Source organism: Taurulus bubalis (genome assembly GCF_910589615.1).
Source record: "Taurulus bubalis genome assembly, chromosome: 19".
Taxonomy (NCBI): Eukaryota; Metazoa; Chordata; class Actinopteri; order Perciformes; family Cottidae; genus Taurulus; species Taurulus bubalis.
Genome location: NC_136607.1, coordinates 2312501 through 2454521, shown reverse-complemented (window position 1 = coordinate 2454521; position 142021 = coordinate 2312501). Strand labels below are relative to the sequence as shown.

Genomic DNA, 142021 nt, shown 5'->3' with positions numbered 1-142021 from the left:
GACTCCCGAACTATAAACTTGAAACTTACTGCTAGAGACGTCTGTTTCGCTGATGGAGGTCAACGTAAGAGTGGAGGAAGACCGGCAAGAACACCGGCTGAGAAACGCTCCAAGCCACGACACAAAGTGAGATTATTAGAAGACGTGTTTGTTCCTTGGGTCAGTTGGTGTTTGCCGAATTCAAGAACAGCGCCGTCTGGTTCAGAAAAGCTCTTCCAGTTGATATTAATGATGACGTGTAGTCAAGTGAAGCAGCAGTTTGAGTGGAGTTCTGTTGCACACGGTCCCTAGCAGGCCACCTGATGCTTGTGTCAGTTCTTTTTATATATTGTTTATCGTTTGAAGTTAAAAAGTTTGAAGCTGTAGTTTGAAGTCAAGCGTTTTGTATTTATTTATTTATATTTATAGTATACTTTAAACAGTTAATATATTGTTCAATTTGAAGAAAAAAAATTGCCTTGGCAGTAAAAAAGTATCGGTTTAGGCACCGGTATCGTTTTAGCACCGTTTTAATACTCTATATATTTAATCAGAGAGAAGGGAACAGATTTGATCTGATTTTTTTATTCATTAATTTGGATATATATATATCTATCACACTCACCTAAAGGATTATTAGGAAAACCATACTAATACTGTGTTTGACCCCCTTTCGCCTTCAGAACTGCCTTAATTCTACGTGGCATTGATTCAACAAGGTGCTGAAAGCATTCTTTAGAAATGTTGGCCCATATTGATAGGATAGCATCTTGCAGTTGATGGAGATTTGTCGGATATATATATATATATATATATATATATATATATATATATATATATATATATATATATATATATATATATATTTCAGTTACTGTTCATTTGTTTGTTTTTGGAGCATTTTGGTTTGGTGCATTTCAGAATTTAGCTGTGTTTTTTTTCAATAAAATATCTTGAACGCATCATTGTATTATTACATAGACAATTAAATAATCAAGCTGAAGCAACTGAACGCTTACACATCTGTACAATAAACATCTGCTTGTTGTGCCTTAATTTAAGTACAACTGTAGCATAGCATGGCATTTGGGTGTAAATGTGAATGTGTCTTCTAGTCTTCCGACCATAGCTTTCACACTACTTGTCATCATTCACTCATTCACACACTGATGACAGGAGCTACCATCAAGGTGCTAAAACTTGATCTGAGAAAGTGTGAGTCACTGTAACCACTAGAGGTCCTCGAACATGCAGCCATGATAGACATCCAGAATATAATGCAGTTTGTTGCAGCACAATGAGACATTAGTAACACACACACACACACACACACACAACCGAACACATAACCTCTCCTCAGGTTTATGTCTGGTGGAGATAAAGTTTGGCACTGAACTTGCATAATGTCAGTCATTGTGTTGATTACAACTTGTCAATCGCATTCGCATAATTATAACCATTTAAATTAGTAAATATAGAAAACACATCTGCATCAGAGGTAATACAAATAATAATAATAACATCCAAATGAACAATCTGAATAATTTGGTGACTGATTTCTTCAGTATGCAAGATGACAGTTGGTGTTTTTTCCCTAATATTGTGATACATTTTCTCTATTACCAATGCTCTCTATAGAGAGAGTGTATACAGATCTAGGAAGATCGTGTTGCTTTCATAGATTGGAAAACAAAGCTACATTCTTTGAACTTTCTCTCTTAGGAAAGCCACATATCTCAGCAGTGAAACGGCATGACTCATTGTTCCAGTTCAGCCCAGCAGGGGGCGGTAATGCAGTTGCAAACCTCCAGAAGAGGAACTGCAAACAAAAGAGATGCAGAAGAAGAAAAGCAGCGCCTCGGTAACAACAAGAGGACAAGCACAGCTCGGACCTCATCAGTTGGAAATGGATTCATTCCACTTCATACATTCGGCCTGCGGACAGTAACAGTTGCTTTACTTATTATATTGCGACATGTTTTTTGTTGGAACAGGAGCTCACTTTACCACGCGCCGCTGCGTGTGTTTTGTATTTAAATATTTCAGTTGTTAACCGCGTTAGTCCAACTTGCTGGTTGTAACATTCGCTGACACAGCAAAGAGGAACGGAAGACGATAGGAAGGAGCCTCCACTGCAGACTTTGGTACGGATACACTTCTGCTCTGACGTTAATATGCTAATGTATGTGTGTGCGTGCGTGCGCGCGCGGTTAAGCTAATTCCCTTTGTGTATGTACTGTAATTAGCTGGCTAACATTCACGTACTGAAACCAGGAAGTCAGCGAACAGAAAGTCTACCTCCACCTGTTTAACTTCTCTTTCACAACCACACCGGTAGGTTTCTTTAAAGCATGCTATCGCTGAGTCCGATAATTCAGCGCGTCCAAACGTCACGTGACGTGCTCTTTTTGGATAGGGGTTTATTTGTGTGGTCACGTGACGTCTGGGTTGACGTCCCCGCGTCAGGTTGAGGTTACGCAATGTGTGAGGACAAGCGTGACTGTCTGCTTAGTGCTGACTCTGTATTTTGAATCATGGTCGGCTTTAATGAAGATGCCAACACAGTTAAAAGCAAACCTCTACATAAAGAATCCCAAAACGAGTGTGCCCGTCTGTCTTCTCCATCAGCCACAGGAGTACACGGTTTGTGGAGTTTCTAGGCTCACAGGTGGAAGTAGCCTCCCAAAACCGCTTTAGTTTCCACACACAGCAGCAGAGTTGAGCAGACGAATGGTTTCGTACTAGACTCGAGTCAAGATAACACTTGTTAAGACAATTTTTACATAATTTGTTCCAAACGTGGAATAACAAGTAGGCTGTTGCTGAGGAACTGTTCATATGCATTCATGTATGCTACTTTCATATGTTTGGTCATTCTTTGATGGCACAATAAGAAATCTGATAACGTGTTTTTACAGCTTTTATTAAGGGCAACACATGTCCACACATGGCAACACACACACACACACACATGGCAACACACACACACACACACATGGCAACACACACACACACACACACACACACACACACACACACACACACACCTCTCACTCGTTACTATCAGCATACACAGCCAGAATAAGACCTTTTCGAATGTGTGTGTGGAACACTACCTATAGACTATGACTATAGTCAAACTAAAAACTAGCAGTGTTTAAGATGTGTTTTTACTCCGTTCTAAGCAGCCACTAGAGTGGTTACTAGACTTTTTCTCTTTCACTAAAATTGGATTACCAACAGGGCAAAGTGGGGCCCCCATTTGATTTTTCATGGTGCACATTTCAAAATGAAATTGTTTCAATCATATCTCCACACAGCAAACGTGGGGCCATATAATATTCCATGGTGGAATAAGCTAATTGTTATCCTCTGCGCTTTTATGTCGACTACATTTGACTGCAGTTAACATTCATACCGCACAAATAATGTTTTATGGTTGCTCTGTGACAGTCGCTGATTACATTTTACAACACGTTTGCTCCCAGTCAGGTGATGAGAGTTGAGAGGCTCTAGCTGAAAGTCAGAGGCATCATGGAGGACGACTTCAGGCCTCTGCTGAGCCCGGAGCAGACTACAGAGGGCTACTCAAACCGAGGCTCCACAAACTCGCTGGACTTCAAGACTAAAAGGTAGATTACACTGAAACACTACACCAATCAATATGCAGTATTTACCAGCTGTGTGTGCACATGACGGGGGAACTAGTTCACTCCTGTGAGATCTAGCTGCACACAGACTCATGTTGTTCAGGAGATTACACTAAGGAGTTCTATGCATTTACTAGCACACTCATATTAAGTTAATACCAGACAACAAAAAGCCACACATACTGGATTATATTTCATCATATTCATGATTTCTGGACATTGGCCTTGTAATATAGAAACCCCTTACAACGTCAATTCTACCAAAAAGCTCTTTGCACAGAGCCAAACGTGTCTCAAGACTTCCACTTGTTCTGTGGCTCTCAGCTCCAAGCCCATAGGTTCCTACTGAAAACATTCTTCTTTTTTTTTTTAAGTATTTACAAATATAGTTTATTTAAAAAAGAACATTATACACATTTTTGTTATTTGTTTGGGACTATTTACAGCGGCGGTTTAATCTTCACTTATTGCTCTAGTTCTTTTTTGTGGCAGACATGTGAGTCAAAATAAACTAATGTTTGTGTGTTTATAGTTATGAAGAAACATCCAGTGCAGCGGTCCAGCTATAAATGTACTGAACTGTCATTTATTAAACTTATGATATCTCATACCAGATCGGCCTTTTGTCACATATATCCCATCCAGCTGAGTCGGTATTGGTGGGTTCCTCGTTTTATTCCTGGTTCTTCAACCACTTTTGGCAAACGTAAGATACAATTGTCGCAGACTTCTGAACGCAAAAGTAAATGAGTCACACAAATTATGCAGATTAACAATATAATGGCAGGCAGCAGTTACAAAATAGTTTATATATATATATATATATATATATATATATATATATATATATATATATATATATATATATATATATCAAAATCATTTGTAAATTTTTCTCCATCTATAGAAAAATGTACAAATGATTTTGATATATATATATATATATATATATATATATATATATATATATATATATATATATATATATATATATATATATATATATCAAAATCATTTGTAAATTTTTCTCCATCTATAGAAAAATGTACAAATGATTTTGTAACTGCTGCCATTATATTGTTAATCTGCATAGGTTACATTACATTTCTGGGTACAAAATATTATTATGTACATGTGTCTGGATTATTATTATTATTATTTTATTATTATCATGACGAAGACACAACAATACCCAAGTGAGCTTTAACTTGGAATCTCATTGTGTTTTTAACAAATCTTTTATTTTTTCTTGTTTTTATCTTCCATGTTATTTAATATCAAGCCCTTTTGTTGTGTCAGATGGTGGTACAATAGCTTTACTTTATCTTTGTGTTACTGTAGTCTACATGCACGTATATTGTGAGGTAGACGATGTATATGAACTTTGTAAATGTAGATTTCTGTTGTCTAGTTATAATTCCTGGTGTTGGAGCTGGCCGCACCATCATGTTTCTCATGTCTGTTATCTAACAGACGAGCTGCTTTCTAGTCCTGGAATTCGCTTGACAAGCAAATACTAAGATGTGTGTGTGTGAGTGTGTGTTTTTGGCACCTACCTAGTATTATCAGTTTGTGTGAATTGTAATCCAGTTAGGTATTTCACATTGACCAACTAGCTTTCTAGAAATATAGCATTACAGACTCTCCCTTCCAGTAAGTCACATACATGTGTATGTTTACTTTATTGGGTTCAAGTTCCTTCAGTCAAGACATGTTTAAGGTTCAAAACCAATAGTCTTTGTATTCATGTTCTGTACAGTTTATATTTTGGGATGTATTTAACTGTTTTAATTTTCAATTTCTTTTTTAATTTTTGGATCAATTGTCTGCCACTAAAATTTTAGAAAATAGTGAAAATACTGTTTAATTCAGTTTAAGATCTTTACACATCTGGGTCATTTGGTTAACATTTATTTGAATGTTTTTTGTCACTAGTACCTTCACACAGAACGCAAACATTAGGTGGAAACGTAATAGTCTTTTGGAACAAGGCAGCTTTCACACCGCTGATAAAGGTCTTTAGGATCCCAGTAGTTGGTCGTCTGGCAGCACGAATCAATTTCAACCCTTTTATTATAAAAATGTTAATTTGCACCGCTACCAGTATAACTGGCTTTGATGCAAAATATCCTCAGACGAGTATTTCACATTCTTGTGTTGTTTATTTGTTACGTTCCCGTTGTGTAAAGGCTTTAGGATGAGATGAGAAGGAGAAGAGGAGCAAATCCTCACATTGAAGAATGTTTGACATTTTTGCAGGTCCAGTATAATTAAAAGTTAGATTTTCTTTGTCTTTTTTTAATATCAAGCAGCTCTAAGTGCTGTTATAATACTGTGAAAGTATCAAAAGGACCAATCCTTGGAGAAATACACGCAGCCCATATTCAGAAACTTTATCTAAATAGCCAGGATTTCCATATGGTTGTGATGTCACGACTATACAATATAGACCGTTTTAATCATAACATTCTAAATGTGTCTCAATATATTTTAATAAATATGTATGTGAACAACATACGCTGACAGGAAGTAAAGAGAGACAAAGAGTTTTTTGAACATCAGAGCATGTAAACATGTTCTAGAATAAATACAAGAACGAACGTGGAAATGAGCACGATATCCTTTAAACATTTAAGAAAATAGATTTATTTGAATACTGCTAGAAATTACATGGCTTTTTCCTCTGCTTCTTCTAGGCCTTTCCATGTTGAGCCCAGGAATATCGTAAAAGATGACCCGCAGGAGAGAGTGTCTGCTGAGGCTGCCATCCTCAACAGCAGAGTCCACTACTACAGCAGACTGACGGCCTCTTCCGACAGGCTGCTGGTAGGTTCCTCCACAGTTCAAATATAGTAGCCATAGGTCCATAAGCATGTTCAGGCATATTTATGTGACCCTGGTTATTTAAATGAGGAATGAGACACACAATGGAGGCCTCACTACACACACCAAGTGTAGTGTGTGATGTAACTTGTGTGTGGGTTAGTTACAATAGAGAGGAAAGCACTCAAAGAAAGGCAAAGTAAAGCAGTAAAGTACAGTAACTATAACTTTACCACACAAACAACTTTCTTAATGTATTGTCTTTTCATCTGTTATTTCTCTCAGTAGCTTTTATTATGGATACAATTAAAGTCAGAGAGCTGGAGAGACAAAACTAATTATTTATCATTTCCATATAGTCACGTGAGGCTGATCATTTCTGAGTGTAAGTTTAATCAGAAACATTGATCCTAATAAATGAATTCCAGTCTTCAAGAGAAACCATAATCACACTGTGGGTTATTTAATGATTTCACAATCAGAATTTCAAAAACATACAGAATAAATTAATCAAAGCCAGCAGCGTGCTGGGCGTCCTCTGGATACCGTGGAGGTGGTGGGAGACAGGAGGATGATGACGAAGCTCTCGTCTATGATAAGCCACGCCTCCCACCCCATGCAGGACGCTCTGCAGCGCTGCACAGCTCCGTCAGTCACCGGCTGATTCATCCCCGGTGTCTGAGGGAGAGGAACCGCAAGCCCTTTCTTCCCGCTGCGGTCAGGCTGCACAACACACTGAGCTCCCAGTAGACCACTTTGACAATCGAACACTTGAACTGAACTTGGTCACTTTAGCATTCACCTGGTGCAATATTACGTGCAATACGTTTAAGTACTTTTTTTATATATACTTTTTAATTCAGTCTGTATATTAATATTCTACTGTTTTACTGCTTATTTATATTTATTTATATTACTTGTTTCTATTTTATTATTCTTTTATTCACTTGTGAGCAATTCTGCTGTAATCCTGTAATTTCCCCACTGAGGGACTAATAAAGGATTATCTTATTTTATCTTATCTCTTATAAATACACAATGCAGTTTGTTAAACAGGTAACAGGCTACAGAGAGAAACATATCTACTGACAGTGATGTTATTAGTATAAGTACAGTGATGATTACTGTGTCTTTATTAGTTTAAGTGCAGTGACGATAACTGTCTTTATTAGTACATTAGTGATTATAACCATGACTAAAGTTATAACCATGACACTTAAGACAAGTAGCTCCGACCGGTGAACAATATATTCTGCTGCCTGCTGAAGAGCGTATGACTGTATATGAAAAATTCATACCGTATGGAAATTTGAAACCGGTATACCGCCCAGCCCTAAACTCAGTACACATTTTATTATTTGTACCTGTGCTTTTCCTACTGTGACAAAAGGCCTACTGTCCATGTTCAGTGCACTCACTGTGTACCATTCCAATACCCAGACTATCATACTATTTAGTCTGGCAGAAGCATATTTAGCATGTCCTCATACACATTGTGTCTAATGCTGTATATCTGGTTGCATTTTGCAGTGTGCTAGCCAGCATGCTTTTCTGTCTATTCTGACAAACTGTCCTCTTTCATTCATCAAAGAAAAATAATGATCAGAGCCCTCATCCTTGACAGGAATGCGGTCAGATGGATAGGTGATCGTGTTAACAAGCGCTCAACAGTTAACAACAGTTAACTTTCAAAAAGACTCATGTTACTGTGAGGACTTTATCTTTTAGTATCTGGCCGTTCTTTCCTCAGAGTCCTCCAAACCATGTGATCCCTGGGCCGGAAGAGCTCTATGTCTACAGCCCACTGGGGACCGCTTTCAAGGTGACAGGCAGCGACCACTCCTCTAAAAACCCCAGTATCATCACCATGTAAGCCCTGTCAGCTAAACAGTCCACAGTGTACCCGGCCAGGAAACCAACCTGTGCTAAATGAATGTCTTTAACTGCTGGAATTACTACTTTGCTTTTCTCTCCTCACAGATTTGCTATATGGAACACAATGATGGGCACATCTATCCTCAGCATACCTTGGGGTATAAAGCAGGTGATTCAAGTGCTTGGCTCGTTCGAAGCCACTTAAATGAAACGTTTGTTATTCTTGAATTGCTGAGTCACAGTATGTTGGCTCGTTAAATTTGCCTTCCAGGACAAATGCTAAAATATGAACCGTCGGTGGTGTCTTTGTCCTATAGGCTGGTTTCACTCTGGGGATCATCATCCTCATCTTCACCGGCCTGCTGATGCTCTACTGTTGTTACATCGTCCTCAAATCACCCAAGGGAATACGTAAGTCCAACAAAACCCGACAATTTTAAACAAGTAATGAATGGGTGTTATCCTTTAAATCTGAAATACAATTACTATATGGTTCTGATGCAACTGTTTTGAATAATTTCATATAATTAACAGTTATTTTGTGGATTGTAGTACAGCAATCTCCCTTTTTATTATTTAGTGTGTTCCTAGAAATACTCATCTTTATTTCTAGAAATGTAAACTGTACTGGGATTACTGGAGATGCATGGAGTGCAATATTCTTGGCCAATTCCGAATTATTTTATTTGTATAAAAAAAGTAAAGTCTGGTCTGTCAATTCAAATTTTTGCTGATGCCGATTTTCTTTCTAAGAACTGTAATTAACAGCAAGGCTCCGGACATTTTTTTTTGTGATTTAGGGACGTTAGTAATTATTGATAATAGTTTAACTGCCAACCTTTAACAGGAAATTTGACTAATTAATTAAGCAGTTTAATGGTTAAAGAAATATTAAAATCTAATTTATAAAAAAAAAGTTGAGAAAACTCTTGTCAGGAGAATAGCTGGTCTTCCTTAGGGTCAGCCCACTTGAAATGAAGCTGTACTGGAGTTGTTTGCGAGCGTCGGGTCAAACCTCCTTCATTTGAGTGTTTATTGTTAGCGACATTAGCCGTGGCGATGCAGATACAGCAGAGTTGATTTACTTGGAAGTTGCATCCATGAACTCTTGTTTTGATTCTTCAAAGAGAGAACATAACTCTGGAGCACGAGGGGGTCGTGATGCAAGGGTCAGTGTTTTGTTTTTAATCGGCGCTATCCAAGGTGCTGATCCTGTGGTTCGGCGCATCTACAATTGGGAGCTCTCCAGGGTGCTGTCTATCTCCTCTGCCCACAGAGGGGGAGATCTAGGCAACATAAACAGACTTCATGTTCCTTATTGTTGATTACCAGCAAAACAAGTAACCGTTCATTAAAGCCACTTAAAGGAGCGACCCCTATTGCCACCAAGATTTTTTGCACTCTTTTTGCAATCACAATTGTAAAATAAGACATGGTCACCGGTCATGGCGGACCAGCTGAAAGTAACAGCTACTGTATTATTAGCCCTCATTAAGTCCTGGGCGCTTTATTATATTTATAATATACATCATTTTTTTTGTGCTGCTTGTGGAGGTAGCCTACATACAGTATCTATATCAATGAGATGTGTTCAGGCAATGTGACTGCGTGAGACAGAGCCTGCCAGTGAGTGTCTCGTGTAAACGCTGTTTACATCATGAGACAGTATTTAGCACATTGTTGCCACTGTTTTTCAGGAAAGGTAAGTGCCTCCTTTAAGATTTACTGATTCAAATTGAAGGGGCCATGTGAAAGTTACAGCCTTTAAAAAAAAAAAAAAAAAAAAAAAGCTTTAGGGGGGACGCTGGGATCGGACCAGTGTTTTGGTTTGTCCGCTGTGGGCCACTGTCGAAACATGGCGGTGCAACATGGTGGACTCCATGAAGGAGACCCGCTTTCTATGTAGATATAAGGGACTCATTCTAGGCCATTTTGCTGTAAAGTCACGACCATTAAGAACATCAACTTCTACTGCTTTACCAAAGATATTGACGGTGACATGACGGAAAGAATCCCACATTCATCTCTTCATTCCCTGTGTTCTCTCCAGCCTACGTGGACGCATCCGACTGGGAGTTCCCTGATGTCTGCAGGTACTACTTTGGAAAGTTCGGCCAGTGGTCCAGCTTGTTCTTCTCGATGGTGTCGCTTATCGGAGCCATGGTGGTTTACTGGGTCCTCATGTCCAATTTTCTCTACAACAGCGGACAGTTTATCTACAGTAAGTCACAAAGCAAAGAAGTATAACTTTTTCCTCACCATTTCTCTCTCATACATACATGTTACATAGCACATTATGGCTTCAACGGTTTAGTTAATAAAATATGGCTCTTTGGTAACATTAAGCCATGATTACAGTGTATATGTTCTCCACAACACTTGAGAGTGTGATTCTGTATTGCGCTGACATACCAGAGCATTAAGTATTAGTAGCTAGTTCATGCAGTCAGATTCACTACATCATAGGTTATTTATCCGAGAGGCGACTGTGGCTCAGTAATTGAGTTTTGACGGTTCAATCCCCAGCTCCGTAGTCCATGTTAATGTGTTCTTGGCGAGACACTTAACTGTAAATGATTCCTGTGGTGTATGAATGTTAGATAGTCCTGATGTGCAGGTGACACCTTGCATGGAAGCTCCTCCCATCAGTGTTTGAATGGGTGAATAATGGCAGTAGTGTTGAAGAGCTTTGAGTGGTCTGAAGGCTAGAAAAGCGCTACACAAGTACAGTCCATTTACTATTTATCTGTTCTGTAAATATGATGTATAGGCATCAGTATTAAGATTTAAGTCAAGACTACTTTTGACTTGTAACTTCTATTTTTGGTTATAACGATAATAACGGTTATAACGATTTTTGGTTATAACGATATAACCATCGGAAAAAAATATTAAGATATTACACTATCATCATTACCTCAAGGACTGAGAACAATATATTACTGTATATCATGTCAGATGTATTTTACATGTTAGCAGGACTAGCATTTTAAATGAACTACTAAAGGAAAAATAACATCTGTGAGCTTTCAAAATATATTTTTTGAATATTAACAGTTAACATAAACTGTAGGTGCCCGAGTGCTACCTTTTTTAACTAGCACACACTAACTTATGCCAGTTTTTCCAATGCCATCGATAAACACATGTGCACGTTATGATAACTGCCTAATGAAAGTGTATCGTGATATTGGTGTAGCTTTAGAGGACCTGCTCATAGATAATGGTTTGTTCCACTAAAATGTGCAAGAGCTTTTGCTTTGATCTGATGGTTTCCTTCTGTCTACAGACTACGCTCACAATGTCAACATGTCAGATTCAGTGTTTGGAACCAACGGCTCAGATAGAGGTAAGTCGCTTATTATATCCAACTTTTAGCTCTGACTTTGGTGTACTTTGGGTTTCCTCTCACAACTGTCAGCTTTGGTTGGAGACGGCCTTGAATCAGTGCAGAGGGGCCTTTACTCAGTAAAATGAGTTAGTAAAATGATTGTGTGGATGTTTCTTTTTTCCACCAGTCATCTGTCCATTTCCAAACACTGACCCTGGAGGGAACTACACCACCAGCACATTTGACCTTGGTACCAGTGGAAATGAAACCTCTGTCTCTTTTGAACACTGGTGGAGCAAAACCAACACCATCCCCCTCTACCTCATCATCCTGCTGCTGCCGCTGCTCTGTTTCCGCTCGGCCTCTTTCTTCGCCAGGTTCACGTTCTTGGGTAAGATATGAAGGTCAATGATGATCAGTGTGTAGCAGTGTTGTTGAGGGAGACTCTTGAGTTTTCAATTTCAGAAACAGAGATCACTTCAACTCTGGGTCAGTTACCATAGTAACGTGCGCTCTGAGCCTAACCTGCTCGCTCACAGATTTTCATGAACCGGAGGAGCTGTCTGCCACGGTTTCATGTCCTCATACATTCTGAAAACAGTCTAAATCAAAGCACATTAATTTGCGGACATTTACGGCAAAATTCCAGTAGTTTTTGTTTTTTTTCTATTTTTCTTTGAACATCAATATTCCTCACGTTTATATATCACATATTGGATTCATTCTTAGCTCAGAATAAAATCTATGATTTGTCCTTTTTTGCAAGTTTTGAGATTTTTTATTTTTTTTAATGATGTTATTCTGTGAACGTTGATGTTAATTATCAATCAGTTCCCCTGCACCGAAACAGTTACTGCACGTTGCTGTAATACTCTGTTTCAATAAAGCTTTAGAAACATACAACCCTGATCTGTGAATAATCTTATATTTCTCATGTTGTGACTGGCTACACTGACCGGGACCGTAACCTGACCCGCCAGTTTGTTACACAGAACCATTTGAGAAGTTTATTTTTTAAGTGCCTGCCCTTTTCTAATTAGCAGATGATGGGATGTAGACGGGAGAAGAGAGATAACATATTCTCTGTGTAAAAAAGCCTTCAGTGTCGTTCTTTGTACTTCCGTAGACCAATATCCTATACAAGTGATTCTTTGGCAGCGTCTACGCTGACCTCTTCAGGAGCCGCCATTATTCCTGCCAGTCGCCTCTTGTCTCTTGTCTCACACTCTTAGCCACTCCTGTAGCCGCCAGTAGCTCCTAATTGCTCCTGATTCGCGGATTGGTCCGGCTTAAACATTATTTGAAGCATTTTGCATGCAAGATGCATTTTGGTGTGACAGTGTCCCTGCTGATTTTATTGTGAGAATCCAGCTGCCATAGGTAGGAGTGTGGTGCACCTGAAAAGACTTCAAACCTGGACTGAATGTAGTTTCAATGAGTTTATTTATTTATTTCCTTCTGATTATGCTTTGCGCTGCACAATTCATTCATCCATTGTTGCATCATTCCATCTTCTCCAGGCACTATATCAGTGGTCTACCTCATTGTGCTGGTCACTATCAAGACTGCCCACCTCGGCTTCCACCTAGAGTTCCACTGGTTTGACACGAGCCAATTCTATGTTCCAGGTAAGTCTCCTGCAGATTGAAATGCTTCTTTGTGTCTTTCGACAGCACCTCACATACATACTCGACCTAACTGTAGTCTAATTATATATGAGGATGGCAATTCCCGCTTTAAGTCAGGATTGTAAAGGGTAACACTGTGGGATTTATCCCTTTTTGAATATCTTCATCATTGTAGACGATGTTGCTGATTCATGAGCAGAGCTGCCTTATAGCAGTATTGGATTTTTCATTCATCTTCATTTAAATGAAGATAGTTTTTTCTTTGTCTAAACCCAGCCCTAATCGCAATATACATTGGGTTATTATATTTGGCTGGTCAGTATTTACATTGGAGAGTTTATTACTATATCCGTTGATGTAATTGTTGGATGGTGTGTTTTAGTCTGGCAGCATTCCAAGGATGGTGATATTGCTCCTTTGGTTGATACCCATCTCCTCCAAACAGACACCTTAACTATTACTGACCCAGATTGCCATGCATTGATATTATCAGTTTTCTTAATGGTTGCATAAAAGTAAACAACATCCTTACCTTCTCCATAGCTCACCATCTTGCTCCCTGAAAGACTTTCATAATAAATCAGTAGATTGACAGTAATCCCCAGAGGATGAAGCTTTTCCATTTTGGGCACTCCATGATCTTTCCTCTGGTGCCACTTTAGGGCCAAAATATACATATAAACTTCTGCAATGGCTCTCATGAACTGAAAGTTCTGTTTCTGTACAGTAGCAAATGTATAATTTCTGTCTTTCAGAGTTCCGACTGCTCTTCCCTCAGTTCACTGGCGTCCTGACTCTGGCCTTCTTCATTCACAACTGCATCATCACATTAATGAAGAGCAACAAGCACCAAGAAAACAATGTGAGCCTTGTCTACCCAGGCGTCGGCTCAGCTTCCTGAACACATGCATTATAGCGGTCTCATCTGGTCTCTGTTTGGATAACGCCGTTCAGTCGCACTAGTTGTTGCTTGTTATTTTTGATTGAATTATGCAAGTCCTCGTAACGTCCATCTAGAAATGGGAAAGAAAGAGTCCTCAGTAAAATATCAACCACATTTAGTCACATGTTTTATTGACCGAAGAAAACAAAGTAAGTGAAGTGATGCAGAGCCTGAGGTGGATGTGTTTTGGTGTTTCAGGTGCGGGACCTGTCCGTGGCCTATCTTCTGGTGGGGCTGACCTATCTGTACGTGGGAGTGTTGATCTTTGCTGCCTTCCCCTCACCGCCTCTCTTCAAAGACTGCATTGAGCCGGTGAAATTTACTCTTTTTCGTTTCTGTTCAGGTTTTTTTTATGATTATGGTTTTTGCTATATCAATTTGAACTATAACTTGTCTCTGGCCAGGAACAAGTGTTTTAATGTTTGGTGCAGATCGGGATCCAATAGTGCCACATTTACATATAACAAGATAACTGTTCAATTATGATAACGTAGCTTTGTTAAAAAATACAAATATTGACAATACACAACATTTTCAGAGTAAGAAGCACGTAAGTGTTTTGAAACATTTAAAATCCAAATGGTTGAACTTAAGAAGTTCTCAGGATGCGTTCAGATTTTCAGGAAATGTGAAATAAATGCTTCTTTTGTCCAAAAGTCAAAGTCAAATGGAATCTCTGTCTGTCCGTCCGTTGGTCTCCCCAGCGCGCCGCTCTCTGACCTACGAGTCCTTCAAAATGTTTTAAAAAATAAATCTTTGTAACTCTGCTGTCCTCCTGCATACATGCCTAGAAAATTAAGGAAAACTGAGTTTTTCCAGAAAAAAAATCCGGCAAAAGCATATAGCAATAGCAATATGAGCATGACTTTTTTTTTTTTTTGTTACAAAATCTTAAGCAACGTTGTATGAGCGGTTTTCGAGAAAGATGCAGGCAATGTTCGAGCATTCGGCCGTTTTGAACAAGTGAGTTTTCAAAGCACCAACCACTTAGCAATTTAGCACAAATCTGAATTGAAGAACAGTTACAAACTGTTAAAAAAACTACCGGACTGTAGCTTCCGTACTAATTTGTCAAACAAAACCCACTTTGCAAACTCTCCACTGCTTTCTTCTCTCCTACAGAACTTCTTGGATAATTTCCCCACCAGTGACGTGATGGTGTTTGTGGCTCGGAGCTTCCTGCTGTTCCAGATGATCACCGTCTACCCCCTGCTGGGGTACTTAGTTCGGGTCCAGGTCATGGGCCAGCTCTTTGGCAACCATTATCCCAGGTAGCATTGAAGGACATTATCATTTAAAGTTATTGTTATTCCTGTGGGAGCAGACTGCTTATGATAACACTGCCTTTATCTTAAAGGGTTGTAAAATATCTCAAATATCAATTGCTGGATGAAAATAACAAAATGGAACAAAAGCCTAAATATATGAAATTTGTCTTTCATAAACCTGCAGTTTGTTGGAATTACACACAACTTGCTCACAGTTTTTTCAGTCTTGTGCAGTAAGTCTCAACTCTTTCAACATATCAAAGCTTTTCACGTTGTCTCTCTTTAGTTTCTTCCACGTTCTGGCACTGAATGTCTTAATTGTTGGAGCTGGTGTCCTGATGGCCAAGTTTTATCCCAATATTGGATCCATCATCAGGTATGTTTGAACTTGTTTCCCTATTTTACATCTACTCTATGATAGCTAATAATTCAATAATCACATATAATTAGTCCAAGAGATTGTTTTATGTTCTTAAATAAACTGGTGTTTATGTTGATCATGAACAATGAGGATTACTGAAATTGTTCAGCCAAAATGTTTGGCACTAGTGACAATACTTGTGCGTGTAGATGGATGTCGTCAGATCTAACTGAGCATGACTTTAAAACTCAGACTTTTCAAAAGTCCTGCAGCATTTCAGCCTTTTGCTTCTACAGACATAGAGAATGGGTCATGATAATGTGGATAAAATAGACAAACAAATAAACACAATAAATGAATATTTAATGATGAAATATATTGATAAGAACTTGATTAAATTAACAGCCATGTATATATTTTTTTCTTTATACCTATAGTTAAAGGCATGATTCTTCCTCAGACCTGACAACACATTATGAAACTGTTTTCACTAGCTTAGTGGGACTAACATCACACATGACGCATACACAGCAACAACTCAAGTTGGCGAGCATCATTAAGTTATACAACCATGCAAGGCAACTAATGGCAAAGACATTTACTGAATCAATGTCTCCTCCAGTCAAAGTATCCTTTGGCAAGACACTGAACTGCTGCCGTCAGTGTGAGTCATCAGGACCTGGTGGGCAGGTGTTACCTTGTATGGTAGCCTCTAATGTCAGCGTATGCATGTGTGTGTGAATGATGACATAAAACCGCACAATGCTTTGAGTGGTTAGAACATTAGAAAGGTGCATCTGTTTACCATTCAATGATGATGTCATCGTGATGAGTTATTCAGGGTGATTTTAATTTTCTCAGACAAGACAAAACTCAGATTGGGTTTTGAGATTGGTCTTAACGATGTTTATAATACGGGTAGATCAAATCAAGCATTCTGATTGGTTGAGAGTGAGTCACGAGGTGTAGTTTATTCAGCCATTAAGTACTGTACAGCCTGTTTACATTTAGAGCGTTCCATATCAGTGCACACTTAAAGTAACAGGTAAATTTAAATTGCGCGACAGTTAGTTGTCATTTCAAGTTTGACAGTTACCAACATGTTGGTGTAAACTTTGATATTGTAACGTCCGCAGTAACGACTCGCAGACGTTGGTTTCCTTAACTTGCAACAGGGGCTCTTCGCTAACAGTAACGTTAGCTCAAACGTAACAGCTAACAAGCTCACTTAGCATCCCCCACACTAGCATAACGAACGACAACACACACGTCACTTCCTCCCTAAAATGAAAAAAGAGGAAAAAAGGGTTTGACCACAAAATCGTGATAATTTCCAGTGAGAGATAATTACGTCGGTCATTTCCCGACGCGAGGCAAGTTCTCTAAACATCATGGAGGAGAAAAATGACGGAGAAAAGACGGACAGAAGCAGCGAGAGCACTTCTTTACATCGGTGGCTGCGTGTCATCCTCAGCTCTTCTTCCAACCTCTTCTTCCAACTCTTCTTCCAACCGACAGTCAAAACTGCAGTCAGTTTTATAGTCCCGTATGTGCGTCCCGTACGTGTATGACGGTTGCATAGCAACCGACATACACGTACGGGACTATTTTCTCTGTTGCTGAAATGCGATACACAAGGTTTGGTGGCTGCAACTATTTTGTGCTGAAAGGGAGCTTACTATTACTATTTATAAAGTCTCAGGTACCCGTATTATAAAAGCAATAAGGTACTCGAGGCAGTACTGTGTCTACAATAATGTAACTAACAACTCCCTTGAACAGTACATTATTGCACGACACGGTACTGCCTCTCGTACCTTATTGCTTAAGTGTGTGGTACTTTAAAAACTTTTTTTTTTTTTTTTACATTTGCTTATTCACCGTTAAAACTTTATGAATTTAGGTTGAGCACGACATACAAATAGGGAAGGTAGATCCTCTCAAAGACCTAATTAGTAGTGAAACTGACTCTTCTTAATACAATACCATGCTTTTACTTATAATGCACATCATCTGTTGCACATCAACATTTATAATTTAAAAAATGTAGATCTCCCCCAGCAGTCTGAAACAACCACTGCTGTATTGATGACTTGGCATTGTGTCTACTGGTTGTTCAGTTAGCAGTTAACCAAAAACATCATGGAAAATAATAACAGTTCCAACACTGGAAACAGTAGACCAATCTTCCAGTCATGGACAACCCATGGGAAATGAGAGTGAAATGCCGTGCACTGTGCTGGAACATTATTTCCACATTCTCCCTATTTTCTTTAGATGAGAATGAACCACTAGTCACTATCATAGCTCCACATTGCCTTCTGAAAGGGTATGTTTAGGATCATACTAACATTCAATTAAAGTTTAAGAACGAGAGTATTTTGAATAGCAGTTATGTCACATTGAAGCGAAGACCTGTTACTATTTAAGTGGTCAAAACTCAAATAACGTATGTTTCCTTAGCCTTAACATGTAAATATGAGTCGCTGCTTGTCACTGTGATAGTTTTTATTAGCATATTATTCTATGATCAATTTGTCAACGTAAGAGCTGATTTCATAGATAAGTTATAGCCATAGTCTGCACGTCTTTTTAAATCAGACTTTAAAGAACGTATGGCGCTGTCCCCGTTCAGAGCCAGAACAGGGACGGCGCCATAGGTGTTTGAGTCATATTGTGTTTAATTAAGTGCCATCAAACACACTTTCACGCTAATGTATGCAATCAATTGTCTCAGAGCCAATAAGTAAATTAAACTCACCAAGCTGTCGGCTGAGTGGCGGTCAGATACAGCAGTATGTGTACAGGTGTGTTAGCTGATAGCCAAACACTCTGGGGGTCAGGCCTGCAATCAGCTGTGTCAGAACTAGGGGCCCCGACTGACCAGGGGCCGGTTTAGAGTAGTGAGTGAGTGAGGTGTAAGCAGGTGGTTGATGGTGGTATGAAAGGTTTTTAGAGAAAAGTGTGCATCATTGAAACCACAAGAGGTCCTTCATGAGCTATTCATAACTGGATACAGTTATGGCTTCACATGCTGTGAATTGGTGGATGATGTAGGATCGGGCGGTAAAAGGCGACAGGCCTGAAAAGTGAAGCCAATAAGGAAGTGCCTTTAACCTGCTTTCTCTCTACTGGCCATCAGGGGGCGACTCCTTTGCCTAATATGGATGTCTGAGAAAATGACCCTACTTCTTACTTGATTTATTACCTCAGTAAACATTGTAAAGAGTTTATGGTCTCAATCCATAGATTCAATACAAAATAATGTTCCTTTAGTAAATGATGCTTCATTTAGAGTCAAATAGACTATAAAGAAGGGTATGATTTAGGGCTGGCTTACTGTGATTGACAGGTCATTTTCTTGCTGACATTGTCTTGGGCTGTAGATGCGATGACAGCTGTTCACATCTGTCCAATACACAGCAACACATGATTAGCTGCGGTCTCTTTTGAAATAACATTCTCTTTTTTAAATTGTCATTTGGATGCAAAGTCATCAGTTTAACGCACAAGGAGACTGTTGTGAAACTTAACTAAATGCTCTGTACTGATTCCAACTGTCTCCCTGTGCAGGTTCTCTGGAGCAACATGTGGCTTGGCGTTAGTGTTCATCTTCCCTGCCTTGGTGCACATGATCTCCCTGAGGAGGCAGGGCGCGCTCCGCTGGCCCTCAGCGCTCTTCCACAGCTTCCTCATCCTGCTGGGCTTGGCCAACCTGGTGGCTCAGTTCTTCATGTAGAGAAGATGTCAGACACGGACGCTCTTACATATTCAGAAGCCAGAATAAAATATGTGATTTGAGATCTCAGATGGGAAATGTAGAATAATGGAGTGCATAATCACATTGATGAATTCATCCATTCATCAGGCAGACAGACGCCGCTCCAAATGAATGATCAAGTTGCTGTTTCCGGGATGTGGAAATAAAGAACTGTTTGCTAACGAGTTCATCATCCCAACTTTAAAGCTGATGCCAATTGTTTTTTATTGTAGGTTTACATTTGTTACATGAACTGGTTTACTGCTTTACAACTGGATTTTATGATCAGAGTTGAGTTGTGAGACCGAGAAATCATATTACTAACTTTGATGATAACTGTTATGTTTTGTGACATTTTATGAGCAGTGTTTATTTACTTGTTGACATGTTTGCATGATGGCAATTGTATAAACACTGTCTGTTATATTTAACTAATGATAGGATACACAAAGGGAATATATGTGAAAAAAACAATAGGAGAAAGTGTAGTTTCCTGTTCCTGTTCTTAATCAAATTATAAGATGAGACGAGATGGAGCTTTATTCATCCCAAGGGAGATTGATCTGCAACAGCTGCTGTACAAAGTTGGAAAGTGCATATATATGTATATATGTATGATTTCAAATCTAAAAACAGACAATGCCAAGAAATATAAAAAGGGAAGGCCTATGTTCAATGTAGTTGGGGCAATATGCATGGTTATACCTATAATACTGATGTCTAAGAAGCAGTGGACATGTTCCTGAAAGGCTGAAGACTAATAAATATGGATTTAAGCAGAATATTTTGTTATAAAAAAAATGTGATTTTTGAAAATGATTAAATCTATTTGTTTTTCAATAAATGTTAAATAAATATACACATAAATATACAATAAATGCATAAAAAGCCAAAAGCTGTAGATCAAGCATTACAAAGGCCTATATTTTTATATTAATCATTTGATAAGATCCTGCCTCATTAGCAATACATATTAACTTGCTTCACAACCTACCTGGTGCTTCTCAAACTCTCAACTGCTGTATGGTGCATACATCTTTTGAAATAAATGTAAACAACAAATTGAATTGATAATCAATGCTATGAGTCACTGATTCTACATGCAATCCTGTTCATTTAAATGTGGTTCATCGTTATTTATTGTACTGATTCTTTATTCATTCCCTTAATTTTGTTCACTTAGTCGTTGATTCATTTATTCTCTGTTGAGTAATTGTTTTTAGTTACATAGTCCAATAAATATTTAATTCATAAAGAACTTGATCATTTAATCTGTATGTATATTATAATCAGTCACTGTACACCAAGAGAATAACTCAGTAGCAACCCTGATTTTGAGACTTAACCGATTAATATCAAATTTTAAAGTATTCCCTTTTTCTTCCAAAAAATAGGGCGTGTCCTAAATTTAGTTAAGTGTTTAAATCGGTCTCCTAAAGTAATTGTGTCGTATGACTGAGTGCCATCACTCTTTCAATACTAGTTCAGAGGTTTGTGTTTCATAGTTGAGAGCAGGCTTTGGTTGAATGACATCCCACCAGCTATTTTCTGACAAAGATTTCTTTTTTGTTATTGGTTTACAATTATTTTGTTGAAAAAATCCAGTTATTTTCCGTAAACTCAGTAAAAGGAGGTTACCCAGAAGCACGAGTCATGCTTCTTTCCACATTCAACATAACACACAACAGGCTGAGTCTTTCTACCAGGGACTCTCCCTCTATGGCAGCACACTGCAGGTCCAGCTCTTGGTCATCACTGAACGGAATGAGCAAGTGGATAATCCTGCCGTTCGGTAGCCGGTAGCCCCTGTTGAGCTACCTTTGTACTGCAAAAACATGTGAGGGGGGTGGGGGTCACAGATACCTGAATAGTGAGGGTGTCACAGATACCTGAATAGTGAGGGGGTCACAGATAGTGAGGGGGTCACAGATACCTGAATAGTGAGGGGGTCACAGATACCTGAATAGTGAGGGGGTCACAGATACCTGAATAGTGAGGGGGTCACAGATACCTGAATAGTGAGGGTGTCACAGATACCTGAACAGTGAGGGGGTCACAGATACCTGAATAGATGTCACATGTGTTGGTCTTGTCTCGTCTACAAGGCTACTGGACAGACGTCTGCAAACACCTTGCTGAGGCTCTGAACATGGAGCTGTGCAGAAAGAGACATTTTTGGAGTCAACAGTTCGTCAAATAACTAGAAGGAACACAACTTGCTTTGGATATGTGAGGGTTAGTGGTAGAGGGCGTTAACATTCTTTTAAAATGATGACATTTGCATGCTCTAGAAGAGTCATTCATGTTGACACTAAATGCTAGTTGGACAAGATGCGTAACCTGCTGGCAACTGGTGGGTTCAATATTTGTCAATGGGCATTAACTATGGTTATTTCTCACATCCCACCTGAAGCCAAATACAAAACCACAGAGCTCTGGCTTCTGGGAAAGAACTCTGACCCACACTCTGCGCCCAAGTGAACTGCAAGCAGAACCCTTCAGGCTCCCTTAGCCAAGGGGACAGTGAGCATACTCTCTTCCAATGGCTGGCCAGTGCAAGCAAGTATGATGCCGTGTTTACAGACATCTCAGTCGCCCATCGTGTTGGAGAAATGTTATGAGAGGTCCTGGCCTCATTTCAGGCTGCAGGCTAAATGAGGTCGGGACCTCTTTGTGAGTGTGTTTGTTGTGTGAACATGTCTCGGCTCCACGCAGAGCCTCAGGCTCATTATGTTTGAGGCTAAAGCATGAGGACAAACACTATATCCTGTTTGATGGGGAGTGGTGTGAGCATGTGTGTTTGGTGTACTGGTCACTGGTAAAAAGCTGAGCATGTCCAATTTTCTTTTAGGTGTTATTAGAGGCCAGTGTGACGGCTTATATCCTACATTTCCCATCTCACAGAGGCCTGTCTTGATCAAATAAAAAAAACACTGAAAAAATGACCTTGGCACAGGTATGGATGACAATGACTGGAATGATGTATCAATTAGAGAGAGCGACAATACATCTTGTTTCAGGTCTCAATCTGATTCAGTCCACCGCATCTATTTGACCAACTCAAACCTTAAAACAAAGTACTCCGGTGTGACAGATACCTGAATAGATGTCACATGTGTTGGTCTTGTCTCGTCTACAAGGCTACTGGACAGACGTCTGCAAACACCTTGCTGAGGCTCTGAACATGGAGCTGTGCAGAAAGAGACATTTTTGGAGTCAACAGTTCGTCAAATAAATAGAAGGAACACAACTTGCTTTGGATATGTGAGGGTCTCATAACATTCTTTTAAAATAAAAATCTCATGAAATGTTGATTCATAAATTTGGTAAGAAATGTAAATATTTACATTATCAGAAGCAAATTATATTCCAGACACACAAGACATATTGTCATGGTAAACTTGTACTCTAATTTAATCTGAATGTGGGGGAAAACTAATTAAAAATCACATTTATTTTACACAATTTTTTTTTTCATGAAAAAATAAAGTGATGATTTAAAACATATTATTTCACATATTATACATTATACACTGATTGTATCATTAGAAAACAAAATCAGAACTTTTAAATACATCTAAGCTGTGTCCCCCTATTTATATTCCTATTTCCTTTCCATTGACATTCAGATCCCCTCCATAAAACTATACATCTTGTTTATAATATATTGATCTGTACTGTATATGTAGTATAAAAACTCATGTTTATTTTAAACACAGTTCAAACACAAGTTATGCTTTAACTGCTTGATGTTCCTTAAACACTCTTTGCCTCACAGCTGGCCATGTTTGCTAAAACGTGTCTGTGGTTTTATTGCAGTCCACTTTAGATAATGTGGAATACTAATTGGCTTAAAGACATTCAATCCAATTAGTAATCATTCGTGCATTTGGGATGGCAATAATTATAGATCTTGACATCCGAGAAAAGTTATGTCCATTTGACTGGTCGGGTGTCTGAACAGTTTAACACAGAACAGTCATTTTATTTAGTTTACAGCTCCAGAATATATGTTTGAGTGTGCAGTGCCCCTTTAACTGGTTAAAGACCAGTGACCCTCACCTCGGTTGTAATGAGAGCTTTAATTCTTGTGGCAATGTCCCAATAATAAGTAATTAGTAGGGCAACGTGCAATACAATAACTCATTTAACAAACTGTGGAAGGGTGATTCAGGAGGATGTTAAGTTAACTCAGAAACTGGTGGGGGGCTTGCAATACATAGGAATGTGTTTGTTGTTGTCTCTGTTGTGTTGTGTTTTAGTTGTGTCTATATTACATGTATTGTGTACTGTGACATACCAAAAATTGCCCCTTTGGGGACATTACAGTTTTCTCAATCTTTCTAAGTCTACATGTTGTTGTCTTGTGTTCAATTGATTCAAATTGATTTGTGCCTTCCTCATACAAACAAACACGGCTAGAGTGAGTGAACCCATTTTAATGAACCTCACACTCAACCTAATGTAAATAATTACAGATACATCTGTCTTCTTCCATTTCTTTCTCAAACACCTGAACATGCTGTCTTCACCCAACTCTGGGCATATCTACAGAGCAGCTTCCCTCCTCCGTCGTCATCCTGCTAGACCTTTCAGCATTTGACATGGTGAACCACCAAATCCTTCTCTCCATTCTCCAAGAAGTGGGAGTCTCAGGCTCTGCACTCTCCCTGTTCACATCTCTCCTCCAGGACAACACTCAACCTGGAGAGAATCTGTGTCTGAAACATGGAGCCTCACAACTGGGATTCCTCAGGGTTCAGTTCTGGGTCCCCTCTTCTTTTCTCTCTACGCCAACTTGGCTCTGTTACACACTCACATGGCTTTTCCCACCACAGCTATGCAGAGGACACTCAACTAATTCTGTCTTTTCTGTCTGAAGTGAATCTCTGCTTGTCTTGCTGATATATATTAGTAGATGTCTGCACACTGCCTGAAGCTCAGCCTAATCAAGACTGAACTGCTCTCTCATCCTATTCATGACCTCTCCACTACTATTGTCAATTCTGTGGTCTCCCCAACTCAGACTGCAAAGAAGCTGGGCGTGACAGTGGATGACCAACTGTCAACATCACAATAACAGCAAATTCCTGCAGATTAAATCTCCGCTACATTAGGAAGATACATCAAATCCTCACCCAGGAGGCTGAGCCGGTTCTGGTCCAGGCGCTAATCTTCTCGTGCCTAGACTTCTACAATTTGCTCCTGGCTGGTGTGGCTACATGTGACACCCGATCTCTGAAGCTTATCCAGAATGCAGCCAGTTCTCTCACTACAGCGCTCATCCACACCCTGCACTGGCTCCCGGCGCACACTTTGCTTTGAATGGCTCAGGCTCATCCTACATCCAGTACATGGTGAAACCCCACCTCGTCCTCTACGCTCTGCTAATGTGGTATTCCCTCACTACTAGGGGGGCTCAGCTCCTGCTCAACAAAATCACGACTGTTTGCTATCCTGCATCCACAATGATGACATTAACTCCCCACTGACCTCAGGACAGCGGACACTCTAATCATCTGCCCTTGAAGACTGAAACACATCCGTTCACACTGCACCTTGGTTTATACAATTACAAATTAAAAAACTCTTTCCCAATCTCTTATTGTCTCTAATTGTAGCATTTTAAGTAGATCAGCATATTTAATGAAGACTTTCATGATTCTTGCACTTTTTGGGATGTACCCACATGGCTGAATGCACTAAATACATGCAATGTATTGAACTACACACCCGACTGCTCCTCTTGACTTATGATCAAATAAGTTTCAATTTTTACACTGGAAAACCCAAAGAGATGATCATACATTTGGAGGTGACATTAGTGTTTGAAAAGGACGTTTGATAAGGAAATCTAGCTTTGTTTTCTATTTGAAAACACCTCCATATTTTCATATTTTGCGTACCATATCTCGCTGCGTGAGCATAAACATTAGTACATGTGCTTTGTTTGCTCTTGTGGTTATTTCTCTTAAACTCAGGGTCCCATAAGGACACAGGACATTGATATGAGCATGACTACTTTTGTTGTTGTTGCAGAAAGCATAGATCAATGGGCAATAGAAAGCAAAAAGCAAAATATGAAATACTTTTGTGTTCATTAATTGTGTGTAATATCATTTTTTCTCAATGTTCATTCTACTCCTATTGTATTTATATGGGTTGCATCCAGAATTGTGAGCTTCCTGACTTTCAAAGAAGACTTTAAAAAAAGAAAAAATATTCTTTTCCCTTTTCCAACGCAGACACCATTTGGGAAGGCCAATGAGAGCCAGGGGAGATCATGGCAATAAACATATGAATAAATAAATGTGGAAATACACAAATTAATAAACACTTTATTTTGTATAGATTTATTTAGCGAGTCGATCTATTTATTTATTCACTGTTTAATCTCTCATGCTCATTTATTTACTGATCTATTTCTTCCGTCACTGTTTAAGCCTCCATACAGGATGAAAATGCTGCAAAGATAATCAATGCAGGTCCCTAATTCAGGGCCTGACAGGAAGTCCTCTCCCTCAGATACCATTACTGGTATTAATTCTATCCGCGGATGGGAAAGGGTCACAGCCGTGTCAGTGTTCAGCGTGGCGGTGACCTGACCTTTGTGACTGTCTTCATCTTGTTTAAGCCCTGACTCCTCAAGGAGACTTTGGATTGTCCTGCTAGCCTCTTAGCCCGCGTGGTGGGGGGTTGGGCACTTCATAGTTTATTGGCGGTCTGGGGGCTTTCTGTCACACTTGCTATTAAAGGAAGTGTTCGTTTTGTGATCAATATCCACAGTTTACTATGTATGTCTGATACAATTGGATACAATAAATGTTGTAGTATGAATGAGTGATCTGGTGTATTTTGTTTGTGTTTATATTTTGATAATTCATGTTTTAACAGCTGAAATGACTGGGCCTGATTTGTATTTTAGTTATTTTTTTTGCAATTTCTTGGTATTCAGAATCTAAAAATAATAAATAATAAAAAATAAGTTAATTTACCAATAATGCACCCTCTCTGAAAATGATTTTGCACGCTTTGCAACCATCTTGATTACTATGGTTCATAGCAGACATTTTGACTCAGCACAGTAGGTCAAGCACAGGTGTTACTAATATGTGTGTGTGTGTGTGTGTGTGTGTGTGTGTGTGTGTGTGTGTGTGTGTGTGTGTGTGTGTCTCTATTCTTTTACGTCCTTTTTATCATCTGTGTTATTATGTTATTACACTAATGCATGCATATACTTTAGAAGAGCGGAACACAATGGCTGCATCCTCTTGGGGTGGATCATATGTCTCCTTCCCCTTGACAAAAACACACACCCTTTAGTATCAGCATGATCAATGGGGAGTGGTGCTGGGGGGGGTGGCTACAACAGTTTGCCTCTCTGGGATTCGCTGACATGCGCTCTAATTGGATCAAGTAGGAACTTGCTTAGCTGGATGCTTTGTGCTGGGATTGGGAGCAGCCTGCAAAGAGAGCACGGACACCGCCAGACAGGAAGAGAGGCAGAGAGGGAGGAGGCCAAAGGCTGCCCTGCTCACCACTTGGGAAGGAAAGACTGAGAGAGGAGGGGTGAGAGAAGAAAAAGGGGAGTATCCCGTCTTCTTTGCCCTTCTCTGCTACTGCAGCCCTCCCCCTCTCTATGATTCTCTTTCTCTCTCTTTCCCCTTACTCATCTGTTTCTGTGGCTGTGCTGAGAGGAAGGGCACCTGCCGCTCCCTGATGATTCAGCCTTTCAGCTACTTGGAGCTCCACAGACAGACCGCATGTCCCTCCTGCCACTGCAGTGCCTTGTCGTCCTGTCCTCTGCACTACAGCTACTGCAGCCGGCCCATCACACCCACACCGCCTCTTCTGCCCAAGTGCCCAGGTGAGTGAGTGCTACTTCTGCACTGCTGCTCTCTCCTAGACCATGCCCAACATTTAAGGAATCAAATTCTCTGGCAATCTTTTTTATTTTCGTCTGCAGACAATTTGACAGTTCTATTTTTAGACTTTCCTGTGAGAGAGCACGAGCAAGGAGCTCTTTTCCCTCTTGCGCAGGAGGCTGTCTGCATCCCACCCAGACTGTTAAAACGGTCCAACTCACTCTAAAGAGCGTTTTCACCTTCCTCGAAAACCCCAGCTCTGACTCTGCAGCCTCATGATGGAGAACATACTGGAGGAGACCGGTGGCAGACAGCCACTGTGGGATGCTCTGAGTTAATAGCTGAGGTACTCAGAGATCCAGCAGTTGGAGAGGATGACTGAGGGAATGGAGGACTTGTCTTCTGGGCCAGCTCCCCCTCCTGGATCGGTCTCCCCCACAAGGTCTACTGTGGACACTGGACAAGTCCCAGAGGAGAAACCAGAGGAGACAGAAGCAGCTGGCCGGGAGAGTGTGGAGGAGGGCGCAGAGGGAGGCGGCGGCGGCGACGGGGAGCATTTGGGAGCTTTGGGAATAGTGGCTTTGCCAGGGACCTGCTGCGTGTGCATAGAGATGGAACAGATTAACAATTGCCTGCACTCTGAGAAAATCTGCATTCTGCCCATCCTGGCCTGTCTGCTTAGCTTAGCCCTCTGCACAGCTGGCCTCAAATGGGTCTTCGTGGATAAGATCTTTCAGTACGAACCACCAACACACTTAGATCCTAAACGCATTGGACAGGACCCGATTCTAATATCAGTTACCCCCACACTGGGACTAACTATGTCCATGCCTCATTCAGGTCAGCCTTTTGTCTCCTTGACCACCGGCACTTCTCCAGGACGTCCTGATGTTTTAATGGAAGAGAAATCTACTCAAGGGCCGGACATGCCTCTGTCTCCACGAGTGACTCAGTCTGATGCCTCTGTTACCCTGAAATACAACGCGGAACGTCCCACCGTCCCAAAGCAGACTCCCCACCCCCAGACAAGACAGGCCTTTAACGACATCATCATCCCAACAGTCTGTAAGTACCCAACACTCAACTGTGAAAGCTCTTTCAGACAGGATGTCCCTTTGTTTCAAAACTAGTCTCTAATATCCTGATATAGGATATGTTATATGCAAGCTGGAGTCCTACATAACCTTGGACTGTGATTTGCATCATTGTTGAGACGAGCTCAGTGTGTTTATGAAAAGGATTCAAATGTTTTGTCTGTTTTATCCCTGAGTTTGTGAATGTGTTCTCTCCACTGGGCCAGGAAGTGTCAGGACTGTGAAAGCAGACACGTTGTGACTTGCAGAGTGTAGCATGGAGGCCCGTGACTAAGCTTCTGGAACGGTGCTACACAGACAGGCGTGCAGGAAATAACAGCTCTATTCAAACCTACTTTACCCATACAGAGGTTGAATGTATAATTCCTAACATTCGCTCCTTCCTCTTAAAGTATCATTGATCCGATAAATGAAACCACGTGATATGGCTCACTACAATAAATAAGGTGTTCTTTTTAATTTCTTAGCTGGTAGGAAGCATCGAATATCAAAGATCCCTAAAATGTGTCTGTGCACATTTTCAGTGGAATGAAAAAGTGAAAATCAATAAATGATGAGGGACACAAACTGGAACTGCAGGCTGTGGTACCGGGAGACTTCCTGTTTTCTGTCTGTGCTCCATTTCAAGGTCAGAGCTTGCTGGAGGCTAATTGATGCCCCCTCCATCCGTCCGCCGCAGGGAAAAACAACCCACTAATACTGTCTGTCTGCCAGCGGCCCGGCACATTGACGTGTCTGCTGTAGACACGGCAACGTGTGCTGCTACACTGCTCTGGGTTAGCTCAACTAAATGAAAGTAGTGGACGGGGTCAGTTTCCAACCAACGCCTCAGTGAAGGTGTACACTGCTTGCTTACTCAGCTCCACAGATAGAGGATGGGTCAGTGGATTACCTTATGATGCTATTAAGGTGGGGGATCCTTCTCTTGGAAAAATGTTTAAAAAACAAACTCCATTGATGCTCTCTCACTCATGCAACTTACTTCCAATGTCTTAATCATTGGGAAACCAATTATATGTTTATGAATAATTAATAGTAGTGAGTAGAAACCCAAAACGTCACAACTTTATTGTCTAGAGTTGGAAAGTTATAAATATATTTAAGTACTCATTACATCTTAGATATATGGACAGATTAAAATGTTTAATACAAAACATAGTTCACTTACTTATCATGATAATACACCAACAAAGGCAGAGAAAAAATGAATAACAGAGTAGGTAACAGTTTCTATGACATTCGTGTCTATAATGTATTATAGACATCCTGATAATGCCTCATACTCTGCGCATAACGCTGTATAATTATAGTTATAAGCAGTCATACATATCCATATTACTTTACAACAATAATCACAACACATTATTTATTATTATTATTATTACACACAGCATTTTTTAATGACTCATTAGGTCAACTAGCATAATACTTCATAATTGCTGGTCACTTACTGACATAGATATAGACATAGACATATAAATCCCATAGTTGTATGCATAATACTCTTTTCATATTGAAATAATTGTTATAATATGCCAATACCTCAGGAATTTAATTACTTCACTTACACCACTAAGAGTAGCTATAATCATGTTGTAATGTATTACAATGCATCAGATTATAATGTTTTAGAACTAAGAGAATTATGAAGTATTATGATACTAGACCGCATAAGTCATTATAACATAGTCTATAATGCGTTATGATTATTGTTGTACAACATTCTGAATATTTATGGGTGCTGATAACTATAACTAACAGTGCTGTGAGCAGCTTTATACATATGTTTATAATGCATTATAGACATGGGTGGAATGTCACCAACATATTTTCTTCAACCTTTAAAGATTTGTCTTTTTCAAAAGTTTTATGAGGAAGGAAATGCACACAGGTTCATTTTGGTGAAAGAGTAAACAACACTCTTGTTTGTGAAAACCTCACCTTTGAGGGCAAGGTAAGCATGTGTGGTAATTATAAACTGTTGTGGTAACATGTGAACTCCTTCTGCACGATGATGATGATGATGATGATGATGATGATGATGCGCAACTGGCACTTAATGTTTGCACTAGACATAAATTGTCCGCTGCTGAATCATCCAATTTAAATGTATTTGTTAGGAATACTGGCCGGGCCAAAGGAACAGCAGATTAGACTGCAGTGCAGGGGATGGACAGTCCAAATGATGAAGAACATTTCTACAAACACAATTCATGAGGAATACAATATGTATTCCAGCAGTTCTATTCCAGATCTTTATAACAAATGACAGACAAACCTGATTTGTGCGTTTATCAGTGTCATCCTGATCTGTTCCTCGCTGGCTTACTGATGGGAGTCCATGGTGTGACTCCTCTGATGCTCCATGCTAAGGGATAACAGAGACCTCATCAGCTGAGCCAATGCATTGGAATCCTTCACCACTTTCCAAGGCCAAGGATATCTCTGTGTGTTTGTGTCTACAGAACGACGCTGACAAATGTACAAAAAAGAACCATCCAATGCGTAAATCCATATTTTGTTTAAGGGATTCAACAGTGTGAATTTGTCCATATAAATATATAAATTTAGTGGGTTATGCACAAATAATCTTTTTTTTTTTGTGCCACATCTTATTTGTAAATCATATAAAGTGTGTAACAATGCATACTTTTTTCTCCAGATGTTTTCCCTTTTAATTCAAATTCTGTTGACAGGGGGGCTCCACCTTTAGTGATCGCAAATATTTTTGGAAATGTGTTACTCAGCCATCAAACCTGTAGCCACATAAGAAGATCAATTATATGTCCTATAGACGGCGTTAGCTAGGCTTAACGGTCCAATAACGCTCACTGATGAGTGGGCGACATTAGAAACAGCAAACATCCTCCAAATTGATCCGAACATTCGAATCAACACCGCTCTGAAACCGGTCAAATACAAACTGAACATTCAACATGTAAAAACATATTCAGTACACAATGACAAAGCTAATCTTGCCAGCTGACACCCACAAAACTAAAAAGACATTTCGAAACATAATCCGTCAATTTAAAAAAACGGCAAGTGCAATTTCCCTGAAGATGACGTCAGCCACCACTTTCTGGTTTTTAAATACTGTTGCATCAATTTGGGATTTTAGAATGTCCCCGATTGCAGCGAGCAATTCCAACACATTCACACAGCAGTGGGTTGAATAACGCAGACAGGTCAGTGGCTTTATGCTTCAAACTACCACGCTCTTATACCTCTGGAGCCTGCCTTTCACACCAAGTTAGCTTTTCCAACGTTTACTTTTAGCTTCACACAGTTAGCGAATAGTGGTAAGATTAAATGTAATAAACAGGTCACATCCCTTCTTCAAGTAGAGCAAAAAGTGGACCCACTGAAAAGGGTCTACTTATTTTCCATCCACATTGTCAGTTTATTTGAACGACGGCTCAGTTCTGTTTCTGGCCACTTCAGCTCTGATGGCCTCAGTCCTCTTTCTGTTCTATTCAATTCAATTCAGTTTATTTTGTATAGCCCAACATCACAAATACAAGTTTGCCTTGGAGGGATTTACAATCTGTACACATGACATCCTTGTCCCGGGACCTCACAGGTAGGATAGAGGAAAAACTCCCCCAATAAACTATAGTCTCACTATAGTCCTTCCTTCAGCACTCTTCTGGTCATTGCTTTGCTCTTCAATTTCATTTGTTGGGTTGGTACCTCTGGTTCTGAAAACTGAAGCCAATGCGAAAGTGCCTTAAACCTTTCTCTACTGTCCACCAGGGGGCGACTCCTCTGGTTGTATAGAAGTCTATATAAATGACTCTACTTCTCTCTTGATGTATTCCCTCAGTAAACATTGTAAACATGAGTTGATGTCTCAATCTCTAGTTTCAAGTCTTCTTCAATACAGCATAGCATGATGTTCATTTAGTAAATTATGGTAATTTAGAGTAAGATAGACCTTAACACAGGTGATGCTTTAGGGGCGGGGCTACAAGGTGATTGACAGGTCACTACCACTACCAGAGCCGTATATGGCGTCTCTACGTCACTCCTAAATACACCCCAATGTCACAGTACCAACAAAGGCATATAAAGAACAACTATATATATATATATATATATATATATATATATATATATATATATATATATATATATATATATACATACACACACACACACACACATCACTAACGATACCTCTGTACTTCACGGAAGCCTTTCATGTGGCTGTCGACCATGTGACCATGTGATGTGTAATATTGACAATTTGTATCATTTATTAATATTGTTATAATTTGTATAATTAATATTATTATTTTATTTTTTGGTGGCCTCTATTGGCCGGCCGCCACTGGATAGTGCATAGAAAAGGAGAACAAAAATAATATATTTTGCCAAAAAAATATAATTAAAAGTTGTATTTTCTTATCGTAGCTAGTAACTATATTTGCTATATTTTATTTAATATACAACATAGCTCTATATGTTAAGAGTATCTGTGCGAGGTTTGGAAGTTAGGTATTTTTAGTAATTATAAGAAAAGAAGATAAGCCGACATAAGCAGATATTTGACTGTGGCTCCGCGGTGAGCAGGTCGTCCTTCAATCAGAGTATCGTCAGTTCGATCCCCGGCTCCTCTCGTTCGCCCTCCATGCGTCCTTGAGCGAGACATTAACCCCAGACTGCTCCCACTGTGTGAGCGGGTCTATATGAGCAGAGTCCTGAGGAGCAGGCGGCACCTTGCATGGTAGAGTTAAAGCACTTTGATGGAGACTAGACAAGCGCTACATGCCAGTTATCATTCATTTATATTAAATATACTTATATGTACATTTATCTATTGTGAGACTTTTTCTTGATGGACTTACATTTATATTCATTGACAGTCTGTAGATATGTTCACTCACTCACACATTCACTCATTTATAGATCCAGTGCAGATATCGTGGTCCAGCAGCTCAGTGTTTTACTTTATCTCTATTTTTTATGATTATTATCTTGGTTTGGTTCTGTACTCATACCTGTACCTCCTGTGTTTCATTGTGTTTACTGGTGCTGCTATGACACCTGAATTTCGGTCTGTTTTATTTTATATTTTATTATTTTATCTCGTCTTCAGTATGAAGGCATGCAATTGGCATTTCATTTGATAATTGTACAATATGTGTAGGGTCTGTGTTGGCTTGTGATTTGTAATGGCCATGGGCATTAACGATAACATTAAATATTAAATATGTCGCTCACAGTGAACTCCTGGCCCCCGCTATCCTTGTGTGAAAGGATTCTTGAACAAGACCCCAGTTAACCCCATTATTTAGGCCAGTGCGTGGAAGCTCCACTGACATGGATGTAAGAGTATGTGTGTTGCTGAATGAGAATGAACCTATGTATAAATTATTATTATTATAAATGATTTATCATTTCCTTTCTGACACAAGGCTGCAGAAGGAGGCTGCACTGACCCGTATCTCTGTAAAAACACTGTTCCAGTTGTGAACGCCCGGGTGATGTTCAAAATGGTTTTGAGTTGATGTTTAAAAGTGTAAGAAGAAATCATGATTACTGCTGATTAATGGATGGTTTAAAGCTGCAGTATGTTCATAAGCAGTGTCACTCGTAGTGATTAACCCACAGAGAATGTCCTATACTGCGATCCCCTCTGCTCTCTGGAGCTTTTTTAACCTCTTTTTCGTCATTGATCAGATTTCACAGCTGTGCTGATTTCCAGCAGGCACGTGTTTACGAACCCATTCACCATGAATAATTTGGTAATTATTTGTTAAATGTTAAAGCTTGTTTCTTCTGCCACCAAGTGGCCAAGAAATAAGCTGTGTACTGAAATGTATCATGGTCAAGGTTCCAGTTGGAAGCGTCAGTATGAGATGAGGCAATGTGCATTGTAGTGTGAGGGTGTGTGTTGATCAGTGCCAGCTGCTGGATAGGATCAACTGGTTTGCGGAAATAGTATTTTTTATAACCTATGCATTCAGCATTTTTATCCTATTCATAATTCATCAATATAGTACTCTAGGGCATCCTAATGCACTGTGCAGGAGTCCATCTGCAGCTCCAGACAGCAGGTCACATGCTCTACTCGTAACCCTTTCCCCCCCCCTTAGAAGCGAGGGCTGAGAAATAAAATATAATCATGAAGGATTCGAGCCATTCAAACAATGTTCTTTGAATTGTTTGATCAGTGTTGCGCTACTGCAGTCATAGGGTCAGAACGGAGAGGCTATAGAATCTACTTCCCCCAATCATTTTATTTTAATTTTTTTTGTCTTGTATATTCCATTTTTGTCTTTATTATTATGTCAAAAAAGCACAATGCTGGAGGGGAAACACAGCATTTCACTGAACAACATAACAAAGTGTTGAGAAACATGAAACCTATCAGTGAGGCTCTATGGTCAGAGGTGAAACGCACTTGAAACTTTCAAGGAGCAAAGCTTATCAGCCCGTTGATGAGTTGCTCTTGATCACTCTCTGACACAATAGTGTTTGTGTCATGGCGACACACTGAGTCTCCTGTTCTCCTTGATCTTTCCGTCAGCCAATCTCATTTCCCCTCCGGTCTATCATATCTATGAAGCTTTCATTTCCATGCCATACACCACCTGGCCACCGCAGGCCACCAGAGGCCCCCAGACTTCCCTGCCTTCCCATTGACCCCCCCCCACCACCCAGTCGTCACCCGATTAGCACACCTGTCCCTTACTCTTACATAAATCACACCTGAGCCTTATCACCACAACTGTACAGTACATCTGCTCACAGTCACCCTGCTCATCAATGCTGTCTTTGTTTCAATAGCTGTAGCCACCTGTTTCTGTTATCTGATTCCTGATACCTGTTCATTGCCTGTGAGGGTCTGTGTATGACACCCACTTAGTGACCCTGACATCGCCCATTTGTGGACTACGATTTTGCAGCTTGAGTTTGTCTATCGCTATCTTGGCATTTTGCAACCCTAAAGTGACACGAGAGGGTGGAGAAAGTAGTCGAATGCTGGATAAGACTATTTTCTCTTGACCAAAATGTGACAGCTAACTTTCCAAGTACCATTGGAATCGCATTGGTCATTTTAGAGGGGGAGTCGACTTTCAAGTCAAAGCCAAAGATAATCCACTCATCTAAAAGCCGAGTTTCAAGTAGCCAGGGTCCATTTACTTATATAAAACCCCTACTGCAAGATGCCTGGTTCCATTGTTTCCCCCGTAGCCAAGTGGTCTAAGCACAGGGCATTAGCCTAAACCCAATGCAGGGACCTAACCCAATGGTTGGCGGTTCGCAACCCTTTCACACACTGTGAAAGGGTTTAAGTTCTAAGACAAAAACACAGATAACTTCTAGACCGGACACCACTGTGGTAGCGCCCTGTCCTAAAGCATTTTACCCTAAAATAGAGCATCATTTTTAAAATGGATATTATGTTGAATTGAAGAAGACTTGAAAATAGTGGTTGAGACTATACACTCATGCTTATGATGTTTACTCAAGTGAGAGGGTCATTTTCCTCATAGAATTATCTAGAATCCCACTTCTTTTTGCAACCAGAGGACACACCACCTGCTGGCTATTACATAAAAGTAAGTTTTAGACTTCAGCATTGGCATCACTTTTCAAACACAGAGGTTGTTGCCTGGCCTGTTCTCATGCCTGTCAACTTTACCCAGCTGGAATTGTTTTCCTAGTAAAATAAATAAATGTTAAAACAAATTAAATTGCAAGTTGCAAGTGGCTGGCATTAAATATGGTAACTAAAACAAACAAAATAACTCATGGATTATGTGAACATTATCTCAACAATATTTATTGTCATATTTGAAATCGGACTGAACGAATTATAAATAATACATAATCTAATCATAATTAAATGTTCTTCTCTAGAGACATTGTGGCTTAAACTGCTCGTTCTTGAGTTAAGCTGTCAACTTTTCTCTTTTTGTAGAACGGCATGTGAAATAACTTCTCTGACCCTATTAGCTTTTAACTACTCGCTCTCTCTCCCATGTGTGTAAATCTCACTCGAGTCGGGAAGCTTATCAGAACACACATATTTGATCCTGGACCACTGAATAAAGCTAGAAAATGGTTGAAATAGAAGCCCTCCATCAAAATGTTATAGTTCTCAATTGGGTTTTAGGTGCAGATAGAACGGCGTCTAGATGCAGACCTATAAATGACCCCTGGTCTACAGGAACTGAACGGCACTGCTGAGCTTCTCTCCCTCTAGTGGTAGTTTCCATCATTCTATATTTGGCACTTCCATCCATGCCACACACGATTAATACAAATGTATATGACTAGTTCAATTATATTAAATTGCCGCTTAACATTGAGTGGCTTGAAGGAAAATATTTGCGATTTGGGATTATCTGGGCTAAAGTGTTCCCACTCTGTCCTTAGGATAGCAACAAACGCACCTCTTTATCTCACCATTTCAGTTGAGCAAAACCTCAAATGTTCTATTCTCGTAAAAAGATGAATTGTTCAATCAAAGTAATGTCACACATTTAAACCATTCAGACAAAAAGTGGAGACAAATGCCAGGGTCTAGTTTGAGATGAATTGGTTCATTTACAATAAAGACTTGTAATCACCTTAAAATGTGATGATCATGAAACATGTGCAGGAAGTAATGAGAGAGGATCAACATTATTATTACACATCCACAATAGCTGAAGGAGCTAAATTAAAGGAGCGAAGCAGCAAACAGAAACAGAAAACAATGTAGCTCACGCTGTGAAAAGGTCATGCTGCTGAGAGAAAGAATGCTGGGAAATGTGAATGAATAAATGTAAACACAGCAGGAGATTGCTGTGGGGCCGCTGTGGGATTAATGTAAATGAATGATTGGTTTAGCTTTTTTGAATTGGCAACTGAGCACAGATGGTCAACACATTTTTATTTATTTAATTCCAACAATTTAACAATGTAATCTAGTTAAACAGCCAAAATGTCAACTTTTTGTTTTGTTTTAAAATCACATCACAACTAACCGATTTTATTTCGTTTAAATTGGATTATGTTGTGTTCACATAATGTTTACATATATTACAGTATTTGATTCACATTTAAATTGTTTGGTCTGAATCCTTTTTTCACTTCCACTGTGACGGCTGTGATTCCAGTTAAACATGAAGAGAGATTTTTCTGCTGCTGCAGTGCATCATGGTTTGTCCTTGACCACACTTGAAAGAAACACCATCCGCTGCAGTAAACTGATTGCTCTGCAAATAGCCTCAACCAAGCTCTGCCCAAAGAGCCTGGACAGCAATGAAGTGAAGTGGCCTGGTGGCTAAGCTCCAACCCTGTGTCACTGCCCACTAGTTTAATGTTTTTCATCCACAAGCAAAAACTAAGCAGAGAAATGGACATGAATCTCTATACTCCATCAGGCATGATGAGGGTGGGAAAAGCGGCTCTGGTTTCAGCAGCTTTAGCAGTTACAATGCTGGGTTACATTGTAACCTTGGTTCTATGAGTGAAGAGACTATCACAGATACATATTCCATATGTACATGACTGACCACACTGGGTCAGATGACAGATATTTCTTTAAGACACACCACTATCTGGCCCATGCTTGAGCCTATTAACCCAAGTTGTGCATGTATTTACTGATTAACATTGATTTGAACGACCTCCGAGCGGCATTGCCCTGGAGAGATAGAGTGTTCTGTATCGCATCTCTCCACACAGTTACATATTCCATAAGTATAGGACTTGGTAAGACACCTTAGGAGAAGACCAAGGAGACGGATGCAGCTTCTTTAGTACCCCCCCACACTTCCAGACACTGGTATTCAAATGAGACGTCCCCACCACCAGGGTGCTCAAACAAAACCCTAATATACACTATATATACACACACACACATTCATTTATTGGCTAGTGACACCTCAAATGCTACATATCCCTGCCCCACGCTTTGGTGCAGACACAGCCTAAAGCATGGCCAACCCTGCAAGACGCCGAGGTTGGGTGTGAATGGATAGCCACTCAGCTGACCTGCGCTATGCTAGGCTAACAGACAAGAGTAAAAGACATCTCCTTGGCTGGACTAATATGGTTCCACAGGCATCATGGCATGGTGAATATGACGCCTATTGCGCAATGGCACCCAGCACATGCTCCCCAAAAGAGATGCTTGCAGCCACATTCAAGCAATAAATCCTTGCAAATGTAGATTGACGTGACCAGGTAGCAACAGCACAAATCTCAGAGAGGTTGGTGTCCTGTGACAAGGCCCAGGAGGTTGCTATGCCCCTTGTAGTGTGTGCCCTCACTCCCACTGGTGTGCCCATCTCTTTGTATGCTTGCTGACAAACAATTGGACAGTCTTTCTGAATTACTCTGTTCGCTGAATGAAGACCTTCATGCCCCTTCCTGATCTCCCTCACCCTCATCCCGGGCAAGGCGCAGGGTTTTCAACTCCACAGATTGATGAAGGTATAAATTTGAGAGCACTTTCAGGCAGAAACTCTGGAATCAGATGCTAGATTACTCCTGCATTGTCTGGCAGGAAATGACAGCAGCCATCATGCACTGACAGACCCTGTAGTTTCCCCATCATCTTAGCTGACATCACTACTCTGAGGAACGCAACCTTAAGCGACCATTTAATGGTCACCGATTCAAGAGACTGGAGTCTTAGAGCTGCCAGAACATGACCTAGGTCCCAAATTGGGATGATAACCCCATGCTGCGGGGAAAAAAGTCTCTGAGCACCTTTCAGGAACTAAGTGATGAGGCTGCAGTCCTCCTCAGCCTGCCTATTAGCACCAACCTAAGCATCCTTGATAAGGTCTTAATATGGTCAAAAGTGATTTAACAGCCTCAAGTAGCCCCTACAGTTGCTGGAGCGCGTCAACTTTGTTAGCCCAGCTCCATAATACAAAGAGTTCCCAGCAATACAACATATCCCGCTCCTGTGATGGATTGATTTACATGTGGGGGAGGTACTTTCTTTGGCAGGAAGGATGGATTTGGGAGGAGAGTAACCCCTGAATCATTCATGTATCAACACATGCACATCTGGCTCACTGATCAGGTGTGGAGTTCACCCACTTGCTTTGCTGATGTGATAGCAAGCAGAAATGTTGTTTTAGCAGACAACCATCTCTATTCTCTTTGTCCTCACAGTTCAAATTGGAGCAGACACTATACCAATTCAAGTCCCATAATGGCACTACATTGACATTTGATGGTCTAAGCCTCTGTGCGTCCTTTGATAAATAACCAGATATTGTGACCACACTGTCTGAAATGGCAGCTACATATACTTTCATGGTCCATTTAGGAGAACCTCTTGTGACCCCTGCAGACTTGTACATGCTACCGCCCTGATCATTGATATGATATACTATTGAGGTGTTGTCTGTCCGGATGCGAACAGAGTGCCAGATATATTGCTCTGAGCTTGAGTATATTTATATGTTCTCTCTGCTGTACGCTCTATTGGCCTTTGATAGTCCTGTGTTGCCAGATTGTACTCCAGCCCAATAATGAGGCGTCTGTCTCCACAATCTTTATATACCAAGGGGGTTTTCTCCTCCAAGGCTTCAATGTCTGGCATCAAAAGATGAACACCCTGAAGTTCCTTCCCCGGTGCCAATTAGAATTCAAGTGAAGCCTGTTGACCCAAATTTGAAGGGGATGTAAAGAAAGAAGACTCAGTCGGACGACCATGGACTCAGCTGTCAGCATGCCCGGCAGCCAGGAAAAAAGGTCATTTCACAACCCTGACCCTTTGGGAAACGGAGGCGCTCATTGACTGTGAGTCAAGTGCCATGCCCAGGAGGCAGAGGGCTGTGGCCACAGGGATCTGGTCCCTTATTATCAGGCTGGAGATGGACCAGGAACTCTATAATCTGAGCAAATTAATGAAAGACTGCCAACCTTGAGGACCAAAGCGTCAACCTTCCCTACTTTTTTTGGTGGATTAGATGCGACTGCCCTGAGCCTCTTTGATATTGTTGGGTCTGCAGCCACACTAGTAGGCAACAGCCCAGTATTGCCACTTCTAGCAGAGTCGTCCTTTACTCCTTCAAGTATGAATGGATTATGAATGAGTAGATAATCCCGAAAGACAGGTCACTGATGGCACCTTGCATGATATCCCCTGTCATCACACCTGGACCTGGTGAGTGTGAATGGGTGAATGGTGACATGTAGTGTGAAAGCTCTTTGAGTGGTCGTAATACTAGAAAAATTTACCCTTGTAGGCGTATCCTACAACCCTTGACTAGGGTCTATGGTTGTAGGATATACCTGCCTTTATGTTCATTTGTCAGACAGGCAGGTCACTGTTCATGGCCATCCTCTGTGTGGAGGGGAGCCATACAGGAGTTACAGACACATGACACATGTCACATGTCATGAAGTGGGTCAATCCCAAGAGCTGCCGGGCTAGTCCAGCCCGGCAGCTCACTTGTCCAGCAGTAGTTCAGCCCAAACTATAACGGCAAAATCACCTCTCTGTCCAGAAGAAAAAACATAATTAAGTTTGAAAAACAAAACAGCTTGCTACAAAAAACAAACACTGGGTTTGTGTGGCAAAAATGCACCAATGCATTCTACTGTGTGTGAAATAAACACATGAACCCTCAAGTTACAAAGCTACAAGCAAATTAACCTTCTATCAGTTTCCTCAATTGTGAGGAGATAGAAGAATACAATCGGTTTGATTGTGTGATGAAGTGAGGGTTTTGTACTGGGTCTTGCCCCCTACGTCATCGCATGGTCACAGGGGACTTTGTTGGTCTAATACCTGCACAAATGCAAAATGGAGATATGGGGACCTAAAGCACTGCCATCTGATGGTCAGGAAGAATGAAATAGAACCAGCTATTCAGAGAATTACCTGTTTTAAGACTCTCCACACAATGGTTAGCGGATGTACAGCAATTTCCAAAGTGTCAAAAATGATCAAAGACGAATTAATGAAATCAATTTCCTCTTAATATAAAGCTTACACACAAAACTCAATTCGCATCTGTGAATGATTTATTGAAGCTCCAGCATGAATTTAAATATTCTTATGTACCCCTATATCGAGGCAATATCATACCCACTGTACCCAGTTCCCTCCTTGAGGCTCGCTTCCCTTTTTCTTTGAGGAATAGATCTTCACTAATCACATGGTGTATCTGAGTTCATGAAAGTGAGTGCATTTCAATCCTGAATGAAAAGAGGGGCACAAGCATAGAATGTGTATAAGAAGTGGACATAGAGTCATTGGGATGTTACCAATTGGTTTATGTTCTGTCGTCAATCACAGCCCACCCTAAAGCATACTTCACTTTATGGTCTATTTGACTCTAAATGGACCAGAATATACTACATTAACATCATGCTGTACTGAAGAAGACTGGAAACTAGAGAAGAAGACCATAAACTCATATGTATCATGTTTACTGAGGTAATAAATCAAGTAAGAACTAGGGTGATTTCTCTGACTAATGTCTGCAACCAGAGCAGTCAGCCCCTGCTGGCTAGTAGAAAGAATGCAAGTTTTAAGAAACTTCTGCATTAGCTTCACTCGTCAGAATCGGAGGTTGCCACTTGGACCCAACTCGTTGATGTATGCAATATTGCCCTTGATCTATGATAATGGTTTAACAGGAAATAGGTTAAATACAGGCAAAGTAAATAAAACTCTGTTGCCTCACCTCATCACGAGTGCAAGATGTTGCTGATATCACCAACATGACAGATCTCAGTCTCATTACCAAGTATACTGCATGTTAGGTGAAATGGAAACTCTTAATTGCCTACAGGGGTGAATGTTGAATAAATGTAACATTCTCAGCCATTACTTTGTTCAAATAAATGGAAATTAGTCTACTCCCAACTGCATTTTTGTGTGTGTTTATATTTGCAATGTTTCTATGGGTATTTTGATATTTTAATTTTGGAGTCATACTGAGTCTCGTTTTCTTGCTGCTCTAATTGCGGGTATCTTCTGCAGCTGCCACCAGAACCACCACTACAGCCAAGACCTCCAGTCATGTGACGCGCTGCAGTGACAAGCAGAGGAACTACTGTGTTAATGGAGGGGAGTGCTTCACCCTTGAAATCGTGCCAGGCACCACAAAGTTTCTTTGCAGGTATGACAGTAGGATCAAAAACTGACTTTGATTCAAGTTTTCATCTCACTGAATATGTTATAAAACAGTTACTGTGATTTATGATATCCACTACATGCTGAGTGATGCAAACATAATGAAATCTTTATTCCATGTATGAAACAGACACATTCTTTATAGGTCTATAACTTCTGTTATCAGGGATTTTGTGATTATTTGTCATCAGATAATACTTTAATCAGTGGCTAGCACCCAGACATTATTCAAACAGTCCAAAGATATATTGGTAGAATCATAAGCTAAAATAGACACTAACTTGAAAAGGTACAGATCTCCACCAGCTGTGTTGTGTGATGGAATGCAACAACCCACAATTGGTTATCTTTGCATCAGACACCAATGGGCTCTAAGGCTTTTTAGACTACACTTCATTATCACAAACTCCCAAATTCAAAAACAAGCAGCAATGTTTGCAGTTCGGTTCAAAACCATCCTTTGAGACAATTTTGCCAAAATTAAAAACGTAAAACCCATTAAGCTGTCTCTACATGTAGCAGCGACTGAGTGGTGGTGATGTACTCAGCAGTGTGGACTGTTAATTAGTTAGACAAACAACAAAGTGAGTAAACTGTTTTTCTCCAGTAGTGGTTGGAAGTAATGCACTTAGCTGTGTCATCACTAGGGCCCCTACTGGCTGAGGGCTGGTTAAGAGTGAGTGAGGAGTCAGAAAGTAGTCAATGGCAACAGGCAATAAAAGGTAAGGTAAGGTAAGGTTTTCAATTTGATTTAATTCAATTTATTTGTATAGTCTAAAATCCCCAATTTGCCTCAGAGGGTTTTACAATCCAAGCATTTAACATCTTTGGAAAAAAAGAAAAACCCTCCCAAAAAACCTTAAACATGAAAAAAGAGGAAGAAGAATCTTTTTGTAGAGAAGTAAATATATGCTCAGAGGTATACCTATTTCATATAATCTATAATATGAAGTAGGCTAGGTCCTGTTGAATCTTATTTTGCAAACCTCACTTTGCATAACATTACTTTACATTATGGTGGTGAAACACCCTTAGCTAAAAGTCAGTGGAGAAAAACAGTACTCATGCAGAATAATATATTGTTAATGTATTTTATTCACGCATGTGTTCATCACTTTAATTTTACAGCTGGCAAAGTTGGAACACTTTATTATTACTTTGTATTCTGCTGGGTAGTTTACTCTCTAAATATTCATAATTTATTAGTTGATAATATGTTGTTTAAATAATCTAATTATGTAAAGTAAAGTAAGCGATCGGATAAATGTTGTAGAACTATAATGTAGTATAATGTTATTTCAATATTGTACTTTTCATTGCCATTAACAGGGCTCTCAAGTGTCACGCATTGAGCGTGACTGTCACGCATTTCGGTCTTAAGTCCCGCCCTCCCGCCACACATCGTATTTCTCACGCTGAAAAAAAACTCTAGGCTATTTAATGTGCCGCAGTGCGCAAACATGACCTGGTCGCGCTGCCCTCACCATGGAGGAATCAAGCACGTCTCCCCCGAATCCCCTGCCAATCAATAAAAAGAGATGGGCGACACGAATAGCCAATCAGAAAAACGTATCTGTTGTATCTGGGTGAAATGTAATCCCGGCCGCACTCCCCCGCCCCGGCCGCGCCTCCGTCCAGGGGGAGAGAGATAGAGATAGATGTCACGCTTACCTGTCTTAAAAACTTGAGAGCCCTGCATTAATGTGTGGTTACGCAACATAAAGGAGACGCCAGTGATGCCTGCTAGTTAGTTTCACTTTCACCCTAGTACAGTCTACATGTGTTATCCTGCACCCAGGATATAATTAGCACTCTGCTGATCACCACAACCAAAAACTCCAGCAGGTCTAAGCAGCTCTTAGTACCAGGTACTAAGAGCTGCTTTTGGTGCATAAGCATAAACAGTCAGAGACTGTCTCTCAGTGACTTGCAGTCACATGAAGGAGGAGTTTCATTCCCTGGGGAGTGGCGCTCAGCTGGTGGCTCACAAGTATCCCCACACCAATCCCAGAACTTTCAACCTGGCAAAATGCAACTCCAGCCCCTTAACAGGAGTTTGGTTCCAGAATCAGTGCTATGCATAGAGGTGAGCCCAACTATATCTACACCTCCACCTCCCACACCAGCACCAGCTCCTTTCCCACCAGAGAGGTGACTATCCACGTCCCTAGATGTGGGGACACACGCTGCATGCCGCTCCACTGTTGCCTGCCACCCAATACACCCAACCCAAGAAGTGTTGGGCCCACAGGACGTGGCTCCATGTTGTCTTTTTGGGCTATGCCCGACATGGTTCAAGGCCTTGCTGCTGAGCTCGTTGGTGAGCTCCCCTCCCAGGTCAGAAGGTTGCCAAAGTTTAACTTTTCTATGCCAGGTGCAGCAGCTCCTTTGTTTGACGTATTATATGGGGTCTGCTTTTAGTCTGGCTCCTCCCCTGGGACCATTTTGACTAGGGAGACCCTACCAGGAGATATTGCCCCAAGGTCACAGGACAGGCAAACCCCTCCACCACATTCAGGTGGCGATTCTTGGAGAGTAAGTGACCTCTGCTTAATCAGCATCATTCAGGCCATGATGTCTGAAAGTTGGCAAGTATACTGAACAAGTACATATATGTATCAATGACCATGATTAATGAGGTTGTGGCGATATTATTCTCCATTACCATAGACTGCAATCCTACACAGGGAATGGGTGCCATTGTAGGGTTGACAGCCCACCTCTATGATGACACAAGCATCTGTTTGCATGGCTCTCATCAGACCTATGTGTCGGTGGGCATTCTCAAGAGGATTGTCTTTCTTAACTCCTCAGTTGTCCTCAAAGCAAAGCGTTATTTTTGTTACAGCACCAACCTGCACTGTGCGCTGGAACAAAAGTCTTTGAGGAAATGTTCTAAATTAAACTAATATAAAAAGGTAATACCAAATATGGGCATGGGTATTGCAAGTGTCTGCCACTGCAATCTTTCAGCCTAAATGAGTATGCTGAACAAAACATAGAGATGGTCTCTGGGTCAGGATTCCCAGTGTAAGAATGCTCTGTGATAAAGGAGGACCATAGCACACACTGTTCCTTCTCCTAAGGAGATCCGACTCTGTCCTAGGGTGTATGATCAGTCTCAGTATTAATGAATACACACATCATGTATAAATAACTCTCCACAAAAATATGTGAATGCACACAAAAATAATTATCATTATAAATAAAATAAACAAAATCCACATAGGATTCACAAATATATTTCTGAAACATTTTGGGAAGTTGCTTCATTTGTACAAACCGGTGAACCTGTATTTACAAACTGCTGGTGATGTGTGAACTTCACTGCATCGGCGTGGTTTCTTTTTTAGACTCCCTGGTGTTGCTCGATTCACAAATGCATCGATTTGTGAATTTTCAAAAGAATTATCTATTGCCAACTAGATGCTCTTTTGTGGGTTTGCCACTGCAATGTCAGTCGCCTGCCAGAAATCTTACTTCTCTCTAGTGTGAGTGAACATTGGCTAACGTTAGTGAAGCTATGCGTTTGTTTGCCAGTTGACTATGTGACGAAAAAGAAGTTGACTCAGTCAAATATGGGAAAGATGTTCCTCACAGACTATTTCTAGTTCATAATAGTGGTTTGACAAATCTGGATAGTTTTGAGTGCCAATGCTATGAGGAGTGCTTTTTTTGATTTTCTGGAAGATAAAATAAAAGTAACTTTTAGTCCAATAACAAAAAAACAAAAAAAATGAATGTAATCTTCTTTTACAAAGAGCTCCGTCCTTGAAGGAACGTGTCCTCTTATCGAAAGATGAAATTGTCTCTAGGTTGTTTAAATTACTTCCTCTCTATTCTTGGTAACAAAACTGCCAAAGAACAAATTGCTGTTTAATTGTTTGTCAAAAAATCATATACACCTTATTAAGAAAATCTGTAGTTATCAATTTACATATCCACAAAAAGGTTTTTGAAATTGATATACAAGCACAATTTCAATATTATATTTGAAATATTGGTGATATTTAATGTAAAAACAAGTATTTCCCCAAACAATGGTTTGACAGAAACATTGTGAATAATCTGATTATGATGATTTCACTTTACATTTCAACTTTCCTTTGGGAATTTGCTTTGGTAATGGGATCTATTCCTAATGGGTCTGTGACTTTGTGTCAGGGATTTTCATGTCAAGCTGATGCTTCTTTGGTCAATACTGTGGCCACACCTTGTGGAAAAATGAGTTTCTCGCCACCCTGTAAGAAAAAGGGTAAGAAAAATAACCAAGGTATTCACATATTAATTATTCTAGCCAAATTCTGAATGTATAAAGTTACAAGTTTACAAGCCAAATACCAACAAAAAGGCCATGAAAACTGTATCACCATGCATTGGCTGTGATCTGTGTATGAAATTATACAAACAGAATTTGTGCCTTCCATGTCCACTTTGTATTTTATTTTGATTATTTATTCACGTTTTTATATTTTATTTACATATGTTTTTGTTTTACTTATCTTCTACGGTTGTCCCCCTGGCATATTAGTTTGATTGTATATATTTTGCTGTTTCATATTGTCAGTTTCTAAAATTGTACATCTGCAATTTGTTCATTAAAAAAAGATTTTAAAATTGTTTTGTTTGCCAGATGATGGTCTTTCCTTCAACATTCTGGAAGTAACCTTCAATCCAGTTTCTCTCTCCCTTTGTTTTGGAAATCTGTACAGACTTATCTGCCCATGTTTGGTTGTTTATGTTGTATGACATAAAATATACCCCTCGCTTATATGAAAATGACATTTGAGACATTTCACTGGCTACAGTTTAAAAAAGTGCATTTATGAATCGCGCAATGTCAGGGGAGTCTAAAAATAAAACACACATAAATGCAGTGAAGACATGAACATGACAAGTACCGTAAAAGTCGGGTTACAAGCCGCTTCTACCTCCGCTGGGTGTCTCCGCTGTAGCTAGCTAGCAGCAGCGCTAGCTAGGAGCAGCGTAGCTCCCCGCTGCTGCTGCTACTGCCCGCGTCCCCTACGCCCGAGTCGGGTGTCTAGCCGGGGCTGGTCCCGCTACCTTCGGTGGTTATCGGGGAGTTATCGGAGCGCTAGCACGAGTGCTAGCTGGCTACAGCGGGGAGCAGCGGGGAGCTAACAGGTACACTGACTGAAGGTAGTAGTGGCTTGTAACCCAACTTTTACGGTAGTTGAAAAATGCAGGTTCAACAGATTAGTATATAAATGTAACAACATCCAAATATGTTTTTGATGACATTTTCAAATACATGTAGTTGTGAATTTCATTTACATTTATTTAAAACTATTTGTGTGTGCGCATCAGAAATATATTTGTGATTTTATTTTTTCATATGGGGATTTTGTTTACATGTATTTATTTATTTAACTAGTTTTGTGTGCATTAGAAACATTTGTATTTATATACGAATCACAAAATATATTTGTTAATCCTTCTGTAATACTGAGACTGATCTTTCCCTATTCTATCTTTTAAATATGTATCAGAGAACATTACAGAACTCTCACTCCAATTCTTGAATGTGTAGGGTTGTCAGCAAACCTCCACTAACCGTTTGAAAAGCCTCACTGGATAATGAGGAAGTCACAGCAAAAGTGGGAATGGAATGGCATTGTGTTGAAAATCCAACAAACGTAATCTTGAATGATAGAATAAGCATTTACTTGACTGAGATTTATAAAATGACATTGAGTAAAACAAATAGTGTGGCTATCTCGGTCAGCAAGGAATTACATTTATATTAGACAATACTGCACCTCATGATTTAGCTCTAATACCATAATTCAGTGTCAATGTGGGAAGTAGTGTCCCTTTAGCGAGGTGGAAAGTACAGTAAGGGTATGGTGGCCAGGTGGTGGATCAGTGTGGAGCACATCTGTGTAGCATATCTGACTCCAGCAGTCGCCAGGAGTTTTTGACTTACAATTGAACTTTGCCATTTTAATCAATGTAGCCACAAGTGCGTTAGTTGCCTTACCTTAGCCCATTGTTCATTTTCCATGATGGAAATTTTTCTGGAAGGGAAAAAGGATTCCCAAATGGCAAACCCTTTCCGGCCCAACAAAGGGTGCAAAAAAAAATCAGGAAGCTATACTAGTCACCTTAATACTTACTTTAAACACACATATTGAAAAGGCATTCATTTGAAAAACATTATAATTGGACATTAAAAAACGTTGTTTGGCAAAAAGGTAATATCGTGGATCCAACCATGTTTTGTGAATGTACACTGGATGTCTTTGTGTTTGTGCATGTGTTCTCATGTCTTGTATGTAAAATGTCAGTACTGTTTATCTCTTTCCTTTCTACCCACCAACCAGGTGCTTGTCTGGATTCACTGGGCACCGATGTGAACAAGCTGTGCTTAAGAAAGTCTCAGACTCAAAACGTATGTGAAAACAGCTGTAATCAATCCCACATGTCATTGCTGGTGTTTCACCCGTGTCATGTTTTCTCCAAGAATTGGTGGAGAATTCCATGGTTCCCTTATATGCAGGGATAACAATCTGATGATAAGCTAGGCATTATACCTGTAATTATATTTCTGTGAGCTCAAGAGAAGCCCTCTAAATGGGTCTAAAGTCTTAAGCATACTCCTGTGGAGTAGTGCACTAAAATTTGCATGTACTTGGCATCTCATCACACCCCATCCGTGCTGTTCAGGGCAGCAAACTGCCTTCATCTATGGTTGAGTAGCCTTTCTTGTCAGAAGGTATGACTTACTATCTACTGCTCTTCCCATTCAGCCCCACCACATACCCCAAGAGAACACTCTCATAACAGGTATTCCCTGCATCCCCAAGTTTTCTCAATGGTCCAGTGCTAGACTGACCACTATGTGGTTGGTAAAGCAGTGATGATTTTAATTGTTTCAAGTCCAAATACTTGCTTGGTCATTTCCCCTTGGCATCGGAGAGAGATGTATGGAGGCCCGCTCTAGCGACTGTATGCATTGCATTGAGCTAGTCCCGTGAGTAGCTTTCCATGTGAGTCGTCAGTCACTCTGTAGTGGCGAGAGTCGCTGGTGAGTCAAATTAACATCAACCACGTTTGCTTCCTAGGTGGTTGTTTCGCCTAAACCTAACTTCCTTTGAAGATGGAAGACCTTTTTGAAAGGACACTATGCATGTAATGCCGTTCTCACATGTTGAAAAATAATGCTAGCGGGGTACCTAGCGCGTTGATCTCTGATGTCGAGGTTGGGCTGCTAGCACATCATGACTAACAGATTGCCATCCTGTATGACTGCCATGCATCTTGGTCTATGTTGCTATTTGTTGAGTAGTCACGACACCTCCGATATTGGATTATGTAACAGGCAAGACTAGACTTGTCCTGAGTGGCCGCATTAGTACATGCAAATTTTAGTCCGCTGCTAGGACAGTATTCAAACCTATAGAGTTTGATGAAGGGCATGTACAAAATATAACTGTTTAACTATGAGGTAGACAACCTGAACTGGAGATCATAATCCAATGTACTTGTGTATGAAGGTCTGAGATGATCGATAGACTCACAGACTATAGCTAGACATATTGGTCTAGCTGGCCCTTCCTGCCAACACCAGTGATGACTGTCGTGGGTTTTGCACAGCTCTATGAACTAACTCCTTCTTTCTTCTGGTTTGTTTCTTTTGTTTCCTGCTCAGGTGTCCAAATGAATTCACTGGGGATCGCTGCCAAAACTATGTAATGGCCAGCTTTTACAGTAAGTCTATTTCCTATCATTCTTGGATTGGAGCATGCTCAATTCACAGTTCTTATGCTGTGCACCTGTTCTCGAGATCTGTGATTCATGCAGCCCAAAACATTTTGCATGGTGCAGTTTGTTTCTCAAAATGTTGTTTATGTTAAAGCTGCATGTGGTATTGTAGAAGTTGAAGACATTTTATGTCTATTTCAAAATACCTTTACATTTTTAAACTGGAAGATTTGTACATTTTCAATGTTGCTGTCTGTATGTTTAAATACAGTATATAGATGTAGTTATTTATACAAAAGACCTGATTTCTAGGACGCAATCAAACTTGCCTGGGTCAAGACATTTGAATCAGCCTGCTCCACCGAGTTTGAGTATTCTGATTCAGTACTCTGATGTCATCAACAAATAAGCACAGTAGGGGCACTAAAGATGAGCCAATCAGCAACGGGGGTGGGACTAATGTTGTTGTCAAGCTGTTGTTAGTAACAACAATGGAGATCACTACAGACGACACTGACGCTGCTATCTATCGAGGCTGTTCTAAATCAATAATGATGACCAAGCAGCACTCTGCTTTGATGTCTGGAAACATTTATTATTTACCTCTGTCATACTGCTAGATGACGGGTTGAGGCTCTGGCACCAAGACTCTTGGCTCTTTGAGAAGAAGTAAAACTTTGGAGGCAGTTATCAACATAAAAAAATGTTAGACCGATTGAAGGAACTCCTCATTTCCATCACAGTGATCTTGTTTGTAAATTGCCTAAGTGGCACAGCACGACCTACATGTTCCAAATGGCAACACTTGCCATTCATGAATACTAAGCTTGTGGTTTAGCTGCGGTTGATCTACCTGCTCATTGGGAACATGACTGCACAAGCTTAATCAGTTCCTCTTGGTATTGGTATAATACTTTCTGAATGTTCTACTGATAACATGCCTTTCAGTTGGCTGGTTGATAGAAGAAACTTCAAAAGATAAAGGTGCTCCGTTTAATTGCACGTTTCAGGCTGAGTTATAAAGACCAACACTGAACAGCTGGGGCGAGCAGAATAGATCTATCTGCCCCATCATCAAAGGAGTGCATGTCTTTCCAGGGTCCTTTCTCCAATGTAGAGACATACATTGACAACTTTCTAGCGTTAAAGATGCAATACGATGTAAGCCCTGTGGCGAATATGTTTGCATTGTCTTCATGGAGAATAGTCAGGTGAACTTCTTTACAGATGTTAGATGGTCTCTTAAAACCAAGTTGTCATATTTGTGTATTCTCCCACATTTACTGCATTTCCCCTTGTCTTTGAATATGGTCTCTACCATTACAGTAGGAACAGCAACATTTAACTTTCATTACATTACATTTCATTTGTAGAGGAAAGCAGGGTCATTGCAGCCACTAATACTGATAAAACGTGATGGCTCACATATCTGCACTAATTATAATGTTTTGTTTGGCACAGGTTGCACGTTTTGTTATTATCTTGAAAAGATATTCAGTGCAAAACAGGTTAATTGCAGCCACAATAAGCTATTTTGTTGACAAATATTAGTTATTTTTTGCACTTCATTTGCATTGTTCTAACAAAGTGATTGCACATTTTATTTGTTTTTGTCTGATGGGAGCAATCTGGTTTACTTGAAAGTGATTTTAATTTTATTTGTTCTATTATTTGAAAAAGCACAGATGGAGGAGTCACAAAAAGTTATTTCAATACAAATTCAGCATGGACCATTTTGTTTCAATTTTGTTGGGGTGGTGGGGGATGAACCTTTCTCTTCCTCCAAAGTGGGGCGTGACAAAAAAAAGTTTGAGAACCACTGTACTAAAGTGCTACCTCTTTATTAAATGTATAGTCGTAAAATATGTGCTTTTAGTTTGCAGCGGAAGATGTAGAAACTTTCTGCTGTCCTGATGTTATTGGGGAGCTCATTCCACCGTTGAGGAGCCAGGACAGCAAAACAGTCGTAACTTTGCAGTGACGGAGCTACAAGCCGATCGGCAGATGCCAAGTGGAGTGAACGGGCCGGGGTGTGAGGTTGGACCGCGTCCTGGTTGTAGATTGGACCCGATCTGTTTGCAGCAATGTTTCAGTGTTTTGAAGCAGATGCGGGCAGCATCCGGTAACCAGTGAAGAGAGCGGAGTAGTGTGGGTGAATTTAGGGAGGCTAAAGACCAGCCGAGCTGCTGCATTCGGGGATGGCACTAGCAGGTTGACCTGCCAGGAGGGAGATATAGAGGTCTAGGCGTGAGATGACCAGAGCCTGGGCGAGAACCTGTGGGCCGCCTTCTGGGTGACAAGGGGACGTAATCTCCTGATGTTGTGCAACATTTACCTACAGGAATGTGTTGTTGCAGTAAGGGAGAGTTGACTGTCGAGTATCACACTGAGGTCCTAGCAGAATACCATGATTAATACAGTGCTTAACAAATCCATCTCTGTACTGCACAGGGAGTTTACTGAGGAGTCTGTCAACATGAGAGCTACATCTTCATTTAGACCAATTAGGGCCCTTCGGGGACTGCAACATTCCCACCAGAGCGTGGACAGAAAGGGAAAAATCATCAACGGCCTCCACATCACCCATGCAAATAATGTGGGAATCATTCTGAACGAGCAGCCTTGGTGGACTATATGTCTCTTGCAATGACTTCTCTGTCGCACTGACTATCCCACATTCCATGTCCTCACCTGGTAATTTTCCATGAAGACAAGCATACAACTCCCTCCCCTACAATCAGCTCTAGCTCCACCTTGTGGCTTGGTGGGTCGACTAATACTCTCTCCCTAGTCTCCACCTTAACATCCAGACATCCACCAACCCAAGAACCCCCTCAGAATCACTGACCTGTGCTGACGTCCTAGTTATGGTCGGCTTCGCTGCGTTGCACGAGTAATCCGTCCAAGTGCACCGACCTTCAAAGCTTCTTGTGCTCAAAACGACCCTCCATTAAAATATGTCTGAATAATGCACGCTCTGTAGCAAACAATGGCGGTGGAGGTCTCAGTGGTCTGGAAGAATCAGTTTTTTTGACAATTGAGAAGCACAAAACCTTTTACTACTTTGAACTAACTGACTAAAGTAGGTCGACTAATACCATTTACCATTTTACTGTGTTTGAATTGATCGACCGCCCGGTCCAGCAGGTCAGTTTTGTTTGAGCTCACAGAATATTATCAAGCTGGGCGACGTGTTATTGTTTGGTTGATTTAAATCTGCATATCAATGACGCCACAAATAGTGTGGCAACTGAATTTCTTAATATTACTGAATCTTTCAATTTCAAGCAGCACTCACAGGCGTGGTCATACCTTGGACCTTGTTTTCTCTCTGGGTCTAGATATTGATCAAATCCGCTGTGAGGATCTACTGATCAGTGATCATTAATGTAGTTTCTTTGATCACTCAGTAAATGACGAACCCTTGTGTCTTAAACAAACAATGTGCACGTTGTCTTTTCCCAATTATTACTCAGAGTACAGTCAATGCACTTTTGGTGTGATAGTAACACACATCTCTATGATGTTGAATTTGAAATGCAGTCTTTTAATGCAGCATTGCACCACATTGCTGGACAAAGTGGCACTAACTAAACACTTATCCGTGGATAACAGCCACCATTGAAGAGGCACGATATGTATGATAAAGTCAGGGTTATGAAACAGCACTCTACTGATATTAATGTTTACTGATGCAGGTGATTGTTCTGTGTTAGTACTTCTCGATCTCAGTTTTGTGTTTGACACTGTAGACCAGGGGTATTCAATGAAAATTCAGCAATGTCCAGTAAGAGAGAATTTCCTCGTACAAAAGTCCAGAACATCACAATAATGTCGAACTTGCGCTATGATTTAGTGCCATAAATATTAAAGCTTGCAGCTGCAACAACAAGTCACTGTCAAATCAAATAAAGAAAGTTCAATTGAATAACATCCCAACAATATTTATCATCAGTTTTCATATTGAACTGGATGAATTATAAATAATACATAATCTAATAATACATATATGATCTGATGAAGTAAAATAAGGGATGCCTTTAATATTAAATTACATAACAGAACAATAAAAATGCACATCTTAAAATTCCTTTTAGATAAATATATCTGAATTGTCTTTCAACTTTAAATTCACTTGATACTGTACGTTTTTCTTAGGAGCACTCTCTCCAGGTGGTGTCGTTTTCACTGTGAACTTCACACCAAGTGACACATTTTCATTGTGTTGCTTTTGTCTGAGTTGCGTGGGTTCTTGTGTAGCTTCAGGCTGCTCACTGATGTTATCAAAGGTAGGCGTGTCTTATTGAAGGTAGGCGTGTCTTATTGAAGGTAGACATGTCTTATTGAAGGTAGACATGTTTTATTGAAGGTAGGCCTGTCTTATTGAAGGTAGGCGTGTCTTATTGAAGGTAGGCGTGTCTTATTGAAGGTAGACATGTTTTATTGAAGGTAGGCGTGTCTTATTGAAGGTAGACATGTTTTATTGAAGGTAGGCGTGTCTTATTGAAGGTAGGCCTGTCTTATTGAAGGTAGACATGTTTTATTGAAGGTAGGCGTGTCTTATTGAAGGTAGACATGTTTTATTGAAGGTAGGCGTGTCTTATTGAAGGTAGGCCTGTCTTATTGAAGGTAGACATGTCTTATTGAAGGTAGACATGTTTTATTGAAGGTAGGCGTGTCTTATTGAAGGTAGGCGTGTCTTATTGAAGGTAGGCGTGTCTTATTGAAGGTAGACATGTTTTATTGAAGGTAGGCGTGTCTTATTGAAGGTAGACATGTTTTATTGAAGGTAGGCGTGTCTTATTGAAGGTAGGCCTGTCTTATTGAAGGTAGACATGTTTTATTGAAGGTAGGCGTGTCTTATTGAAGGTAGACATGTTTTATTGAAGGTAGGCCTGTCTTATTGAAGGTAGACATGTTTTATTGAAGGTAGGCGTGTCTTATTGAAGGTAGACATGTTTTATTGAAGGTAGGCCTGTCTTATTGAAGGTAGACATGTTTTATTGAAGGTAGGCGTGTCTTCCTGCTCCAATCCCTGTTTTGTTCAACAGGCACGTGTTTGGGTGAATTTCACGACGTTAGTGATGGAGGGTAAAACAAATTGGATAGGTTTTACCATTGAAGGGAGACAGGACAAGGCTCATAGGTCCCAGGAACGGGTGGACCAAAGAACAAGTTCATAGCTCCATTATTTATATTTGTAATCATCTTTCATTGACGAGTCTCACATTTTTCACCCGATTCCATGATACCTGTTTTTCGTTTTATGAGAAGTTCTATAGGGTAAAAATAAAAAGTAGAGTACTTGAATTTGCCTTGTATTGTTGTATTTTAATATATTTTGATGAGAAGTATTTTTCTCATCATATATTCAAGTAAAATACACCCGACGTTAGTCTCCATATATTTTTATCTGATGAAATATTCTACTTTAATTCATATGTGTTGCAGTTTCGAAAACAACATTTTCCCTGTGGTAAAAAAGCATCACTGTTGCAGATGGTAATAAACTGATAAATTCACAGATTTTTTAAATCTCAATAATGAGTCCTATGTATTCGTTGGGAATTGTGCATGATCGTCATAGCATGCTAAGTTTAGAGTTTTGACTGTTGAGTGTATCCTTTTCCCACTAACTTATTGTCTGTTGACTGTTTGGCATGGTGTCAAGAAATGCAAGCGCACTGATGGAGGTGCATGCACCAAGCCACACCATTGCAGTAGTTGTGCCTTATAGGTGGATACAAAATGTATGATTGTATTCAGTTTATTATAGGTACCTTATTACAGGACAAACATTTGTTAAAAAAAATAATCTGTATGAGAATACATTCTTTCACCAGTATTTTAAAGGTACAGGAAACTACAATTTTCAATTTTGTAACAAACTAGGTAGCAAGTACTGCAAGAAATGCCATTAATTGCTTTTAACATTGTTATATGTTATTGTTCCATTCAAACTTGATCATCTTCATTTCCTGGTTCATTTGCTGGGATTTAAAACGGTTTGGCAGTGTTCATCACACACCCAGAAAAGGTCCAGGATGTCTCTTTAATGTGTGATTGATGTCAATAGTGTTGAGAGAATGCCCATGCTTACTTCTCTGAAGTGTTGCCCAGTGAAGGAGGATTACATGTGAAACATTCGGCAGATTTTTCACTCTAGCATTTGCAGGGAGATAATTCCAAGTTCAAGAGAAAAAGTATTATTTGTGTGCAGAGTGAATTTCAGTCAGAACTGGATACAAAACCAACTGAGCTGAATGGGAGCTCTGTTGTTGGAATATATCTGGCAAAAGATTGTTCTCCAAATGAAAAGGATATAAATTAGCTCCCCACACATTTAACTGATCCAGCTGTAGCTTTGAGCAGACTTGTTGGCTCCTTATTAAATTAATGTCTCTCTCTGCAGAGTCCGTGTGAGGAGGTCAGTGGTGGATGGCCGTGTAGCACCACTGACATTCATGCAAGAGCATCACACTCTATGTCAGACCGCTTGGCGTCACTTTTATAACACAATGGGTAGCCCAGCGTCACAGTAACACATGGTTAATGTTGTAAATTCAAACAAAAACTCTTGCTTAGGTTTAGGTAAAACATCCTGGTTGGGTTTAAAATAAGTAGTTACCTGCGATTACCATCCAGAATAAAACATTCATCCAAAAAGCAACGCAAATAGACATAATAGCTTGTTTTGTCATTCATGTGGTTGTTTACATTTTTGATGTATTGGTATATCAGGTTTGTCGTTGATGTCATTCTTGAGGTGCAGCGTGTTGATACTAGATCAGTGTTCAGCACACACAAACTCTCTCTTTGGTTTTGTGATGCTAAACTGTAGTATTTTTGGTTCAGGTTGCCAAAAGTTTAGTGTATTAGTGTGAGATACCTGTTATCTTTACAATGTGTGCCATGTTTATGACAAAGCAACCTACGCCAGGTGGCTTTGTCCTTCCCCATTTTAGCATCTAATAGAAATGCGCTTAGGAAATCTGTGAGAAAGGTCTGTATGAACTCTTTTGATTTTTAGGTGTTAATTGTTTCCTGTACCTTTAGGATAGATTTAAGATAATGAATGGTCAAGTTCAAATCTAAAGTCTGAAGTGTATAATGTGTGTATAATGACTGTGTTACCCTTATTCCGTCCAGCTAAATCTGACTCTTTTACCATACATACTGTTACAACTACAAATAGTATCATCTCATCTTAAAAATCCAATTTTCTTTTTTTGTCACCTTTCTGCACTGACAGAACATCTTGGGATTGAATTTATGGGTATGGATTATTCCTTCCTCTTAGTTTGCAGATGTAAGACTGTAAGCTAAAACCCTAGTAGAGCTAGTTTTCTCTTGCCAGGTGAATGGATCATACAGCCTTGACCATTAGCACAAATAACATATAACATTGAATACATATTATAGCAATCAAAATGAACAACAACACATCAACTTTATTAACCACAAAGCACTATCATGCAGCTACAAGCTAGCATATTACCGCTAAATGTGTACGTGTTTTGATTCCGGTAAACAGTCCAAATGCTGCTGACTTACTAGAGTACATGATGAAAGCCAAAAAGGCTGTATATTTCTAATGCTGTATGTTCACACCCCTTCAGCTATCCATTCCTGCATTTTCTGTTGCCACCAGTGTTCAGCATGAGACAATAGAGCAGCATCACTGTCCTCCTAACTTTACCCATCTCCTCCCATCTGCCTTCCTGTTTTAACAACATGGTTTCACCCCCAACATGTCAAATACTGATGCCTGATCAGGGTACAGAGGCAGCCTTCTGTATGCGGCGCAGGCTTTCAACTTACTCCAATGTAAACTATTCCACGTTAGAATTAGATGCTCAGAGCAACTGACGCTTATAAATTGTGCAATAAACAATAACAATAATAAATAATAAGGTGCGGCTGTGGCTCAAAGGTGTAAATGGTCATCTTTGATTTGGAAGATTGGCGCTTCAATACCCACTTCCTTCGGTCAGCATGTCAAAATGTCCTTGGGCAAGACACTGAACCATGAATGTGTGATTTTAGTTTTGAGTTCTGACATGGTAGCCTTCAGTGCCATCAGTGAATGAATGTATGTTTTCTGGTGATTGTTGTGCTTTTCGTGGTCAGAAGACTAGAAAGGTGCTATACAAATGTTCATGTACCATTTAGGGAGTGTTTAAAGTAGATTTATGTTGTTACGCCACTCATTTGACTCAGTCATTCGTTGGTCCAGTGAGTCACTAAAGTTAATAGATGCTCACTCATTAGGGCACTCTTTAGTCACGAGAGTCCTTACTCAGTCAAAATAACATCTTTCAAGAGTTTTCTATCTTAGTGGTTATGTTTCTGAAGTTTATTGTGAAAAGACAAGTGTTTATGGATACTTCCAACACTGACACTAGGCATCATAGTTTGAAGCATCGGCCTTCTGACCAGGTGTTGGTATTTGACAAATTGGGAATGAGAACGTGGTGGTTTCCAACTTCATCAAATGTCCACTGTTCCTTATATTCCCTCTCTGGTTTCTGCCTCTTTATCACAGGGTCAGAGTCATGTTATGTCTGTTCAATTGTGTAAAAATGCACTAAAGTGTGTCAACCTGTCCAAAGAAAAAAATGACAATTTGCCTTTTGACTAAAATTATCATATTGATATTAATCAATATATCAATATTATATCAATATTTTTTTTCCTCTCGCCATTTTTTAAACAATCCTCTCTTCAGCTGCTTTATGAAACACTGATATCATAAATGGACAGTTAATTACTAGTTTCTCGCTAAAAAAATACGCCACACTCCCAATTCCCTACTTTACGAATGATTTATGTGGGTGTGTTCAATCTTAATTAATTCATCAAAAGTGATTGTTTTCCACCATCATTACTGGCCGACATGTGTTACACATTAGATTGTGTTCCTGCTTAAGAGCCTGAGAGCATTTTAGGTCAGTGGAATTTACAATATGTATTGAATGTTGTATTTTTGGAAATACCACTTGGTATGGAATATGGAAATGGCTTTTAATGAGCAGTGTGTTTGTCACTATAAAACAATCTCTTAATATTAGCTGCTAAAATACAGTTGGAAAACATCACTTCCAACAGTCCCAGAGAAAATCAACATAGAAATGTAAACTTACTTAAAAAATGAAAACGTTTATTTGAGCTTCTGATTTGACAACAGTCACAGAAATATGCATATAAGGGATTCAAGCTCAGTGCTAGAAATTAAGAAAGGTGGAAGGAAAAATAGGTAATTGATGTGAGTTCACCTTGGAGAGATCATATGATATCAAAGTGTTAAACATTATAATTTGTTGCTCCTTTAATATGATGCACCACTGTCTCCTACATTTTAAGAGCACTTAAGAGTGTTGCACTATCCCTATCATGGTTGAGTGCTGGTTTTTGGTGAATTGCATGTTAGAGTCATTCATCTTTGATTGCTGACCCCTATAGATTAATGAAGCCAATACTAGTATCAATACTTAAGAGTTATAAATAACTTATGTCACGATGATACATCTCCGGATAATTTTATTTAAACATAAAGTCAAACTTAAACAAACATTTTTGATGAGGATCCCCCAAAATTAGTCTTTTTTTTAGAATTGTGAACATCATGTAAAGAGAGACACTGTTTCTAAATTAGATTAGATTAGATATTCCTTTATTAGTCCCGCAGTGGGGAAATGTGCAGCATTACAGCAGCAAGCAGGTTAAAGTGCACACAAGAGTAAAATAAAAGTATATTAATAATAAATGGTAAAAACCATTACAAAAATCTACAATACTGAATTTGATATATATATATATATATATATATATATATATATATATATATATATATATATATATATATATATATATATATATAACAGACAGAATAAATATAACTATTATGAACAGTGTATTAATATTGCACAGTGTTGTTGTGGTCTACTGCGAGCTCATATCTTTGACATTTCGGCCCTGACTGCTACTTGACGACGCTGAAATAAATGCATACGCTTAAACATTGGTTGGGCTGTCAGTGCTATGAAAGCTTAATAGAAAGAAGCATTTGGACTGTTGATTGCTGTAAATGTAAACACCTCCTTGCAGAGCATTTTCTTATTGTTTGGGTTCATGGCTGGAATGTTCTTATTGAATGTGTCTGTCTGTGTGCATTGTCACCTGAAGTGTTAAGATTGTACTGTCCTCTTTTTCAGAAGCTGAGGAGCTGTATCAGAAACGCATTTTAACAATAACAGGAATCTGCATTGCACTCCTAGTCGTTGGAATCATGTGTGTGGTTGCCTACTGCAAAACAAAGTAATTCATGTCACATTTTATTCATGACTTAAAGGTACACTCCATCATTTTCTTTTAGTACCCAATAGTCCCTCAAGTCCCCAAATATCCTCAACTATGAGCTCTGTTGTCTTTCAAAAAGATAAATGAATTGTCTGCAAAAGTGTAGAGTAGGTATTAGAGATGGGAGCATGTTCCATAACCTGTGAGTCAGGACAGAAATAGCAAAAGATCAACAATCTGACCTTTTAACTTGAACTGAGAGGCCAAGAGGAAGCCAGTGAAGAACTGAGGTTGACTGACTGCAAAAGAATGGAAAATGTCAGAACACAATTTAAATGACAAAAAGGTCTTATGGTGTATCCACTGATCTGTGTCTTAGTTAGTCCTCGTGCTCAGACTTTATTAACAAGACTACAACAGTCAAGATTTCAGTTAAAAAAATACCCAGAGGTTTTTGGAAACAAACTTTGAGTTAGTAGGTATGGAGTGAAATTAATCTCAAAATGGTTACAAATGTGTATTACATGAACTATAAACAAATTTGTAAATCATATTTTTTGTTCGTAGACTCATGTAAAACACATTTGTGAACATTTTGAGACTAATTTAAATAAACAAATAGATAAGAAATACAGCCAATCTAAATGATGTGAGACGTTTGAGGATGTTGTGGTACTATTGGAGGTAATAACAATAATGTGATGCGTATTTTGTACTGACCTTAATATGTAACAATCAATTACCATTACTACAGTCAAGCCATAATAACATGAGATGAAATTGGGGTAAAGGTATCTCTTTAACTACATTGAAACTTCCCCGTCTCCTGTCTCTTCACAAACAGGAAGCAGAGGAAGAAGCTCCATGACCATCTGAGGCAGAGTCTGAGGAATAAGAGGAAAAACAATACCAACACCGGTGTTGGCTCCAACCTGACAAACTCAGCCAGAGGACGTCAGGTTTCTAACCTGCCTCTTCAAGATTTGCAGCACTTCGATGTATGCTGTTACTTGTTGCTATCAAATAAAAAGCCTCAAAAACTGTCACATCTGTACACATGAGTCAATTGTCAATTTGTTTTCTTTTTACAGCATTGTAATGGGACATCTATGCTGCATGCAGCTGAGGGGGAGACGGAAACAAACCTCTCCACAAGCAAAAAGGCTTTATTGGCGCATGAACCTTCCACATTCACTGACATCTCCAGCAAGAGGTAAGGGGTCATTTAAACATATGTTGTCAGTTTGGTAAACTTGGTTTGGTTTGAAGCAGATGCACCAGATGTCAGTGTTGGTGGTGAGAACCATCAAACACGGACACTTGATCAGAGCCATCAGAATCATCTGATGCTGAGTTGGTATAATGACATAATAAGGGTTACACACAACACACATATAAAGTGAAAAAAAGGAACAGTAACATATTTAAACAGGATGGCTTACTTACTTACTGTCCTGAATATACTCTATGATTTGTGCATATGTCATATAAATATAAAGCTAAATAATGCTTGTTGCATCCGCCGTGGTGTCCATAGCCCGTGTTTATCGTCAGGGTAATTGTCTGAGTTTTGTCCTCTTTTAGATACCTAAGGCTATACTGAGGGAGACGGTTATATATGTATAATTGATAATCAGTTTTTTGTTTATGCTGCAAATGTCCATCTGTAGATGAGGAGTTTACTGTTGCTTTGCTCATAAGGGCGTATGGTGCAGTTCAAACCCAGCGATGCTGCGATGCTGTTCCATTGTATACGTTGACACTGAAATGCCCTTCGTTTTCCTAAAAGTGGTCTTTGATTTAATAGTTATATCATATCACATTACCCCTGCACTGAAAACAAATATTTATAGTAACAGGACTTTTAACTATCCTTAGCACCTACCACTCATCAACCTACTAAACAGCACCATCTCTGACAGACAAATAATGTATTTATTTTCTTAAAATCTGCAAAAATGTCACAAACTTGAGATATGCAAAAGAGCTTACTTACAACAAAGCAGCAACATTTGCGGTCGCTGTCAACTCATTGCAAGTGACAGCGGCATGGACCAGCATGCTGCCAAACACTTTAACTGTTTAATCTCATTAGCGGATATTGTAGAGAAGACGGACAACTTATTTTAGGAAACCTATATGTCCTTATTGCATTAAAACTTCATGACATGAAACAACAAACAATAAATATTGCTTTCCTAAATTGCATGCAAGCCTAAAATATGTTGAAATAATTAAGGAACAATTGCCAGGGCGGTAATATGGTAGCCTCTTACTGAGGCTTTATTGCACTGCAAATACAGATATGAGATTATGATTATGATATAAAACAGGCGTTATAGATTATCAGAAAACTTCATAATATGAGAATCACATGGATATTTAAAACACTGATTGCCAAGTCAGTGGCATACTAGTAGGGATATGCTTATTTGGAGAAGGTCACCGAGCCACAACAATAGCATTTCAATGCTTTCATTACCTGGAATGTTTTGAAGCAAATAAATGACATGGAACCAGTTTCAAGTTGTGGATCTTAGTCACAGAAAATCTCCAATGCCCACAACTGTGCTTTTCACCAGAATGTCTGTATCTGGAGTCCCACCCTCTGGGTGTTTGCTAATACTGATTGGCTGTACTTGCACATTTGAAAGGAGTTATAGTCGCTATAATTAACTGCTGCATCAGTAAATAAGACTTAGAATCCATGCGGACTGCGAGAACGCTGGATTGAAATACACTGAAAGACTCGGGTTCACAAACTTGACCCAGAATATATTTATGTCACGGAGGCCTGTCTGAAATCTGTCTCCATCTAAACGACCCCCTCCCTGTCTCTGCAGCTGGACTAATGACTGGGGCAACAGTCTTCTGTCTGACACTGAGTCTGTCTCGGTGATGTCATTGCCGGAGAATAGCCAACGTGCCACACAGGGCAGCCGAGGTCGTCTGAATGCCACTGGTGGCAGCAGAGACTTAAGTGCTCATTCAAAGAAGTGCTGAGACACACCCACCTCCAACAGGGACTTGCCTTAAAGTACAAGGTAATTGGTTGATAAATCTTAACTTTGCGTCACAAATAGAAAACCAAGAGGCTCATTAAACTGACAACAATGCAGCAAATACTCTCAGTAAGTACATATACAGAAATTACAATGAAATCTAAAAACATGTAGGCTAGATATTTATATTTAATAGTATATGCCACTGTCTCTTACAATACACTGCCCACCAAAATGCTACACTATTGGGGAAAATATGTTATGAGGAATAAATTAATGAATAAATAAGTAAATATGTTGATAATACGCATCTGTAAAGCAAATTAGAATCACATGAATACAGAAAATACATTGAGAAGAATCTGATCTCCATAAATAATATTGCCCTCAATTAAGACATTTATTTTTATAACTCAACACAGTGGTGTCTGAATTATAGTTAACAACAATAAGCCATCCAGACATCCATAATAGACCCACGAGGATGACATAGGACCTTAATGTGGTTATCAACAATACCGACTAAACACTTGCTAATTTAGCCCATATACTGACAACGCCTCCTTCTTTTAAGATAAGAGATAAGATAAGATAATCCTTTATTAGTCCCTCAGTGGAGAAATTGCGGGAATACAGCAGCCTTGCATGCAATAGAGACACATAGTAAAAAAAGTAATATAAATAAAATAACAGTAAACAGTAGTAAAACAGTAAGAAGAATATAGTATCGCTTTCCAATTAAATATACAGACGGAATAAGAGTATATATATATAAAAGTACTTAAATGTATTTATATTGCACCAGCTGAGTACAATTAAAGTGTTCACAGTGAGTAAAGTGACCAAGTGTCCAAAGTGATGAAGTGATCATGGTTTACTGAGAGCTCAGTGTGTTGTGCAGCCTGACAGCAGCGGGGAGAAAGGACTTTCGGTTCCTCTCCCTCAGACACCGGGGGTGAATCAGCCGGTGACTGACGGAGCTGTGCAGCGCTGCCAGCGTGACCTGCATTGGGTGGGAGGCGTGGCTTAACATGGACGAGATCTTAGTTATTGTCATTGTTTAATCATTGTTCATTGCGTTCTCTCAGTTACACACAATAGGTTACATCATTCATCTCAGTTAGGACAAATCTAATGATATTGTTAAATCTCAACTTTTACAATCTTTAAATATAGTCAAACATATGAATGACTGGGGCCTGTGCAACGGTAATACCATTCACATATGTTTCCACAAGTCTACTCCAGTGCTATCAGTGATCATGCTCCTGTACAGCTTACATCAAATGAAGTTAACTAGTTAAGTAACGTTATGGAACTGAGCCACGTCTCAACCACACCTCTAATCACTGTCAACCCTACGTATACCTTGTCAACTTATTCTGTACCGTTTGTCTCAACATCACACTTAATCACAACTATCCATCAATCTAAAAGAAAAGCATACACTAGCTTTGATTACAACCAAGTCACCATGGATCCCGAACTACAGACAAATATCCATCCGAAAGAGTTTCTCATAAAGCCATGGCATTTCCCCAGCAGTCATACCTCAGATTTGCCGGCTCCTCCATTCCATCTGCCCGAACAAGATCTCTCGAACACTCTATCAATCTCAGGCTTCCTCAGGATCGTCACATGTGATGTCACTGAGGCCCAATCCCCTCCAGGGCCACAGCATGATGGTCGTATTTCCACCTGTACCTTCTCCTCCTTCTGTGTCTTACCTTTTCCAGGTCACGTTGACGTTCTTTTCGTCTCTGTGTTCACTGACTTCACAATATGCCCATGTCTTCCATCCCACCAAGCCTTCCTCTACCCTTCCTTCAACCGCCCACACCGCTTCCGTTCCATCAAATTTGTCTCTTGACAGCGATCTGAAAATCCCACCCAGCCACACAAGGTGCCCAACCGCTGGCTAGCTAAATTGGTTCTCTGCTTTTCCCTCTATTCCTTATATTCATATTGAATACTATACTATACTGGAGAACCCGGAGTGTGAGAGTGACTTCCTGAGATACAAGACAAAAGTGGTGCCACAGTGATAACGTCCAGGATTAAGTGGAGGGTTAGATAACAGAGTGAGCGCTTCAGCTGCTCGCCACAAGCAGAATATGTTGCTAGCTAGAACCAGCTAGTTCTTAACTAGAGTAGTTATCTGGCTAAGCTACTGGATCACAAAAACCATCCTCTAGTGGACGACTTCACCACCTTCTACAACAGAACATCTCTTTAAACATGATTACCTCCATCCAAGTCATGAATCATCTGGTCTCCTTCCTATTAACATAAAACGTACACTAAAGGCCTGCAAATCCTTCACCAGGAATAAGCAAGTAAGACAATACCAGAGATGTGTTAGCTGACCTGCTAATACTTCTGATATTCTGAAACATGCACTGCATACTGTTAGATCTCTCGCTAAAAAGACGTTCATTGTTAATGACAGCTACATCTCCAAGGTGTACCCTGCCTTCACCCTATTCAATTAAATTTCAATTCAGTTTATTTTGTATAGTCCAGAATCACAAATCACAAATTTGCCTGGGAGGGTTTACAATCTGTACACATACGACAAAACTATATTATTAGATAATTAATTTCGGAGGTGTTCTGGGACAAGTACAATAACTTCAGTTTAGTCTGAGTTTAACATCAGGAAGTTGCAGGTCATCCAGGTGTTTATGTCTTTAAGACATGCTTGAAGTGTAGCGACCTGGTTGCTTTCATCTGGCTTGATGGCCTGTACTTCTACAGCACTTCTTCTAGTCCTTCCACCACTCAAATCGCTTTAACACACTTGTCATCATTCACCCTTTCACACACTGACGGTAGGGGCTACCATGCAAGGTTCCACCTGCCCATCAGGACTAACTAACGTTAGCTAGAGGAGCAATTTGGGATTAAGTGTCTTGCAAGGACACATTGACCAGCGGAGCCGGGGATCGTCTTTTATCTAAAATCAAAATGGATCTCGACAGCATTTTAATTTTGGGGTGATTTCTAAATACATTTTGATGAAGGCAACTGCTCATATACAACATATTTCATCAGTTTAATAACAAGCCAGGCTGGTATGGAGGGAGAATAGTCTGTAAAAAATGGACACAGCAAGATCCAATTCTGCACATTTTCTCGTCTTCCGACCACTCAAAGCGCTTTCCACTACATGTCCCTTTCACCCTTTCACACACAGTCATACATTGATGACAAGGGCTGCCATGCAAGGTGCTGAGTGCCCTGTTACCTAACAGCATCCACAGATTCCAATTCTGACGGTGCACATCACCTCTATCCAACCTCTGATGAACTCTTCATGGGTGAACTCTGTCTTGCAAGTCACCAGGGGCTGCCTGCAAAACAAAAAAATGCATGATTGACTTTGTCTGTGAGGTGGCTTCAATAGAAGTACTTTTTGAATGAATTTTAAATTGGTATCATGGAAATGTATGAGATAAAAATGTGTTAGCAGTGTAGTTGAAAGTATATTCCCCTACAAACATGCATTCTTTTCTGATGGGCCACTATGGAATCAGGAATACGATGTATCCATATTTTAGGAGCCATGATCAGCAGGGCTCAACTCCATCAACCAGTTAGGCCTCTTCTGGTTAGTTAGGTTAGGTTATTTTGTTGTGGTATATGTTTCCCCTGGGTGCTCTGGTTTGCTCCCACAGTCCAAAGACATGTAGGTTAGCTTAATCTAAAGTTGTGCATAAAGGGGTTAACAGCATAGCTATGGACCCTGCACACATAGCTAAGGCATTTACGCAGCTACTGGACCACGTGGGGACAACAAGAACTGTGATTGGGGCTTCTGATTGCAATGAAGATTGTTGTCGCATCAAGACAACATGAAACCATTTTTTTTAAATGCCTTAGTAATTGTCTTGTTTTCCTGAAGACACGTCTAACAAAGCAGTTTCCACTTTACACCCTCGGCTCAACGTGATGACACATAAATATAATTCACATTAATTCTCTCTCCACCGAGTAATACTGTGGTTAGACATGTGTGTGATTAGGTAAATTGATGTATTTGAGGCAACATAATGTGTTAGCCGGGTGATGGATTAGCAAACTTTTCAAGTTGTTTTTTTACCCCATATATGCAATGATAGTTTAAGACCCTGACCTTCAACACAGAGTAAGTCGGTCAGAAAATGAATTAATTGACTTATTGTCCACAGCCTTCTGGCCATTTATTTTCTTAGCACAATCATTGACAATTCAACTCTCAAAATACATATTTTATTGTGTATCAGACTATTCTGTTCAATAACTCAGACAACGATTTAAAATGTGGTACACAAACATTGATGTGAGCATCTTTCAACTAAAAGTGTTGTAATTGTACTTCTGTTGTAGGGGTGTATCTACCATGACAACCCAGAACCTGCTGTCTCCCGTGTCCCAGACCTGTCCTGCCGCAGGGTCTCCTCCATCTGAGATGTCTGCCCCCCTGTCCAGCCTGGCCATCTCTGTCCCTTCTTTGGCTTTAAGCCCCTCTGGTGAGGAGGAGTGCCCCTTGCTGTTGTCAAACACACGTCGCCCAGGAAAGTCTTTGAGCCGAGATGAACAGAAGAGGACCTCTGCCCACGACAACCACGGCCACGTGGCAGATAGCTTACCGCCGAGCCCACTGTTTCCTATGGAGAATGGTTACTACATAGATGACCATGAGAACGCAGCTGGCAGCCATATGTTCTCAGCATTACCTGAGAAGCTACTAAATACAAACAACAACATCAACAGCTGCAGCACCAAAAGAGTCACCAATGGCCATGTGCAGCATATTGTGGAGTCCAGTGGTGACAACATGCTAGTGAGGGAAAACGAGGAGCGTCAGGGTACTGACGGCACTACAACCCTGCTGCTCAGGGCTATGGACAGCAGCAGGACTAACCCAGCATCACCAACTAACGACGAGCAAGACAAGTCATCCAGTTCCCCCACCAAACAAGATCCAGTTGCTGTGTAAAGTCAAAAGAAATGGCTGAGAATCCTTTATGCTGAGGGAAAAAAATGAATAGTCACTATTAAACCTTTATTTTCTATAAACAATTTGCTTTGTAAAGACTTTTAAAGATAAAAGAAAATGAAACTTTTATTTTAGTGATGTAGTAAATAAAGAGTTTTATAAAAAAAAGAAAAAAAATGTACAAATGTTTTCATGTCTTGTGGGTAAAGTGCCATACACTAGTGTGTAGCAACGGATGACCGTATATGTCAGTGCAGAAAAATATCAATGGTGCCTTTCTATGTAGTGTGCTTAAGGGAACTGCAACATTGCATACTGAGACATATATTCACCATCTGAACAATCCAAAATAACTTGCTGGCTGCTTTTGATGTCCTGCAGTTGGAAGTGCCCACTGACACAACAGTTTGCTGTTATATTCACAAGGTGCATGCTACGTCCTTGAATGCTGTGACGGAACGCACAGTTCATGTGTTTTCCTCTCCAACCATTTGACCTGATACTAAAGTTCAACACCTGGACTTATGTTTATGAATAAATGATCAATCAGCTTACATTTGATGAGAGCTGGAAAAGATGGTATAAATCATAATGGTTTTATTGATCATCGTCTCATCTGGAATCCTGCTGGTGAGCAATTCTCATAACTGATAGATAAAGGTGCCATTACTAAAGTCTGGCTATGTAGTGTTACTAATTATGTCACTTATATGCTTAACATAATCTTGTAAATATTTCATTTCATTAAATTCTATATTGTGATTTGATTTACACATTTCAAGTTTACTATTAATATTAAATGGGTACTGCACTGGTGTAGTATTGCACTTACATAATGTTTAGGTACTGACAAGGGATAGATAAATAAAATATATACAAATACAGAAATGATGGTTATTGAGACATCAGAGGTCTAATATCCTGACTTACGCAAAATGCTGGATCCTACATTTCCCATAATGCTTGAACGGATCTTTATGAAACTTAAGTTTCATGTCTTTCTTTGCTGACATGAATCTTCACTAACTCATAAGGTGGTGCCATCAAAGAAAATGACTAGCATGAAGACCAGCAATGCTCTTTTTCTTCCAGAGAACACTCCAGTTACTCGTGTCCTCCATCACCAGTATGATATTGCTGATGGCATCTTTAAATGCAAGAATAGCTACATAGTGTGTACTGAATGGAAAACTGAATTCAGTTTACGAAGAACACATGTCCTTCGTATAGAAATCCATGTGTTTCTAATGCATTTTGGGGATTCAATTGCTAAATATATACATGTTTAACTGCTGTCATTTGTCATTTGTTTGTCTTATCTCTGGTATGATAGACATGGATCTTTTGTGTTCACATATGCAGTCTCATTGTATGTGTGATTTAGAAAAAGGTTTTATAATGTCCGCTAACATGAGCATATTTTATGAAAATCTGCCAAAGACTGTCACCACTTCTAGATTTTAGTGAAAAAAAAACATTTAGCAAAAGTAAATGAAAATCACCATTATTGGGCTCTGTAATCAACCATAGTTTCTTAAAATGTATGTATGTAGAATCAGCGGTCAGCCTAGTATATGAGTAAGTACTATGACATTGATGTGCTGCTCCATGATTAGTGTTTTAATGGTGGCCATACTTCTGTGTATTAAGTTATTATTTATGCTTCATTTAGAAATGTGTGCTCATTACAAGCATCAATTAGAGATTTTAGTGTATACATTTATATTTTAACAAAGATGAGTTTAGGATGTAAAATACATAGCCATCTGTCACATGGTTATTAGTCCGAAATAGAAATGATCTACTTGCATATTTTGTCACTTGTATGCTCAACATCATAACTCACAATGCATTGCTTTTAGGTAGGAGTGTCTTCAACTGATGTAAATACACCATAAAAACCTTCAGCCCTGTTGATTCTTATTAAATATTAAATCATTTTTGTGTTTTGTGCCTCAAAGTGAATAGATAGATCTAAGGCAGTCACAGGTTGGCGCACATCAGTCCACGTCTTACATGCCACATGAACTTTGCCCACACAAATTAATTGGATGGGTTCTTCTTTTCTTTTTAGGCTGGCCCCTTAATCTTGAAGGAAATCCGACAGACAGACAGATGTAGGACAGTCTTCGTGGAGTAAACGACTAGCAAGGGAGGCAGAGATGAGAAGTGGGTGATGTGTCCAAATCCATACGGTGTAGGACAGTTGAGTTAGGCTTTGTAGTGGAATAGTTAGAGGTTATGGGATTAGATTCTTTCGCTGTTTTCCCTGGCTAGGAATAAAGGAACAGGTGTTGGGATTATCCATTCCAGATGGTTCAACAGCAGCGGGTCTCTAAGGCAATGACCATGTCGACTGTGGTCTAACGAGCAGCGAGTACAGTACAGGCACAGGCTTGTTCGGGGGTCAGGGGATTCAATGCTGGCGCCGTGAAAACTGAAACTCCTCTGTCAATACACTGTGGGGAGCCTCAACCAAGGGTTGTGAAGCCAGAAGCCGATCCATCTTTCCACCACCTCCTTCCCCCGACCTCCACACCTCCTACCTCCCTCCTCCACTTCGTCCCCGTTCTACTCCAACCAATGTTGCTCTTCCATGCAGTCCCACCATGTCATCCTCTTCATCTGCAGATACACCCCACCAACAACAGAGGGAGCCCGAGCTGCTTACCGCTCAGCCCTGTCACACAAAAGCGATCACGGATGTAAATAATGAAACCATGATGATGAAGGGAGAAAGGAATAGTGACAAGCTGACTTCCACCCTAGCATCTGAATGATCTACCTCAAACTCCATCAGGTGCCCTGCAAACTCTTTTTTTGCAATTTAAAAAGTTATATCCGACCAGTCTGATGTGTAAATGGTTATACTGTATCCTTACCAGCTGATTCTATGGAGGTAAACACAGCGAACGGCACTTGCTCAGAGTGGCACGTCAGAGGCTGCAGCTTTGTCAGCTCCATCAAACATCTGATCATTTATGGCAAGTACGATATTTAGTGTGTGTCTCTCATTGGATCAGTGGCAACTCTTGGACAACACTGCATCTAGGAATAATTTGTCAGGGCATAGCACCTTGTAGTGATCAGACAAATTATGTGCGATATATTAGAAAATAGCATCAGCAACTGCTGCATTATACAAGGACCTCCTTGTCATTATGGGCTGTCAGCAGAGCCCTCGTTTCACTGGCAACCACTACAGCTCAACAAACTGGTCCAGCTGCTCCAATGTTGTGGTCTCACATACAGACATTGAGCACATTAACAAACGCACCAGTTTGACTCCTATCTCCGTTAGCTAACTTTTATTTAAGGCTCAAACACAGAAACATGTGTGAACGTTGTCAACGCCGCCGCATGTACAGGCTGCAGCGCCTCTGGATTTTGCTACATATTTGTCTTTATTAGTTTTTTTCCCATGTTTATCACTAATGGCATATGAAAGAACACATTGATCAACATCTGAAAAGAACGTGTGTGGATTATTTGCAGCGGACTCTGAGACCATCACCGCCACGACCGACCAACCAGCCAGACCTGCCGGGCCAAACGGCACCAAACTGCCCAGAGAGGAGAGGGAGGATGTAGTCCCTAAATATGCATTTCATTTTCACATCATATCAAAGTGGTGTAGGTTTGCATATAAAGTGATCAATATGCATTTGTGGATCCAGTACACGTGAAATTAATCATTTCCTGTCTGTTTGTAGGATGTGAAATGTGTGACTCCCCTCCGTTTTGTTTACGCCATGTTTACCAATTCGTACCAGAGCAGAAATGTAGAAATAAATCCACAAAAAAGAAATGAGGTTACTAGCTACACCAGAAGATGGAGGCATTTCCTAACATGAGCTGACTGAAGGACTAAAACTAAAACTAGCATTAGCTTCTTCATACATCCAACAGGAGACAACTGCCTTGCTTCAACCATCAGGCGAAAGACAACGTGGAGCATCTTGAACAACATTCAGGGGGAAACATTCATTTGCAGAAAAGGAGTATATATGCATAATTATGATCTACGTTCCTATAGCAGCCCAGAACAAACAAAACAAACATTGGCTCTAGCGCTTTTACATTACCTGAATACAGAAATAGAAACTCAGTAGTAAACTCAGCACCAGTGCAACATTATTGAAGACCGAGCTATTGATAAGCCCCAATGTTACTGGTGTTTTTTTATTCATACTTTTTAATGCTTTGGGGTAATTTATTATCGTGCTGCAGCCAGCGTATCCTCTGCTCTGCTGGTGAATGTTATGACATAATATGATCTGCATCTTAGCATTTGATCAACTTTGATTAGGTTTGAGGACCAAGCATCATTGATGTAAACACAGTCCGGCTTCCCTCTTCTTACTGCAGTCTTGGACAGTATACTGTGAGGCAAATGTTATGTCACTTTTGCTGACATCATTTGTGTTACTCATGTTCATCAATTAGGTTTTTATTTTGAAGGTCTTGACCAGAAGTACCAGTGTGTAATCTTGCTACACTTGCAGTGTTGGCAAAGATCCAAGACAGCCCAGCCTCTTCCTAAACCTCCCTCACTGTGCAGCGTAACCGGCTCTCCGTCCCCGAATACCACTTTTACAATGAAGCCGGATTTGAATCTAGTTGTTTTCATTTTCAGTACTTTCGAGGTCACTCTCCTGGAATATTGTCCGACTCATTGTCAGTGTGACTGGGACAGCTACAGTGTGTCCTGTGTTGGAGCTGAGATCATGCCTGTATTCCATTCCAGCACAAAGGAGGTGTAAGTAACCACATCTTTCAATTCAGAGTTCAGCTTGTGACGTTCTGTTGAAGACTGAACATCACAATACGGAGTATTTATATTTCAGGTGGCTTGTGGGGACCAAACTGTCGTCTCTTCCTCAGAATGCTTTCTCCAACTTGGCCAACATTGTTCACATGTAAGAGTATCCTTTGTCCCTTACACTTTTCTTTCAAACCAGCAAAATGGGAAAGAACAAAAAGTATCACTTATCAAAAAGAACAACTATAAATGAAATACAACATTTAAACCAGCAAATAAAACACCTACACTGCACATGTTACTTAACACAGTGGAGTCTTGACAGACTGTAGAAAAACACAATGAATCATAATAATTTGGGGTCACACTTTGCTTGCTGTCATATCACTAGTTTAAATTACAATAGCTGCATTTTAATTTTGGCAAATCATCCCATAGTTGACAGTAGATGTTGAGACATTTGTGATTACTTAATGAATTGGGGGAGGAAGACATAGCTAACGATAGATCCAACAAACACCAGCATTTATGTGATGAGGATGATGATGATGATGATGATGATGATGATACAGGTTTAAACAAACTCCCAAGTCAGTAAAAAGCATTAATGTTAACGTGCCACTTCCACTGCATAGTTAGGAAGTGTTCGCAATTAAAGTATACATCCATCTGTTAGTTTTGTTGATGCTTGTTATATTTGGAATGAAACACTTGACTTTCTAATTTGTAATTAATCACAAATAATGTACTATTAAGCTATTGATTATTCCACTATAACAATGAGTAAGAGTGGTTGTCTTTATTTACTGTTGACTGAAAAACATAATTGGCCGCTTGCAAGATCCTAAACCTCTTACTTTTTTTTCCGAGGTTTTGCAATCAGATTGTGTTGCACAACTGTACAAACTTGTCATTAACAAACGTGTCTTCTTAAGTGACTGAATCGTAATATTCTACCATGAACACAATCGAATACCAAATGATACATTACCATCATGAACTCCAAATGAATTCAAATGAATACCTTTTTATTCCTAAATCAAACTTTAGAGAAAGACAGACTTTGCTTTATTCTTGTAAGGTAGGCCTGAATTATTAGTAAACATTGTTCATTTGTAAGAGAATAAGAACAATGTACCCTTCAGTAAGTTCCACCCGTTGGATGCAAACTAGCTAATGTATAGCACAGGCCAGCTCCCACCAGGATCCTTCAAATATGTTGCTGTGCTCCATAAACATAGAATTGTTTCAGATTATTTTTATATTCAGACTGGTCTTTTTTGCACTTGTCGTTAGACATGACTGGGGCATGTGTAGTAGTGACATCCCGGGAGGTTGGAAGGAGATTTACGTTTCTAAAGCACTACGTCTCAATGTAAAATCCTGTGAACATTAGCAGAGTACATTAGCACATCATTCACTAGCGTTAGCACTTCTATGCTACGCAAGCTTCTGATACTGAATGTTCACACCTGCTGCTTTTCCTTTTTAATGATTGGAATAATGATAGTTGAATTTGTACAAGTTGTTGCATGAGACCCAATAAGAGCAAATCACTGCAAATCCAGATATAGTGTTAGTGTCCTGATTGCATTTTGTCTGTGTTTTTTTTCCAGAGAGATCTCTGATGATGATACTATAAGATATCTTGAGAGGCATTCTTTCCACAACCTGCCCAGGGTCAACCACATGTATGTAACCTTTGAGCAGTGCGACTTGACTTAAAATGACGCCTCCCAAGTATCAATGAATACACATATGGGTGAATTCACAAAGAATGGATATATTGTTATTACTGTGCATCACTTTGAACCACTATCTGGCCTCTTCTCAAGGTCTGATTCACAAAATATATTGCGCTAATGATATTACAGCATTACACATTATTTAAGCCGAATGAAATGAGTGAACGGGCTTTCTGCCTCTTTTACTAATGACCTGCCTGTCTGCATGCATGCACTCACTGTGAGACATCGGCGTCTTCCACAAGCTGCTAGGCTGGCAGCTGTGATTACTAATAATAGCCTTGTTTAAGTTTACGATGCGTGTACTTTCTAGTGATCATTTGGAGGGAGTGGTTTGGAGAGGGGCCTGAAGGGACGGGCTGTCGGTGGTGCCGACTTTGCTACTTTCTTGCTAAATTAGAGACTTTTGGAGCCAGTGTTGCTTGCTACTCTCAATGGAAAAGAGTTGGCAACACTGGGCAGGGTTTTTCCAGTCGGGGAATTGTTTAACTCTAACATGCACTTGCTAGTTTCTCAACATTACCAACCCCAGCTTTCATATGCTATGATCACTGGCAAGTCTGAACGTGACAACCCATTTGATTCAGACTGCCAACTCTCTGAAGAAGGCAATCATTTCACTGTAAGTGTGTATGGCCATTAGTGCTAATCATTTCGAATTGGGCTGTTTTTGCAATGAGGCTCATTAAGAATGGGCCAATTTTGCACCCAATGTATGAATATTTCCTAATGTATATACATGCAAATAGCTCAGAAGCACCGAGACTATTCATGCTTGGCAGTGCAGTTGGGGGTGCATTGGATTTGCGAATTAGACGGTTTATCACAAAAGCTGCACAATCCTCTTCTGGATTCGCCCCAAAGCGTAGTCTTCATAGACTCACCGCCTCGTTCCTGCAGAAGTCCATTGTTATACTGGCCAGAGAGTGGTGGATGGTGTGGCGTGCAGAGCGGCTGAAAGGAAGATGGCCTGGCTGATGAGACAGGCAGGCAGAGAACCGGTTTCTGGAACACAGGGAGACAAACAATTACTCAAGAGCAACAATAACAGGAAATATCGCTGGAGTAACAGACTGAATCAGAGCGAGAACAAAAGCGCACACTACTGTAGCAGATTGAACGATCTGGCCATGAGTGACTGGAGACCCGGGGTAGACGTACAGAGTCTGATGAGTGATGACAGGCAGGTGTGCTCCATCAAACAGTCACCGTCACACATGGGGAGACAGACCAAACATGGAAAGGGAAAGACAGGGAAAACCCAGTGAAAGAGCCCGTCACTGCCGTAACCGTGACACTTTATTTGATTGTACATGTAGTTTAAAATGGATAAAATTGCTATTTTTTTTTCCCACCCATAATGACAAAGTGAAAATATGAAAAATCCAAAACTCATTTACATCGGTAATCAGACCCTTAATTCAATACTTTGAAGAAGCCCAATTACAGTCTTCTTGTGTAGGTCTCTAAGCTTTACACACCTGGATTCAGGAAGTATATCATATTCTTCTTAACAAGCTCCAGTAGACTGGGCCTGCAGTCAAAAAGTTCAAAATTGACCTCCTAATGTCTATCCATAACCACTTTTCCTTGACCTCTATGGACGACGTCATGGGGTCAAGGAAAGAAGTGAAGGAGAATCCATGAGGAGTTAGGAAAAAACAACCACAGAGTTTAGATAATCCAACTACACTTTCACTAGGCTGCATAAGTATGATGTGACGGCAGATGTCACTGACGTAGGTCTGCCATGACGAAAAGAAGAACTACAAAAAGCGCAACTAAAACATGAACCCATGAAGTCTATTGTTGTCCTGCACAATAGATATATATCGTTCTATATTTAGAACAAGATGTGCCCTCTGGAAAAAATGGGCAGCCGACTCCTGAGTGTCTTTTAGTAAATGTTGAACAATACCATGGTCGCGACGCTATGGTAGTAACCTGTCACTCAACGTGTCCACGCCCCTTAATTATGGATGACTATATATATATATATAACTTCATATGTCTTGACCAACTACATATTCAATTATTATGTTGAACTAAGAACTAAGTGTGTGTGTGTGTGTGTGTGTGTGTGTGTGTGTCTCCAATAGACAACTAATTGGTATCAAAAGACTGTCATACATCGACCACGAGGCATTTAAAAATCTGCCTAATTTAAAGTACCTGTAAGTACAATTACATGTTTCCCATTTTTAATCCTTGTGTATCATAACTTATCATATTTTCACGATAGGAAACATTGTATAATTTCTATGTGCCCCATGAACTGGCTGCTGAATGAGATTTTTCTCAATACAGTGGGATCACCAACACAGGCCTCGCCTCCTTTCCTGGGCTGCAATATATTCAGTCCAGCAAAGATGATTTTATTTTGTATGTACCATTTAAATCTACGTACCTGTAATGTCAATTGTTTTGCTAAAATGTACAATATCTTGGTGTAAAGTATTTTATGTCCATACCTTTCTGACAGGGAGATAGTGGAAAATGTCTTCCTACAAGTTATACCTGCTAATTCTTTCATTGGAATATCTGAGAAAACTTTGACCATGTAAGTATGATTTATAGTTTAACGATGACTCAAATGTCAGACCGACTGGAATTGAAATTCTATAGTTGTTTTTGCTGATTTTCACCGACAGCTTTAATGTGTGATTTGATAGGCATCTGATAGCGCTTACTTTGTTTATTAGCTACTTACATAGAATTACTTTTTTAAACTTTTAAACAAAGGTTAAGTAATGTCAAGGCATAATTCTAAAATCTGTATTTGCTTCTGTCAAGTCAGACAGGATGCAGCATAGACTTCTAGCTTCTAGTCAATGTAGTGTCCAAAAGGTGATGCAAAAGTTTGTTGTGACAAATAATAAACAATGAAATAATATATGATGTGGGCAAAAGCTCAATTTTGCCAAAAAATAGGCACCTGAAGCTAATTCTGCTATGAGGCTAATGCTAGAAAACTGTTAAGGCCCATTACCTGCTGCATGTGCAGAGACCTGGCAACTTTAGTTGTTGACAATCCCCATTCATGCACTGTAGGCACAGCTATGGGAGCAATTTGGGGTTAATGTCTTGCCCGAACACATCGACAACGAATAGCGGAGCAGGGATTGAACCGCTGACCCTCTGATTTAAGGCTGATCCGCTCCACCACTGAGAGGTAGCAGCAAGTACATCTTCCCCAAAGAGAAACTCAAGAAGGTTACAGACAGATATAGCCACAGAGATAGCAGGAAACTACTAAACATGGCCATGGCAAACAAAGCATTGACAATGGGTGAAAGATACATTTTGTGGCAAGGTCTGCAAAAACAACCGGGGCTGCAGAGAACTATGCAGAGCACAGGATCCATTCCTGGTAAAACTTAGGAAGAGCCTGGCTGAGAATCACCCGCAGTGCCCAGAACCTTTAAGCGCCAGAAGCTCTCGCTCCAAACAAAGTAGTTCAACAGCGCCAGATAGAGTCATTGGAAAGATGCTTCCAGTCTGATGAAACTCAAACACACTCTGCCTGGGGGTGCGACTGGAATATTTAGACTTGTACAGTGTGTACATTTTTATAGTTTTTATTTTCATTTAAAAAAAAAAGCCTAACTTATTCGGCCTAACCTATTAAATCACAAAACTTCTTAAACAATACCTGTGCCTCTCTTCTGGCAGTGAGAGTTATTATACAGACTGTGTGCATTTGGAACGGCACAGCTTTCGTGCTTTACAAGCACCAACCTGTCCAACGGCAACATGACATCCTTATTTGCCCTTAGTCTAATCTTTCAGAGCCCTCTAACGAGGAAAAGCTACACTAACCATGTCTTTCTTTACTGTCTATTAGTTTCTTTGTTTTACTTTAATCCTTCTTCTCACCAAGTTTCTTTTTATCTGGAACATCTGGCTGGTTGACGTAAGACACATCACCAGATACCACAACTCCGGTATACTGTGAAATAGAAAGCTGGTGTTGAAAGGCTTGAACAGCATTGCTTTGTGTTTTAACTCCACATCGCACGTAAGTAGCAACTGATAATGTAACTGCGAAGCGTACGATATTATTATACAATATATGGAAATACAAAAGGGGCCCTTTGTATTCCCAATAAAGTCCTGTGGAGGGCTCTGCCTGTGCTTATAGAATTGGAATACAATATTAGTAACTTCGCCCTCTACTGGACTCTATGGGTGGTGCCTGCTAAATGCAAGAAGAAGATGAATACCAAAGAATAATAAGATGAAGAATATTGAAACGTCATAATGTGGATGATGACCATCTTGATTCTTGAAACGTCTTCCAGAAAACTGTTTGTCCGTCGCTATGGTGCTGAGAGACAAAACCTCATGTCTGATTGTCTTAACCCCAAACCATTTATGACGTATAGACCAAAGTAAGGTTTACGACCCCATCTTTCTCTTTTTTTACGACCATATTCAATCCTCAGCAATAAGCAGATAATAAACAGAGACAAAGTTGTGAATAAATAATTATAATAATTATGATAGTGGTGAACCATTTCCGGTAACCGCTTGATGGTTAACCAGTTTAGGATGCAGTGATCCAAAATGAGTTTGAAATAGTTTGTCTTCTTGGGTACCAGGGAGTTTGCAGAGTAAAACAGGAGACTGTTTTGCTGAGTTTATCATTTAATACTTTTCTCATAATGTAATAACAGTATGCACAAAATGGTTATGAAGTTGCACTCATGGATTTCTTACAGTATGTGCTGGTTGTTACATTATGAGCTGTTATTCTATTTAACTTATTACATCATGTGTAGTTATTACAAAATGCACAGTTATTACGTTTCTACAATGTTTCTACCAAGGATATATTCTCTTTTTCTCTCTTTTTAGCAGGCTGAATAGCAATGGCGTGAAAGAGATCCAGCAATATGCCTTCAATGGGAGCAGACTGGAGGAAGTGTATGTCATCTTGAATAGTTGCAGTAAAACAAAAACAAAAGCTCAAAGTCAACACAGAGGATAGAACTGAGCAATATTTAACTTAACAACTTTCTTTTTCGTTCTCTTTATCAATTCTATTGTGTTCAACAAAATATTTTGAGTTATGTTTGTAGAAAAAAACGGAACAATGTTGGCCACATTACATTGGCCCCTAATCTATTCTCTATTCTCCAGGTATCTTCACAGGAACGTGGATCTGGAACGAATAGATGAATTAGCATTTTACGGCGTGATTCACGGCCCAACACACTTGTGAGTGAAGGGAGAGAATTAGCAAGAGGAGGAATTGGTGTTCTTCTTTGAACAATAAAATATACGTTTACTTTATGTATTCTTGTCAAATAATAGTCAAACATCAAATCAAATCTTTTTGGAACTGCTGTAGATTCGGAGGTTAAATACAGGAACTGCCTCAGCTTTGTATCCAAATGAATGATCTGAACTATTTGTCCTTCCAGTGACCTTTCAGAAACCAAAGTTAGCTCTCTTCCTTCAATGGGTCTGGAGACCATTGAAACGCTCAAAGCTAAAAACACTTGGAGCCTCAAAGTGCTGCCCCCCTTTAGGGCCTTTCTACATTTACAAAGTGCTGAATTGACCTTCCCAAGCCATTGTTGCGGCCTCAAAATGTTGAAAAGATGGAGAGGGTAAGTAAGAGAATTGAAAGCGTTGAGAAATATTTTCCCACTGTAATTCTTTCTGTCAAGCATCTGTCCTCGACATACCAAGCGGCCCTCAGGCCCACGCTGTAGTGCATGTATTGGGCTACTCACACAATCTGGGTCAATCTAGAGTGATTTCAAAGAATTCAGGTACTGGGAAAAAATCATGTGAATTGTTGTGCACTTTATCAACAATTGATGCCCTCAAACATCTACCTAGAGAGTGCCAGCAGCAGCTCTAGGCAACCATACAAATAAAGGTGAATGAGCTCCTTTAACTGAAATATCAAACACTAGACATGAGATCAAAAAGAAAATATCTTTTTTTTTGTGATTGTGTAGGGGGGACGACTCAAACGCAATATGACTGAATGATGGGTTTTGAACAGAGATGTATTCCAGCAGAACACACAGGGGAAACGGACACGGCAGAAGGAATCACGGGGTCGGGGACAGAATATGATGGTGTTTACCAGACAGAGGCGAGGTGGAGAAGTGCAAACAGGCAGGTTCGTCCTGGGGGGAGAAGTGCTGGATCGCCAGGCAGAACACAGAGAACCCGGAGAACCCGGAGAACCCGGAGAACCCGGAGAACCCGGAGAACCCGGAGAACCCGGAGGACTGTAGCTGGAGAGTCTGGCATTAATACGGCGATCAATCTGGCAATGAGTGAAGCTGGAACTTAAATACTCGAGGGAACAGGTGCAGCAGAGTGAACAGGTGAGAGTGATGGAGCTGACAGGTGTGGCCAACAGGTGAACTGATGAACTGATTAAGTGAGAGGGAGGAACTGCACTGTGACAGATTGCTGATCTTTGACCATTGTGATAATTATGATTTTTGGTTATTCTTCTATTTTTTTGCAACATTGGCCCGTTTCCCTGTTTGTTAACCTAAAGTAAAACATAACTTTTGATAATATCAAATGTGTGCCATGCCTTCGCCCGATGTCAGCTGTGATCGGCTCCAGCGCCCCGCGACCCCGAAATAGGATAAACGGTTTGAAAAATGGAATGGAATAAATATCAAATGTATCTGCTTTATTACTTGACATTCTATTTGTTTTTTTTAATCTATTTATATATATATATATATAATATATACACAATCTGTCAGATTATGGACCTAGTTGTTTGTTTTATCTGTGTAAACGTACATGTGTGTTAACAATAAGAAAGAGCCCTTCACTAGTTTGTCAGGGAGTTGCTGCTGGTGGCCTCTGACAGGTGTTTTTTCTTCATATGGGGTCTGACATGTCATTAATAATGTGATTACAAATTAGCTACAAATCCATTTTTGATCCCGTAGAAACTTTCTGGTGTCAAAACACTTTGTAGTATAATATTTCAACATTCGCATGCATCTAAGAAAAGAAAAGTAATGCAATCTCTGACTAATAATAATAACTAATTAATAATAATAATAACTAATAATCCGCATCATCTGTGTTCAAGAAACTCTGAAGCAGTTATTTGCAACCTGACCCGGACTGCTCTGGGAGAGCTGCAGGAATCCTCTGCAGCTCTCTCTCAGGGACGCACACTCGACCATCATCTGAACGACAGCGTTGGTCTCCAAACTGCCGAAGGCCGGAATCTCAATAATAACTGTAACAGCCCTATTTGCCCAACTGAACAGTCTCAGAATGAGCATTTGTTTTACGTGGAGTTACCTACAGAGCATCCCAATGACGGTTTTGACTTTGCTCTGTGTGATGAACCTCACATAGATCATCATGGACTCGTGTGCACCCCTGTGCCAGATGCCCTGAACCCCTGTGAGGATGTGATGAGTCAAGGCTTCCTGAGGGTGTTGGTCTGGGTGGTCAGTCCGTTGGCCATTTCAGCCAACTTCCTGGTGATGTTCATCCTGCTGACCAGCCAACAGAAGTTCTCCGTTACCCGTTTCCTCATGGGTCACCTGGCGTTTGCAGACTTTTGTATGGGGATATACTTACTGCTCCTTGCGTCTGTCGACCTCTACACACGCTCCCATTATTACCACTATGCCATTGCCTGGCAAACAGCAGGCGGCTGCAACCTAGCAGGGACAATATCAGTGTTTGCCAGCGAGCTATCTGTGTACACATTAACTTTAATCAGCCTTCAGCGCTGGCATGCTATCTTCTACGCAATGAGGGCAGACCGAAAAATCCGGTTACGCCACGCAGCTGTGCTGATGCTCGCCGGCTGGTTGCTGTGTGTTGTCCTAGCGGTGCTTCCATTGGTTAGTGTGAGCAGTTACCAGAAAGTGAGCATCTGCTTACCCATGGACACCGAGACAACCGCTGCTCGGGCCTATGTGGTCTCTGTGCTGATGCTTAATGTCATTGCTTTCATAGTGGTGTGCTTATGTTACCTCCACATCTACTGCATGGTGCACAATCCCCAGCACCAGTCCAGCAGATGCGATACCAGCATGGCCAAACGCATGGCTGTTCTCATTTTCACCAACTTTCTGTGTCTGGCTCCCATTTGCTTCTATGGCTTGTCTGCGGTCCTCCACCAACCATTGATGACCATCACAGATTCCAAGGTGTGACTCTGTCTTGAGGTTCAATCCAATTACTTTTCTTTTTGAAATAAAGTCTGATTAATATTTCTCTCCATAGGTGCTGCTGGTGCTTTTCTATCCTCTCAACTCTTGTGCGCACCCATTCTTTTATGCTATCCTGACGAAGGCATTTCACAGAGACATCCTGATGTTGCTGAGCCGGATGGGGCTGTGCCAGCGGCAAGCACACCTCTACCGGAGCCAACTTGTCAGTATCCTGCCCTACAGCCCAGCACCCATATCCCACAATGTTCAAGTACATGAAATGCCAAGCTACAAGATGTCCCCAAATTGCTTTTAATTATTTAGTAATTATTAGTATTTTTTTTTTCTTATAGTCATAGATTTAAAAAACAATAATTGTAATTTTTCTTAGAAGTCCTTATACCAACTCACAGAATGTAACCATTACACAGTATACCGTGGCCTCTTAAAATGTGTGATCCATTAATGTCTTGTATCAGTTTGCCTGGCTATCTCTGCTAGCTATCTCTTCCAAAATAATGATAAATAATAATCTTTAGGTAATGACAGCAAACGTTTAGGCTTCATCTGTAGGGGAAAGATGAGTGAAAATGTGTCTAAAACTGTAAAGATGAGGAGAACTCAGAGATACTAGCGTGAGAAAGTAAAGGCTTCAAATGAAAAGGCGGTCGGATTGCGTGACAACGTCCTCTGAACATTCCAAACAAGCACCATCACATGTTACCCACTATACATAGTGTTTGGTCAGGCGTGTGAAGGCGTGGTCCATTTTTGACGGTACAACCAAGTGCAACACCATGAATATATTATAGAATGTTAGTGAGTATTTATATTCATAAAAGAACACAGAGCACAGTAGAGAGCTGTCTTTCCAGGTGCAAACATGTAGGTTTGGCTAGTAATGACATAGAGTCAAAATAAATGTCTGGATTTGCTCAGTTTCTTTAATTATAGTTTCATGGTTTTCACAATAATTAACCAGAATATTTTGAATAGGTCTATAGTTAATTAACTAAAATATGTATTATAATCAACTTTTACTTTGTTACAGGTTATATACAGTGGTTATTTGCATTAAAACACACCATTTAATTGAATGAGGAAATAAAAGACTCTTTCGCTTGTGCATGAAGGCCAATGCCTTTCAGCTGAAATCCATAACTTTGCTAAATACTCTTTGCTTTAAAAAAAAAAAAAAAGGACAAACCTTAGCAGCGTTTAATACTTCTATATAGTTCTGTGGACTGAAATGACTGAACGGGTGGAAACTGTGAAACGTTTCCTCATACGATCGGCTCAGGAAGGACCAGTAAAGTAATCAAGCTCCTCTTGTTCTAACAAGCAGAGTGTATCCTGCTGAAGTCCAAATGTGTGTGTGTTAAACTGTGATGAAGAATGATGTCATTGAGCAACTGTTAGGGGGATGAGAGGGAGGGGGGGATGACACTCAGCTGGAAGAGAAGAAGAGAAGACTCAAAGCATCGAGAGCGGATTCTAATTGGACATTGCCTGACACTCAGCTGAGGACATCGTCCAGCACGAGCATGGGAGGACTCTGTCTCTGCTCCCGGCTCAGAGGATACCAACCCAGGTTCTCATGTCCCCCTGCTGAAACCACAAGGATTGAAAGGATTCTGTTTTCAGTGACTTTGTCTGGAGTCCGGAGGATCACAGACGGTACTTCTATTCCTGGCAGGAGGAGTCGGGTGTCCCGCTAAGACCGGACGGGTCAGTTCCCCCTCGACCACCACCAGGAGGACTCTTCATCCAGCCTCGGCTCAGTAGTAAATTAATGTTATGTTATCGGTAGTGTTATCAAATGATGTGAATAATTGAGCTGTTGCTATGCCCATGCTGATAATCCTGCAATAAATATATAATCTGCATTTAAAGCAAGTAGTCCTGAAAGTTCATCATATGAAAGTAGTGAAGTGTATTCATGGTTGTAAAAAGTTAAGTACTACTGTATGCATAACATCAATATAGTTCTGAATGGTTATTCTAGTTCCTAAACAATTCAATTCAGTTTATTTTATACAGCCCAACATCATAAATACAAGTTTGCCTCGGAGGGCTTTACAATCTGTACACATGACATCCCTGTCCCGGGACCTCACATCGGATCAGGAAAAACAGACCCTTTTAAACCTGGAGCCTTAACAAGAGCAGGGTCCACCAGAGGAAAGCTGCACTGGGACAAGAGGTCCCGGTCCAGTGAAGTAGACGTCAGGAGGGACGGCAGTGAGCAAATTAACTAATGTGTGTTTCATACACACATTGTGTGTAAGCGCAGCCTCCAATCGTAAGTCTCGGATGACGTAACCACTTTGCGTGACTACGTCCGCCATCTTGCTCTTTCTCCTCTTCTACAAACACACACAAACACTCATCACGTCATTGCTTGTTGCTTTTAGGTATTATGTGTGTAATTATATGATTTGTAATTGCATTATAGATGTTTGTTGATTGATAATTTTGTCTGTGATGGTCGTATAGTCAAACCTTCACTGTTAATAAATGTGGAATAGTACTTTAAATGGTAATTGGTGCTTTAGTCTCTGGACCACTCAAAGCTATTAAACACTATGTCATCGTTCACCCATTCATACACTGATGGGAGGAGCTACCATGCAAGGTGCCACCTTGGCAATTTGGTGTGTGTCTTGTCCAAGGACACATCGACTAACTGAGCCGGGGATCGAACCACCGCTCCTCTGATTGAAGGACGACGTGCTCACCACTGATCACAGTCACCGTTAACATTGACATTTTGAGTGAACACCACTTTTGAGACTTTATCCACAGTTTGGTAATTGGTGCCCCGTTATTATTTATACAACAGTTCTATTGATATACATAATTATATTATTGTCAATTTAATTGTCATACTTGCTACTAACCAAACCCGCTCTTGCTAGATCCCAACATTGATGATGTGAACTATAACTTTCCTCTTTGTCATGCACCTTGATGTTATGACATAACAGTTTAATGTCACAGTGAATCTGTCATGTTTGACAGGAGATCTGAGTGACCTGAGGCTCGACCTTTACTCATGGACATGCATCTGTTTCAGTCCAAGACTGATGCCAATATGAATTATAGCATAAATAAGGCAATAAACTGACTTCTGTTTCACATCTATTTCCACTCTGTTTATGATGCATAGAGCATGCTAACATGTTCCTCTGTATCTCACATGGCTGTACAAAGATAATGCATTTCCCAGTTTCCAATGCATGTATGTTTAAACTGAGTTTATGCCACAGAGAGATACACAAGTTATTAACAGGAGGAGCCGTGATCTGCTGGCACGTTTGCTGTGTTTAGTTTTTGATCAATGCTTTTTTTTAGGTTATTATTCACGGTAGAAGTGGTGCTAAACCCCCGTGTCTGTCGGCAGTGCGTCTCTACAGGGCAGAGCTGCTCAGAGGGAGGAGCCCAGCATCCGGGTCCAAATCAGAGCGACCGGGGCATTTCCAGGAAGGGTCTTAAAGAGACAGGCCAGAGTAAGAGGGTAAATACAGGCATATCCTACTTATGCAGGCAGACAATATGAAAAGAATAAAGTGTTTTTTTTAACATAACAGCATGCTAACTAATAGAAAATACAAGTATGAACCTTAAAATTAGTATAATAGGTCCCCTTTGAAGGAGCCATCTTTAAAGACTGCTCTTTATTGCTCCTGACTTTAGGCCCCTGGACCTGAAGAGAAGGATTCAACACCCTGATGTCAAAATCATTAAGAGATACTAGAGTCAAGCCGATACTGGTCGGCTGCTGCTGGTCTCTGCGGGTCTTCAGCCTTTAGGATCCACTGATTATTGAATATTTTATATATGTCTAGTTTCTGACCCTTCCTGGTTCGCACCGTTTGCTAAGATTTGCAACACCTACAAAGAAATACTGAGACTTTGCAATTAAATCAAAGATAAAGCAGCAGTGTTCCAACCCTTACTTACTGTGTAGAGGAAATGAACATTAAGACTACACTATAGATTATCAAAAGGACAATTATTAAACCACTAAAAAAACAGAGAAGCAGGTGTCTGAGCACACTGCAGTGTGTTTTGAAATCATGGCATCTGATGCCAGTAGTTGTATTTGCAATGTCATCAAAGGAAGGAAGGGTGTGGCTGCAGAGGGCACAGTGTTACTGTACCGGCATTTAGCCCTGACTTTGAACTGTCAGGAGTTATTCCTCTCAAGTACTCAGACAGTTCTCAGCAGCCTTGAGGTTCCCTAACCGGACCATGAGGTTGTCTAATCCCAAAATCCCATGAGCTACAGGATGCGATTGTTTGTAAGAGTACACAGTTTGGGCGTATACAATGCCTGTGAGACCGAAGTCAGGGAATACACCCTGTGTCTATATCATTATTGAGCACCAGAGGCATCAAGATAGCCACAGTTACTATCGATGTATTCGCTCGCATGTACTTCCACCTACCTTCACAGTAAATTCTCACACAACACTTATTTGGGGTGGGATTTCCAGAATGCATTGAAAAGTGAAGCTGAAAGGCCAGACAAATGAAACCGCATTGAGAAAAATCTTCTTCTTGCTGCATGAGTCATAGGTTAAACATCCATGCTGGCAATTTTTTAAATAAAAAAGTGGCACAGCCAAAGACCAAGAATATAAACTGACCTCAGGGGTCTGTTCCTGAATGTCTGGCCATTGTGCATGAACAGTGAGCCGGCTCCATGAAGAGGACCCACTCCTATGTACACAGCTCATTCATTAAGAAACATACATACTAATGTTATATTCCATTTCAGCCAATAGATCCCCCTGCACACTGCTACTGTGAAGCATGTTTTATGGGATCAACTGATCCAACAGATCAGAATGAGCTTTACTGGACAACTGAAAAGTATAATAAGAATCTAGGGCGTAGGTTTGCACATGAACATGTCCCAACCAATGTGCTCCAAGGTGCCCTCATTATCTTATGTCTTTATTCACATAATATCACTTTTTTTATTAAAACAATTAAAACTCAGAGAACACAGATATGTGGGTTGTATTTGGAACGTGCAGAAAGTTTTGAATATGAGCAGAAATCTTGCACAACACATATTAGCTATTACAGTTGAGGGTTTTATTCATTAAATCTAATTAATTAAAGTGAATTGGTGCCACATGAACAATTAAAAACTAACAAAAGACACAAAATTTGAAAAACTGAATAAACATTTGAAAACATTACTATATAGAATTTCTAAGAGCTTTATTGCATTATATTTTTATCTTTTAAATTGTCCCCTGCCACCATACACCAAGACATTTCCACCATAAATTGATGAATAAAAATTCCCCAGAGCACGGGAAATGAACAGTTTGGTGCTCAAAATGTCCTCTAAAGTGAATGCATTACGCTTCCGTAAAATACATCCGGATGAACTGGATGAACTCCATCTGCTGAGATAGAATGTGATATTCGGTTCAAAGATCTTGAAAGTAGACCTGAGTTAAGATTTAGTGTCAAACTACTGTTTCCAAGATGAACTCTCACAACTCCAATATAGTTTCATACAAATCTGTTTGTCTGTGTTACACTTAAAAATATACCTAAAACTCTGCGACAGGTAAATATAGTACAAACATAAAATATATATACTTTTGTATATTTAAAATATACTTACATGTTCAATAATAAGTGTGAGTTCTATGCAATTACTCAAATGTACTTCTTTGAACTTTAATTTCAAATATATTTTTGTATATTTCAAAATGTATGCTCTAAATTAGCACTGGTTGGTGTAATTTAAGATAACTTTAAGCTAACTTTTCTAAGAAACGTTAGCTTAAAGTTATCTTAAATTACATAAGGAGCTATCATTATGCAATTCAAGACATGTATCTGGTCAAATTGCCAAGTATTGGCCAGATGTGGGACAAACTAAACGAATTTGAGATTGATTCAAATGTACAGAATCAAATAGACCCCATGCTTTTATTTTGAAGCTCGCGGTCGGAGGCTGTGTGCACATCCGGCCTGTCGGACTTGACGTCTCGCAGGACGCCGCTGTGTGTGCGCTCTGCCCGGGTTGTCGCAGTTTGAGCAGCATCGCTGAAGAAGGAAGTGCAGCCATGGCGCAGGGGCTCAAAGTCAGATTCGACAAGTTTCTCCACGAGAAGAACTTAATGACGGAGAGTCTCGCGAAGATCGAGGCGAAGACCGGAGTGAGCCGGACGTACATCGCGCTGGGTGAGTGTGTGTGTGTGTGTGTGCGCGCGGGATGGAAGGAGACGGCATCACGCAGATGGGCGCAAGAGAGGCGCGTGGCAGCCCGCGTCCCTCCGCCCGCCGTCACGCTGTAGCTCCTGGAGCGAAAGGCTCGTAATAACCCACTCACTGTGCGGCGCGGTGAAGAGCGATATGTGTCGTGTGTGTGTGGACAAAAGGCGTGACGTAACGCGCGTGTGTGTGTTGCAGCTGTCGTGGGGCTCATCGCGGTGTACTTGGTCATCGGCTACGGAGCCTCCCTGCTGTGTAACCTCATCGGCTTCCTCTACCCAGCCTACATATCGTAAGTGTATTATTCTTAGAGCACTTCTGAGGAGGGGCCTGCACAACAACCCCACCCAACGCGCACGCGCACACAACATCGATGGAAAATTATGATTAAATATTTGTTTTATCATGATTGGTGATGTGTATGTATGGAGGGCACTAGAGCATTGATACGTCACTGTTAGCTACAATGTGTCTTTTGTGTGTCAGTATTCAGGGTTCTCACGGTCATGGAAAACCTGGAAAAGAGAGAATTTTAAATTGGTTATTTCCAGGCCTGGAAAAGTCCTTGAAAAAAATAAAATCCCCAAAGTTATGGAAATGTGTTATATTCATGTGTTCATGACGTTCATTAACGCTGAGTTTGAAATAATGAATATGCTTTTAAAAGAAAGACTCAAAATATAAGCAGGCATACATACAGGCATCTATATAAATGTTTATTCTTTTAATCAAACTATTGTCTCATTCATTTGTGTCATTTAAGGTTTACTGTATGCTTTGTATTCTCATTGTTAGTTTAAATACTACATTTACTCATTTTTCACATCTGTTTGCTCTTCGAAATTTTGTTTTAAAGTCCTGAAATCCATTGGTCAGAATGTGTATGACTACAGGGTTTTCTCTTCATAACCGTTACCAGTTTAGCTCTTAACAACAATTGAGGTATGCATCATATTATTGCTGACCATTTTTCAAGTCCGTGTTGTACAGGTTTTGATTTTTGGATTCTTAGATCTTGTTCCCATCATCAGGGATATTTCACCACAGACTCAGTACTGGTTTCTATTAAACTGATCCTCATCTAACATCTGCAGTTTCCTTCTGATAATCTTGTGATCATGACTTTATTTTATAATGACAGTTTTTTTTGTGGTTAACATTAATTTTAAGATTTATACAGAGAAAATACAATGATTCTCTTGTTAACCAAAGTTATAAAACAAATAACCGTTCTCATGATGTTTTGATCTGGGCTTCGCCTGCGTGTCTCAGTCCCTCGGCTCAGTTTTCTTTGTCTCTTCGGTGGCGAGGAGCGACTCCATGACCAGACCGATATAGAGACCAGGATTATCTACACTTAGCACGATACTCTGATGACAACAAAAATAAAGCATTCGCTATCTTTAGTTCATGTTATGATCAGATATTTTGGGAAGTTGAGTTAAAAATGTTAATACAATATATATAAAAACATTTTGTCTTAAAAAAAATAACGTAATTGAGTATTGATCTCAAAATAAATTCGGTGTGACGAGCACGATGACTCCAGGTGAGTCACATGACGCAGCAGCAGCATTACGGTCTTACGTTCTTAACAATTTATTTGGCCATTTTCACTTTTTTACTGCATTCTGAAGTGATTAACATGTTTATTAGTCATGCACTAGTTACTCATCTCATACTAAATCCTGTGATTAGTAGTGGGTTGGAAACAGCTTTTATCTCGTTTTATTTCTCGATCTCTGCTGAGGAATAACTGAAGTACAGCAGATACCACAGCCTGGAAGACACCGACATTTAGATAAGAACAAAATCCAAATAATGACTCTGTTAACTGCTCGTGTTTTAAATACACCCAGTTTTTAGTGTGGCCTTCTAGCTGAAACCAACAGTTATACAGTCTTAATGAAGGCCTGTTAGAAGCTTCTAACACATTGAAACTGATCGTTGGCTGCTGTTACACGTACCGTGTCATACTGAGAGCAGTGTCTCATGCTCTTTAGAAATGGGCCAATAGCTTAATGACAGGAAACTGGTTGTGAAGGTTGATACTAACAGGTTCCTGTTTCTTTTTTTTTCTTTCTTTTCTGCAGTCGTGCTGAATAATTTATCACATGTCCTGCAGCCTGCAAACAAAATATTTGGCATAATCAATAACAAGTGGTACTTGTATGCTTGTTATTTGTATTGCACACGGAACTGGAAGTAGTTACATAAGCCACTTAATAAACTGAGACACCGAACACATGATTATTCTCAGCTGATGCAGTGTCTGTCAGCAGCTGAGGTCAGAGAGCTGATGTCTGACAGATAAACCTGTCAAAGCGTGAGGAGGTTCAAGGTGCAGCAGCCGAGACGTCTGCTAGAGGGACGTCTGCTAGAGGGACGTCTGCTAGAGGGACGTCTGCTAGAGGGACGTCTGCTAGAGGGACGTCTGCTAGAGAGGCCCGGCCGCGCTACCGCCGGCTTTGCACGACCACAGGGCTGTGAAACTAGAGCTTCAGTGTTTGTTCACTGAACATGTTCGAACATCTTTTCCAGACGAGCCCAGCGTCTCCTCCCTGTCACATTGGTAGTTGGCCTTAAAGCTGCTGTAGTGAAGCACCAGGGTATCTGCCCATGTGACTGGAACAGAGCAGCCTTCATACTGAGGCCTCGGGGAGATACATTCATGACAAAGACTTCTTTTGGAAACAAACTTCAAGAGAAAACCAATAACTGCTCACCGATCATTACTTGTTTTTTCTCCAATGCAGTTGCGCACGCCCTTTAATGCGTCTGTGTGTTTGACAAGAAGAACGATTAACCAAAAGTAACAGGAACCAGAGAACAGGAAACCACCGCGTGTCTCTGTTACCTTCCACGATATGACCCTTCCAGCCCACAATCATGGCGGTTCGTGAAATACTGACGAAATGCAATCGCTCGGCACAAATATATGGCCAATGGAAAGTCAATTAGGAGCTTTATTTGTGGTGGACACACAGATGACATGCAGCCACACGACTAGGCAACAGTCAGAACTAGGGTTGGGTACCGAGTGCCAGTATGGCACCGGGTCCAACACGTCCGGTACCTACCGGACCGAAAAGCAACGCAGATTTCGGTGCTTCCTTCCGGTGCCTGAGCCGATTTAAATACTTTTTGTTTTACACTACTCTGTGAAGTTGCACGGTATATAGATACTAAAAAGGTAGCGCGGTGCCCGCACGCTAAAAACGATTATTAAAATAGCGGATCAGAGCACACTGCTGCACGCAGAGCGGGGCTCGAGGGGGCGGGGCTTCCAGCGCTCACACACACACACACACACACACACACACACACACACACAGGGCGCGCACACAGAGATCGCTGGAGACACGAGCTTTTGAACGTCCGTCCTCAGCTTGATGAAACAAATCTCTCCAGTTGATATTAATGATGACGTGTAGTCCAGTAAAGCAGCAGTTTTAGTTTTAAATATATATTTTTATAGTTTGAAGTTAAAAGGTTTGAAGCTGTAGTTTGAAGCGTGTTTTGTATGTACTTATTTATATCTATAGTATACTTTAAACAGTTAATAATATTGTTCAATTTGAAGAAAAAAAATTGCCTTGGCAATTAAAAAAGTATCGGTTCAGGCACCGGTATCGTTTTAAAAGTATCGTTTTAGCACCGGTATCGGAAAAAAACCCAAACGATACCCATCTCTAGTCAGAACATGTGACTTGCTTCATAATGTCAAAGAGCATGTATTGGTGTGTGAGGGGGGTGGATGGGTCCCAACAGGACGTTCAGCCAGAGGACTGGTGTTAGTGGTTTCCAATCTGTTCCTGGCAGTTTTCCTCGACATGGTTTTGTTGCCTAAACTGAACCGTTTGTGGTTCTCTTTCATAGCATTCATTTTGTGTCTCCTTGGTCATCCTACTTATATCCACTTATGTCTCCATTAAAGCAGAGGAGATGAAATATCGAGCTGGAATACTCATCAGATGTGTGTGATGTGTCTTGGCCAAAAAACAAGCCAAAAGAAAGAGAGAAACAAAGAAAAGCTACTGAAATAAAATGTGCTTGTCCTTGCCACACATGAATTGATTCAATTTCAAATCATCAATTTGCCTCAGACGGCTTTACAATCTGTACACCTTACAACGACGCCTGTCCTCATCGGAGAGGACAAACTCAGAAGTGTGACTTCAACAGCTGAGATTGTGTTTTGGTTCCTTCTCTCACGTGGGCCTCCTTTTATTTATGGATAACTATCACCGTCCCTTTAGAGGAGGTAAAGAGGCCATGTTGGAAGGCACCGACTGACTACTTAGTCATTCAGGTGGTTGGAGGACTTTAGAGGGCAGATGGCTCAATTCAGGTTAATTTTGCAGATATTGGAAAATCTGTGAAATTTGACAGTAATAAACCTGTTGAAGCAGTCAGGGAATATGGAAGGAAAAGGAAAGACGATGCAAGGAGAAGACCAATTTAGAAAAGAAGGAGAAAACTAAGGATGGAAGAGATGAGTGAGTAATATTAACTTTCCATAATCTTTCCTCTTACATTTTGGTCCTCTCCAGGATTAAGGCCATTGAAAGTGCCACCAAGGACGATGACACCAAATGGCTGACCTACTGGGTGGTGTATGGACTCTTCAGTGTGGCCGAGTTCTTCGCCGATATCTTCCTCTCCTGGTTCCCGTTCTACTATATCGGAAAGGTAATCCAGCGGTGTCTGTTTTGCTTGTTTGTTTTTTAATCAATGTTTTGTGCTGCAAAATCCATTCATTCATAAAACTAAGAATAAGCTGAGTTGAGTGTGCAGCTTTCTCCACCGGACTTTGATATTTTGCCAGTCGAGTGGAGCAGCACTCACTGCAGTGTGCGTCCTGCCCAGTGATATTTATCACCCTGCCTCTGCCTCGCATTAATTCACCCAGAGATTCTTAGCCTCACCAATCTCACGAAGGCCAATCGGAGGCAGAGAAGGGCGGGTCATGCGTCCGCCATAGTAGGATTCTTTATTTGATGTCCCGTCACATCCTGTCCCATTAGTGGTGCAACACAGTGACCCCGCCAACATGTTTTGCGTCACAGACAAATATTTCTTTCATTCTTTCTGTCCGGCCGGGTATCAAAGGACCTGTGGACCGGTACTGGTCCGCGGACCGGTGGTTGGAGACCACTGAGGTAACAGACCGTAGTTGAACGGCGCACAGACTTTACAGCAATATAAAATATATTTCAGAGAGGGAACTATGACCTTTTAAACTTCCTAACACTATCTCTAAGCTTATACATTCAAAATAAAAATTCAACTGCAGAAGATTACAAAAATAATCAGATGGGGACGCTGAGCGTTCAATTCAGTTTGGTTCCCCATGCTGCAGCCAGACGGTAGTAGTAGTAGTGGGACTAGTCCAGAACCGCCGGTGCCTTAAACCTGCATTCTTTGAAATGTCCACCAGGGGGCGAGTCCTCTGATTGTATAGAAGTCTATATAAATGACTCTACTTCTCTCTTGATTTATTCCCTCAGTAAACATGAGTTCATGGTCTCAATCTCTAGTTTCAAGTCTTTCTCCCATTTGGAGAAAACATATTTAAAATAGAAGATAAACCGGGGTGTGCTTTAGGGCGTGTTTATTGACGGGTCACTAGCATGTTTTCGTCTGAGAACCCTTTCAACAGTGTTTTCACTTGGCCGATCTCGAGGCTTCAAACCCATGTTCATGGGTGAAAATCACGGTGACTCGTCCACTTCCTGTATAAGAAGCCGTAGACCATAGCAGCTCCCTCAGACTACAGACCATATAGTCTGAGGGAGCTGCTAAATGTGGGCGGAGTCCAACAAGGGCTGTATAGAGAGTGCGGCACACTGATGATAACGAGTATCTGAGAGCTGCCAGCTGTGTCAGCAAGTTCACCAGCAGCCAGTACTGATGCAAAGCAGTGTTTGCTTTATGGGATGTTTGCCATACATGTGTTAATGTTCCCCTCACAGAGGACTGACAGGCAGCGAGCGTAAGACTGTGTAAAAGAATCTGCCTGAAAGATGCACAACGTGGCTGCTCTTTTTCTCTTGTTTATTTTAATTTATTAAAATATCTAAAAAGGAGATTGTAATGTGCTCATCATTTAATAACCATGTCTCTGTGACAGCGGCAATAATCTGACTGAAAAGCAGCTGCTGGTCCACCAGGTACAGTCAGACCAAACAAGAACTAACTATTTGATTAAACAAGATGAATTGTGATCCCTGATTAGAACATTAAACATATTATTGACATTTGAACATCAATGATCAAAGATAACCACATTTAGTTTGACTAGGAACATATGGAGTGATATCTCTGTGAATATCTCTGTCCAACGTCCAAACCAAACTGCATCAGGTAGGTTGTCCATGACAACCATCACTGTTTATATTGTACGGCTTCAGGGTTTTGAGGTGGAAAAGATTCTGGGGCCAAACCATGTTAGGCAATCCTGTGACTGTGGTTCCCCGTGTCTGGTGGACAGCGAGGTGTTTGAGCTCAAGTTATCGTTCCGCTCGCAGGGTTCTGTGAGACGATGATGGTGGACTCTGGGCCCTCAGGAACAAAACAAGTGTCTGTACTCCCCTTGTTCACCTGGCGGGTGTGTGCAGCATCCTCCTGCTACTTATTCCTATTGAGTTATTATTTCTGGAAGCGTGTCATACTGGGTCATGTGTTTGTATATTAACCCATCGTGTTAACACTCTATTCTAATGAAGTGTTTGCCCTGCGATATCCTGTTCTGTAAGTCCAAAGGGCAGACTCAGAAAACTTTGAAACAATGTTTAATAGAAATAAACAAGTTTAGATGCGGACGTGAACATTGTGGATAAAGCGCAGCCCCCTGGTTCTCCCCCTGGTTCTCCCCCCTGGTTCTCCCCCCTGGTTCTCCCCCTGCTTCCCCCGGTTGTCCTGATGCTCTCCACGTTGTCTTTATGGTCATACGGCTTATGAAGTTGGCTGCAAAGACGCTGGCGCTGCGCCAACCTTTCTGAATCTCCCAGATAACCTGATATGGAGAGGCAGAAAATAGTAGCAGCAGCTTGTGAGACGTGTGCATGAAGAGGCCGGTATGCCAAAGTACACGGAAGAAGTTCTGATACTGCGTACAAATGAGTACCAGCCTGTGTTTTACCATTACATAGTAGTGCACTACTTCTCAAAGGGAAGTATTGTATTTCACCTTCACTACAGTTACTTGACAATATTAGGCTGCTTTGCAGATTCAGACTCTTTCATTCAGCTAATAAACTATGATGTATAATTAAGTAGTATAGAGCCTAGTTAAGTATGAAAAGCAATAAATTAGCTCCGCCTTTACCAGTTGCAACATCAAAGTGTGAAGAATTAGCATTAATAAATGTCCTTCTGTAGCTCAGTGGGTAGAACACGGTTCATCCTCTGTCTGCTCGTCCCAGTGAGATGGATGGATGATAGATAAATACTTTATTAATCCCGCAAATATTTTCGCTACTGCAGCATTTATACATACAGTAAAGCAATGAAAAATGCACAATATATTTAAAAAGATAGAATAATAAGAAAAAACATGAATAATTAAAATAAATGAAGTAACCAAACAAACAGTCCACTGAAGCCTGCATGTTACATGGGGTATATATATATATATATATATATATATATATATATATATATATATATATATATATATATATATATATATATATATATATATATATATATATATATATATATATATATATATGTCTGCTGATTATATATAATATCCAAATATGATAATTTGGGTTAAAGTGAGATCACAATGTAGTTATTCTATGACCATAAAATAATACAAAATGAGTTTTGTATTTACGTTTAAAAGAACATTTTCCTTTTGCTGTTAGGAAAATAATTGTAAGACTGGTGATGTTGTTTATGAGCATCTTCATCTCTTTGGGGAAATGACTGGATCACCTTGTGGTTTGTAACTGGAGCTTCAGACTAGGGCTGCAACTAACAATTATTTTAATAATCGATTAATCGGTAGATTATTTTTTCGATTAATCGATGAATCGATAAAAAAATGTTTTTATCAAAAAAGCGTTCATTTCCAACCCTTTATTCAAAAACAGAAGTGACAGTGCAAAACATCTTCAGAAAGCACAAACAGGTTGCTCCTTGAACATCCCTGAGCTGTTAATTAAAACAACAAAATGGACTAACACTAAAAACATACACATCTATACTTTACATCTGCCAAATGTGAGCCCTTTTTACTGTAATTGATCCCTCCAGAGGCTGCATTTACATACCCTGCTTTATCAATATGTATGAAATACTGGACAGAGGGAAGCTGTACTGCTCCATATAGAGCGTCCTCTTCCTTAAACTCTTTCATTCTGGGTCTCTTATGACCACGACGTCACGTTGTTGGCTAAGCCCAATGACGGGATTTGCTTCATTCTACTTTGAGTAAAAAAAAAAAAAAAAACCTGCAGCCAGATCCGCCGGTGAGCCGGTTTAACGTCAACGAGTGACTGGTGAACTGAACCAGACCGGGGGGTGACGGCATGTTTCACCACGTTACGGTTTTTACAAGCAAGACAGAACTGTAACGGAACTTTAACGACAATACACAACCAAACACGTTAGCTAACGTGATAGCAAGCTGACTAGCTTCCATTAAAAACAAGTTTGAGGAACATGAAGACGCTGATTGGCCAAGACTCGACTTGTCAAAGATCTTCTTTTTTTGAGAAGATCACGACCTCAGCTTTTCTCGTGTCTCACTCCAATCTCAGAAACGCTGGCCGGCCAGTTGCTCTGCTCCGCTCTTTTTTTTTTTCTTCTCCGGGACTTATTGCCCGGCGTAATAATCGCGCGACACAACGAATCAATAATGAAATTCGTTGCCAACACTTTTGATAATCGATAAATAAATTAATAATTACCGTTGCATCAACAATTAAATACAAATGTATTTTTAACTGGACCTGCACCATATGCAATAAACATTGTTTTGTAGTTTCATGATGGCAGATCAGTTCACAATGGCAATAATGTGACAAGAGTCAACCTCCCTGAGGTTTTCTTCTAAAGTGAAGCTTTGAATTGAGACTTTGAGAATATTTTGTACAGCCTGTAATGTATTGGTTTGTTCCCTTTCCTTTCCTCCAGTGTGCCTTCTTGGTGTGGTGCATGGCTCCGACTTCCTCCAACGGATCAATCCTGATTTATACCCGCATCATTCGGCCATTTTTCCTCAAGAATGAAACCCGGATTGACGATGTGGTGAAGAACCTGCAGGACAAGGCGTCAGAAGCTGCTGACAAGTTCAAAGACGAGGGTGAGTGGATTTGTCTGTTGTTTACTGTCAGGAGAGTCCACCCATACTGGGATTATTTACAAATATTCATAATTATATATCAGCCAATATTCCCATATAAACCAATCCTGAGCGCTATGCCCCACTAGATGAAGCCCAAACACCCTTTGGCTCATTTAAAGGAGCAGGGTTTAGGACTTAGTGACCTCTAGTGGTGAGGTTGCAGACTGCATCCAGCTGAATGCTCTGCTCACGTCTCCCTTTAAGCGTGTAACTCTTAGAGGCTCATTCTAAGATAACGAAAACACAATGTTTGATTCTACAGACTTAGTTGTGAAGACTTCTATTCCATTTCTGCCCAAAAAAACAACTGACTGCCAACATGAATCAGATTTCTGATTAAAGATAAAAGGAGGTCATGGACAATGAAAAATCCCTGAGCTCAATAATGCCATAAAGCCTTTAGTGCAGACACAATCTACTAGTAGGAGTCTCCACTGGCCTCACAATTCCATTTGACTTTGATTCAACTATTCAAATTCACTACGATGCTTCTTAATGGATCGCATCCATTTTACATTTTTTATACTACTGCACCTGCTACTTTTTCACAATCCCAGCACCTCCTTTAGTCTGTTTGCTAAAGGAATGTCTTTACACAGCTAATCGTTGTTTGCTGCGATATTAATGCTCAACATTATTAAGTCTTGAATGAAGCCCTTTTTAAAGACAAAGTAGCTTGCTAGCAAACAAGATTTGAATGAATGAATGAATATATACTTTATTAGTCCCCAAGGGGAATTTTTTTTGTCATCAGTAGCGCCTTACAACTTGAAGATACAAACACACAAGATAAAAGGTCAAATATATAAAGAAGCAACAGGGATGAAAGAGATATATATTTATTACATTAGCATGTAAAGAACATGAATTCTCACTTACTGACCTGGAGAGACCGAGGCCTTCATTTGAAATAGTAGCTTAGCGTTGAACAGCGGCCTCAAAGGGAGGCCACCGGGGTGTTCGTAGCTGTTGGACTCTCGATAACGAACAAGAGATGTGACGTTTGTGTGCTTTGTCCACAGCCAAGAGAGCCACCGCCAACATCATGTTCGAGGAGAAGAAGAGCTCCTAGGAGGAGGCGGCGGCCACAGCGGCGCTCTGGAGCTCTGGAGAGAGGAAACGTTGCCTTGAAATGTTTGTTGTAAAGAGATCCTGTTAAGTACGTAGCCTTCATCTAACCTGTACTGGATGTTACACGTGTCACATGCATCAATCATGCAGGTCAGCATGGTACTTCTTATAACTGTATGCTGGCCCTGATGACCTTTATGAACCAAATAAAACCAATAAAACATGCGTGAAGATTATTTCTACACTTTGTAATCATTATCACAGCTTTTAGAGAACAGTGAACCATGTTGAGAGGACAAAAGAGAGAACTGCAGATTCAGGAGGAGACGGCTCCTCCCTGCACATCAACCACTCCATCAATATAAAGCATCTACACAGCCGCTGTAGTGCCAGGGTTTTGTGATGTAAAAAAATGAGACATAGATAAATGATGTCTGAACTTTATTCACTAGAATGTGAACAATTCAACTGCAAAACAAACTGAAATCTTTTAGGGGGGGAAATAAAAAACGTACAATAACCTGGTTGCATGTGTGCATGCCCTCTTATAACTGGATGTTCAGAATGAACCAATCACATTCAAGCTCATGTTAATAGTAGTCAGTACACACCTGCACACATTTAAAGAGACTGATTAATCCCAAATAAAGTTCAGCTGTTCTAGTAGGATTTTCTTAGTTGCATCTCACAGCTGAAGCCATAAGCCTCAAAGCCTCACAGGGATCTCATTGTTGAACAGATCCAAGCATTAGAGATACCATGGAACCGCTGAAGACCTTCAAGTGGAGAGAATATGGCTCAACATCACATTACCAAGAGCTGGACGTCTCTCCAAATTTGATGGAAAGACGAGAAGAAAACTGATCAGGGAGGTTACCAAGAGGCCGACAACATCGCTGAAAGATGCAGGGTAATCTGGCAAGTACTGGCTGTGTACTGGCTGTGTACTGCATGTGTACTGCATGTGTACTACATGTGTACTGCATGTGTACTGCATGTGTACTGCATGTGTACTGCATGTGTACTACATGTGTACTGCATGTGTACTACATGTGTACTGCATGTGTACTACATGTGTACTGCATGTGTACTACATGTGTACTACATGTGTACTGCATGTGTACTACATGTGTACTGCATGTGTACTACATGTGTACTGCATGTGTACTGCATGTGTACTGCATGTGACAACAATCCCTCGTAGTCTTCATGTCTGGGCTGTGGGTTAATGTGGCAAGACGGAGGCCTTTTCTTACGAAGAAAAATATCCAAGCCCGGCTAAATTTAGCAAAGATGTGTTGTGGTCTAATGAAACCAAGGTTGAACTTTTTGGCCTTAATTCCAAAAGGTTTGTTTGGCACAAAAACAACACCTCATCTGAAGACACCGTACCCACAGTGAAGCGCGGTGGTGGCAGCATCAGGCTTATAGAATATACGAATATAAAGGTCAATCTTCATTGTTCTGATGTCCTCAGAGGATATTATGACATGTTAAAAGCAGAAGAATATAGCTGGAAGCAGCTTCTGTCTGAACGTGTTCTCTCGGCAGCCAACAGCAAGACCGGTCGTCTTATTTCGGTGTGTGGTTGGTAGACCCTTACAATAAAGTATGAGGTCACACACCAGGAGGGTCGGACCCACTGGTCACATATGATTAACTATGTAAGTCTCTAACACATATAAAAACTTTTTTTTTTTTTGTTTTTTAAAGGAACAGTACAGGAAGCCAGCCAGATGAAACATGTTGCTGCGTTATGTGCAACAAGTACACACACACACAATGCAGCCATCAACGGATGAATTCATACACTTGAGAGTTCTGTCCGTAGCGACTTCCTTGAGTCTCGTCATCATGCGGTTGCTGAGCAACTAGCAGAGAGAAATACTGATCCTCTCGTCTCACTGGCCATAGTAAGATGATTAAGCATCCATGATGTCTAACTATTCCTTTAATGATGGCTTTGGTTTGACCAATAAATCAGATGACAAATTAGACTACCACACGCACATTGTTAATGGACCTGTGCTTGTAAAGCGCTGTTCTAGTCTTCAGACCACTCAAAGTGCTTTACTGAAATTGAATTGAATTGAATTGAATTTATGTCATCATTCATCCATTCATACACTGATGGGAGGGGCTAAGGTTCCACCTGCTCAATCATACACGTAAGCACAACAATTTAGGGTTTAGTGTCTTCAGGGTTCATACACATGTTGACCAGTGGATTTCATGACTTTTCCATGACTTTAAACCAAATTTCCATGACCAAACATTTAGTGAAATCTGGGTGTAAACAGTAAAAAGTGAGTAAATGTAGTATTTAAACTAACAATGAGAACACAAAGCATACAGTAAACCTTAAATGACACAAATGAAGGAGACAATAGTTTGATTAAAAGAATAAACATTTATATCGATGCCTGTATGTATGCCTGCTTATATGTTGAGTCTTTCTTTTAAAAGCATATTCATTATTTCAAACTCAGCGTAGATGAACGACATGAACACATTTACATGACTTTTTTCAAGGCCTGGAAATAACCATTTTAAAACTCATGACTCTTCCAGATTTTCCATGAGCGTAAGAACCCTGAATCTTGCTCAAGGACACATCGACATGGGCTAGCGAAGCCGGGGATCGAACCACCGATCCACTGACTGAAGGACGACCCTGCTCACCATTGAGCCGCAGTCATTTTCATTTTCTTTTCTTGTTCCTGTGATGCATCGAGTTGGCCTGAGACCAAAACCAGCATCACTCTGACATCATCAACATGCTCCGTCTTTGTAAAGCCTCATAGGCAAAATACAAATGTTGCTGAAATCCATGCAACTTTTCACATATTTTCAAATTTAGCACAAAAATGCAGGTCCGAGCAGGAGTTCTAGTCCGGCAGCTCAGGCCATGGACATGGACAGTGGGAGGAAGACGCGTTCCTGTCGATCCCCGGGAGCATCTGTGCAGTGACGTGTTGGGAGGTGCCCCTGTAGAGCGGTGGTTCTCACCCTTTTTCAGTGATGGACCCCCTGTAAAATATGTGTTCAGCCAAGTACCCCTAACCAGCAGCGCAAAGCATTCTTGGTAGATGTTATAGGGTTAGGGTCTGGGTTAGGGCCATTCACTAGAGGTGAGGTATATCGCAAAATGAATGAAATGAGGTCAATTATGCTTTTTAAATATTATATATATATATATATATATATATTTAATGTTAAATCATCAAACTGCATTTACATCAGTTCTAATCGCATACGCTCTTCCACTTCTTCTGCATCCATCAGAAGGGAGTCGAGAACATCTTCATGTCTTTCTCAATGGCAGAAAGATGAAAGCACAGACTGAGATCTGTCATGAGATGACAGACACATATTTCCTCATTTTAGTAGAAAGGTTGACCTCTGGAAAAGCTGCTCTGATGTCAGACAGCGTGGGGAAGAGCGCAGCGTTGACGTTGTGTAGTCGTGTCTCAAAGAGACGGAGCTTCACACAGCATGCTCTCGTGAGTGCGGGGGTTGTGGTACCTGCTCTTTGCCTTGCAGGCTCTTGTTCAGTGTGTTGAGATAATGAGTAAGCTCTAGACTAGATATGCCAGGTTAGCCAACCATAGGGGGTCACTCAGCTCATGAAGAGGTCAGTCTTCTTTCAAAAACTGGTGGGGGGGTGGGGGGGTGTTACGGCTTGTTTCATCACATTACGTATTTTTACAAGCAAGTCCAAACTATAACAGAACTTAGCTTGCCATTAAAAACTGGTGGGAGGAAATGAAGACGCTGTAGACATCTTAACGCTGACTGGCTAAGACTCAACACATCACATCAAAGATGTTTTGTTGCGAAGATCAGCTTTTCTCCGTGTCTCACTCAAGTTGTCCGGCCAGTATGTATGTATATATGTATGTATGTATGTATGTGTATGTATGTATATATATATATATATATATATATATATATATATATATGTATATATATATATATATATATATATATATATATATATATAAAAGCTCTAAACTGCGAATGAGTTTTTAACCCGCAGAACTTTATTTTCGATGCAGTATCATCTTTTTTTTGGATGTATCATTTCAGTTTTTTCATCTCATACGTCTGAGATCTTTCCACATTAATAAAGCCCGACTACCTGCAGTTATTCAGAGACACTTTTCATTTCAAAGTCTTTATACATAGATTTTGTTTACTGAGTTTCACCAAGTTAGCGGTCAGTAAGACAACTGAAGTAATAAAAATAACGTGAGGGATCAACTCGTTATCAGTCGACTCACACAATAAGGGAAATAGACATTTCTGGTGAATAATGCTAACATTAAAACATTAAAACTATCCTTAAACCCCTCAGTGATAAAGATTACATGTTTTTTACTGTAGAATATAATTATAATATAATTACAGAACCAGCTCCTGTCATTAACCTAAATACCATTTGGAACTTCTTTTATGACGTAACATTGATCATTTGATTGATCAGCTTCAGTTTAGTTAATATTAAACCAGCACTTCTTCTTCATAGTCACCATCATGTCATGCAATTATATTAATACTGTATATATTGAACCAGAGGCAGAAACATTTATTTGATTTTACATTAATTTTATTTGATTTTGTGTATAAAAGGGAGACACCTGATCAGCAGGAGAAACCCGTTCATGATTGATTAAAGTTAAAGATAATTTAGAGTTTCCAATTGGCTGAATATTTTTTTTCTTTTTGTGGGAGTAAACCCGAGTACAAGGAAAACCCACGCAGACACAGAGAGAATATACAAACTCCACACAGACAGAAAGAGGAAAGGATCTGTGTATGGAGCCAATTCCAGGGAAAGTATTGATCATTTAAAAAAAGAAAAATGAACCTGAAAGTTCAAGTTTTGGTTTTGAACTTAAAAAAAAAATAAAAAAAATAAGAGTATTACCCAAAACGTTTATTGGGGTTAAATATCATTTAGATTCAGTTCTGGAATTATTTTCATAAAATTGATAAACTTTCAGGTTAAAATCTCTTTTTCCAAATGATCAAAACTATTGTCCTGGTTTTGGCTCCAGGTCTGTGAGGCTGCAGCGCTAACCACTGAGCCACTGTGTCGCCCGGAAGGAGGGAGAGAGGGAAATAGAGGGGGAGGAGACAGAAGGAGGAAAGATGGAGACAGCGATACACAACGTATTGACAACGGGTCCTCGTCGATACGTTTGCCGGACTCAACAGAGGTCCAAGATGTCCAAGAAAGACCCGGGCTGAGGATCTGGCTCCTCCCGCCCTGCAGGGCTCCACGTCTTTGGCCCTACCAATCAAACCGTCGTCAAACTGAAATATATTGAACCAGAGAGGCAGAAACATAGAACAGTTATTTAAAAATAAAAAATCTTTAGAAAATAAATATAAACATAAATCATCCATCACTATGAAAAAAAAAATAGAAATTGATATTTATCTTTCTAATAAGAGGGTTCATTCCTGCTCTCCTCTCTTCTCTCTTCTTTCCTCCCCTTCTCTCTCCTCCTCCTCTCCTCCTCCTCTCTTTGTAAAAACAAATAAAAAATGTGAAATAAACACAAAATCTTTAGAGAATTAATGTAAACATATAAATCATCCATCAGTATGAAAAAAAAGATAGAAATTGATATTTACCTTTTCAATAAGAGGGTTCACACTTTCTCCACCTCCTCCTCCTCCATTGAATACAACTTACCACATCTAAAACAACTTTATACATCAAATAAAACTTACCACAGCTAAAACCACTTTATAAATGAAATAAAACTTATCACAGCTAAAAGAACTTTATAAATGAAATAAAACTTATCACAGCTAAAATAACTTTATACATGAAGTAAAACTTAACACAAGTAAAAACTACTTGATACATAAAATAAAACTTAACACAAAAAAAACGTATACATGAAATAAAACTTAACCCTAAAAACGTTATGCATCTAAATATGTGTGTTTGTTTGTATGTGTATACATGCAGGAGAAAGTACTTTTTTTTTTTTTTTTAAGAAGAAAGTGGTGTGTGTGTGTGTGTGTGTCCACCACACACACCAAGTCCCTCAGGTGGTTTTGGGGGATCTATCTCCATCGGCTCTTCGGGGTCCTGAAGAGGAGTGGAGGCTCTTTGGAAAACAACAAAATATCAGAATTATGCAGATGCAACACAATGTTACATAACCACATGACATGGGGACTGTTGTCCCCATGTCTAATTATATTTTCTAATTATATTTTAGTTTGTCTTAATTTCCGGTTCTCTTGGTGCTCTAATGCTTTTAAATGTATTTGAATGTCATTTTTTGGTGTGTTTCTTTGCTTTTGATGTTTTGTGGAGAGAACCTTTAACGGCCTGGTGAATAAATAAGCGTACCGTCTCATGCCTGGCCAAAGGGAGGAGATAGAAGAAGATGGGGAGGAGGAGGAGCTAGAAGAAATGGGAGTGGAGAGGAGACTAGAGGAGTTAGAGGAGGCGAGGCTGCCTTACGGGACGATCCAGGGTGAGCGGGCCGGTTGGGGTCCGGGTTGAGGGAAGGCCCCCTCTGGGTGAGTCGACCCGTCTAGAGGTAAACAAATACAAATACAACCATCAGACCACTGCTCCACACATGGAAACAAACCAAGGACTGACTATTATTAAATGTAACTTGTATGAAAGTATAACAACGTGCAATGGACTCTAAAGTAAACACAGAGATGATGAAAGAAACGTATCAATAAAGTGTTAAAAATAAGCGTGTGGCATTCAGGTTCTTGGTGTTCTTACCATGCTGCTGATTGCACTGAACTGGAAACGACGGGCCATGTGAGGGGAAAAACAAACAACAAACAAGACAATTACTATACAATTAATGATTACAATTATTATTATTATCTGTCTAGAAGCTCTATTACAGTCAGATACTTTTTACGCAGCGCAACCTACGCCAGACTACATTTAAAAGTCGGAAACATGTCGGTGCCTTTTCTGTAAAAAAATATATTTCTGTGGTTGTTTCACTCTCTGCTCATCGTGTTAATGTTTGGGGCATAGTGACATAAAAGTGACACATTTATTAACGTCTTTTTGTGTGAAATAGCCTCCTCTTATCAATCAAACTTTATTTCAGACTCAAGGTCCAGATAGTACAAAACATTAAATAGAATAAAATACATACAAAAGCACAATTAAAATACATAGACCTACCAATGCCTTATGAATAGACAGCTGTACAGCAGCTGGGACAGTAGCGTGCAGTACTAAACTTTAGGTTTGATAAAACCAAGATGATTTCAACTATTTTTTAAATATGAAAAACATCACAAGATTGTTGGTAACGTGTGAATTATGAACATTTTCAAACAATAAGGATTATATAGTGTCATGCGTGCATCACCTAAAAGTTATATTTAATACAAACAATCAATTTGGATTAATTAACCGGGTTCCTGTGACAAATATCGAGAAGACTAATAATTACTAATTACTCAAATTATAATAAAATAATAATAACAGCTGAATTTGAATTATCATTAAAGTAAAGGCACAGCTACACAATAGCGTTACTTTTACAAAACATGAAGCATTTTTAAAGAGTGAACGAAATTACCCAACAATACATAGTTTATAATTGCTTTCACCTGCACAGCATGCTACATTTAAATACAGTTTACATGTCGATGAATTAGTATTAATAATCCAATATAGTAAAATATGATATTTAAATATTAAATATATATATGATATTTTGAAATGAGCCAATCTGCAAGAAACGTATTTATTTGGCATGTATTGTACTGATAATACTTCTGAACCGGAGTTCATGTACTTTATTCAATAATTCTTTATGGTGAACAATTTTACAATTTACCAACCAGAGGAAATATGTTTCAGTAAAGTTTAGAGAGATAATAAAATCAACTTCATGAGTGTTTAACTTGTACTCTGGGTGTAAACACACATTGCTACATGGCTAACAATACGCTAGTTGAGTCCTTACCGTGTTCACTGAAGGTCGAGTTGCGTTAGCTTGAGTTGCGTTAGCTTGAGTTGGGTTAGCTTGAGTTGGGTTAGCTTGAGTTGCGTTAGCTTGAGTTGGGTTAGCTTGAGTTGCGTTAGCTTGAGTTGGGTTAGCTTGCTAGCTAGTTGATGAAGTGGTTTTCTTCAGGAGAAGTTCAGGTTTGCTGTCCTCTCGGTGGGGTCTTCAAGCGCAATGAGGAGAAAGGAGGGACACTGTTCTCTTATAGGAACACGTGCGTTCTATAGAAGCTCTTAGAACATTCCATTGAGAACGTTAAAATATTGATGACAAAACCTGGGCCACGCCCCCTGGCTGCCGGAACGTCACTCAAAACCCGCTGTTGCTGGGCAACGCCCCCCGACTGCCAAATCACTACTGACAGCTTCAGTGATTAGTATGAGATATGTTTATTATTACCACCTGTTATGAAATGGGTACATTTTATTTTCATTTAATTAAAAAAAAAGACCTTTATTTTATACGATAAAATCCATAAAGCTGACAAAAGTTGGACTACTTTACTGGAGAAACCATGATTTAGTACATATTTTAGACGGCCAACTATTTTTATTTTCATTTCATCTCCACAATGCATAGACCACTAGTCCAATGCATTATAATTAATACTAGAACATTTCGCAAGAAATTTCGATGGTGTGGCGGCTACTGCCGTAAGACTTCGCAATATATATATATATATATATATATATATATATATTTATGTCAACATTACCAGTAATGAGATGTGTTATTGAGGTTATTGAGGTGTTATTTCTGTTGTGATGGACTTGAGAGCAACTACTGCTTCATAGACACACAGGTCACCATCTGGTAAACCCTGTGTTGTTGCATGTGCTGGCACGCTGCGGGAAGAGATACGGTCCACAGTTTTGTGCAGGACTATGATTATTTCCTATTATTATTATCATTATTATTAAACCTGCAGGAGGACAAGCAGTGTGCTTGCTGCACAAGGCTGTCTAGAGCCACAACCGAATTACGAATTTAGCAAAGCCGTTTAACATATTTACATTCAGTCACCCAACACAGTGACCGCCTGGATCCTGCACGAGGAAAGACTTTCCCTTAAAGTGCCATTTTGTTTAGGTGGAGATTGCAAGGCTTGCTGAAAAAGCATGTTGCCCGAGTAAAACATCAATACCCTGCATGCAACCGAAGACAGAGAGAATACACTATTCAAACATCATTATTACACACAAATATAAATATTACTTCATGAAATCTGGTGTAATCAAGTCAGAAAACTGGTATTATGAAATAACTTGTTCAGAAGCTACAACCCACAGAAGAGGAAGTGATGGGAGTGAGGTGACTCCCTGAGGCAGAGAGGAACCAAAGCAGTATCATTGAACAAGTTCTCCTAACACCTGTGTAGTTGAGTTGATGACTGCAGCTATCAGAGACGGTAGGAAAGCAAAGTGATTTGTCATCGAAATGAGATTATTGAAAAAACAATGCTGCAACTCCAGTCCATGCAGGCTCTCTGTACAAGTGGCCTGTTGGAGTAGCTGTGTATTAAAATAGCAGGGGACCATACTTTAAAAAACTACCCCGTGCTTTGATGTTAGCACAGTTGGGCGGCTGTTTTTAAATAAACTGTATTTTATAGTTAAGCGAGGACCTTTTTTTATTTTGTTGATTGTGGAAAAAAAAGCAGCGGTGTTTCCGAGCACCATTAGTGTCTTCGGCTAAACTCATGTTGGGTGTGACAGTCTGGTCCTCCCTCGCCTCCCCGTCCACCAAAGGACCGGCAATACGGCCCAGGAAGCTTTTATTATACACGGCACTGTGCAATCAGTGTTGGATTTAATATATAATATATACAATTCAGTTTATGAATTTACAATTATATTGTATTGAATATGTATTAACTATTTTTAAAGGATTTTTGAATGGATGTTACTTTTCCATATATATATTTGAAATCTCACATACCCCCATTTGAGAACCTCTGCTCTAGAGCCCAAACGCATCTCCTGTTTCATTCTAACAGACGTCCTGCAGCGACACGCCAAGTCAAAATCAAACTGGAAGTTATTTGCAGTGACTGAGTGTCTTCACAGACTTTGGCCCCCTCTAGTGGAACATAAACAAGCACTTGACACCGTGTTTAAAAGAGTTGGTACGAGTGAGTACAGTGATTGATTTTAATGGCTTCATAAACAACTATATAAAACAGGTCATAAAAATTCATGCACTTTCAGTGTAAAGTCATTTTGAAATATAGAGGAAATTTATGTACAACAGTGCGAACCATAACAGTGACTTCATTCAGTTGGGTGGTTCACCACAAATATACTTGGCTGCATAGAAACATCGACATTATTGCCTACATAGAAAAGAAAACTGAAAGGTAAAAAAAAAAAAAAGCGTAAAAAGTCGAGCTTAAGATCCAACAGGTGCTTCTATTGAAAGACAACCGTCTTCCAACTTACTGATTTCGACACTGCGGCAAAAGAGCTAAGCACTGCAGGATAAAACTGAGCATCATTAAAGAACTTTCCCTTTACCAAAAGTAATATTCTGAAAGTATTATGAAAGAACTATTATACAGGAACTCACTCATTGAACGACAAAAAAGCCTGAGTTGATGGGGAAAAGTAGAGTCATAATAAATCCAAAAAGCCTGAGGAAAAAGACCACTGATTTACTATTTTACAAAAATTTACAACAGTGTAACCTCGCTCTCCAAAATCAACAACAATCCAGGTTATTTCTTTTTACAACTAAGATATGTTATTAAATAATTCACACCTGGTGGAAAATAGAAAACCTGCTGAGGAAAATGAGAAATGCTGTAAATGAGGTACTTCAGGTGGTGAGCCTGAGCCCGGGCTGGATTCACCCGGACACCTTTACATCGACGTGTAATGCGATTCACGCGACGGCCGACTTCTCATCGGGCCGCCACTTAAATAAGGTAGATAATTACATTAAGCATGATAGAGAGACAGAGACAGACGGACAAACATAGAGAACAGTCATTTACAGGATCCAGTGTCATTGGTTGGTGGGAATATGAGGCAGCACTCAGGGTCAATCGAGTTTCCAGAGTTAAAAAGTTTATAAAAATAACAGAAAAATGCATCTGGACGTTGAACACAACGATGCAGCGTTAAACTCTTTAATACAAAAATACGCTTTGAATTTTTCCATTTTATTATTTTCTTCTGCCTGGTTGGAGGCGCTCTTCTCCCGGGTTACCGAGACGAGCTGCGGCTGAAGCGAGGAGAGGACAGCCATGCTGAACTGACTGGTACACAGTGCTTCAGACGGCTCCCGGTCGGAGTCCACAGTCCCTGTAAGGCATCTGCTGTGTTGTGTGTCTATGGCTGCTACTGGCAGACCCGGGCAGCTCCTGTTATGTCTTGCGGCTGCTCCAGATCTGCTCCGGTGTGCTCTTGTGGTCCGACGAGTAGTCGAAAGGCGAGCGGTGTCCCATGGGCGAGCGGGAGTCGTAGGGCGAGCGCTGGTCCCGGGGGGAGCGGGGCCCGCTGGCCGAGGCCCGCTGCTCCGTCTGCCAGTCGGAGTGGTAGCGGTAGGAAGAGCGGTGCTCCGAGTGGGAATGGTCCTTCACGTCCAGCCGGTGGTCTCTGCTGGAGCGGAACTCCTCCAGCTTCCTGTGCTTACTGTCGTTGTGGTATCTACAACACAAAGACAGGGTCAGAGGCAACACAACCAACAGCTGGTCACACTGTATACACACTTTTGTACAAAGTACTTTCATATTTCATTTTAAATGAGTAAAGATCTTTTTTGCAATATTTTTAGAGACAGGAAATGGAGAGACGGATGATAGCTAAATTGTAAATAGAGTACTTGTTTATCTCTTTTGTAGTCTTCCGACCACTCAAAGCACTTTAACACTACATGACATCATTCACCCATTATCAGAACTGTCTAACATTCATACGACATTCACAAGGAACATTCAACCCCAACTTGGGGTTGAATGTCTTACCCTGACAGTATGCCAGACACACTGTTGACAGCCGTAGCTTATTGATGAGGACTTACTGGGAAAGTGGCAGCATGTGCACACGTTCCTCCCAACAGACCCCAGGGAGCTCAGCATGGGAGCCACACCTCCTGCACCTTAGTGCTGGGTGCTGAGCCCCCTCCTGTTCACGCTGTACACCCACGACTGCTACCCCAAACATGAAGAGAGCTCTGACACTACCGTCATCGAGCCAGATTTCAAACAACAATGAGACTTCATAGAGAGAGGAAATAAACAACCTTCAGAGTGGAGCTCAGAGAACAACCTGCTGCTCAACATCATTAAAACCAAGGAGCTGATTGTTGAGTTTAGGAATAAGGAGGCAAAGACACACACTCCTGTCTACATCAGTGGAACAAGTTAACAGCTTTAAGTTCCTGGGAATCAGCATCACAAACAACCTGACATGGTCCTCACATCTCCTTCCTGGTGAAGAAAGATCATAAACAGCTGTATTTCTTAAGGAAACTTACGGATAAATGAATACATTACAAACGTACATGGGACGTGTACGGTGCAGGACAGGAGGCGCTACAGCAGTGTGAAAACACCCAGAACATCATTGGTACATCTACTGATCAGTGATGTTGGTGAGAAGAGCTAAAAGATATTAAACGACTAAACACAACCTGCTCACCTGCTGCTACCTGTAGAGAGATACAGAATGCTAAATAGACTGAACTTATGTACAGATCTTTTCTAGTCTTCTGACCATTCAAAGCTCTTTAACGCTACTTGTCATCATTCACACCCTGATGGGAGGGGCTACCATGCAGGGTGCAACCTGCCCATCAGGATTTCCCCCGGCAGGCTGTTCCTGCGGTGTGTGAACGTTAGTTAAAGTGTCTTGGGACACATCGGCATGGACTAGCGGAACTGGGGATTGAACCGCCGATCCTTTGATTGAAGGACGACCCTGCTCTTCCACAGAGCCAGTCGCCCCAGAAATATCAGCTGCAGTAATTCATCTTCCCCCTCCATATATAATATTGCTTGTATATTCAGGTCTGCGGTGGGAAGCGACCGGCTTTTGGCTCAGACAGTATGAAGAGAATGCCGAACACATTCTTTGACACTTTTCATGGGATTTGTTGACAAGAAGATCAATATAAAACAATTACATTTTATCTTTTAAACGTAATGGTCTTAACTGGCTTGAGTTCGGTAGACTTACATCAGGAGGGTCGAACATGTGACAATTACAAGTCCCTTTGTTTCAGGAAGAGGCCCTGGTCCCTCACCTGTCCTGTCGGTCTCTGTCCCTGCTGTCTGGTCTGTAGTGGTCTCTGTCTCTGTGGTCTTTGCCGTTGCTGAAGGACGAGTACGGTCTTTTCCTGGACTCCCCGCCTGAGGTCTTCCTGTGGGGGTCCGAGCTGTGCCTCTCCTTGCTGCTGCTGCTGCTGCTCTCGTGGTACCGACCCGACGGCGGATGCCGGTCCGAGCTGTAGCTGTCCCTGCTGCTGTCGTCCTGGTGAGAGTTGTCCTTCAGCCTTTCAATATCTGAGGACGAAGACCACAAATCAATCAGTCCATAGTATCAACGTGCTCAGTATATTTTCCATGTACAACGGAGGGAAACTGAATGTACCTGCATGCTTATAGCCGTGGGTGCTTATACTTCTAGTGTTCTGCTCCATTGCCTGAGGAAAGAATAACCGTCATGATGAACACCATTAAAGGATGTCGCTGTACTCCAGAGTGCGTTACTACAGGGCCTTCACATACCTGGGCGTTCTCCTGTCGTTTCTTGATTGCATGCTTATACAGTTTATGGAGTTTCCTGGCATCAAACTCAGTGAATTTGGAAACAAATATCCACAGGTTTCTGTGAAAGACAAAACACCATCTGCTTAACATATGGAGCACATGAACCAAGTCTTAGCGCTCATTCAAGGCATTGACTCGTGGAGCAACGGATCATTAAAGTCAAGGTTCGGATCACAGATCAGAACAGAAGAAATAAAGCAGCTAATATAACCGTTAGTTCCCTGATTATGTTTATTTGCTGCCGATACCTGATATTACCAGCTCTCCTGTTAATTTAAACTGAACATGAGAGATCTGAGACAAGAAAAACATAAATGATGTCCTGAATATTGGATGATAACAATAGTCAGTAAAACTTTATTTCACACTACGAGTCATTAATCCACGATTCACATGCGTACAGATCAATAAGAGTCCGTTACGCCACTAACATTGATCCATACATTGATGTTAAATCTCTGTTGATGGTGTGTGTGTGTACTAACTTTCTCCACTGTTTGATCTGGTCAGGATTGGAATACTCCTTCAGACACTCGGTGATGTGGTCCCCGATCTTAATGAGGCACTGTCTGGTGTGTTCGAGCTGCTCTCGCTCCGACAGCCCTTTCTCCGGTCGGTCCAGCTGCTTCAGCGCCGCCTTCACCGGCCGCATCCTCTCTTTACACTGCAACGGTCACACCACAGTTAACTCCACAACAAGAGCTTATATTAGTGATTACAGTCTGTTGTTATAATGCTGCTATTCCATTAGTCAATGACTAAATTATACGTTGAGACCATTTCAGCCAAGTCGATCATTTTATAAATATACAATAAGAGGCTGTATTTGACAACGGAACGTTTAACGAAACTGAATTTCTATCTGAAGACGTCGTCATCAGTGAAACGTACCACACTGAAGGTCCTCTGGTCCAGTTCCTCAGACTCCTCAGATACGGGCACCGTCTCCCCGCCTGCCGTGATGTGGACCGGCACATCGGAGGCTTTCTTTGTCCGTTCTCGTACCTCAGTCTTTACTTCGATCTGATGAAAAGGATTGAGCATAAATTTCAAGCCAATCTCTCATCCTCAACTTCTTTACACTGGCAGCATAATTATGAACTACTTTAATGAAGCTAGACTATGGTCTATAGTCATAAAGGAATAAATCACAATTATTATTTCACCTTTTCTATGCTCTCCTCCAGTTTATGTACCGCTTCCAGAGGCTTGGTTTCTTTTTTCTCTTTTGGCTCCTTCTCTTTGATGTCCCAACTTTCCTCCCTCTTCTCTTTTTTGCCCTCTTTTTTTATTTCTTTGTCTAAGACCTCCCTCTCCCCTGATGAAGAAACGTCCTCCTGTTCAGGCTCCTCCTCCTCTTCGTCCTCTTCCTCTTCCTCTTTTACCAACACCACCCTGTCTGCTCGGCTCCGTCTGCTCGGCGCCTTCACCGTTACCACCTCCTGAAAAGGCCGAGAAGCGTTACACTTCAACTCCAAAGTGAAAACAGGAATGATCCAGTTCATGCCACAGCAGGGAGAGTGGTATAAAGATGTACCTTTATCTCCTCGATTTCCTCCTCATCGTCGGACCTCTTGTCAGACGGGGGATCTGAGGACGTGCTCTTCAGCACTTCGTCCGTCTTAGTTGGCTTCAGAGTTTTGCTCTTTTTACTCCGTGGTTTCCTCTTCCGTGAATTAGCCTATGTACACACAGAGAGTCATGGCAGATTCTGGTAGACATACATTTGAATCTATCCATATTGAATTAGAAAATGACTAATACAAGCATCCCAGTTTGTGATGCAGGGGAAAGGTCCCATGTACTGTAAGACTTACTGTCCCTGCTTGTTTCTGTGCTTCTCTTTTGGCCAGGTCCTTGCTTAGCAACTTGATGAGGTAGTCTGCTCGGGTCTGGAGCTGTTTGGCCTGCGGCTTCTTGTCAGGGTCGTCTGGTAGGAGCTGTCAACAAGAGAAACAGTCAAAATTATTATGATCACTAACGACTGAACACAAATACATCACACTCATAAATTAATTTGCTTTTGTACCGACATTTGAAAAGGAAAACAATACAAAATATGACAATTATTTGGATGGCCAAACAGGTGAATATGGAAAGAAAACTAGTTAAGGCCTCACATATAAAGTCATCAACAGTATATATCATATTAAAAACAAGGCAATATACACGACCCTCTACAACCACACAAAGACATCAGATATGTTTAATGCCTGAACTCACCTTGTGTGTGAGGTTGAGGTCTGGATCCATCTTGATCATCTCCCAGCTGCCGTAACCGTACTCATAGATTCCTATCAGGAGGCTGGAGTCGTCCTCCTTCCCCCAATCAATGTCAAAGTGTGCTGCCTTCGAGTGGCATGGAATCATATACCTATACCAAAACACACACAATTAAGATATTCAAATATATTTGCTTATTTTAGCAACATGGTTACTTGATATATGAGAGTTTGAGCCATTAACCTATTGGATATTACACTGAACAATACAAATAAACTGTGGTGCCCAAACAGACGTCCTGTAGTTCATCGGAAGCCTTACTTCTTTCTCTCCTCGGGGTCAGCGGGAATGGCCTTGTGGAGTGGAGCCAACTCTTCCTCATGGGAGATAACCAGCTTAGCATTCACCTGGACTCCAGAGATCCTGAACGTTGGGCCCTTCACCTTCCCTCTTCTGCCTCCTGGTGGTCAAACAGCAAAGCACTTCAATGTCTCGCGCTTTATGAGCAGTTTAAGAAATGAGTCACAGTACCATGCATTTTGTAACCACAGCCTATCAGTGTGTGTGCAAAACACAGTTTATTTGTCGTTTGAAAAATTGCATCCTGGGCCCGTGATCAGCTGATAAATAGGAATCCGATTCACCTAAAGCATTAACAAAAAAAAAAAACAACTGTAGATGGCTTGTTTTCCCACAATAGAGGTTATTCCGTTTTATATCATAGTCAATTCAATATTTACGGGTCTGGACTGTTGAGAACATTTTACTATAGATATTTGATGGACTGGACTGATTAACCATAAAAAAAGAATCAATAGATACTTTTGATGAAATAATTGTTTCAGTCCTAATTCAACACATTATTTAACATACAATAAGTCCTCGGTTTATAGCATTTTGTGCTCTGTTGCTTCTTCACAGTACATTTGGTTTGTATTTGTGTGTTTTGGAGAATAATGCAACAAACGAGCGAAGGAGGGACGCCATGGTAGAGACCTGTCAATCACCGTAAGCCTCGCCCTAAAGCGTCCCCTGCTTTATGGTCTGTTTGACTCTAAATGACCATAATTTACTAAATGAACATCATGCTGTATTAAAAAAGATTTGAAACTAGAGATTGAGACATAAACTCATGTTTACAATGTTTACTGAGGGAATACATCAAGAGAAGTAGAGTCATTTATATAGACTAACCAGAGGAGTAGCCACCTGGTGGTCAGTAGAGAGAATGCAGCTTTAAAACACAGCGCAATTGGTTTCACTTTTCAGAACCTGAGAGACATGCAGAACAGCATGACCAGGTTTTAATTTTTACAAGTCTGGTCTTGATCGGCAAGAACTGTTTTTTGTTGGCAGCTACAACGCTCTATTTGGAGCAAGATGCTGGTACAACTTCCATCAATGGAAAGAGAGACTGACTCTTCAGCTGACAACGGTTTCAGCAATCCATTTTAATATTACAGGTGATGAACAAAAGGCATTAAACGCATCATCACTGATGATTAATCAACTAATTGTTGCAGCTCTGATGACCATGACACACACACACAACCTTCCTATCATGGGCTGATTAATGCGTAGAAATATCTGCTTTGTTACCTGAAGTCTTCTCTGGTCCACACGGGTTTTCTCGTAATGTTCTCACACAGCCATTGTGAACCGTCTCTGCTAAGCGTTTCAGATCATGTTCAGACTTGTCCACAAGTTCGGCATCACGAGCAATCGCATCCAACCTGAGTGACCAACACACGTGTTGAGCAGACTGTCTGGAATGTCGTTTCTTTCATTGTTAAAAACAAAATCAGACGTGGCTTACCTTTCCAGCGGTCCTCCAAACTTTTTGTAGCTCTTGACAAACCTGTAAAAAGTCAGATGTAAACAGGGAAACATGAGGAGGAGTAGATTAATACAGGGTTCATACACATTTTGACCAATGGTTCCATGACTTTAAACCAAATTTCCATGATCAAACATTTAGTGAAATCTGGGTGTAAACAGTAAAAAGTGAGTAAATGTAGTATTTAAACTAACAATGAGAACACAAAGCATACAGTAAACCTTAAATGACACAAATGAATGAGACAATAGTTTGATTAAAAGAATAAACATTTATATAGATGCCTGTATGTATGCCTGCTTATATTTTGAGTCTTTCTTTTAAAAGCACATTCATTAATTAATTAATCAAACTCAGCGTAAATGAACATCATGAACACATGAATATAACACATTTAAATGACTTTTATAAACTTTTGGGATTTTATTTTTTTAAAGGACTTTTCCAGGCCTGGAAATAACCATTTTAAAATTCCATGACTTTTCCAGGTTTTCCATGACCGTAAGAACCCTGTTAATAGAGTTATTATAATCACCTCCGAATCTCAGCGTCGCTGAAGCCCTTGATGTTTTCTCGTGGAATGGTCCGAGGCCGCCCTCGTTTCTTTGGCCTTTTCCGGTCTGAGGGGGAGTCGCTGTCGGACCCCGAGTACCTCCTGTTCCTGCTCTGCCGGCCCGAACTGGCGTTAAAGTTCGACTGTTAACACAAACCGAGAAAATCGACTGGAAGTTTATTAAGAACCAAAAATGCACAAATACCACTGAGCAGCACACAAAAAAGAAAAATCTATCAACTTATATTTGCCATGACTGCTTGTGTACCTGTTTGGCACAATTCCTCATGCGTGGCAACAAGTAGATTTCCTCAAGCTCCTTCTGTCTCTCCTCTTCCTCCATCCTCCTCCTCTGTTCTTCAGGAATGATGTCGTCCCAACTCCGGTGACTACGCTCAGAGTCCATGTCTAATTCCTCCTCGTCCATCATGGAGAAGTTGGCCACCTGCACAGGTCAAGACAAAATGGTAAATGTTAAAATTCTGAAGAACAGAGCATCACAACTTCATGTGTATACATTTCATTTTTATTTGAATATACCTTGAACTGAGACAGCAGTTCTTCTCCCACTGTGGAGGGTACGGGATCATTTTCCCTGGTCTCAGCTCTTTTGAGGATCTCGTCGATGTCCATTTCCTACAGAGCAGAAAGGGCCATTACATGCCGCTCCAATAGATTTCAGAGAAAAGTTGTGATTACGCACACGCATCAATATGTTTATAACTACATACCTGAGGCTCCTGCTCCTCGCCCTCTGGCTCTTTGAAAAGCTCCTCAGCACCAAACTTCAGGATGGAAGACAGCTCCTCTTTGTTGAATGGCGCTGAACTGTAAGTCATAAAATACACTAAAGTCAGATAACAGCAAAGTGTAGCAGTAACCTTTGAGAGGAGTAAAACACTACAGAATAAATTAAATGACTTTATTTTGTTTTGGGGTGGATTAAACAAATCAAGCTGCACTCGTTAATGACATGACTTGTCAATAATAAGGTTGTCAACAAGCACCAACACATTTTAGTTCAGGATGAACGTGGGCAAAAGGAGGAACGGCAGCAGAAAGTGGAAGCGGGAAGTGTTGCTTGCCTGGAGGGAGCAGCACCGGTATGGAGGACAGTTTTCCCTGTAGTGTCCATCCTCTGGATAACAAGGTGGTCCAGCACCATCTTCTTCTTCGCCCTCTCAATGATTTCCTCCTCCACTGAGCTCTTTGTCACCAGACGGTAGATATTCACCTGAATATATATATATATTTAAACACATTGTATTTGGTTAAGGTAGCTCACTTATTGCTATGTATGCTACGGACTATGTGAGTAGGGCCCGAGAGGCCTGTTGCAGAGGTGGAATGTAATTAAATGCTGTACTTGAACTTTCATTTGCAAGTTTAACTGCCTAGAATCAACTAAAATTCAGCGAGGTGCAGTTAGAGAGAATTTCCTCATGCAAAGGTCACAATAATGTCAAATTTGCGCTATATGATTTTGTGCCATATGTGTTGAAGTATGTAACGTCTGTATATAGTCAATCACTGATCGTCAAATTAAATAAAGTTCAATTGAATAACATCTAAACAATATTTATTATTACAGCTTTCCAATTGAACTTGATTAATTATAAATAATACACACTCTAATAAATATATTATCTTCTCTTATTTCAAGTAAAATAATGGCTGGATTAAAAACTCTTAAAATAAAGTACGTGTCAGGATTCTGATCATCTTAGGTTTATTTTCTGTGCCTTAATTTTGATTGTGCGTCGGTACGTTTGCTCTAAAGATGTGTGCTTTGTCTCGTGGTGGTGCTTCACGTCTCTGCTTTTAATGTCTCTGAACATGAGACATACTGCTTTTGAACTGGTTGTCGGAATAATAAATATATAAGAGTCTGTCCATCCTTGGTTAAAGGTTCTGGTTACGCGGTCCTCACTTCTCTTTTTGGAGCGCCAAGTGAAATAACGCTTCCGACTCTTTTTCGGGTTTCTCCCCGTCTCTCCCGTGTGTGAATATGGCACTCGAGTCGAGTACCTGTTGTTGACCCCTGGTGTAGGTCATATAGAGGCAAAGGTTTTACAGTGAGACCGTTTCAAAACCAGTATAAAGTTCCTCACAGTAACTTTATGTACTACAATATTTGGGTAACTAGTTACTTTAGATTTTATTTGTCAAACAAAACATTCACTCATAAATGTGATGCATTATTAGAGATGAAAATGCCCATCATGTAGGTATAATATGCGTTTTGTAATATATACCTTTTAAATCAGCCTAATGCATAATGAGTTTCTATGCCAGTACATTTTGTTGAAAATACTTCTGTACTTTTACTAAATTTTAAACTTTAAATGAAAAGTCCTGTGCGGTAAATGTGTGATTTTGGGATATACAAATAAATGGAATTGAACTGAAATGAAAAGGAATGAATTGTAACAGATTAATTTGTGGCATTGCTACTTTTGTACTTCAGGAGCTGCACTTTGTGCTAATGCCATCATAACATTTCATTTCGCTGTGTTCCGGTCGCCACAGTGAACCAACGATGGAGTGTCTGTATATGTAGTGAGGTTTACATAGCTGCTACATACCTGTTTTTTCTGCCCAATCCTGTGGGCTCTGGCCTGTGCCTGCAGATCATTCTGGGGGTTCCAGTCCGAGTCAAAGATCACTACTGTGTCCGCCGATGCCAGATTGATACCCAGACCACCAGCACGCGTTGATAACAGGAAGCAAAAATCCTGGGCAGACAAATGGAGGTTAGTTTTACAAGTTCCAGTCCTGGTTAATTTAAAAGAAGCACAAAGAACATTTACTGGATACAATGCATAGAACTTACCTCTGAGCCCTCAGCATTAAAATGATCCAACGCCTGCTTCCTCATCTCCCCCTTGATGGAGCCATCTAATCTCTACACAAATGTACAACATTTAACATTCAGACATGTAGAACGGAAATATGTAGATGGAAATTCATACTTCTGCTGAGCTGGTCTGCTATTATGGAGCATATCTGTGTGTGTATGTAGAGTACGTCTGATTATTATGCGAGCAAATTGAGTAACTACCTGAAAGAGGAACTGCCGACTCCTCAGGTAATCAGCCAGGATATCCAGCATCCGTACCATCTGGGAGAAGATGAGAACTCTGTGGCCTCGGTCCTTCAAGCGCACCAGCAGTTTGTCCAACAGGACCAGCTTCCCACTGCTGCGGATCAGTTGCTGTGGGAGGAAAAGAGGGGCAAACAATTACGGGTCCATCCTCTCCATTAATATGAGGAGATCAAACATCAACTATGTTCATTTGGTTATATCCTGTGCAAACAACAACACATCGGAGTATAAGCATACAGTTTGAGCAAAAACGGAGCAAATCCAAGCGCAGCCAGTGAGTGTGAGGAGGGAACGCATTACAAAGTCTGTAGTTGAAACGTCTGGTCGAAGAGCCAAGGGACTCTTAGTTTTGACCTTTTGAGGAAAATCAAAACGTTCTGTGCGATTGTGATATTTAATGATCGAATAGAAGATATTATTCTAATGTTGTGCAATGAAGGATTCAATCTGTCAAACTGTTTATGTGGTTGCTTATTTCTATATCATTTATCAAAACAATCAACACAAAAGGGCATTACAAAACAGACATGAAAATAATACCGGATAGAACCTAATACACACATTTCAACTTCAATATATTTACAAAACAAAGATAAATAAATCCTAACATGGTCTGCAAACTACAGCTGGCTGACAGATGGAGTTTACAGGATGTTAATATTTTATAACTTCTTGTATATTAAATAAAGGCTGCTGGAAATGGCCCCCGGCTGCTACTGCCGAATAATCTAATCCAGTTCATCTTGAACCAGCCTATTATCTGGTTTTGTAAAAACCATGGCGTACATTGTTTACATGTGAAAACACTATTCATATTTTATTTTGATAAAACCCAATTCCTTAAATAACAAATATGTACTACCTGATGTTGCAACCAAATGATAACATAAACAGACCTGTAAGGCTTCAGCTCTGTTGAGGAACTCAAGGTCATCTGGGGGCTTGATAAGGTAACAGTGGTTACAACACTTCTTCAGCTCCATCATGATGTTCAGGAAGCCCGACGTGCTGCCTTTACCTTTACTCAGAGCCTTATAGTTCCTGGTCAGGATCCATCTGATCACAAACAAACATTAGTATGAATTTTAGTTGATTGATCACGGATTAATCAGTAGCCAATCAAAACCTACCTCATACTTCAGATTGAACCACCTTTACATACATGTGCCACATGTTAGTTTTACCCACAGTTATGTCACAGCCACACACACAACATGTCGTCAGTGTGTCACATTTGCGAGTCCAAAATAAGCCGTAGAGGAACAACATCTCTAGAATTAAAACCTTTCCCATGCAAACAGTGACTGGCTTGTCTGCAAACCCGATCATATAAAGGTTGCATTGACTCGGTAAACAACTAGTATTTGGCGAAGATTTTGGTGAGAAACTTAAATAAAAACAGTTGTTTGAAGCAGATATTTTTACAGCAATATATAAATAGATATCAGATAGAGAATTTATAGAAAGATTAGAGGGGAACAATGACCTGTTTACCTTCCTAGCTCTAAGCAGTAAATAATAGAATTAGAACTTTAAATGCAAATAACCATTGTGATGACTAAAGGGAATCGGCTAAGAAAATACCAAACGGTGTATCTCTATCTAGAAGCAACATTTGAGTCACTAGAATTTGGATTTAAATGTCCAGCTCTTACTTGTAATACTGTTTCTGGATAGCACTCATCTCCACTCTGAGGATCTGTTCCACTTTGGCAGGAAGAGATTTCTCCACATCCTTCTTGACTCGGCGCAGTAAAAAAGGCTCCAGCTCTTTGTGCAGACTTGTGTAGCCCGAGTCCCTGCCTTTACCATGCGCCTCCTCGAACAGCTCCCAAGAGTGGAACCTGGAGAAACAAGACATGCAACACACATCAGTGGTGGTATGGGAATCCAGCACGGCACAAGATAAAGAATACAATTCTTGATTTAGTCCTGACAAGAAAAGGCGGCAAACTGATTAAGTGTCAACATTCTTACTTTGTACAAAGTGTCTCATTGGTTTGTTTGTATCATAAAAGTGTTTCATGATATATTGCTATACCACTATATATATATATATATATATATCACAACCGTGAAGCAATCCATCAGACTTTACACCACTCTCTTTGGAGGCATAAAGGGCTACATCACTTTTTTCTTTAAACATGCAGCAGTACTCCCCAAGACCTGTAAACACAGCATTGGTGTATAAAAGTCATTCATGCTCTTCTTAAACTCCGAGCCGAAGGAGAAGCTCTCTTCACCTGGCAGCGGCATCAAGGAGTACTGCGACGATTCCTGGCTCTAAAAGAGAGTAGTCTAGTTTGGAACAAGTTGGTATCAAAGCATAATTGACATGGCCTACTTCTCGGGCATAATGAAGTGCAGCAGGGACCAGAGCTCTTTCAGGGAGTTCTGCAGTGGCGTTCCTGTGATCAGAAGCCTGTGATTGGATTTGAAGTCCATCATGGTCTTGTAGAGGAGGGAGTCGTCGTTCTTCAGTCGGTGCGCCTCATCCACACCAATGAAGGCCCAGTTAACGTTGCCCAAAAATGACTGGAGAAGCACAAATGTTACAGGTTTTACACTTTTATACTGCACAGCTTTAGCGCTGACCGTTACCATTTAATGTGTCATAAATAAAGACAGTTAGGTGATCAACAACAGCAAGCCCATGTGCCATGAATAAGTGAAGGAGCTGCTGACCTTGTCTTTGAGAAGAATCTCATATGTTGTGAGAAGGATGTTGAATTTCAGTCTCTTGTTATGGGCATGGATCCACTCATGTGTCCTGATCTATTAAATGAAAACACAAGGAAACATGAAATAACAAACCGGTGCCTTTGCTGCTTGTATCCATTCATCTTAACCTTCCATTCCTGTATAAGTGGATTAGGAAATTGTATCAATAGAGTTGAAGAAAGTGTGTTTGAACCCCCGTACCATATTCCTGCTGCTGATGTCTCCCAGATAGACCACAAAGTTCATGTGGGGGGCCCATAGCTGCATTTCTCTCTGCCAGGAGGTAAGTGTAGAGAGAGGCACAACCAGCAAGAAGGGTCCGTACAGTTGGTGATCACTGAACAGGCAGTTGAGAAAAGAGATTGTCTGGATGGTCTTCCCTAAACCCATCTCATCGGCAAGGATGCAACTGTTGCCTCTATGAATGAAGACAGAGCGAGGAGAGAAACAGTGTCAGTTCATAATGTGGACCTGATACACACATGATAATGGAATATATTACATTTATACCCCCCCTAAACAATTACAGAATGGACATTCAGATGATGAAAGTTGAGAATTAAGGATTTCTTAAAATCGTACTTGCACCAGGAGTGGGCCATCCAGTTCAAACTGTCCAGCTGGTAGTCTCGGAGCTCCAGTCCTTCACCTCCTATGTAACTCGGCTGCTTCTTCATAGGAATAAACCTGGGTCTCTGTTTGAGCACCTACAAGAAAGAACACCAGTTAGCAATAGTCTTTGATTAAGTCAAAGTTTACAGTTCAGTTCAGTTCATTTCAGACTGGAAACTGACCCAGAAGACATTAATTACACCAAGAAAAACTAAATTAAAATCATTCTCTCAAGACGTAATGCATTATCAACAGATGGCCAACGGAGAGTTGACAGTGCATTACCTTGCTGTCCCTGGATGGAATGAACTTGGACTGGTTTCTGCTCATGTAATTGTCAATGCATTTCTGGAACTTTCTGCCGATCAGAGCGCCGTCTTCCCAGCTACACTCGGAGTATGGTAAACCCTGCCACTTGCACAGGTAGTCCGGGTAACCAGCCGCTGACTTCTGGTTTGAATGTCCTGCTCAAAAGGAATTCAGAGACCTATTTAGTTGCACAAATCCAAGGGTATCAAATGTATGCAGAGAAAAATGCTTCACGCAACAAGTGAGGTAGAATGTGCACCTATGATTCGCTCTACAATCTGGTACTGAGAGTGAAGGTCATCCATCATTTCTTCCTGACAATTGACGTACTCTATGTCCTCTGGCGAAGCTGCCTTTAACCTGGGGAGAGGATAAAAAGCGTTAGAAAATAACGGTCATTTCGTTTCTTATCTGCGCCAAACAAACTATACTTTTTCACAGGGTGCTAAATAAAATTCTCATAAATCAGCAAAAATGGACACGCTTGTGGCCAGAAGATGGCGGTTTGAATCCCCTAAAAGATTAGGAAATTGTAGACGCCGACAGCGCCGCAGCATAAGACGAACCAAGGTGACCCACTAATGTTTCTATAGTCACATGGAGCAGATGGTTGCATGGGGTCATGTGGCATTGCAGTTATGTCAGCAGATTACACTGCCAGTCACACTGAACACAGGTTCAACTGGATAAAATCAGATTCATGTACATATGGCTATTATTTAAAATAACAAAAATCTGTCAAGAACAGTTACATCGGACAAGGTTAGAGATGGTGACATTTGGTTTTTAAGGCCTTCTTTCTTTTATTTAAAATGTATCCATTGGGATAAAAATGGTTTTACGTATAGTCATTGGATTGACCAGGGAGGACGGCAAGCCACTGAGACTTTGATTACTTTTGACATCATGTGTCCTCATAGTCTTTCCTATTGCATAGTGGGTAGTAGAATACTGTGCAGCTTTCACTGACGGTGTGTGTGAAACGGTTGGTTTGGCAGTTGTAAGATTGTAATAAAGCTTAATAAAGTGTGACGCTCTTGGTTCATTAAATAAACAAGCTCTCACCATCTCTTTTTCTCCTGGTCCTTCTTCTTGAAATTGTCCAGTTTCTTCATGCCCTTGACGTTCTGTAACTTGAGTGTGTCCTCTGTCTCCCAAGTGTTGTGGATATGGGCCCAGTTCTTCCACTTTATCAAATACTGGACCTCACCAGGCTCCTTGTTGATATTGAAGTTGGCATTGGGGTCCCCGTCTGCTTCTACAGCGTATACAGTGGTTACACTTCCTGTTGCTGTTAGGAAAAAAAATAAAAGGAATACTGTAAAACATATGTCTATAACTCATCCTTAAAACTGGGCTGAACATTTTATTATTCGTTACAGAGAAACAGGAAGTTCAAGCTTTTGTCAAGCTGACTTCCTGGCATCTCTTAACTTCCTCAAAAAACAAATTCCTTCATTCTCCCTACAACTCTTAAAATGTTATGGCAATCCTGAAATTCCATACTTGGCTAAATACCTGTCAGGAGATACAGTTTAGATCAGCACTGTGTCCTTTACCTCTTTTCCTTCCTATCCTGCCTTCCATCACTCTCTCCAGTGTTTCGAACTCATCCTCCTCAGGTTGCGGGACATCTTCACCGAGGACTTCCACCAGGTCATCCGAGTCGGTCTTCAGCTCATCGTCCTCCTTGTAGCTGACGTTGACTGTGGCCTGCCGCCGTTGCCCCGCAGACGCCGCCTTCTTGTAGTGATGATCCTCGTCGTCAGAGGAAGAAGACTTCTTCTTCTTCTGTTTGCTGCTTTTCTTCCCATTCCGATAATTCATTCTGAGACATGTCAAAAAATACATGTGCCGAGTTAAACTCATGCCACCCTTTGTATGCCTTTAAACAGTGACATGATCAAGACCTACATGGCCGAGCGAGTGACCACTACAAAGGGACATAGTTAAGAGAACAATGTAACCCTGCGTATCAGGCAGTTGAGTTTTAACTGTATGAGATTTCACAGTCCAATAACCATTACAGAAAATGTCACGGTCTCATGGTATAGTTATTGTTATCATTATTCTGTGTGTGTGTCTGTGTGTACTCAGCCCAGACAGAGATCAGAGGAGATGTGCGTTGCTGCGTGATAAACTTACAGATCAAAAAATCCCCAGTAACGTCGAGGCATATCAATACTCCGGTCTTTAATAATTTAGCTCTGGGCCCATTTGATTCAAAAACACACAAAGCTCTCACAAAGAACCAGTATGTGGTTTGTTTGTTCTGGGCTGCTGTAGAAACATGGCGGTACAAGATGGCGGACTCCATGGAAGAGAAGGCCTTTTTTAAGCTAATAAAAACACAATGATTCTTAGTGACAGGTCGTAATACACTAATGAAAATATAGTTATGAATCTAATATTCCATTACTGCCAATAAATCCCCCTAAAATGTGACACTGTTCCTTTAAAGGATTTGAAAACAGAGCATGTTAGTTTACATGACAGCAGCACTATAGCATATAAATGTAAACACTAATCAAGCAAATGCACAAAGTATTATAATTGCCAATTCTAATACCAGTATAACGTTAAAACTCTACCAGAAAGCCATTAACGGGCAACTGTCCACTTACTTTGTTGGGGGCTTTCTGCTTTTGATTTTGTGACTAGGCTCATAGTCTGATGCCGTTTCGTCACTTTTGTCCTCCGCTGAGGAGTCTGATCCAGAACCACTCCCAGACCCAGAACCCGATCCGGAGTCAGAGGAGGCTGAATTTCTCCTTCGTTTGGATCCACTTGAATCAGATCCATCGCTACTTGACGAGTCCTATAAGAGATTATCAATAAAGACACAACGTTCATGTAAATGTATTGCGCACCTCCAATTACAGAAATTCTAGCTAAGTAGACAAATGAAGCCTCCAAATGGTTATTCCCATTATTTAATTAGTACCCAGTCAAGCAGCACAGAAATGGTGTATTTGGTTTAAACAAACCTCATCAGATCCACTATTTGAGGAGCTTTGTCTCTTTTGCTGCTGCTGTTGTTGCTGATGCTGCTGTTGCTGTTTTCTGAGCATAGCCGATCTCTGCACTGCTAGGATACTTGGGTTGGACTTCCAGAACTGCAATTAATGAATTTAGTGGAAAGTTAGCAAAAATGTGGAAACAGGTCAACAAGCTTTCACTTGACAAGAGTCAAGCACTGTGTTAAACACCCAAAAAGAAACGGTGTGCCACTAATGGTGCTCTGAAAATGGGTCATGTGACTAAAATCGTTACTCCGCCTCGCCTTCTGTATGAAATGTATGCGAGGACAGCGTTGTTCTGCCGCTAAGTAGGCAGCGGAGGAAGTTATAAAGCCGAGCCACAGCTGTGTGAAAAGGTACAGCCAACACAGCGGACCGCAGACGCTGTTGTGTTAGACGTCACGCCTCTTTTATTCTTGTGATGTAGAATCGCACACTAGAGCAGCATTGGGCCGCCTTTGCTCGGTTCATTGCGAAAAAGCAAAGCCGGCGTAGCAGCGTAGCTTATTTACGACAGTATTGCGGAATCTCTGTGTAAAAGGGTCGAAGGTCAAACCATCTGAAATCTTGAGTATTGCAACTTTGCGTGACTTAAGCTATTAGGCCGTAATGTTGCCATAGAGATGCAAGAAAATGTTCCACACAGAGTTAAACACTTTGATGCCGATTATAACACGGCAACTTTATAATAAACACACAATGATCAACTCATTTCATGTTCTACACATGTCCAGTTAAAGTAATAAATAAAGAAAATGCTGGAGTGTAAATTTACAAATTATTTAACGTTTCTGTGCCAATTTCATTGAAATAACATTTCTTTACCTCAGCGCCATCAATGTTTGACTTATTTGGCGGTTCCAGCTTCTCCTTGGTTTTCTCTGTGTCGGAATCTGACTGGCTGCCAGAGTCTGAGCCACTACCTGAGCCACTGCTCCCCGACTGGCTGCTGCTGCTGGACGAGCTGGAACTGGAGCCTGAGGCGGAGCCAGACGCTGAGCCCGACCCAGAACCGGATTCATCGTCTGAATTGCTGTCACATTTAAAGAGAAAATAATTAACATGTATGTGTGCATTCGTAATTAATAGATAAATCATTCACAGAGCAAATCAGTTTCTCGTACTGTATTTTAATACTAGTGTCAAAAATGTTTACCCTTTTCTATACCTTTTTGGTCTTTATTCAACTAAATTGGCATCCATTTTGGCACTGATAAATGGTGCAAGCTTGCAGCTTATTTATTTTGACAATGACCGGCGCCCCATCATTAATTTACATCTGTGTTAATGCAGCTGGAGTGGGACCATCAAGGCAAGGACGTCTATATGTGGGTGTGTGTGTATGTGAGAAAGTGCAGATTTAAATTGGATTAGCCGTCCGTGGGCTACTTGCATAGCTAAACTTTCAATCATTAAGTTTAGAAGCTATTTATTGTTGCCATCAATAGTTCAATTCTGCCTTACTGCAGTATATAATGCTGTGTGGTGTAAACAACAGAGATGTGCAAAACAACAATACTGTAAACAGGAATACCATTACAACATCAGTCTGTAACTTTCTAAAAGACACATTTCAATGGAAACAAACTGAAGATGGCAGTGTCCCAGACACAGAAATGGGGGATGAAAGTATTCTTATCCAGTCTGAGTAAAAATAAGGGTCAGATACACAGAAATTATAATCAATATATTATCTTGTGTCATTCAAGTGTGTCACTATCATCAAACTACTCTGATGTCCTGTTGTGAAATTGGATCTGTTCATTTACCTTGATTCTCCACTGCTGTTGCTTGCACTTTCCTCCTCACTGCGTCCAGCCATGTTGAAGTCCAAAATATAGACTCCCTCTGACAAGTATTGCGTTCCACGTGGTTAACCTGTATGAGGATACACATTAACGTCATTAGCTATACAACCTGGGAAAGACTGTGCCTTCATCAACGCTGACCAATGTCAGTAGCATCATGCTTTCCCTGCAGTAAGTCTGAAGAGAATGTGATAAAGCAGTCAGTGTGCTTGCTAGGAACACACCGCAGGAGCAAATCACCAGCACAGCATCTCTGACCAACTACTGCCTCGTCCTTGTGGAGCTGTCAATACACTGAAGCACGAGATATTGTAAACTATTTGTGAGAAGTAGTTTATGCTCCGAGAGACAAAAACTGTCTCCGTAGCTCACAAAAACATCGTGTTTTTGTTTTTATATACACATTAATAAAGTTAAAACCAGAGGATGAGCGAATGGCAGCAGCTTCATGTGACGTTAACTGTTCGCTAAACGTTCGCTGTGTTGGTTCTCCTCACCGCAGAGGCCTCTCAGGCCTGCGCGCAGCAGCGTGTTTTCACATCCACGTGAAGCTCCACAGCCACTCTGAACACGAATTAACCACGTTAACCTCAGACAAGCCCGCAAATATATAATAATAAACGGACTTATGCGAACCTTTATGTCACCAAGTTTTAGTGTGGCAAAAAGTTAGCATGTAGCTAACTAGCTAACACCGGCTAATGACGCCAACATTAGCTATTGGCGGGGTACGTTGGCAGTAATGTATGCAGACACTGCCAACGCGCCAGACAGTATTTTATCTCCGAATTCAAAAAGAGAGCGATATCCCGCAAAAAAAATAGACATTGGCGTATCGCTACCAGCAGTTTGATTAATATTGGCCACTTTATTGCGACATGATAACGACTGTCCCATGTGTATCATGTTAACTAATTGCTGTTTGCTAACGTTAGCTTTCGTGTGTTGTGCTATGATGATGTTCTGCGTTACACAACCATAACACTTGTACATCTCTAAAAGCAACAGTTGGCGTTATAATGCCATAACATTTGCCGCAGCCACGCGGGTAAAACGTTAAACGGCGTGCAATCTTGCTTATTTAACGCTAACGTGGGTTCGGTAAACATGAAGTGAGAGGGATGAGAGTCCAGCGTTTACTGAGGTTGCCAAGGAAAGTAGCGTGAGCTAACGTTGTGAAGCACGAGGCTAGCACGGAAGCTAACAAAATGACAAAACTTTGCGCTAGTTCATACAAGCAGGGACCCGCTGTATTGTTCGCTTTCCGGTTATAGTCGATACCCGGCGTTGAGCAGTGAACGACATTTAACTATGCAAATAGATGATGTGCAAGTAGTGGAGCACAGTAGTGTACGGAAATAATGTAGTATTCATTAGTAAACCCAAACTAGCTAACCTAACTTCACCCTCTTCCATCTTGTTTTCATTCGCCGCTCACTTCTCGCGGCTTTTACCACATCAACATGCAACGCTAGCCTACTTTTTCACTGAACTAGGGGATAAGTAACATAACGCTGTATGTTACCTGGTGTTAATTACTGTTACCTGTAAACTCCAATGTACTTGTTGTTTAGATCCGCCTTTCCGCTTCAGAGGTCCTTTCTTCTCTTATTTAACAGGCTAGCTAGCAGCTGCGATAGCTAACGCTACCTTACGCTAGCTAGCTATCTCCCAGTCAGGGAGATCAGCCCCGAACGATTCAGTTCGGAAGAACTGGTGCAGTGTTGGTTTTTACTCTCCTCCCAAAAAAACGAATAAGTCCCCCTTCCAGATTAAGATGTAAGCAAAGTCTAGTGCTCGCTGGTCAACTGTGATTGTAGAAAGCTGGCATTTCAATCCAGGGTCTTCCGACAACCGGCCTCCGCCATGACGCCGTAGGGTTCACTTCACTAGGAAACCCCGGACAGTGACGTAGCGACTGTGCGCCTCACTACAGCGCATCAGCAGCGAACATCTGGCAGAGAAAATGTTTTGATACAATAAATACTTCCACAGAACCAATGTAACGAGACACTGATGTGTTTACAAAAATATAAATGGCTGCAAATGGGTCACTGCGTGAGGAAGGTAGACGGTGAATGGCGTGTGTGATTCCCGCAGCGCTGGATTTGAAAAATGTTGGGAAGACTAATTCTGCATAAAGTCACAGTGCAAATATTCATTTAAAAAGCAAAAGGAAGGTAATGAGAGGGACGAGTGGAAAGTAATCATACCTAAAATGTCAAAGGATAGGGTGGCAGATTAAGTGCAAAGTGTGGTGAATGGGCCGGGCAACATAAATAGGCGGGTCTATGTGAGTTTATGTTTTGTAGTTGTTGTGGGGGATCGTATTGCCAATTATCAAAGTCATGAAGTACAAACAAAGCAGAGGAAATGTAACGATATAAAGTTGAAAAAATAAAAAAGAAAGTCATATGGGGAAGATGATCGGCATGAATCTACCTCAAACGTTGGCTCTTGAAGATATTTCTACGGAGTAGAATTTGAGTTCCAGAAAATGTTTTATTAAATTACGTTAAATTAATACTATTATTATTTATTATTGTAAATACAGCCATACAGAAGACACAAAAGGCCAAAGTTAGGTTGATGCAGCAGACGGGCAGGCCTACTTGGATGGATAGGATTTGAATGTAATGTTACACGTTTACTTCCAAAGATGGCTTATTATCTCAGTGTAGTGATTAGTGTTTTTTCTCATCATGGAGTTTGATAAACCGGAATAAATTATGGCCAAGAATGTATCAGAAATATAGACAGTTAAATAATTAACCAGACCTATTTGCATCCAATAGACCTGGCTGAAACCACATTTCAACTTAATATATTAGGGACAACAAGACAAGATAGATGGTGGTCAGAGTGGGGAGTATGCTAATTAAGGGGTGGCAGCAGTATGGAAGGAAGGACTTGCGGTCCCTCTCCTTCACACACCGAGGATGAATCAGCCGGTGGCTGAAGGAGCTGTGCAGAGCTGCCAGAGTGTCCTGCATTGGGTGGGAGGTGTTGTTAATCAAGGATGAGAGCTTAGCCATCATCCTCCTGTCTCCCACCACCTCCGCATCCAGTGGACACCCAGCTCGCTGCTGGCCTTCTTTACCAGCTTGTTCAGTCTCTTCCTGTCAGCTGTTGTGATGCTGCTGCTGCTTATAGTCAAGTTGGAGACCCAATACAATTGTACTCTAACTGCGGTTATTATTGCATGCCTAATAATGTAAGCAATATTTTTACCCAGAATTATATTAGCCTATGTTGAAAATACAGTTATTTACTTAAAAAACTGACCAAGGCTGATTATCTGCTAATAGATAAAAGATGAAGATACAGTAGCCTGCATGTCCTGACTTCCTCAGATAGAGCCTGGCTGTGCCGTGTTCCCAGCAGACAGGTGGCATGCAGCAGATGATAACACGCATTACAAACATAGAGATTGAGAGTTGGACTTGCAAACAATGACTAGTGATCATCTGCCGTATTGAATAATAACCATTATAACATACACATTTACTAATTATTGTGATTGAGGGTGTGGTTGGATAGACATGGCAGGAGATATAGCCGAGATAAATGAAAACGCCTCTGCATCTTTAATAAAGAGGGAATGCGTTTGGGAGACCGTTTTTTTTAGAGATTTATGAGAAAATAAACCCGGTCTCTATTGCTGTTCGTGAGTTGAGAAGAGCCTAAACAAGTGTATTTTTTATGTAGTAACAATGTACTTAGTATACTAATTATATATAATGAGTGCTATTAAAAATACAATAAAACACAATCAAGTGTACATGTATGTACTATTTTGAGACACCATTAAAATGCCCTTAAATATGTTCAAGTGCAGATAAAGAGGAGATGGTCGTGTGACTCCATGTCTGTGCTGTGGAGTCCTTCCTCTTCCTCCTCCACCATGACCCAGGACCTCAAATGGGAGCGAACATCAGCTCCATCACCAAGAAGCTCAGCAGAGGATGTTCTTCCTGAGGCAGCTGAAGAAGTTCAACCAGACAAAGACCATGATGGTGCACTTCTACACTTCCATCACTGAGTCCATCCTCTGCTCCTCCATCACTGAGTCCATCCTCTGCTCCTCCATCACTGAGTCCATCCTCTGCTCTTCCATCATTGAGTCCATCCTCCTCTCCTCCATCATTGAGTCCATCCTCTGCTCCTCCATCACTGAGTCCATCCTCTGCTCTTCCATCACTGAGTCCATCCTCTGCTCCTCCATCACTGAGTCCATCCTCTGCTCTTCCATCATTGAGTCCATCCTCTGCTCCTCCATCACTGAGTCCATCCTCTGCTCTTCCATCATTGAGTCCATCCTCTGTCCTCCATCACTGAGTCCATCCTCCTCTCCTCCATCATTGAGTCCATCCTCTGTCCTCCATCACTGAGTCCATCCTCCTCTCCTCCATCACTGAGTCCATCCTCTGTCCTCCATCATGGAGTCCATCCTCTGTCCTCCATCATGGAGTCCATCCTCTGTCCTCCATCATGGAATCCATCCTCTGTCCTCCATCATGGAGTCCATCCTCTGCTCTTCCATCATTGAGTCCATCCTCTGCTCCTCCATCAGAGTCCATCCTCTGCTCCTCCATCATGGAGTCCATCCTCTGCTCTTCCATCATTGAGTCCATCCTCCTCTCCTCCATCATGGAGTCCATCCTCTGCTCCTCCATCATGGAGTCCATCCTCTGCTCCTCCATCAGAGTCCATCCTCTGCTCCTCCATCATTGAGTCCATCCTCTGTCCTCCTTAATGGAATCCATCCTCTGTCCTCCATCATGGAGTCCATCCTCTGCTCCTCCATCAGAGTCCATCCTCTGTCCTCCATCATTGAGTCCATCCTCTGCTCCTCCATCATGGAGTCCATCCTCTGTCCTCCATCATGGAATCCATCCTCTGTCCTCCATCATGGAGTCCATCCTCTGCTCCTGCATCAGAGTCCATCCTCTGCTCCTCCATCAGAGTCCATCCTCTGCTCCTCCATCAGAGTCCATCCTCTGCTCCTCCATCATTGAGTCCATCCTCTGTCCTCCATCATGGAATCCATCCTCTGTCCTCCATCATGGAGTCCATCCTCTGCTCCTCCATCAGAGTCCATCCTCTGTCCTCCATCATTGAGTCCATCCTCTGCTCCTCCATCATGGAGTCCATCCTCTGTCCTCCATCATGGAATCCATCCTCTGTCCTCCATCATGGAGTCCATCCTCTGCTCCTCCATCAGAGTCCATCCTCTGTCCTCCATCATGGAGTCCATCCTCTGCTCCTCCATCAGAGCATCATCCGCTCTGCTGAGAGGTGATTGGCTACACTACGACCGCTCTCACCCTGGACACAAACTGTTGGAGTCCCTTCCCTCTGGCAGGAGGCTGCGGCCCATCAGGACCAAGACCTCACGCCACAAGAACAGTTTCATCAATAAAACCCAGGAACCACCGACTCAGACCAATTACACACCATTGCACATCCTTTCTCTATTAATATAAACGTGCCACTTTATTAATACACTTGTTTTAATGTACTCATGTTTGTTTACCATATTTTATTGTACATTTTCATATTTTCTATCTTTAAATGATGTCACGCTATTTAACTGCAAATCACAGAGCCACATTCCTTGTATGTGTAGGTACTCATGGCCACGACAAAGAAGAAGAACAGGACTGTCACACTTGAAACCCTTCTTTGTTTTAAGAATTAAAGATGATTCTCTACATTTAGACGAAAACAGATCATCTATTGATATATTATATTATATAATCGATCAATACTATCAAAGTATAAAATGACATACAGTAAAAGTTTTTCCCCACTACCCCAGTGTTTCCTGAGGTTTTGCTTCGACCTCCTCTGATGTTCACTCGCCCAGTGTGTGTGTGTGTGTGTGGTGACCATGAAACACACGGTTTGCAGTCTGGATGATTTAGTTCTGAAGCTCACATGTTTCTATAGAAAAAGGCATCTGTACTAATATTGTTTTGCAAAACCAAATGCAAGAACTATTGATATGTATAACAACTCACAACATACAATCAAGATACTAATCTCAATGAAACAAAAACACACACATAAAGTCACCAAACTTATTATTACTATTGTATTACTATTTGACTCAGGCCAATGTGCACACAGAGATGTCAGCTTTCTCTCCAATACAGTGGGACTAGACTTGTGGTGCTCAAAAAGAAAATAAAAAAAAATTCCAGATATTATGACTCGGCTACTGAAGATAATCCACAGAGTTCGAAGCGTGGAACTATATTCTTTCAACCAATGGTCCTACGAAACTACTCACAACAAGTCGGGATCCATAAAGTCACATTATATTGGAGACATCTCCACAGTAGATTACTCCAAAATAATTATATAGATAACTCCAAAAGATAGGTATCAACCAAAACAATCTAGATTGATAAATAGAGGAAAAATATGTACTTCTGATTTAAGAGAGAACTTTCCTTTTAAGCTTTTATTGCAATCAGTTTTGGATCCACCCATTGACTTGATGTTTGCATGTTTTGTAATCTTGAAGTTTTTTTGTTTAGTTTTTTCGTGCCCTGATCCTGAAGAAATAAAGTCAGCGGTCATTTATGGTTGAACGTGCATACATGGGTATTTAAATGGAACTTGAAAGGTGACAATGTGTAGATTTGTTTCTGCGATCTGGAATGAAGTGAAGTAGTGAACTACAAAGTGGAGCCCAGCTTCTTCTGTTTGTTACAATCAACTTCTCATGTAGCAGCAGCACCACCTGCTGGTGAAATCTGTTTAAAGCATAATGAATTAGGCTACGTTCATGTTAATGTATATGTTCTAATACATTTGATACTTACCTTTTTGTTTTACCAAGTTATAATTGTTGCATAATCACACAAATGTGTATAATACTGAAAGCTGACAATACTTAAATGGACACCATTGATGATATGTTTCAGCAAGCATTGGAATGCTGAGTCCCAATAAACCCTGAACCCTGGGGGACTTAATGACGTCACCTCGTAACTGGTTGTGTGAGCGGCTGTACGGGATTGAAATGGTGTTATTAAATATTGTGTACAAGTGTGGGTATTTTCATTTTATAGATGATTTACTCCCTGATTTAAAAGTCCTCACGAGATGAGAGCTCATTTCAAATCAATAATACATATGTGCTCGTGTCCGTTGTGCGCGGTTATGGACCAATAGGAAGTGACCCAAGAACCCAGCCGCTATGGAACGGAAGCACGCAGTCTGTGTTGAGTGTAAACATGTGAGCAGAGTGACTCAGTCCCACTCATCACTGCTGCAGCTCTATAGGAGGCACAATAAAACCCTGCGATGGGATGACCGGCAGCGACGGGCTGGAGGAACTAGACATGCCTCCAGAGGGTGAGTAGTGACCGCGGCATGCGTCCTGCGCCTTTCCCCCTGCGTCCACCAGACACCATGCAGCAGCAGCAGAGACGCAGAGGAACGAGTTCAGGCTCCGCGGCGGGTTGATGCGGTGGAGGAATTAAACGGAGGAGTAATGCGGCGGAAATAATGAGTGAAGCCAGACATCCGTATCCTGAACGATATCACGGGGCGGGAGAGGGGTTTGCACCTGCTCACGTGCCGCAGACACAAGGATGTACCGTATTATAGAGAGATATGGGTATATGCATATAAATATAGTATGTGTATATACTATGTATACAGTATGTATATGTGAATGTGGCATGCACATAGAAGCATTTGCGATGAGTTCAATGAATATGAGCTTGAATGTATAACTCATAATGCAAATGCAGAGATGGAGCAGAAGCCCGGCTCAGATGAACCCACCAGGCCCCCAGGGGACACTGTAGTGGCCATGAACTCTGGTACTTTTGAAGTATTTACACACAGTCAAAGCACATAGTAGACGACACATGGGAGGGTCTTCTACTTCTTCTACTTATACAGTTGTCTACGTATGGGACCTAAGTAAGTAAGTAAGTAAGTAAAGTTTATTTATATTGCACTTATCACAGAAAAAGGTCACAAAGTGCTGTATAGGAGTCGAGAAAACAAAGCATTAAAACAAAGCATTAAAACAGGGACAAAGCATTACAACAGTTAAGAAAGTATAATAAAATACACATTAAAAGACGGTGCAGATAAATACACAATAAAAACAATAAATAAAAACAGATAAAAAGCAGACCATAGGTATTTAACCAAACAGCAGTGTAAACATGTATGTCTTTAGTTTCTATGACGTCACAGAAACAGCAAACAGGTGCAGGCAGAGCGGTCCAGAGCTTTGGTGCTCCGGCCTCAAAGGCTCGGTCACCACGGGTCTTAAGGCGAGTGTGTGGGGCGAACAGAAGGTTTAACTGGTTGGACCTGAGGTTACGGGCTGGTGAATAAGGGCGAAGTAGTTCAGCCACATATGAGGGAGTCTGACCGTGCAGTGCTCCGTATGAGAGGGTGAGGATTTTAAAGTGGATCCTATGCTCTATAGGGAGCCGGTGAAGAGACCTGAGAATGGGGGTGATGTGAGACCGTCTATTTGTCCTCGTCAGTAATCTGGCAGCAGCATTCTGGATTACCTGCAACCGGTTAATAGCAGATTTACTGAGTGCGGAGAAAAGTGCATTACAATAATCAATAAGAGAAGAGATAAAAGCATGTATGATCATCTTTAATTCAGCTGTGGATAATACAGATCTCAGTTTGCTAATGTTTCTTAGGTGGAAGAAACAAGATCTAGATGCTTCACATGGGGGTCAAACAACAAGGATTTGTCAAATATTACCCTGAGATTATGCAGGTTGAGGTGGACAGCGGAGGAGAGTGGGCCAATTCCAGACGAGTGCTGTTTGTGAAACCTTGACTACTTGTCAAACATATTGTGCCTCTCCAGTGCAGCAGTAACCTTCTATGATCTTAGATAGAAAAGGCAGTTTTGATTTAGGCCTGTAGTTCATGGGCAAAGCAGGATTTAAGTTACGTTTTTTAATAACGGTTGAATAAATCCCAGACCTAATCTCCATTACTTTATCAATGAAATAGAGTCTGTCATCCAGGAAGACGTGTCGTTTGCAGTTCTAGTCCTTTTCTTAAAAGGTGCCACTTTGTCCAGCAATGTTCATTAAAAGATTGCATTACAAATTCCACATCATTAACATTTGTGTTAAAATCATAGCTAAAGTGACACTTTATCTAGCTTGATAATAGAGGTCAGGAAGTCTGTGAACTCTGATAAAAACTGAGGAGGTCGATGAATTAAAACACAATAAAACGGCTTTAGCCGACCAACTTTAGTTCAAAAGTAGTAAGTAAAAGCTCCCCATTTGGCAGGAAATCAGATTCTTCCAGACGACGGCGAGACCTGTCAAATGCAGAGTCCCAATAAAAGAGCAGTTCTCAGAGCAAAGTTCATTTAGAGCAGTGGTTCTCAAACGTTTTCTGTCGCGCCCCACTTTGGAGGAAGAAAAATGTCCGCGCCCCACCGCCCAAACAAAATTGTAACACAATGATCCAACTTTTTGTGACTCCTCCATCTGTGTTTTTTCAAATAATAGAATAAAGAAAATTTAAATCCCTTTTAAGTAAACCAGCCAACTAATAACATGTGCAATCACTTTGTTAGAACATTGCAAATAAAGTTATATCTGTGCAAAAAATAACTAATATTTGGCAAAACAAATATCTATTGTGGCTGCAAATAACCTGTTTTGCACTGAATATATTTTCAAGAAAATTACAATAAAGTTCAACCTGTGCAAAACCAAATGAGTGCAGATGTGTGAGCATCACGTTGTATCAGTATTAGTGGCTGCAGTGAGCTGCTTTTCAACGGGGTTATAGATTTGATACGGCTGCTCTCAATTCATGCTCAATGTTGAGCTGAGATCTGTTTTCTGTTTTGAGAGACGCAACAGCAGAAAGACCTCACAGATCTCACGGAGGGTCACGGAGGGTCGCGCATGCGCAGCGTAACCTGTTAACGGCGTAATGTAAACATTTCCATGAAAGTACAGGCATTTCTCCATGTATTTATTAATGACGTTTTATGTCAGTGTACTTTGTACTTTTGTACTATGTCAAGTTATCATGTTCATGGAGTGGTCGTCCTGAAGCAACAAGGTGGCCGGTTCATCCCTGTTCTCCATAGTTTCATGTTGAAGTGTTGAGCAAGACACTGAGGCCTCAGAGCTTCACAGCAGCACACTGCTCCTTAATTACTAAGGATGATAACATGCAGAGAATAATTTCCTCACTGTGGGATTAATAAAGATATAAAAAATAAAAGGACTGTGTGAATCTGCATCTCCCCCTCCCCGTGTCCCACTAGAGGGTCGCGCCCCACAGTTTGAGAACCACTGATGTAGATGGATGCATTCTATTTCCAGATACAACAAATCTAAATGATGTCTTGTGAACAAGTCATTTAAAATGTGAGCCTTGTTGGCTACAGAACGTGCATTACTCAGACGCTGATGAAGACACAGGAAGCTTCAGGGTGCGTGTGATTGGACACAACACTCGTGCAACACGGTGAACCCGACCAAGAGTAGGGTGCGAGCCGCAGCCGGTGATTCTGACCGGAACGTTCATGGGTCGGGGAGCGGAAGTTAAGGTGGAGACGAGAGACAGAGTAGCAGAAGACCCACCAGGCCACCAGGGGGCGCTAGTGGTGATTGTAGGGGAGAGCTTGGCTGAGGTTGAATAGTCCTTTGCATGAATACATGACATTTACTTTTTTTATTTTTTATTGACTAACTCTTATTAATCATCTATAAGTCCTTAATGCTTAATTTACAAATGGGGAATCCATAATTTATAAAGTATTAAAACACAATCATGAAACGCATAGTAGTCAAGTTTATTAATCAAGAATGAAACATTAATAACTGTGTTTATGAATTGCATACTAATGAGGTACAAATGAGTGTTCATGTTGGAACAATGCTTTATAAATGATGGATTAAGTGTTTATTCATGCTTTACTTAAATAGTGTGTAGTTATTATAAAGTGTTCCCCTTTAACTGGTTCAACATGCAGACATGAAACTGCCAGCTGGTGTATCGTCCCAAACTAAACACGCTCCTGTTTGATTCTGTTGGTGGTTAAAGATGGAACTGTCCAAAAGAAGCTTATCTCAAACAAGCCATATGTGACATCCTGACCTTTATCAGTGTGTATACTCGTGTGTTAGAGAACTTCTGTGTGGTTTGTTCGACCCTTTAACATTGAAAACAGCCACAAATTCATCAATGGATTTTTTTAACTGAATCATTTGGACACATGTACTCACTTCTTCTTTTTGTCATTTTGCTTTTTCTCCTTGAATATTTGAACTGACCTCTCGGTGTGACAACATTTAAGAGGACTTCAACAGAGAAAGCCTTTACCAGAGGAACGTATTTAGCATTTTTATTGGTCTTTAAAATCAGCCTGCAGATATTTACGACATGTATTGATCCTTTTGCACATGCCTGATGACATCAGTGCAGTTATTGTCGACAATAACTGTAAAACGGAAGAGTGAATGCAATAAAATAACAGTAAAAATGATATTTTTTGTCATTTGTCCATTTAGATTTTCTCATCCAGATGACCTCCTTGTTTAAACCGCACTCTGAATCATGTTTTGAGGGAAATGTATATTCTTCTGGCCCGAACGTTCACAGTTTGAAACGGTTTAAAACAGTTTGAGACTCATGGTTAACTGAACTAAATGAAACAAAAAATGCTCCAAAAGTATAGTTTAGTCAACAAAACTACACAGTTTAATAAAACACATTGTGGTTTGGTAAAAACACACAACAACACTACCTGGTTATGTGTATGCAACACTGGTTCACACGGTACACCACAGCAGTCTCCCTGCAAACGTGATCCTCAATGCACTTTCGCCGCATGGGAACGTTATTTTTTGTAGACGAGGCTGGAATAAAGTACTTCCCACGTTTCAAGTGAAAGGACTGAAAACACGTACCAATTTAATTGCAGTATTTGGTAACACACAGAGGAATACATGTCTT

At 40.5% G+C, this 142021-nt stretch overlaps 5 protein-coding genes across 6 annotated transcripts; 4 read left to right on the top strand and 1 right to left on the bottom strand.

Annotated features, from left to right (window-relative positions):
- The first annotated feature begins 2064 nt into the window (after positions 1–2064).
- On the top strand, positions 2065–20777 carry slc38a9 (solute carrier family 38 member 9). Its single transcript, XM_079235690.1, has 15 exons — positions 2065–2123; positions 3468–3611; positions 6326–6455; positions 8203–8321; positions 8433–8496; positions 8645–8738; positions 10378–10548; positions 11617–11676; positions 11846–12049; positions 13179–13286; positions 14042–14148; positions 14428–14541; positions 15352–15500; positions 15784–15873; positions 19432–20777. Exons 2-15 carry the CDS (start codon positions 3514–3516, stop codon positions 19595–19597), a joined length of 1674 nt encoding a protein of 557 aa, XP_079091816.1. The 5' UTR covers positions 2065–2123; positions 3468–3513; the 3' UTR covers positions 19598–20777.
- Positions 20778–27857: 7080 nt separating this feature from the next.
- Positions 27858–70523, top strand: nrg1 (neuregulin 1; the record flags this gene model as incomplete). Its single annotated transcript, XM_079235321.1, has 8 exons — positions 27858–28548; positions 42535–42673; positions 50360–50418; positions 57665–57688; positions 60627–60729; positions 61556–61709; positions 61803–61924; positions 68082–70523. The coding sequence occupies 8 exons, from the start codon at positions 27858–27860 to the stop codon at positions 68692–68694; spliced, it is 1905 nt and encodes a 634-aa protein (XP_079091447.1). The 3' UTR covers positions 68695–70523.
- Positions 70524–73292: 2769 nt separating this feature from the next.
- Positions 73293–87101, top strand: LOC306751313 (thyrotropin receptor-like; the record flags this gene model as incomplete). Its single annotated transcript, XM_079234874.1, has 13 exons — positions 73293–73453; positions 73542–73613; positions 75073–75147; positions 77301–77375; positions 77509–77583; positions 77684–77761; positions 80059–80127; positions 80344–80421; positions 80628–80816; positions 82286–83366; positions 83443–83640; positions 86773–86886; positions 87066–87101. 13 exons carry the CDS (start codon positions 73293–73295, stop codon positions 87099–87101), a joined length of 2301 nt encoding a protein of 766 aa, XP_079091000.1.
- A 2300-nt stretch (positions 87102–89401) lies between these two features.
- On the top strand, positions 89402–100269 carry reep5 (receptor accessory protein 5). The gene is made up of 5 exons (XM_079235165.1): positions 89402–89585; positions 89814–89907; positions 94169–94307; positions 98763–98931; positions 99996–100269. The coding sequence occupies exons 1-5, from the start codon at positions 89468–89470 to the stop codon at positions 100043–100045; spliced, it is 570 nt and encodes a 189-aa protein (XP_079091291.1). The 5' UTR covers positions 89402–89467; the 3' UTR covers positions 100046–100269.
- Positions 100270–110218: 9949 nt separating this feature from the next.
- chd1 (chromodomain helicase DNA binding protein 1) lies at positions 110219–130041 on the bottom strand (the record flags this gene model as incomplete). 2 transcript variants are annotated; one of them, XM_079235420.1, is made up of 35 exons in its annotated part: positions 110219–111712; positions 113310–113568; positions 113657–113708; positions 113794–113893; positions 114321–114499; positions 114727–114858; positions 115002–115277; positions 115373–115516; positions 115653–115775; positions 116059–116209; positions 116380–116518; positions 117658–117791; positions 117875–117916; positions 118431–118591; positions 118717–118893; positions 118989–119084; positions 119180–119276; positions 119534–119682; positions 121034–121183; positions 121282–121353; positions 121510–121662; positions 122451–122610; positions 123210–123398; positions 123902–124092; positions 124243–124332; positions 124480–124696; positions 124861–124985; positions 125176–125354; positions 125459–125559; positions 126265–126490; positions 126759–127027; positions 127824–128017; positions 128187–128315; positions 129045–129252; positions 129989–130041. In XM_079235420.1, 35 exons carry the CDS (start codon positions 130039–130041, stop codon positions 111430–111432), a joined length of 5400 nt encoding a protein of 1799 aa, XP_079091546.1. In that variant the 3' UTR covers positions 110219–111429. The 2 variants fall into 2 exon arrangements, with proteins under 2 accessions (XP_079091546.1, XP_079091547.1); XM_079235421.1 differs by having other exon boundaries at positions 114727–114846.
- Positions 130042–142021: the final 11980 nt, after the last annotated feature.

What these genes read in the sequence shown, in the direction of transcription:
- slc38a9 (XM_079235690.1), top strand. Translation starts at nt 3,514, where the DNA reads ATGGAGGACGACTTCAGGCCTCTGCTGAGCCCGGAGCAGACTACAGAG. An exon ending in AACCCCAGTATCATCACCAT is followed by an intron (nt 8,322 to 8,432) that starts GTAAGCCCTGTC and finishes CTCTCCTCACAG; the next exon opens with ATTTGCTATATGGAACACAA. An exon ending in TTTGGCAACCATTATCCCAG is followed by an intron (nt 15,501 to 15,783) that starts GTAGCATTGAAG and finishes GTCTCTCTTTAG; the next exon opens with TTTCTTCCACGTTCTGGCAC.
- reep5 (XM_079235165.1), top strand. Translation starts at nt 89,468, where the DNA reads ATGGCGCAGGGGCTCAAAGTCAGATTCGACAAGTTTCTCCACGAGAAG. An exon ending in CCGGACGTACATCGCGCTGG is followed by an intron (nt 89,586 to 89,813) that starts GTGAGTGTGTGT and finishes TGTGTGTTGCAG; the next exon opens with CTGTCGTGGGGCTCATCGCG. An exon ending in CTCTACCCAGCCTACATATC is followed by an intron (nt 89,908 to 94,168) that starts GTAAGTGTATTA and finishes GGTCCTCTCCAG; the next exon opens with GATTAAGGCCATTGAAAGTG.